General features: G+C 50.6%; 3 protein-coding genes across 3 annotated transcripts; all 3 read left to right on the top strand.

Moving 5' to 3' along the window:
- The first annotated feature begins 1,733 nt into the window (after positions 1–1,733).
- Positions 1,734–7,950, top strand: LOC142444733 (calcium-independent mitochondrial carrier protein SCaMC-3L-like). Its single transcript, XM_075545968.1, has 7 exons — positions 1,734–1,847; positions 3,063–3,218; positions 3,530–3,682; positions 3,848–3,952; positions 6,151–6,318; positions 6,416–6,563; positions 7,778–7,950. The coding sequence occupies exons 1-7, from the start codon at positions 1,734–1,736 to the stop codon at positions 7,948–7,950; spliced, it is 1,017 nt and encodes a 338-aa protein (XP_075402083.1).
- Positions 7,951–50,932: 42,982 nt separating this feature from the next.
- LOC142444799 (calcium-independent mitochondrial carrier protein SCaMC-3L-like) lies at positions 50,933–57,172 on the top strand. Its single transcript, XM_075546099.1, has 7 exons — positions 50,933–51,046; positions 52,269–52,424; positions 52,736–52,888; positions 53,054–53,158; positions 55,373–55,540; positions 55,638–55,785; positions 57,000–57,172. Exons 1-7 carry the CDS (start codon positions 50,933–50,935, stop codon positions 57,170–57,172), a joined length of 1,017 nt encoding a protein of 338 aa, XP_075402214.1.
- Positions 57,173–57,419: 247 nt separating this feature from the next.
- LOC142444870 (calcium-independent mitochondrial carrier protein SCaMC-3L-like) lies at positions 57,420–91,355 on the top strand. The gene is made up of 14 exons (XM_075546227.1): positions 57,420–57,425; positions 58,110–58,173; positions 58,377–58,399; positions 58,847–58,952; positions 59,012–59,064; positions 69,783–69,929; positions 76,935–77,123; positions 77,970–78,089; positions 86,468–86,623; positions 86,935–87,087; positions 87,253–87,357; positions 89,556–89,723; positions 89,794–89,968; positions 91,183–91,355. Exons 1-14 carry the CDS (start codon positions 57,420–57,422, stop codon positions 91,353–91,355), a joined length of 1,638 nt encoding a protein of 545 aa, XP_075402342.1.
- The last annotated feature ends 52,824 nt before the right edge of the window (positions 91,356–144,179 follow it).

A 144,179-nucleotide genomic window follows, 5' to 3' on the forward strand; every position in this document is an offset into this window, starting at 1 on the left:
TTCCCTTCTACAGTGTCCTGGGATACCTGGCGTACCTGGCCAAAAACCTGCCCGACACCTTCCGTGAGGCCAAGTTCCTGATAGCATGCCGGTGTTCTCTAGTGTCTGGGCCATCTTCCTCCCAAGGGAGCTCATGGTCGTTGTGGATATTTCCATCTTGGCCTCCAAGTGTGGGGCATGTAGGCTTCATCTTTGCACAACAGTGCTATATGATCTCCCTAAGGCCAACTAGAAACACATCGAATGGGTTAAGGAATAAAATATGCTTGGGAAGAAAGTGATCCACAGCTCTGTGAGCTTTTCTCATAGATTTTACAAAAATAATAAGCATAAGTCGAAATATAAACGATGCCTTCCCCAGTCAGCTTTTATGCCATGGATGCATCAGCCTTTGTTTTCCATGGCTTGTTGATTTCAAGTTCTGGGAGTGAGTTCCAATCCATAGGAACCTCGGGTACAAAAGAACAAAGCCCGAGCCGGGCCTGTGCATTCTCACAGTTTGGGGACACTTGACTCTTGCATCCAGTTTTCCAGTCCTCTCGCTGGGGTCACTTTCTTACTGCTTTCTTTCCTACACCTAATATGTCATCCTTTCCCAGCTACTGGTCCCTCTTGTTAGTAAGTCCAAAATAAATGGGACAACTCCTCACAATCTGAGTATGCTTCTCACAGAACTGATTTGCTTGTTCTACATCTCTAAACAGGAAGTAAAGGGAGGAGCCAACATCCTTGGGCGGGTCCAGCAGTGAACTCGCTGGCATTGAGGCCACCGGGAAGAGGGGCTTTGGTAGAAAGTCCTTGCGATCCATGTCTCAAAGATGATGAAAGAGCTGGTGACTACGCCAACCCCCCATCCCAGCAGCCACTTCAATCCATCTGCAAACCACCTTGCCCCCGGTCAGGTGGCTGTGACAGTCCTTGTCGGACAGAAAAACTGCGGGGAGCAGCTAGCCTAAAATCAGCAGCAGGTGCGCTTCACGACCATGTAGCTCTTCAAGCTGTCAGAAACGGGGTGGCCTAGGCTTCTCTTCTGTAACTCGCCTCTCGGTACTTTCAAACCGGGTACTTTTCAGTGAACAAACCAGGCTTTGACCGGTTCCCATGGACAAAATCCTGTGGCATACTTCCTCCTCGGGAACCAGTGAGGACGCCATGCGTGGGGCCGGACTCCAGGTTGGGGGACGAGCCCAAAGTGGGCAGGGAGACAAGCCTGGAGATCTGCTTCTGCCCAGAGACCAGCAAGAAAGTCCTTTAAAGCACAGTTCTACTCGCTACCGCTGGGGGCGCAGCGGGCCAGTCTGACAACCCTCTTTATGGGTTTGTTTTCCCTGTAACACATTGGTAGGTTTGGGGCGTCAGGTAGGGGCCCCGATGGGGCACGTGGGCAAGGGTTCAGCTGTGAACCTAAAGTGTGAGGCTTCAAGCCACCAGCCCTTCCGGAGAGCGAAGTGAGCACCCTTGGGGCCTGGTGGGCTTGCCACCGCGGGGTGGCCCTCACCTGGGGCTGTGGGCTTTCCTGCCACACACCAGGGGCTCACAAGGACCTCTGTGACCTCACTGGCTCCAGGAGGACTTAAGGCCCTCCAGACGGCTCTTGCTTTGAGACGACAATGGCGACTCTCCCTGACAAGAAGCAACAGCGTTGCTCTTGGGCAAACACCCAATTTCAAAGATTCACGACATTTTTATTCCCCGAACATCCAGCCCCGCGTCCGTCCCCACCGCCTCGCATCATGCCCCCGCCCCCATCACCCTCGCAGGACTGGAATCCCCCGAACACTCTCCTTCCCGGGCCTGTGTTCAGCCAGGTGGCTGACCACAAGCAAAAGCCTGCCACCTATCAGCAGGTAAGACTGGGGACTCAGCACACATTGCGGGGGAGGGCGAAAGCGGCCTGTGCCCAGCCTTTAGCTCCCTAGGTCCGTGTCAAAAGGGGGGCTTTGCCAGTCAGGCACCGACCTATTCTCTCACAGTTAGGAGGCCGAGGCCATTCTTCCAACACAGAATTAGCCTATGGGGCAGAGGGGGTTTCTGAGGCTAGCGGGCTTTCAGAGAGCAGGCAGCCTCAACTTTCTCTTTAAAAAAGGGCTGGTGAGGAGGAACAACTGACCTTACTGTTAACAGTTCAACACATAACCTGTGACACCACCAAGGAACCCAGTTAGGAGTTCAAATTCAGAGTTCTCTCTCTCTCTCTCTCTCTCTCTCTCTCTCTCTTTCTCTCTGTCTCCTTTTTCATCCATTTATGCTTCATGTGGTCTCTTAGAGCTCAAAAGAGATGGGCTCAGAAACCTCTCTGCACTCATGTCGGAAACTCACTGCCATAAATCCCTGCTGACTCACAGTGACCCTACAGGACTTGGTAGAAGTGCCCCTTGGGGTCCGGAGACTGGAGCGCTTTAAGGGAGTAGAAAGCCTCATCTTTCTGTGGAGCGTGTGGAGGGCTGGGATTACTCACTGCTGACTTCCTGGTTAGCAAACCCAATGCATGACCCCCGGGAGGCCAGCAGGGCCCCTCTCACAAGTGTGGTTGACAGCATGTTGAGAATGTGAGGCAAGACAGAAAAGGCCGACTATCACACAAAGGTGGGCCATCTCAAAAAACTCCCAAATCAAGAAAATTTTAAATTATCATTCAAAAAAGATCGACCCACTCGGGAATTTGCCGGGGCAGTTCTACTCTGTGGGTAGGGCGACTGTTGGACGGAGTTGGCCCGATGACAGTGGGTTTGGCTGGGTTTGGCCTGGTCCTCTGTAGGCTTCCAGTCTGCTCAGCCCTGAAAGACTCCACGCAGGAGAATGCGTCTGTCACATCTGTCTTCTCTTGCTGGTTGACGTGGACTGCTGACCATTGGGTGAGCAGTGGGTTGCTCACCTACCGCAATTAAGACGCTGGTTAAGAGTTGCCACGAGTATCTCTTGGGTAGAATACCTCAATTCCTAAGCCCCTCTAGGCGAGCCCAGTGTCCCGAACCAAGCAGAATGGATTGGCATGAGCTTCCGACCTGGGCAAGGAGAGGAGAGCCCATGACATTGGGTGGGGATCTCTATCTGGCCCACAGCTGTTGGATAATGGAGAAGTCCTGATGGTCCCCATGGGGGACGCAAGGATGGACAAGGAGGGGGCCTGGTGGAAGATTCTGCTCTCTGGAGCCGTCGCGGGAACCGTGTCCCGCACCAGCACCGCCCCTCTGGACCGGACCCGAGTGCACATGCAGGTGTGGGCGTGGGGCCTCCACTGCAGCCAATGGGGATTAGTGGGCAGGGCTTACCCGGTTTCAGGGTGGGGCTCTAGGGTATTGTTGGGGATACAGGAAGGAGATTGTGGTTTTGGTGGATGGGGACAAGGGCGAGCAATGGAGCCCAGAGGTGAGGGGGAAGCTTGGAGTGACGGGGGGAGCCTGATTTTTTCAATGGCGCTGGCTGCACCCAGATCCGAGGAGCTGGGAGCTGCAGGTGGGGCTGGGTTGAGAATGGAGAGGGCATCGGGGAGGGGTTTGTCCAAGGGTCAGGTCTTTTCCACCCTCAGGTTTACTCTTCCAAAAAACACCTTATGAACCTGCTGGGGGGGTTACGGAGCCTGATCCAGGAGGGAGGCTTCCGCTCGCTGTGGCGCGGCAATGGTATAAACGTGCTCAAGATCGCCCCTGAGTATGGGATCAAGTTTCTCGTCTTCGAAGAGGTAGGAAGTGATAGGTGTCTACAGCCCCGCCCTCCGGATCACACGAGCCCGCCTTCCCAGCCCTCTGTCTCCTGTCCGAGTCCTCAGGCCCTCTCCAAGGTGGGCTTGAGGCTGGAAGGCCCCGGAGCTGTGCTCACCTTCCTCTCTCCTCGCTCGGGCCCGCAGTGTAAAGCTCACTTCGGGGAGTCCTCAAACCCCATCTTCCAGGAGGATGTCTTGGCGGGGTCTCTGGCGGTGGCCGTTTCCCAGACGCTCATCAACCCCTTGGAGGTAAGTGAGAGCCTGCTCAGTGGACAGCCTCGCACAATGAAGCGACTGCAGCCCCTACCTACTGCGCAATGACTCGTGTGCCCCAGGCATCCTGCACAAAGCACCGTGTTCGACCCTCACCAGGACCCGCCACATGATCTGCCGGCTCCATTTGGTTGGTGGTTACTGTCAGATTGACTGTGATGCTAGGTAACCTGGCCATGGCATTCTTGGGCACCTCCTATGCACGTGACAGCTGGACTTTGACTAAGAAAGACTGAAGAAGCATCGATGCCCTTGAGGGATGTGGTCAGTTCCCTGGACTGTCAAATGAACTCCCAGATCGGCCAGAATGCTCTGAGAGGCAAGGATGGCGAGACTTTGGCTCCCAGACTTTGGCCATGTTCCTGTCCAGTGAGCAGGACCCACAAGGAGATGGGTGCATACAGTGGCTGCATCCCCGGCAGAAACATCAGAAGCACAGTTAAGATGATGTATGATTGGGCTGGTTCCTGCTGCTCCATTGAGTCCCTGTGAGTCAGAACCGTGTCCCCAGCACCTCACAGGAAGCACTCGCATGACAGCAGGGAACACTGCTCGGACAGAGACACTCAGTGCCCTTTGGGGATACTGTTAATCCATCTCTGGGAAGCTGGCCCTTGTGTTTTACGGACCTCCTCCTTTCGCAACCAGGACATCTTTTTTTATCACCACTGGGTCTCCTGGTCACTCAGCCAAAGTCTTGCTGTCCTCACATCTCAGAAGCCTCTGCTGGCATTGCCCTAAGCCGGGCTCCTCCTTCGGGGATCCCATCGTCCAGATACTGTTCTTGCCAATACCGTCTTTCTTAGGCATAGACTGATTGCCCAACTGTTACGTGCATATGACGTCACCATGGCTTCCAGCTGAGTCCTGCCTGTGGCATTGTGGCTCTTGGACACTTCTCAAGAGGGGTGTTGCACAAGTGCCCAAGGCAGCCTGTCCCTTGAGTGCCTGATTGCGGCTCCAGTGGGAGCTAGTGGCAGATCTGAGCCAGACGGAAACCCTTGACTGCTTTGCTCTTTGCTCTTTGCGTCACTCTGTTGTTTCTTGGTCCAGTTCTGAGGTCGTTGGTTTCCTCTGTGTTGGGGTGCCATCCATCCTGACGGCTGTAGTCTTTGATCTTCATCGGTAAGTACTTCCAGTCAACTTTCCTCCCAGCCAGCAAGGCTGTGTCCTTGGCACCCGGCAGGCTGCTCAATGGCCTTGCTCGGCTCCTGATTCCACGTACTTGTTGGCATCGCCCAGCATCTGGGATCACTGTCTGCACACAGGATGGAATCCTGAAGACAGGGAGGGGATCCGACGTTGAAGCACAACTTCCCTGGTTTGAAACCCTGCGGTCTTCCTGCCTCTGCTCATGTGTTCATATGAATGTGGGGACACAGCTGGTGTGGTTCAGGGAGTGTGAACATCAATTGTTTTGTGTTTCTGGTGTCCAGCGTGTAGTTGACGAGACCAGATATGGCTGGGGATACAATCCCAGACAGTACACCTGAGGCACAGTTACCACCCTTCAGTCAGGAAGGCTGGCACGGGACGGGAATGGTTTCAGCAGAGCTTCTAGACCAAAGCTTCCCAGAGTGGGTGGGCTTGAGCCTGGAGGGAGCACGGAGGGAGGCGTGCTGAGAAGACCCACTGAGGCTGCAGAAACAGATCCCTACACATTATGTGGTACCATTGGCTTTAGTAGTAAAGTGTTGCATTGCCAGCGGGTCATGATTTTGTTCTGAAAGGGGGTAGAAAGCAAAGTAAAATTGGGCACAACTCTTGTACCGGATAAACCAGGAAGCAAGGGTTGGCCATCTACTTGCCACACTCGTGTATAAAACCCTGGGGGGTTGCCTCCTGACAGATGAGGTTAACAAACCTGGAGAGTGAGTGTCTGTTTCCCTGGGGCGGGTGTTTGATTTGAGGCAGGGCTGGCTCCAGGGCACTTAGCCCCATATGTCCCACTCACTGCACTTCTCCGGGCCCCAGAACAGGGATGCCCATAGGGGTTCTGAGGACCCTCCTCACCAGTGTCCCCTTGACGACCGTGGAGAGTCTCACCGACCTCTGAGGGCCTGGAGGCCCACCCCGTTGTTGAGCTGTGCCAACAGGGCTCCTTGCACAGGGACAGGGCATGAGTCCCCCATGAGACTACTGACAGGAGCTCCCTGGCCTCCCTGCCTCCACAGGTGCTGAAGATCCGCCTCACGCTGGGACGCACAGGCCAGTACGATGGCCTAGGTGACTGCGTCGGCCAGATTCTTCACCGCGAAGGCCCGGCCGCGTTCTATAGGGGTTATGCGCCCAACATGCTTGGCATCATCCCTTATGCCTTCACTGACCTGGCTGTCAATAAGGTTGGCAGAGGTGGGGGTGAGGTTGCTGTAGGCGGCATTGACGTGGCCCAGGACTAGGGCCAATTCTGAGCCTTCTCTGGCCCCCTACCCCTTGCAGATGATGAACAACATACGGGTAAAGAGCAGAGGGGATAACGAAGAACACAGCCAGGCTTACAACATCTACACACAGACGGTGTCCACAGTGTGTGGCCAGATGGCTAGCTATCCCCTGACGCTATTAAGGACCAAGCTCCAAGCAAAAGGTCTGCCTGCCCCTGATGAGACCCACTTTGTGGCCCCACCAAATGCCCTCAGCACATCCCACACCCCCATTCTCCTTACTTGGCCCTGACCTCTTAGGCTGCCATCCAAATGCCTAGAACTCATACTTCCCCAAAAATCTTAACATCCTGTGCCATTTTCCCTCAGTCCCAAAGGTGATCTAGTCCTGGGTGACACACACCTCGACCCCGCCCCCACCCCGTGCATGTTTTCCTCCTGACCTTGTGACACAACACTTGCTGAGGAGATGGTGGCCAACTTACACATTCCCGTGTCGGAGGGAAGTTGGGAAACCCAGGGCTGTTTCGAGGGCCCCGTTTGGGGAAGGGCATCTCTAGGCCTTCCTTCCCTAGCATATATCGGTGGACTTCAAACTTCCAATTAGAAGCTGAGCCAATGTCCCAAGGATAGACCACACAGGGACCCCAGGACACAGGACTCACACCCCCAAAGAGGCCAGCTTGCTCAAATAGACTCATGTCACACCTGCACCATACATTCTATCCGGAGATTCACATTGACCCAAATGGACAGAGCAGAATGACTCCTTAAGGTCTCTGAAGTTGTCCATCCTCACGGGAGCAGAGAGCTTCAGCATTCATCACTTGACACTGACTCGGGAACCCTAGAAGATGGGGTGGAATGCCATTGTGGGTGTCTGGGACTGTACCTCAACCATTATGGGAGTAGACAGCCTTGTCTTTTTCCCAGAGAGGCACTGGTGGGTACACACTGCTGGCTTTGAGGTGAGCAGACTAGACTCAACGCACTGGGCCACCTGGGCTCACTTCACCTTTAGCAGCTCCTCCTCACCAGGGTCCCCAAAACAACTCCTCAGATCTAATTCCCCAACTACCTTAATCACCACAACCCAACCCATCTGAAACTCTCAAAACAGACCAGAGCTCACTCCCTGACCTTGACAAAGCCTCTCTCCACAAGCCCCCTGAACACATGCCCAAGGCCCTAGCCAAACATAGGCATCCTCACCACAGTCACCTCTTTCAGGGGAATTGTCCAGAAACCCTTTCCCTACACGAGCGCCTGAAAACACCCTGAATGAAGTCTTTTGTTGCCGCCTCCACACTAGCTCATTTCCTCTGTAACATTCTAGACTCCAGGCTTTTCCTATCAGCACCCCAACACCCCCACTTCCTTTATTCTATGTGTAATAACTTGGCCTCATTCCTCATAGATACTGTGGAGGGCTCAAAGCCCACCATGCGGGCCATTTTCAGAGACATCATGGCTGAGCAGGGCTGGCCGGGGCTCTTCCGAGGCCTAACACCCACTCTATTAAAAGTTATCCCGGCTGTGGCCATCAGCTGCACGGTCTATACAACAATGAAAAGCACCCTGGGAGTTTAGGTGAGAGCCAGACCACAGGTACATAGGGGTGATTAGGTGGGGACAGTCCCTTCAACAGTACATGATGTGACACCCGCTCCTCCTGACAGGCTCTCCTGGGGAGGACATGATTGTGTCCATGGAGGTGCCTGAAAACTCCAGGAGCAGGAGTAGAAGGCCAGCATGTGGTGGAAACCGCTGTTGGCAGACTGGTGGCCAGTTCCCTTACATGCACTGGCACAGGCCCAGGAACCAACCCAACAACTTCATGCAGGTGAGGGGCTTTGGAGAGAACTGCCATCTCCCCAGGAGTATATGAACTTTGGATGAAAGGGTGCCAAGTGGCGGTTGTGTAATTAGGTCAATTGAAAGAGATATCAGACAAAATGAGGCATTCAATTGCTCACCTCTCAGACATCCAGGATCTCAGCTGTCAGATCCATGCAGGGAGGGGGGATATATTTCAGGTCAGGGCTTATATACACTTTGGGGACATGCAAGCCCCCCTGGTTCCATTGTAAATGGGCGGGGTTGTACCTTCGGCATACTTGCAATAGGAAGGGACAGGCAAGGGGTGTACACGCCACAGTAAGAGCAGGTACTAAGAGTATCCATGTGACAAGATTGGTGGCCTCTAAGGACCAGAAGGCAGCCAAATCTTGTACCTCCTGGAGTTGGCTTCACCTGGCTTTGGGGCTGTCTTTCAGGGGAACAATCCACTGTCCCACTGATCAGGGAGTGGGCCCCATCTCAGGTGGGACAGACTATATAGTCTGAATGCTCTAGATGGCCATAGCCCTCAGGCAGGAAACCTTGAAGCAGTTCACCTCCAAGTGACTAGCCATTGACCATGTGTTAGCAAGCAGCATCTTAGGTTTGGATAAAATATGGGGGAACAACCTGGGGAATAACCTACCTGTATGCGACACATTCCCAGCACCCTTGTGTCCCTGCCCAGGTCTACTCCTACAAAACCAACAACCTGGATATCCTGGGGGACCTGTGGAGCATGGTCAATGCAGGTGCGGTCCACTCATTGAGCTGTGGCAATGACATGAACGTCCTCAAGGGAGAAACTAGAGGGCACACAAGTTGATCAAGTTCATGGCCCATGAACAGGAGGGAGCTGTCAGCAGGCATGGCATGGTAGGTAGCAGTGGGGGCTGGGCTCTTGGAGTTGAAGGGGCACTGCTAAGGCCCTGACACCTGTGCCTCCCACCCACAGGTTACATGGGCCATCCTGTGCCAGTAAGACATTCTGTGTGGACAGGAGAGCTCAATGGCTGGCTGCATGGCTAGTGCCAGAAATCAAACCTATATTCCAGAAAAGAAAGCATCATTGATCCAATGGAGGTGAGGAGGAGCTTGGGCCAACAGCAGGGGGAGCCCCCATAGCTGCTCCTGAGGCAGCACTCCTTTTGGAGTGTGGCAATGGGAGGTAGGGTTTCCAGAGAGAGTGATCAAGTGCCACCCTGTTGGCACCAACTCCTTGGATCCCAGAAGCCACAGAACAAGCCTTGCCTGTTCCCATGTCCTGGCCTCTGTGCTCCATAGTTTTCTCATTGGCAGGGTTGCGAGAATAGGTTAGCAGGCATTTCTTCCTCTTCTTAGATTGGAAACTCTGCTGACCACAGTCTAGCCTGAAGTCCCCACTGCCACATAGGTGGCAGCTTCTCATGATGTCTCTTGTCTTAGAATGGTCCCGGTACTCTCCAGGTGCTGAAAACGAAGTTGACCCTGTGCCGGATGGGCCAGTACATGGGACTGCAGGACTGCTACCAGAAGATCCTAGGGAACTGGGGTCCTGGGCCTTCTACCGCAGTTAACTGACCAAAGTGCTGGGGGTCTTCCCCTATGCAGCCATCGACCTGGGCCTCTCTGAGGTCCTGGGGCTGCTCATCCCTGTCCGCCGAGTATGCCGCAGGCCTGCATCAAGGATACTTCCTGTTCCAAAGCGTCCAGCACTCTCCTCCTGGCTCCCTACCTCTGACAGAGACGCCTCTCAGCCTTAGAAGGCCACTTCCTGGCTGTGGGGGACAGAGGGGAATGAGGAGCCGCCCTTCTCTGTCCAGACCCCCTGCAGTTTGACACATCATGGGACATGCTTTGTCCAATCCTCCCAGGGACTGTCTTGTGGGTTGCCTCCCGGTCAATCTCACTGAATTAGGACTGGCTCCGGATAACTGCCCTAAAGGTCTGATCCATTTCCGTAACCAAGTGGGGCCACAATACGAATTCAACATGGATCGCGTTGGCCAGAAAATGGGACTTTCCATTCCCATATTCTCTACGACGTTCACAACTTCGGTCATGAAACCTCAGAATGGTCTGAGATTCTGTACGTTCATGCCATCTTTTCCTCTGCTCTCGTCCCCCTTTCTGTGCCTCCTGCCAAACCAGCCAACGTCCTCCTTTCTCAATACCCTCTGGTGGACTCTTCCAAACTCCGGAACCTCCGACCACCGCACACACACTTCCCATCCTTCTGATAGCTTGGATGTTTTGTTCTTCACACTTCCCGATCCTCCACCCTAGTCCCTACCATCTCCTATGAGTCTGGAACCAACCCCACCACCTTCTCAGCCTTCAGAGTTCTCCAAACATCTGTCTCCCCCTCCGGAACCCCTCCACTCCCCTGTTGTTTGGGGTGGAAGCGCCTATCGTCGGAGGGACTCTCTCTCCAAGCCCTGACCTGCCCTTGGCACTGTTCGACCTGGCCAATGACAACGACTTAAGATGCGTGGACTCAACGACCCCAGTGACCCTGGATGAGTCTCAAGTGACTATCAAGGTAGCGTGCAAAGCAGTCTCCTTTTTGGTAGACACAGGAGCTACCTTCTCATTACTTCTTTCCTTCTCGGGCCCCACCTCTCCTTCCCAAATTATGGTTGTCGGTATAGATGACAACCCATCAAAACCTTTGCTCACCCCTCCTCTGGTTTTAGATATAGGAAAGTCCTCTCTTTGCTATTCCTTCTAAATGATGCCTTCATGGCCTGTGCCGTGGCTGGGTAGGGAATCTCCTGTCTAAGCTGGGAGTTAGTCTCCAGTAGAAATGCTTCCTACCCACCTCTCCTTCCCCAGCAAACTTTTTGCTAAAGCTCTCCACCATTGAGCCTCCACCCACGCCCTCCACTGCTCCACTGCCACACCACATAAACCCTGAGGTGTGGGACACTTCCCGACAGCTTGTCGCAAAATATCATCCCCTTAAAGACCCTTCCACGTTCCAATCTCACCCCTAGTTTCCAATCTCCCTCACTCACGGAAGAGGCCTGAAACCCATCATGCAGCGCCTCCTATGTATCCAACATATTGTGCCTGCACACCGTGCGTGCAACACCGCTGTCTTGGCCGTCAAGATGGCAGATGGGTCCTACTGCCCAGTACAGAACTTGCACCTTATTAATGAGGCTGTAGTCCCCACCTACCCAGTGGTCCATCACCCCTGCACTATCCTGTCTTGTAGTCCACTTGACAACACCCATTTTACCATATTCGACCTGAAGGACGCTTTCTTTACTGTCCCACTGGACGCTTCCTGCTAGTTTATCTTCACATGGGAGGTCCCGACACCACAACCGCCTGCCAATATGCCTGGTCCGTTTTTGCCCCAGGGGTACCACGACTTGCTCTGTTTGTTCAGGCAGGCGCTAACCACTGACCCTCTGCACTGTCCCCTCTCACCGTCCATTCTGCTTCAGTAGGTAAAGGACCTCCTGCTGTGCAGCACATCTGAAGCCTGCTCTCTGGAACATCCTGCCCAACTCGTGTGCTTCTTAACTACGGAAGGCTATGGAGTCTCAGGAGCTAACGCCCAGCTCTCATGTAAAACCATTATCTACTTGGGGCTGCAGCTCACTCCCACCACATGGGGACTGACAACAGAAGGTCGCCAGGCAGTGAGCGAACTCCAAACTCCTCAAACCGCAGACCAAATACATTCTTCCCAAGGCTTCGGAGGACGTTTCAGACATTGGTTTCCTCATTTCCCCCGTTACCAAACCCCTTGTACAAAGCGGCTAGGGCCACCCCTCCTGGCCACCTTGACTCTGCCCACCTTGACTCTGCCCATGGTCTCCTTCGCTTCCCACCTTTGCATATACCAAAGCCCACCAAACCTTTTTAACTTTACACTCACGAAAAGCAAGGTATATGAGTTGAAGTCCAGACTCAGTCCCGTGGGCCTGCTCTGTCCTCTGTGGCTTATTTGTGTAAACAACTGGATAGGATGATCAGGGATTGGCCACCTAGCCTCCGGGCTCTGTCAGCAGTTATCTCCCTAACTAAAGGAGCCTTCAAGTTAACACTGGGAGAGCCTATCCAGACGTTATATCCCACAGACTGCAGGACATCCTCTCACATCACGTCCTTTCTCTACTCTCTACAAGCCACTTGGAACAAATCCACCTTGTTTATTGAAAACCATAACATGACCCTACGCCAGGCTCCCGATTTGAACCAGGCAACTCTTTTGCCCCAACTCCCAGAGTCGCTGGAGCCTAGAAGTCACGTTTGCCCACAGGCAATTGAGGAACTAATGATGCCCCGTCCCAAACTCTCTGATCCACCGTACACTATTCCACATCTAACCTTGTTTGTTAATGGCCGCCTGTGCTGTCATCTCACTTGGTTGAGTCTGGGAAACAGCACACCTCCCCATCGGAACGCCTTCGCCAAAGTAAGAATTATCACTCTCATTTGAGCTCTCTCTTTAACTAAAGGGAAAACATCTAATATAAATTTTTTGTTTTCAGATTCTAAATATGTGTTCCTTACAGCTCATTGTCACGCCACCATCTGGGAAAAGTGCGGATTTATGACCACCAAAGGGTCCCACATTGGAAACTGTCAATTAATAGCCAGCCAATCTCTTACAGGTTTTTCAGCCACTGAGAAAAGTAGCTACTATTCATTTCAGAGGACATCACACCGATACCTCTCCTGTCACCCAGGGAAACCACCAGGCAAATGCTACTGCAAGAAACCGCACCGACAACCCGACTAACGCAGCCCCAAGTCTCTCGTTCACCATCCCCGACATGCAACCCTCTTACACACCCCAGGAAGAAGCCACCCTGAGCGAAAAGGGAAGACAACTCAAGAAGGGTTGTTAGTTCTCCAAAGTCAAATAACACTAGCCACACAACAAGCTGAAGCCTTCTTCAACTGAATGCATTACTCTTTACACATTGGGCCCCGTGCCTTGTCCCAATTCTTGCCACCAATCTTATATCAACCTCAACGAACCCAGCTCGTCCAAAATGGTAGTTCCTCTTGCTCCATTTGCAAAGCGGTCTATACCCTACGTGCCCATAAACCAACTACGTGGCCTACTGCCAAGATGGTCAGATCGATCTTACTCAGATGACTAAACGCAAAAATTTCCGAATCCTCGCATGTGGAGATACCTTTATAGGTTGGGTCGAAGCTTCCCAACTACACGAGAGACAAGATATAGGTACAGACATTCTACTCACCCAAATCACACCCAGGTCCTCCCCAACTCCACACAGGCAGATAATGTTCCATGATTCAGAACCCAAATCACACAGATCTAACTTTCTCTGAACATTAAATGACATTAGCATATTCCATACAGGCCTCAAACTTCAGGAAAGGTGGACAGAATGAACGGAAGTATAAAATATATTCTGTCTAAACCAGGGATTCCCAAAGATTTAAAGAGAGGTCACTTCACTGTCCCTCAGACCTGTTGGAGGGCCAGACGATAGTTAAAAAAAAACTATGAATAAATTCCTATGCACATGTACATACCTTATTTTGAAGTAAAAATAACAAGGCAAAAACCCTTGGCAGACCAGATAACTGTCCTTGGCCGGCAACACATAGCTCACGGGCATTATTTTTAGGAATTCTGGTCTAAGCATTCCCAGGAACTTCAGGGCCTGTGGGTACACTTACTCCTTCTTGCCTTAACTCAAATCTGAAGCACCACCCCAATACCATGCTCTCCTTCTTTTGTAAGCCCATTTGAACTTTTGTGTGGCAAAGTCGTCCCCATCAACCACAACCTAACAACCCAAGCACCACCACTAGGATACCATTAACCTTTTCTTTCTTTTCTAAGAAACTGCTCCAGCAGCATGCAGACCGGTGTCTGCCCTCACCCCCCTACTCCTACACGACCTGACTTGCCAGGAATCAGTCCAATAGACTCTGTTCTGCTAAAAGAACTTGATTCTCAGCCTTGACAACCTACGTGGACAGGGCCATACCCCCTAATCCTCACTACTCCCAGCACAGTCAACGTCCTTGGTGACCCTATCTGGCATAGTCTCACCAGCTTAAGGTTAACCCAACACAAGTCATGACTGGTATTCAACCCAGATTGTGGGACCTACTACCCTATGCTTTCTGAGGGGACCTCCTGCTTCTCATACCTAGCATGTGCTCTGACGGTTCTCCGTGTAGACCCACACATACAACCTTTGGTGCGTCCTACTCTGCTCCACGCCAGGTCTTGCACGTGTGGCAGTTCTTCCTCCATAGCCGCGGTGGAACTACTAACGGCCTAAGGCATGCCATCAGTAGAGCCCATTGCGGCCAGCGTGGGTGGCGGCGGTCCGTTTGCCTTCGCTTCAACATCACCTTTCTTCGTCCATTAATCCCAGGGGCCCCACACAACTTCAGCGAGCAAAACAACCTGGTCCTCTGCTCTCTACATGAACAAAGCAGTGTTGTAAACAGTTCCCAGAAACAGACTTGGTGTCTGCATATTGTTCCTAGTTGCAGCATCCGTGTAATGCGCACCACTACTCTATCCTTCAGAGTTACACCCTTCCCAGAAACCAATGTGGAGAGTATCAAATATATATTGCAGACCCCTCGGATCCAAGGTGGGGAAAAGGCATCACGGCCTGTTTGTATCCACACTGCACCGCTGCAAAGCCCTCGGCCATCCTATCAATCCATAGCAGTAGATTCAATTTCCCCACCCACCAAAGAGCATTGATGAAGTAGCTAAAGACAACCATGGTAATGAACTTAACCTATTAGCCTAACTTACACACCAGGACAACAACACTAACCCCTTCCAGTGGGAAAATCTGATCCAAGAAACAGCCCTTTAGTTAAATGCCTCTGGAATAGAAAATGACTCTTGGTTCATTTGCGCCTCCCTGCAACGTCCACTGTTGGCTGCAGTTCCGGTAAGCTCCCTCCCTTCAGCCAAAACCAGCAACCCTTGTCCTGCCCCATTCCTAAGTTACCATTGTTTGCACCTGAAGGTCAGGTTGGCATCAGCTAACCCCTGTGTTATTTATCATCCACAAGACAGGTGTCGAGCCTACCCTGCAATCACAAGGAGACCATTAAAGGCTCACTTCAAGCCCCCTAAGAATCATCCTCTGGTGCAATGGAGCCCTAACAACATGCCTCAATTCTTCCAGCAGTGCCTACTACCTCCCAGTAACAGTAGTGCACAACATAACATGTAGAGCCAAGAGGAAGTCTAATGACTGTGGGACCTGCACGTGCTCTGTGGCTCTAACACCAATTGAGAAATATATCAACCAGTCCTGGGAGATCCAGCCTCATTTCCTCCTTCCCCACAGCTGTCGTGACACTAGAAGCTATAGGACAAATCATCATTCAGCCCCATACCTTTAAGGACAAAGTACAATTCATGATGGATTCCACTTCTAACTCGCTGGCTTCCCTCTACAAACAATTAACGTCCTTAGCCCAAGTCACCCTACAAAGTCACCGAACCCCTGACTTAACAGCAGAGAAAGGGGGGACCTGCATGTTTTTTAAGAATATTTTTACTACATTAATGAATCAGGTACGGTTGGGGAGAACATTCAAGTGCTCTACATCATGTCGAGGATTAGACAAAAGGGCTCCACGGGCACTTCCTCATGTTTTTCAAACTTCTGTCATGTCATGATCTATACTCCTTGTTGGGCCCTTGGCAAAAATTTGTGTACTGTTACAGTTGCCTCCCTGCGTGTTTGCAAATTTGCAGGACGGGATGAAAGCCATCTCCAACCTGATCTTCAGCCAAATCCTGCTTTACCCTTAGAGTCTGCTGCTGGCTGGTCCGGGCCCCAGATTTTAAAACTCTTAGATCTCCTCGTCGTCCCGCCTCAGCATGATGTAGTTCACGATCAAAGATGATGCCCATTACCACTATGAAGACTTTGGGAAGTTTGGCCGGGTACAGGCTAGGCAGCCTCTTGTACCAGCTTCTGAAGAAGACAAAAAGCCTGCTGAACTTTGTAACTTTTGCCTCCAGAATTTCACAGAGCCCATCTAACAGGCAGGGGTCACACAGCCCTCTCTCCTGAGCATTCTCAGAAGCACGTTTGCAAAGAACAAGATGATTTGCCAACAGGTCATCCCCAGACCCGAAACGTGCAACCCCCGCCAAAACCTGCAAACAAACACAGCACAGGAAACCTCCCTCCCACTTATAAGCCCACATGCCTTTGTCTCACACCCTATATATCTCCGTCCGCCCCAACACCCTGACCTAACACACTGGGTTGTGGAACTCACCCAGGAATCTTCCCTCACCTCAATAATAACTCACCTCTCTATACTTCTCACTCCTGAATAAGCCTTGCACCCTCCTGCGCCTCCATCTCCAACCTTTCACTCTTCCTCTCCCCTCCTGTGTTTGCCCCTCCTGGGGTGGGCTGGGGAGGACACGGCTGTGGAGAAGCAGAGCCCAAAGGGCTTTATCGTGTGGTGCTGTAACCACAGAAAGGGGCAGGGCTTGGCACTTGAAGGGCCACCACAGTCTTCCTCAATTTAGGATGTTGGGTGCTTGCCCAGTTGTTGGCCCCAGGCTGGGCTTGGCATCTTCCTCTAACAAGTGGGTCTGTGCCTCTCCTCATCTCCCCTAAACTCAGTCTTTAGGTTTAGGACCCACCCTCTACCTAGATGGATTGATTACATGATGTCTCCTTGCATTTGGAAATATGTGAGCCACGAGGTGCCTTGGTAACGTAGTGGGTTACTCACCGCAAACTTAGTTCAAAACTGCCAGCAGCACCTCAGGAGTCATGAGGAAGGGGGGAAGCAAGGGCCTGATTGGAGAGCTCAAAGTTTCCTTTTCTCTGGGACCACCATTACCTAGGAGCACCTGAACCTCACGCCCACCAGGGGTAGGGCCTGTCCAGCCAGACCCTGAGGGCGTTAAACCCAAAGTTATGCCTTGCTGTATCTTGTGACGATTGCACATGTCACATGCCAATGTGTAGGTTCCTGCCAATCCAGTTCTCCCTGTCTCTTAGGGGCCAATCTAACCCACAGCAGCTGTGTTTTCTGTCTTTCTTTCTTTTCTTCTCCTTCTTCTTATTCGTCAATTTATAGGGGCTCATACAGCTTTTCTTACAATCTATCCATTGGTTCAAGCATATTTGTATATTGAATGCTATTATATGCAAAACATTTTCTTTCTACTTGAGCCCTTGGTATCTCTCCTCATTTCTTTTTCCTTTCCTCCTGCATAAACTCTGGAAAATTTATGATTTTTTTTTTGCCTCTTGCATTGACTAGGTTTTCCCTTCATCCACTTTGGTATTCTCTATGCACCTGGGAGTTTGTCATAGGTAGATCATTGTGATCAGATCCACTTTCCTCCTCCCAGCTAACCTTTTCCCTACTGGTATGATTACTCTCATTATTGGTCCTGAGGGGTTTATCTGTCCTGCATTCTCTGTATTTCCAGATCTCACCTCTACTGATGTACATGCTCTGGTCTAGCCAGACTTGTGAGGTAGAATTGTGGTCATGATAGTGGGGGGAGAGGGAAAAGGGGAAGCCATCAAGAACTAGAGGAGAGTTACATGTTTCATCAGTGGTATACTGCACTCTGACTGGCTTGACTCGTCCTTGTAAACCTTCTTTAAAGGGATACCCAATCATGTACAGATGGGCTTTGGGTCTCCACTCCACACTTCTCCTCATGCACATTGATGGGATATTTTTTTCTGAGTCTTTGATGCCTGATACCTGTCACTGTCTACACTTCATGATCAAACAGGGTGGTGTTTGTCTGCCTTGTGGACGTTGATGCTTCTCAGCTAGATGGTCGCTTGCTTCTCTTCAAGCCTTTAAGACCCCACGTGCTAGATCATTTGATACACAGGCACCATCAGCTTTCTTCATCACATTTCTGATGCACCTACTTTGACTTCAGCCATCCTGTCAGGAATGTGAGCATCATGGAATGCCTGGTTGTTAGAACAACGTGTTCTCGTGTCAAGGGAGGAATTGAGTAGAGACCCAGTGTCCACCCGGTAGCTTAACACTTAACATATAAATATATCTGCAGACATCTCTCTCCCTATCGTTACATATAGTATACTCACATGTGAACATGCTGTGTTAAGGCCTTTCTAAATGCCCTTTGCGTCCTAGTTCTTAACTCTACTTCCTTTCACGTTCCTCTTGTCCCACTATCATGCAGGACCTTCATTCAGGGTTCAGTAATTGCTCTGGTTTGCACTGCCCTTCATTAAGTCCCAGCAGGCATCATACACCCTCCGTGCCATTGATTTCAGATCACTTGTTCCCTTTTCCATAGGTCTGTTCACACCCACTGCCTTTATCCTGCTGTCCTCTCTACTGAGTACCCCTGGAACAGTGGTTCTCTCTTTTCTCCAGATTGTTCATCCGGACCAACTAATCTTGATAGACATGGGGAGACAATATGCAGTCCTAAAAACCAGGTAGAGCAAAACAAAACAAACAAGAACCAACCACGCAAAAAAGAAGTCTATAAATGCTTCCAGGTCTGTTTGTTGAACTTTGGTGTGTTTTGTAGTCTTGTCTGATGGGGTACAAAGGCCTGCGCCCCTACGTCTATTTTGATATTCTTCTGGGCCCTCATTGCTTTGCTCCCCTGGCAGCTGTGTTGTGCACCATTAGCGTTGTGCCCCCGCGTGTTGGGGTCACATCTGACACAATCCCAGCACTGTGTTTCCAGTGTGGTACCCCTTAGTGCTATGGATCAGTGAGGCATGACATGTCTCATGATGGGGCTGGTTGTCTGGTCCTCTCTGTGGATTGGATGCTATTAGTAGGAATACCTTCCCCAGGACTTGGTGCACGAGGATGCTTTCTACACTCTCTCCTTCTCTGTTACTTTGCTCCTATGTGCTTTGAACCACAATGGCCTCTCCCTGAACTGTAGCTTCAGTGTTATAAACTGAAGTAAATTTTATGGGGGTTGGGTGTTAGGTTATTCCAAGTTGTTGGAATCGGGATTGGAGGCGACGCCACAGACCTTCTGGTTCCTTGCTTCAGACCAGTATATTTCATTCACATCTTCACACACCAGGTTGAACTCTGGTAACCTTCTCCCTCTCCTGTGGAGGTATGAACAACACACTCCCCTTGGGTGGCCTAGTGCTCTGCTACCCAACTACCCATGTGTTTCGTTTCCCCTACTTTTTAGGTGGCTGCTATATGCATCCCTGGATTGGGACTGGGCCCTGGAGTGGGACCTGGACCTCCCCAGAGGAATGGATGTGTACAGGGACACAGAAGAGCACAGTTGGAATGTTAAGGTGACGGATGCCTTTGGTATCCCCACACCCATAGCCATTTCAGTGTTCACAGGCTGCAGGGGCAGTGGGAGCATCAAAGGTAAGTTGTTTTCAATTGAATGGTTGTAAGGGTACCTGGTTTACAAGGGGAGAGTCTACATGAAGTGGCAGTGTTTTCGGGGTGAACACTTTCCCGGTTCTCTCAATTTCGGAAGATCTTGCTGACCCAGCACGACACGGTCCAGTACAACAGGCTACAGAACTATGTGCAGCAGATGCTGGGGAAGCCCCAGGTTTCTACAAACGTTATCTGCTCAATGGGCTGGGCTACATTCCCTACCCAGGCTTTGACGTGGCCAACTATGAGGTCTGGGGTCTGCTCTGACCTCCACATCACTTCCTCTTTCCGTAGCTGTCTGCCTCTCATGGAGTCGGCTGGAAAGGACAAGGCTGTGGAGGTGCAGAGCTCCAAGTCCTTGTCTCTCTGGGCTGTGGTCACAAAAGGCAACCAGGAGGCACTTCACTGGCAAACACTGACTTCCTGAATTCAGGATGTTGGATGCTCTCCTGGTTCGTGAACCCAGCCTGACATGGCATCTTTCTCAAACAAGTATCTGTGTGTCTTTGATTGACATGGTTCTCTAGAGAGACAAAACCAGGACACTTAGGATTTTATAAAGATTGACATACAGAAATACACAATGCATGAAACAAAAAGCTCATTAGTCTATAGGGCAGTACAAATGGCCCAATGCAATTAACGCTTAAGAGTCAGCTACTATACTGGAAGTTCAAGCGCTGCCGGTGTAAGTCAAAGAAGCAGGCTCTCTGGCCAAAAGCACCAATCAGCATGGCAGGTCACCAACAGTCAACAAGATGACAGGGTTTGACAGTCCCCAGTGAAATGAATGTATACTCCAGTAGCATGGTGAAGCAGGCCTTGAAGGAACCTCAAACTACAGTGACACAGTCCATAGGTTAGGTGAATCATAAGGAGTGTAGCTTGCAGGATGAGGCAGAAAACCAGCTACGGCAACCACACATTGGTCTGATCAGCAAAGAGCAAGAGACAGGAAAGGCAAGGCTCGGGTAGCCATTTATCTCTCCCCGTTTTAATTAATCCCACGTTCATTTGGCACGTTGGCACGATAAACGTACGCCTATCACAGTGTCTCTCCTCTTCTGCCTAGATCTCAGAAAGTCATGAGGTTTTGGATCCACCCTCTTCCTCGATGGATTACGTGATGTTCCCTTGCATTTGGGAAGCTGGTAGCATGAGGAGCCTTTATGGTATGATGCGTTACTAACTTAAGACTTAGCAGTTCAAATGATGAGCCGATCCCTGGCCAAAACACGATCCTTTCTATTCCTGGGAGGAGTTACACTCTCAGCAATAATGTGTCCTGGAGGAGTAGCTATGAGTCCAGATCAATCGAATCGATGGCATGGTGGAGTTCAGTGAGAGCATCAGTTGGCGTTATTAAACCAAATCCAGGGCTGGTGAGTCGACTTGGGACTCACAGGTTTTCTGAGACTGTGAATCTTTCTGGGAGCCACAAGTCTTGCTTTCTTCCCAAGATGAGTTTGAACTGTCAACCTTGCAGTTAGTAGTGGGAACTCCTCACCCACAGCGTCACCTGGCTTCCTTGGATGCATCGTGGCAGGTGATTGTATCACATGCGAGATCACTTGGGGGCAGTGGCAGAAAGCGTTCCTCCCATGTGTGTGACCCAGGATCCATACCTTCCGGAGCCACGCCCCCCCCAGGACAGCTAACCCCTTCTATCAGTGGAGGGCTTCTGGTTTGTACAGTGCTGCTGAATGGGTTTCAGCCGGACCATGAGATAGGCTGACTTTGGGAAAGAGATCACCTGGCCTCTCTTCCTGGTCTCACCCAACCTTGGATGCTCCACAGAAAGTGCCCATCAAGAGGGCCCTTGCGGGGTCAAAAGAGTGGGGAAGCTTTTGCAGAAGCTCTGCCCTCACAGCATTATGCCAGCTACTACAGTGTGACAGACAGGTGGATGTCAGGGGCGCCCACCACACCCAAGAGTACTTTTGAGGGGAGATCCATGGCCTCCCAGGTGCTGAAGACTCGCCTGACACAGGGTCGCACAGGCCATTACCAGGGTCTAGGCGACTGCATCTGCCAAATGCTTCGACACCACGGCTTGGCCTCGTTTAATTAAGGATATGCTCCCAACATACTTGGCATCCTCCCGTGTGCATGCACAGACCTGGCCGTAAAAAAGGTTGGCAGAGGTGGGGGTGAGCTTGCTGTAGGAGGATGTGGTGTGCCCCAGGACTAGGGCCCATTCTGAGCCTACTCTGGACCCCTGCTCCTTGCAGATGATGAACAACATGTGGCAAATGAGAAGAATGGATGACCAAGAGCCTAGCTAGGCTGAGAACATCTGTACCCAAACAGTCTCCATAGTGTGCAGCCCGATGGCCAGTTATTTCCTGACATTAATAAGAACAAAGATGCAAGCAATAAGTCTGCCTTCCCCTGATGAGACCCACTTTGTGGCCTCCCCAAAAGTTCTCATCCCTTCTCATCCCCAAATTATTCCTACTTGGCCCTGGCAACTTATGCCGCAAACCAAATGCCTAGAACTCATACTTATCCACAAATCTAAACATCCTGTCCCATTTTCCCTCAGTCCAAAATGTGATCTAGTCCCAGCGTACACACACCCCGCCCCCCATGCACGATTCCCCCGACCTTGTGCCATACCACATGCTCAAGAGTTGATGGCCAACTCACACATTCCCGTGTCGGAGGGAACGTGGGCAACACGAGGACGTTGCAAGGGCCCGGTTAGAGTAAGTCCATTTCTAGGCCTTTCCTCCCTAGCATCTCGCGGTGGGCTTCAAACTTCTGATTAGCAGCTGACCAATGTCCCAAGTGCAGCCCACCCAGGGACCCCAGGACACAGGACTCACACCCCCAAAGAGGCCAGCTTGCTCAAATAGACTTAGCCAACGAATGGTCCCATAATTACTCCCCACACTTGTCAGGTCAGACCTGCACCATATAGTCCAACTGGGGATTCACATCGACCTTATTGGACAGAGCAGGACGGCTCCTTAAGGTCTTTGAAGTTGTCCATCCTCATGGGAGCAGACAGCTTCAGCATTCATCACTCGACACTGACTCGGAGACCCTAGAAGATGTGGTGGAACTGCCATTGTGGGTGTCTGGGATTTTACCTCAACCATTATGGGAGTAGACAGCCTTGTCTTTTTCCCTCAGAGGTGCTGGTGGGTACACACTGCTGGCTTTGAGGTTAGCAGACCAGACTCAACGCAATGGGCCACCTGGGCTCACTTCACCTTTAGCAGCTCCTCCTCACCAGTGTCCCCAAAACAACTCCTCAGATCTAATTCCCCAACTACCTTAATAACCACACCCCAACCAATCTGAAACTCTCAAAACAGACCAGAGCTCACTCCCTGACCTCGACAAAGCCTCTCTCCACAGTGCCCTCTAAACACATGCCCAAAGCCCTAGCCAATCATAGGCATCCTCACCACTGTGACCTCTTTGAGGGGAATTGTCCAGAAATCCTTTCCCTACACAGGCCCTTGAAAACTCCCCGAATGAAGTCCTTTGCTGCCGCCTCCACACTAGCTCATTTCCTCTGCAAACCTGCCAGACCCCTGGCTTTCCCAATCACCCCCCAACACCCTGACTTCCTTTATTCTATGTGTAATAGCTTGGCCTCATTCATCATAGATACTGTGGAAGGCTCAAAACCCATCATGCGGGCAGTTTTCCGTCACATCCTCGCTGAGCAGGGCTGGCCAGGGCTTTCTGAGGCCTAACCACCACCATATTAAAGGTTGTCACGGCTGCACAGCTGTTGGGATTAGCTACTCTGTGTACAAAACTATGAAGAGCACCCTGGGAATTTAGGTGAGAGCCAGACTACAGGTAGATAGGGGTGATTACGTGGGGTCAGTCCATTCAACACTACATGATATGAAACTGCCCCCACCTTACAGGCCCCCATGTGGAGGACATCATTGTGTGAAAAAGGTGTCAGAAAATTCCCAGAGCAGGAGTGGAAGCCCAACATATGGTGGCAGCCGCTAGTGACAGCCCGGTGGCCTGTTCCCAGGCATGCACTGGCACAGTTCTGGCCATGTGTGTGACCCTGGATCCATACCATCCGGGCACACTCCTGCACTGCTAAACCCTTTTTTCTGTTGAGAGATTCTGGTTTGAATTGTGCTGTATACGAATTTCAGACAGAGCATGAAATAGGTTGACTTTGGGAAAGAGATCTCCTGTCCTCTCTTCCTGGTCTCACCCATGCCTAGGTGCGCCACGGAAAGCTGCCCACCCTGTGGGAACCTGCGGCGTCAAAAGAGTGGGGAAGTTTTTCCAGAAACTCTGCCCTCACAGCAATATGCCAGCTACCACAGTGTGACAGACAGATGGATGTCAGGGGCTCAAATCACCCCATGATTTCCTCTGAGATGAGATCCATGGCTCCACAGATGAAGACTCGGCTGACGCTGGGCCATACAGACAAGGACTAGGACCTGTGAGCCTGGCCATTGCAGATGCTCTGCTGACGGGATCCATTCCTCGTACAACGGTTACTTCCTTAACATGCCGGGTCCGTTATCTTTAGTCACTTCTCCCTCCAGTACCAGTACCAGGTACTGCGAGACTGCATTTCAGATGCTGTGGGGCTAAGTGATCCCCTCATTTTATCAAGGATACACAACATGCGTGTTTGGAATTATGACCCATGCATACACTGACATGGCAATACATAAGATTGGCAGGGCTAGTGTGGCCAAGGGCTAGAGCCCATTCTAACCTTCCTCTTTCTCCTGCACCTCTCACTGATTCTGCACAGCTTCTGGAACACAACAAGGACGAACATCGAATACCCAGCTACCTTGGGGTAAACATCTGCATTGTGACACTGTCCACAGTCCATTGCCAGATGGCCAGCTACCCATTAATAAGAACGAAGATGCAAGCTGAGAGGCAGCCTGGCCTCTATGCTGCCCATCTTATACACCCACTAAAAGTCCTCCAATTGCCGGCCCACTGCACCCAATTCTCTATACTTGAGTCTGGCCTCCTATGCTTTCCACCGACATCCTCCAAGTCATACATACCCCCAAATCTGAACTTCTGCCCAGTTTCATGATCTGTGGCTTTGCCTTCAGGCACGTCAAAACACCCCCCTCCATTCCAACAATGGTGTGGGCAATAACTTGGCCTCGTTCCCCTAATTACTATCGAGGGCGAATCCCACTGTGAAATAACTCATCTGGTACATCCTGGCAGAGCAGTCCTGGCATGGACTATACAGAATCCTGAACCCACCTTACTCATGGTCATTCCTGCACGAGGAATCAGCTATGCGGTATAAGAGCAAAGGAAGACCACCATCAGAGTTTAGGTCAGAGCTCAACCACAGGCACAGGGTCAGAAAGAGACCAAAGGGCTGAGTCCAGTGAGTCCCCCTCGGCCCCAAATCGTGCTGCTTCATCTGTGTGGAACAGTTGTGGAAAGAGAGTGTGCTGGAGCTCTAGGCCTGGAAGATGCTGTAGCCTCTATCGCTGGAGTACAGGCTGGGACTGCAGTCTGGATCCTGCCAGGAATAAAAAGACATGCTGTGGACTCTAGAGCAAATGGGGAATTGGGAATCAGTTGGCAACTAAAGGGTGAGCTTGGCCGGGTATGCCTGGGATGCCGGGGCTGGGAGGGGAGCTGTGATTTCCAGTGGCACTGTCAGGTAAACACAGGCCTCCTAACTCCATGGTCAGTGGTTCACAGACCTCACATGCGCTTTGAGAGAAAGAGGAGACTGTCTGCTCCTATTAAGTTGGATAGCCTGGGTAACCCCATAGAGGGCATTTGTAAGTTACTATCTACTGGAAACCCTGGTTTTCATGCTTTTAGAAAGGGTCCTGGGCCCTGGAATTCTTGAGTCTGGAAAGAGAATGGGGACATTTTAATCACTGATTCTAAGAGACGAACAAGCATCCCCAGGTCCAGAAGGAGGAGACCTTGTGATTCCTGAGTCTAATCAGGGAGCATGGATCCTCAGGTTTCCAGGGGGAGGGACCTGGGATCCCCAAATGTAAAAGGGAATGCCCCAGGAATCCCCAAATCAAAGCTGGCAGCTGAGATTTCCAATTCCAAAAGAGGAATGAGGTACTAGGGATCGCTAGGATTAGAAAGGATGCAAGGTTACCTGTACCCTGTATCTTGAAGACAGTAGAACATCATGACGTTGCCAGGGTTCTGCAGATAAGACGGAGGCTAGGATCAGATTTGTGACCTCCAGGCCTTACAGTAAGGGGGGCGGATGGCTTTTCATGAATCAGAAACTCAGATTCCACACTTCTTGGAAGTTCCCAGAGCCCTCGGTCTTTGAATTCGGCAGGGAAGCCCGCAGCATGGAATTCTATGCTACTTGGGAGAAAAGCGGGTGAAGTGTGTTTTCACCCAAGGAGGCATGTCAGAGGGAGGAATCCAGGATGACATAGGACAGCTCTAGTTTTCCTTTACTCTGTGACCGTCATATTCTGGAAAGACCTTGAACCTCAAGCCCACCGAGTGCCAGGCCTGCCTAGCTGGATCACGAGGGTGGTAAACCAAAAAGTCAAGCCTGATTTTCCATATCCCATAACCAAGGACCACGTCGCCTGCCTTTTCCATCTCCTACCACCAATCCAGTTCCCCATCTTATGTGAGATCATGCCCATTGCAGCCTGGTTTTCCTTGGCTCCCATGGAAAGCAAGCACTGGATCACCTCCCTTGCCATTTCTTCCCAATGGTGTCAGGCATCCAGGTTCAGCCCCTCACCTCAGCCATTGGCTACATTTAGAAGTCAAGTCTAGAAAAGGATTCAGGTCACAGTGAAAGCAATCCAGTCTGTCCAATAGCATCCAGACGAGTTCGCCATGGACTGATTGCAGCCAGTTCGGGCCTTCACAAGGCCGCCCTCCATTGGTGGGGGTCGCGACCATCGCACCAACACCCGCCAAGTCTGTTCACAGAGGCCTTCGAAAGCCTTGGGCTCAGCATGCTTGACCCCTCGAAGCCTTCGCTCTGGTCCCAGAGCCTCCCAGCGAGCCGGGAGCTCCCGATTCGTTTGGCGCCATGCTCCCAGGTCACGTCGGTTTGCCAGCCAACGATGGCTGCTCGCAACCCGTTGGCTCTCCGAGATGTCCAGTGCCCTGTGCTCGTTGCCTACTGACCGTCGCTGCTTTCCGATTGGCGGTTGACATTGAATTCTCGAAATTGGTGGCCAGTGAGCAAGGGCCGTCTCCCATTGGTCGCGCTCCTCTATCAGTTATGGTGACGGCAGGAGGGGGCGGTGCCTCCCCTCAGCATGGCCTTTCCTTGTGGAGCCAGGCCTCCTCCACAGGAGTCCGCTCCTCCTGCTGGACTTCTGCCTCCGCGTCAGGCCGGCCCTGCCTCGCCAGTGGGAATACAGCTCCGGGGGACGCTGCCTGCACACGGCCGCCTGCAAGCGGGTCCGGAGCCCCAGGGAGCTCCCTGCCTGGCCCCAGGGTGCGGGCCCTTTGGGCTTTTAAACCTTCAGCTATCTCTGTTTTGTTCTTGTCTCCTCTTTTTTGGCTGGCCTGCCCTCCTAAGTTATGAGATAGCCCAGAGGAAGGCTACTTGTCTGGGGCAGGGTGGTTGGTGTATGTTCCTGGGTCTAGACACCTTCTGGGGTTCTGCTGCAGACATTTGACAGCTTTGTGCAGGCCTGTGGAATCACCCACGGTGAATAGCCAAAGCAGAGACCCGTGCCCCATCTGAACCAGGTCTGAGTGGCCATCGCCCACCACCATCATCGTGTGCTTCTTATAATGTGCAGTGTAATTGGACTGTTTGTGGCAGGACGGGGAAGCTATTGTCCCCCCATGCATGGTCACTTCTAGGGACCTCTCAGAGCCCAGTGGAAGAAAGGCCTGTTGGTCTGCTTGCTTAAAGTTGAGATGTCACCGAAACCAGTCAAGATGATGCCCAGGTAAGCAGCGCTTACTGAGAGGTCTTTTGAGCACGGTGGGTCTGGTGTCCAGGCAGCCTAGTGGAAGGATTCTGCTGAGTGAGAGGACCTCCTGGGTCTATAACCCCCTCCCCCACATCTGTCCTGAGCTTAGGCCCCTGAGATCTTGTATCTGGTTCTTGGGACATCTCAGCCAACTGCACTGAGCTGGTGCAGTGCTTCACCACTACCACAGCCACCGCTGTCAGAGGTTGACCTATCTGACCCCCAGCCATGGGCTCCACGCCAGGTGTTGCTTGACTGCCTCGCCGAGACACACAGCTGTGGGGGGTACTCCCGGAAGCAGCTGCCTACTCATGGTGCTCCACTTTGAGTGCCACTTCCCGAGTTCCCCTGTCTGTGTGGAACTAAACTTCGGCTGGCAGGGTCCCTCCTTCCATTCACCCAGGACCCGGAAAATTAACCTGCAATTTACCAGTAGCAGGTTAGATGACATGCGACTCAGAGTGACCCACCCTCATTGTTGTCTTGTACCCCTCTACAAAGATGGGTTTGAGGCTGGAAGGCCCAGGAGCTGTGCTCACCTTCCTCTCTCCTCGCTCGGGACCTCAGTGTAAAGCTCACTTCGGGGAGTCCTCAAACCCCATCTTCCAGGAGGATGTCTTGGCGGGGTCTCTGGCGGTGGCCGTTTCCCAGACGCTCATCAACCCCTTGGAGGTAAGTGAGAGCCTGCTCAGCGGGCGGCCTCACGCAATGAAGCAACTGCAGCCCCTACCTACTGAGCAATGACTCCTGTGCCCCAGGCATCCTGCACAAAGCACCATGTTCGACCCTCACCAGGATCCGCCACATGCTCTGCCGGCTCCATTTGGTTGGTTGTTGCTGTCAGATTGGTTCTGATGCTTGGTAACCTGGCCATGGCATTCTTGGGCACCTCCTATGCACGTGACAGCTGGACTTTGACTGAGAAAGACTGAAGAAGCATCGATGCCCTTGAACGATGGTGCTGGTGAGGGATATGGTCGGTTCCCCGGACTGTCAAATGAACTCCCAGATTTGCCAGAATGCTCTGAGAGGCAAGGATGGTGTGACTTTGGATTCCAAATTTGCTCACGTACCTGGAGAAGGCCTTCTTGCTAGGCAAAATGGAGGGCTGCGAACCAGAACAGGGCCTCAAGGAGATTGGTGGACAAAGCGGCCGCAACCCCGGCAGAAACATCAGAAGCGCAGTTAAGATGATGTATGATGGGGGTTGGTTTTGCTGCTCCACTGAGTCCCTGTGAGTCAGAACCGAGTCCCCAGCACCTCACAGGAACCACTCGCATGACAGCAGGGAACACTGCGCGGACAGACACACCCAGTCCCCTTTGGGGATACTGTTAATCCATCTCTGGGAAGCTGGCCCTTGTGTTTTACTGACCTCCTCCTTTCGCAACCAGGACATCTTTTTTTATCACCACTGGGTCTCATGGTCACTCAGCCAAAGTCTTGCTGTCCTCACATCTGAGAAGCCTCTGCTGGCATGGCCCTAGGCCGAGCTCCTCCTTTGGGGATCCCATCGTCCAGATACTGTTCTTGCCAATTCCGTCCTTCTTAGGCATAGACTGATTGCCCAACTGTTACGTGCATATGACGTCACCATGGCTTCCAGCTGAGTCCTGCCTGTGGCATTGTGGCTCTTGGACACTTCTCAAGAGGGGTGTTGCACAAGTGCCCAAGGCAGCCTGTCCCTTGAGTGCCTGATTGCGGCTCCAGTGGGAGCTAGTGGCAGATCTGAGCCAGACGGAAACCCTTGACTGCTTTGCTCTTTGCTCTTTGCGTCACTCTGTTGTTTCTTGGTCCAGTTCTGAGGTCGTTGGTTTCCTCTGTGTTGGGGTGCCATCCATCCTGACGGCTGTAGTCTTTGATCTTCATCGGTAAGTACTTCCAGTCAACTTTCCTCCCAGCCAGCAAGGCTGTGTCCTTGGCACCCGGCAGGCTGCTCAATGGCCTTGCTCGGCTCCTGATTCCACGTACTTGTTGGCATAGCCCAGCATCTGGGATCACTGTCTGCACACAGGATGGAATCCTGAAGACAGAGAGGGGATCCAACCTTGAAGCACAACTTCCCTGGTTTGAAACCATGCAGTCTTCCTGCCTCTGCTCATGTGTTCATATGAATGTGGGGACACAGCTGGTCTGGTGCAAGGAGCGTGAACATCAATTGTTTTGTGTTTCTGGTGTCCAGCGTGGGACCTTGAAGGTTTTCACTCCCTGTGTGTATTTGACGAGGCCAGGGATGGCTGGGGATACAATCCCAGACAGTGCACGTGAGGCACAGTTACCACCCGTCAGTCAGGGAGGCTGGCATGGGACTGGAATTGTTTCAGCAGAGCTTCTAGATCAAAGCTTCCCAGTGTGGGTGGGCTTGAGCCTGGAGGGAGCAGGGAGGGAGGCGGGCTGAGAAGACCCAGTGAGGCTGCAGAAGCAGATACCTACACATTATGTGGCATCATTGGCTTTAGTACTAAAGTCTTGCATTGGCAGCGGGTCATGATTTTGTTCTGAAAGGGGGCAGAAGGCAAAGTAATCTTGGGCACAACTATTGTACCGGATAGACTAAGAAGCAAGCGCTGGCCATCTACTTGCCACACTCGTGTATAAAACCCTGGGGGTTTGCCTCCTGACAGGTGAGGTTAACAACTCTGGGGAGTGTCTGTTTCCCTGGGGTGGGTGTTTGATATGAGGCAGGGCTGGCTCCAGGGCACTTAGCTCCATATGTCCCACTCACCTCACTTATACGGGCCCCAGAGTAGGGGTGCCCATAGGGCTTCTGAGGACCCTCCTCACCAGTGTCCCCTTGACGACTGTGGACAATCTCACCGACCTCTGAGGACCTGGAGGCCCACCCCATTTTTCAGATGTGCCAACAGGGCTCCTTGCACAGGAACAGGTCATGAGTCCCACATGAGACCACTGACAGAAGCTCCCTGGCCTACCTGCCACCACAGGTGCTGAAGACCCGCCTCACGCTGGGACGCACAGGCCAGTACCATGGGCTAGGTGATTGCGTCTGCCAGATGCTTCGACGCGAAGGCCCAGCCACGTTTATAGGGGATATATGCCCAACATGCTTGGCATCCTTCCGTACGCATGCACTGACCTGGCTGTGAATAAGGTTGGCAGAGGTGGGTGTGAGGTTGCTGTAGGCGGCATTGACGTGGCCCAGGACTAGGGCCAATTCTGAGCCTTCTCTGGCCCCGGGAACCTTGCAGATGATGAACAACATACGGGTAAAGAGCAGAGGGGATAACAAAGAACACAGCCAGGCTTACAACATCTACACGCAAACAGTGTCCACAGTGTGCAGCCAGATGGCCAGCTATCCCCTGGCGCTAGTACGGACCAAGCTCCAAGCAAAAGGTATGCCTGCCCCTGATGAGACCCACTTTGTGGCCCCACCAAATGCCCTCAGCACATCCCACACCCCCATTCTCCTTACTTGGCCCTGACCTCTTAGGCTGCCATCCAAATGCCTAGAACTCATACTTCCCCAAAAATCTTAACATCCTGTGCCATTTTCCCTCAGTCCCAAAGGTGATCTAGTGCCGGCCGACACACACCCCGCCCCCCACCCCCCACCCACCCACCCCGTGCCTGTTTTCCTCCTGACCTTGTGACACACTACTTGCTGAGCAGATGGTGGCCAACTTACACATTCCCGTGTAGGGGGGATCGTGGGAAACCTGAGGGCTTTCCAAGGGGCCCTTTTGGGGAAGGCCATCTGTAGGCCTTCACTCCCAAACATCTGTTTGGGGGCTTTAAACTTCTGATTAGCAGCTGAGCCAATGTCCAAAGGATAAACCACCCAGGGAACCCAGGACACAGGACCCACACCCCCAAAGATGCCAGCTTGCTCAAATACACTTAGAAAACGAATGGTCGCATAATTACTCCCCACACTTGTCAGGTAGACCTGCACCATACATTCTATCCAGGGATTCACACTGACACAAATGGACAGAACAGAATGACTCCTTATGGTCTGTTGAGTTGTCCATACTCATGGGAGCAGAAAGCTTCAGCATTCACCACTCGACACTGACTCGGGAACTCTAGAAGATGGGATGCAATTGCCATTGTGGGTGTTTGGGACTGTACCTCAACCATTATGGGAGTAGACAGCCTTGTCTTTTTCCCTCAGAGGTGCTGGTGGGTACACACTGCTGGCTTTCAGGTGAGTAGACCAGACTCAACGAACTGGGCCACTTGGGCTCACTTCACCGTTAGCAGCTCCTCCTCACCAGTGTCCCCAAAACAACTCCTCAGATCTAATTCCCCAACTACCTGATAACCACACCCCAACCCATCTGAAACTTTCAAAACAGACCAGAGCTCACTCCCTGACGTTGACAAAGCCTCTCTCCACATGTCCCCTGAATACATGCCCAAGGCCCTAGCCAAACATAGGCATCCTCACCACAGTCACCTCTTTCAGGGGAATTGTCCAGAAACCCTTTCCCTACACGGGCGCCTGAAAACTCCCTGAATGAAGTCTTTTTGCTGCCACCTTCACACTAGCTCATTTCCTCTGCAAACCTTCCAGACCCCTGGCTTTTCCTATCAGCACCCCAACACCCCCACTTCTTTATTCTATGTGTAATAACTTGGCCTAATTCCTCATAGAGATTGTGGAGGGCTGAAAACCCAGCATGTGAGCCGTTTTCAGACACATCGTGGCCAAGGAGGGCTGGCTGGGGCGCTTCTGAGGCCTAAACCCACTCTATTAAAAGTTATCCCGGCTGTGGGCATCAGCGACACGGTCTATACAACAATGAAAAGCACACTGGGAATTTAGGTGGGAGCCAGACCACAGGTAGATAGGGGTGATTAGGTGGGGTCAGTCCCTTCAACAGTACATGATGTGACACCCGCTCCTCCTGACAGGCCCTCCTGGGGAGGACATCATTGTGTCCATGGAGGTGCCTGAAAATTCTAGGAGCAGGAGTAGAAGGCCAGCATGTGGTGGGAAACGCTGGTGGCAGCCTGGTGGCCAGTTCCCTGACATGCACTGGCAGAGGCCCAGGAACCAACCCAACAACTTCATGCAGGTGAGGGGCTTTGGAGAGAACTGCCATCTCCCCAGGAATATATGAACTTTGGATGAAAGGGTGCCAAGTGGCGGTTGTGTAATTGGGTCAATTGAAAGAGACATCAGACAAAAGGAGGCATTCAATTGCTCACCTCTCAGACGTCCAGGATCTCAGCAGTCAGATCCGTGCAGAGAGGGGGGATATATTTCAGGTAGGGCTTATATACACTTTGGGGACATGCAAGCCCCCATGGTTCCATTGTAACTGGGAGGGGTTGTACCTTCGGCATGCTTGCAATAGGAAGGGACAGGCAAGGGGTGTACACGCCACAGTAAGAGCAGGTACTAAGAGTATCCATGTGACAAGATTGGCGACCTCTAAGGACCAGAAGGCAGCCAAATCTTGTACCTCCTGGAGTTGGCTTCACCTGGCTTTGGGGCTGTCCTTCAGGGGAACAATCCACTGTCCCACTGATCAGGGAGTGGGCCCCATCTCAGGTGGGACAGACTATATAGTCTGAATGCTCTAGATGGCCATAGCCCTCAGGCAGGAAACCTTGAAGCAGTTCACCTCCAAGTGACTAGCCATTGACCATGTGTTAGCAAGCAGCATCTTAGGTTTGGATAAAATATGGGGGAACAACCTGGGGAATAACCTACCTGTGTGCGACACATTCCCAGCACCCTTGTGTCCCTGCCCAGGTCTTCTCCTGCAAAACCAACAACCTGGATATACTGGGGGACCTGTGGAGCATGGTCAATGCAGGTGCGGTCCACTCATTGAGCTGTGGCAATGACATGAACGTCCTCAAGGGCAAAGCAAGAGGGCACACATGTTGATCAAGTTCATGACTCATGAACAGGAGGGAGCTGTGAGCAGGCATGGCATGGTAGGTAGCAGTGGGGGCTAGGGGCTTGGAGGTGAAGGGGCACTGCCAAGGCCCTGACTCACGTGCCTCCCACCCACAGGTTACATGGGCCATCCTGCGCCAGTAGGACATTCTGTGTGGACCGGAGAGCTCAATGGCTGGCTGCCTGGCTAGTGCCAGAAATCAAACCTATATTCCAGAAAAGAAAGCATCATTGATACAATGGAGGTGAGGAGGAGCTTGGGCCAACAGCACGGTGGGGGCCCCATAGCTGCTCCTGAGCAGCACTCCTTTTAGAGTGTGTCAATGAGAGGTAGGGTTTCCAGAGAGAGTGATCAAGTGCCACCCTGTTGGCACCAACTCCTCACGCACATTGATGGGATATTTTTTTCTCAGTCTTTGATGCCTGATACCTGTCACTGTCTACACTTCATGATCAAACAGGTTGGTGTGTGTCTGCCTTGTGGACGTTGATGCTTCTCAGCTAGATGGCCGCTTGCTTCTCTTCAAGCCTTTAAGACCCCACGTGCTAGATGATTTGATACACAGGCACCATCAGCTTTCTTCATCACATTTCTGATGCACCTACATTGACTTCAGCCATCCTGTCAGGAATGTGAGCATCATGGAATGCCTGGTTGTTAGAACAACGTGTTCTCGTGTCAAGGGAGGAATTGAGTAGAGACCCAGTGTCCACCTGGTAGCTTAACACTTAACATATAAATAAATGTGCAGAGATCTCTCTCCCTATCGTTACATATAGTATACTTACATGTGAACATGCTGTGTTAAGGCCTTTCTAAATGTCCTTTGCGTCCTAGTTCTTACCTCTACTTCCTTTCACTTTCCTCTTGTCCCACTATCATGCAGGACCTTCATTCAGGGTTCAGTAATTGCTCTGGTTTGCACTGCCCTTCATTAAGTCCCAGCAGGCATCATACACCCTCCGTGCCATTGATTTCAGATCACTTGCTCCCTTTTCCCTAGGTCTGATCACACCCACTGCCTTTATACTGCTATCCTCTCATCAGAGTACCCCTGGAACCGTGGGTCCCTCTTCTCTCCAGATTGTTCATCCGGACTATCTAATCTTGATAGACATGGGGAGACAATATGTAGTCCTAAAAACCAGGTAGAGCAAAACAAAACAAACAAGAACCAACCACGCAAAAAAGAAGTCTATAAATGCTTCCAGGTCTGTTTGTTGAACTTTGGTGTGTTTTGTAGGCTTTTCTGATGGGGTACCAAGGCCTGAGCCCCAACGCCTATTTTGATATTCTTCTGGGCCCTCATTGCTTTGCTCCCCTGGCAGCTGTGTTATGCACCATTAGTGTTGTGCCCCCGGGTGTTGGGGTCACATCTGACACAATCCCAGCACTGTGTTTCCAGTGTGGTTCCCCTTAGCGCTATGGATCAGTGAGGCATGACATGTCTCATGATGGGGCTGGTTGTCTGGTCCTCTCTGTGCATTGGATGTTTTGAGCACGAATACCTTCCCAAGGACTTGGTGCACGAGGATGCTTTCCACACTCTCTCCTTCCCTCTTGCTTTGCTCCTATGTGCCCTGACCCCAATTGTCCTCTCCCTGAAGTGTAGCTTCAGTGCTGTCCTCTGACGTGAATTCTATGGGGGATGAGTGTCAGGTTATTCCAAGTTGTTGGAATCGGGATTGGGGGCGACCCCACAGACCTCCTGGTTCCTTGGTGCAGACCAGTATATTTCATTCACATCTTGACACATCAGGTTGAACTCTGGTACCTCTCTCCCCCTCCTCTGGAGGTATGAACAACTCCGACCCCTTGGGTGGCCTACTACTCTGCTCCCAACTACCCATGTGTTTCTTTCCCCCTACTTTTTAGTTCACTGCCATATGCATCCCAGGATTGGGTCTGGGCCCTGGCGAGGGACCTGGACCACCCCACAGGAATGGATGTGTACAGGGACACAGCAGAGCACAGTTGGAATGTAAAGGTGACGGCTGTCTTTGGTATCCCCACACCCATATATTTAAGTGTTCACAGGCTGCAGGGGCAGTGGGAGCATCGAAGGTAAGTGGTTTTCAATTGAATGGTTGCAAGGGTACCTGGTTTACAAGGGGAGAGTCTACATGAAGTGGCAGTGTTTTCGGGGTGAACACTTTCCTGATTCTCTCAATTTCGGAAGACCTTGCTGACCCAGCACGACACGGTCCAGTACAACAGGCTGCAGAACTACGTGCAGCAGATGCTGGGGAACCCCAGGTTACTACAAAAATTTATATGCCCAATGGGCTGGGCTTCATTCCCTACCCAGGCTTTGACCTGGCCAACTATGAGGTCTGGGGTCTGCTCTGACCTCCACATCACTTCCTCTTTCCGTAGCTGTCTGCCTCTCATGGAGTCGGCTGGAAAGGACAAGGCTGTGGAGGTGCAGAGCCCCAAGTCCTTGAATCCCTGGGCTGTGGTCACAAAGGGCAACCGGGAGGCACTTCACTGGCAAAAGTGACTTCCACAATTCAGGATGTTGGATGCTCTCCTGGTTCTTGGACCCAGTCTGACATGGCTCTTTCTCAAACAAGTATCTGTGTTTCTGATTGACATGGTTCTATAGAGAGACAAAACCAGGACACTTAGGATTGTATAAAGATTGACATACAGAAATACACAATGCATGAAACAAACAACTCATTAGTCTACAGGGCAGTACAAATGGCCCACTGCAATTAACGATTAAGAGTCAGCTACTATACTAGAAGTTCAAGTGCTGCCGGTGTAAGTCAAAGAAGCAGGCTCTCTGACCAAAAGCACCAATCAGCACGGCAGGTCACCAACAGTCAACAAGATGACAGGGTTTGACAGTCCCCAGCGAAATGAATGTATACTCCAGTAGCATGGTGAAGCAGGCCTTGAAGGAACCTCAAACTACAGTGCCACAGTCCACAGGTTAGGTGACTCATAAGGAGTGTAGCTTGTAGGTTGAGGCAGAGAACCAGCTAAGGCAACCACACATTGGTCTGATCAGCAAAGAGCAAGAGACAGGAAAGGCAAGACTCTCCTAGCTGTTTATCTCTCCCCGCTTTAATTATTCCCACATGTTCATTGGCCACGTTGGCACGATAAACCTATGCCTATCACAGTGTCTCTCATCCTCTGCCTAGAACTCAGAAAGTCATGAGGTTTAGGAGCCACCCTCTTCCTCGATGGATTACGTGATGTTCCCTTGCATTTGAGAAGCTGGTAGCATGAGGAGCCTTTATGGTATGATGCGTTACTAACTTAAGACTTAGCAGTTCAAAGTGACGAGCTGCTCCCCGGCAGAAAGACGATCCTTTCTATTCCTGGGAGGAGTTACACTCTCAGAAATACCGTGTCCTGGAGGAGTAGCTAAGAGTCCGGATGGATCGAATCGATGGCATGGTGGGAGTCCAGTGAGAGCATCAGTGGGCATTATTAAACCAAATCCAGGGTTGGTGAGTCGACTTGGGACTCACAGGTTTTCTGAGTCTGTGAATCTTTCTGGGAGCCACAAGTCTTGCTTTCTTTCCAAGAAGAGTTTGAACTGTCAACCTTGCAGTTAGTAGTGGAAACGCCTCCCCGCAGCGTCACAAGGCTTCCTTGGATCCATCGTGGCAAGTAATTGTATCACATGTGAGATCACTCGGGGGCAGTGGCAGAAAGCGTTCCTCCCATGTGTGTGACCCAGGATCCATACATTCCGGAGCTCCTACACCCCCCGCCCCCCCACAGCCTCCCCGGACAGTTAACCCCTTCTATCAGTGGAGGACTTCTGGTTTCTACTGTGCTGCGGAATGGGTTTCAGCCGGACCATGAGATAGGCTGAATTTGGGAAAGAGATCACCTGGCCTCTCTTCCTGGTCTCACACAAGCCTGGATGCTCCCCTCAAAGCTGCCCACCATAGGGGCCCCTGAGGGGTCAAAAGAGTGGGGAAGCTTTTGCAGAAGCTCTGCCCTCACAGCATTATGCCAGCTACTACAGTGTGACAGACAGTTGGATAACAGGGGCTCAAAACACCCCTAAGAACCTCTGAGAGGAGAACAATGGCCTCCCAAGTGCTTTAGACTCGCCCGACAATGGCTCGCACAGGCCATTACAAGGGGTAGGCGACTATGTCTGCCAGATGCTTCAACACCAGAACTTTGCCTCGTTTTATTGAGGACATGCGCCCAACATACTTGGTCATACGCCTGCACAGACCTGGCCGTAACAATGTTGGCAGAGGTGGGGGTGTGCTTGCTGTAGGAGGATGTGGTGTGGCCCTGGAGTAGGGCCCATTCTGAGCCTTCTTTGGACACCTGCTCCTTGCAGATGATGAACGACATGTGGAAAATGAGATCAATGGATAACCAAGAGCCTAGCATGGCTGAGAACATCTGTACCAAAACAGTCTCCATAGTGTGCAGCCAGATGGCCAGTTATTACCTGACATTAATAAGGACAAAGATGCAAGTGATAGGACTGCCTACCCCTGATGAGGCCCACTTTGTGGCCTCCCCAAATGTTCTCATCCCCTCTCACACCCAAATTCTCTCTACTTGGCCCTGGCTTCTGATGCCGCAAACCAAATGAACTCATACTTACCCACAAATCTAAACATTCTGTCCCATTTTCACTCAGTCCCAAATTTGATCTAGGCCCGGGGTACACACAAACAACCCTCCATGCACGACTTCCCCGACCTTGTGACACAACACATGCTCAAGACTTGATGGCCAACTTACACATTCCCATGTCGGAGGTAACGTGGGCAACATGAGGACGTTGCAAGGACCCGGTTAGAGTAAGTCCATTTCTAGGCCTTTCCTCCCTAGCATCTCTCGGTGGACTTCAAACTTCCGATTAGCAGCTGAGCCATTGTCCCAAGTATAGACAACCCAGGGACCCCAGGACACAGGACTCACACCGCCAAAGAGGCCAGCATTCTCAAATAGACTTAGCCAACGAATGGTCCCATAATTACTCCCCACAATTGTCAGGACACACCTGCACCATATAGTCCACCTGGGGATTCACATCGACCCTAGTAGACAGAGCAGAACGACTCCTTAAGGTCTCTGAAGTTGTCCATTCTCATGGGAGCAGACAGCTTCAGCATTCATCAGTGGACTTTTGAAGATGTGGTGGAACTGCAATTGTGGGTGTCTGGGATTTTAACTCAACCATTATGGGAGTAGACAGCCTTGTCTTTTTCCCTCAGAGGTGCTGGTGGGTACACACTGCTGGCTTTGAAGTTAGCAGACCAGACTCAACACAATGGGCCACCTGGGCTCACTTCACCTTTAGCAGCTCCTCCTCCCCAGTGTCCCCCAAAAAACTCCTCAGTTCTAATTCCCCAACTAACTTAATAACCACAACCCAACCCATCTGAAACTCTCAAAACAGACCAGAGCTCACTCCCTGAACTTGACAAAGACTCTATCCACAAGCCCACTGAACACATGCCCAAGGCTCTAGCCAAACATAGGCATCCTTACCACTGTCACGTCTTTGAGGGGAATTGTGTGGAAACACAGCCCCTACACAGACCCTTGAAAACTCCCTGAATGAAGTCCTTTGCTGCCGCCGCAACACTACCTAATTTCCACTGCAAACCTTCCAGCACCTGTCTTTGCCTATCAGCACCTCAACACCCCCACTTCCTTTACTCTATGTGCAATAACTTGACCTCATTCCTCATAGATACTGTGAAGGGCTCAAAACATACCATGCGGAGTGTTTTCAGTCAAATCCTCGCTGAGCAGGGTTGGCCAGGGCTTTTTGGAGGCCAAACCACCACATTAAAAGTTTTCCTGGGTATTGGCATCAGCTACACTGTGTATAATACAATGAAGGGTTCCCTGGAAATTTGGGTGACAGCCAGACCACAGGTAGACAGCGATGATTAGGTGGGGTCAGTCCATTCCACACTACATGATGTGACACCCCCCCCACATGACAGGTCCCCATGTGTAGGACATCAGTGTGTGCAAGATGGTGTGAGAAAATTCCCAGAGCAGGAGATGAAGCCCAGCATGTGGTGGCAGCCGCTGGGGGCAGTCTGGTGGCCATTTCACTGGCATGCACTGGCAAAGTTCTTGCCATGTGTGTGACCCAGGATCCATACCATCCGGACACACTCCTGCACTGCTACCCTCTTCTTTCAGTTGAGAGCTTCTGGTTTGTACTGTGCTGTGAACGTGTTTCAGACGGAGCATGAGATAGGTTGACTTTGGGAAAGAGCTCTCCTGTCCTCGCTTCATGGTCTCACCCATGCCTGGGTGTGCTACTCAAAGCTGCCGACAATGGGGGACCCTGCGGGGTCAAAAGAGGGGGAAGCTTTTCCAGAAGCTCTGGCCTTACAGCAATATGCCAGGTACCACAGTGTGACAGACAGATGGTTGTCAGGGACTCCAATCACCCCATGACTTCCTCTGAGATGAGATCCATGGCTTCCAAGGTCCTGAAGACCTGGCTGACGCTGGGCCATCCAGACCAGGACTAGGACCTGTGAGCCTGGCCATTGCAGATGCTTTGCTGACAGGGGATCCACTCCTTGTATAACGGTTACTTCCTTAACATGCTGGGTCCGTTACCTTTAGTCACTTCTCCCTCCAGTACCAGTAACAGGCACTGCGAGACTGTGCATTTCAGATGCTGTGGGGCTGTGATCCCCTCATTCTATCATGGATACACACCATACGTGTTTGGAATTATGCCTCATGCATACACTGACATGGCCATACATAAGATTGGCAGGGCTGGTGTGGCCCAGGGCTAGGGCCCATTCTGACCTTCCTCTTCCTCCTGCCTCTCTCACTGATTCTGCACAGTTTCTGCAACACAAGGACGAACATCGCATACTCAGCAACCTGGGGGCAAACATCTGCATTGTGACACTGTCTACAGTCCATTGCCAGACAGCCAGCCACCCATTAATAAGAACGAAGATGCAAGCTGAAGGGCAGCCTGGCCTCTATGCTGCCCATCTTATACACCCACTAAAATCCTCCAATTGCCGGCCCACTGCACCCAATTCTCTATACTTGAATTTGGCCTCGTATGCTTTCCACCGACATCCTCCAAGTCATACATACCCCCAAATCTGAACTTCTGCCCAGTTTCATGGTCCGTGGCTTTGACTTCAGGCACGAAAATACATCCCCCTCCGTTCCAACAATGGTGTGGGCAATAACTTGGCCTCGTTCCCCTAATTACTGTCGAGGGCGGTTTCCACAATGAAAGTACTCATCTGGTGAATCCTGGCACAGCAAGGTTGGCATGGACTAAACGGAATCCTGAACCCACCTTACTCAAGGTCATTCCTGCACGAGCAATCAGCTATTCGGTATAAGAGCAAAGGAAGACCACCATCAGAGTTTAAGTCAGAGCTCAACTACAGGCACAGGGTCAGAAAGAGACAAAAGGGCGGAGTCGACTGAGTCCCCCTGGTCCTCAAATCTTGCTGTTTCATCTGTGTGGAACAGTTGTGGAAAGAGAGTGTGCTGGAGCTCTAGGCCGGGAGGGTGCTGGAGCCTCTAACGCTGGAGTTCAGGTCGGGATTGCAGTCTGGATCCTGCCAGGAATCAAAAGACATGCTGTGGACTCAAGAGCAAATGGGGAATTGGGAATCAGTTGGCAACTAAAGGGTGAGCTAGGCCGGGTGTGCCTGGGATGCCGGGCCTGGGAGGGGAGCTGTGACTTCCAGTGGCACTGTCAGGTATACGCTAGCCTCCTAACAGCATGGTCAGTGGTTCACACACCTCACATGCTCTTTGAGAGAAAGAGGAGGCTGTCTGCTCCTATTAAGTTGGATAGCCTGGGTAACCCCATAGAGGGCATTTGTAAGTTACTATCTACTGGAAACCCTGGTTTTCATGCTTTTAGAAAAGGAACCGGGCCCTGGAATTCTGGAGTCTGGAAAGAGAATGGGGACATTTTAATCACTGATTCTAAGAGACGAACAAGCATCCCCAGGTCCAGAAGGAGGAGTCCTTGTGATTCCTGAGTCTAATTGGGGAGCATGGATCCTTAGGTTTGAGGGGGCTGGTGGTAGGGCAATGCGGTCCCCAAATGTTAAAGGGAATGCCCTAGGGATCCCCAAATCGAGGCTGGCAGCTGAGATTTCCAATTCGAAAACAGGAATGAGGTACTGGGGAATCTCTAGGATTAGAAAGGATGCCAGGGTACCTGTACCATGAATCTTGAAGGCAGTAGAACATCATGACGTTGCCAGGGTTCCGCAGATAAGATGGAGGCTAGGATCAGATTTGTGACCTCCAGGCCTTACAGTAAGGGGGGCGGGTGGCTTTACAGGAATCAGAAACTCGGATCCCACACTTCTTGGAAGTTTCCTGAGCCCTCGGTCTTTGAATTTGGCAGGGAAGCCCGCAGCATGGAATTCTATGCGACTTGGGAGAAAAGCGGGTGAAGTGTATTTTCACCCAAGGAGGCATGTCGGAGGGAGGAATCCAGGATGACATAGGACAGCTCTAGTTTTCCTTTACTCTGTGACCGTCATATTCTGGAAAGACCTGATCCTCAAGCCCACCGAGTGCCAGGCCTGCCTACCTGGATCACGAGGGTGGTAAACCAAAAAGTCAAGCCTGAATTTCCATATCCCATAACCAAGGACAATGTCGCCTCCCTTTCCCATCTCCTACAAACAATCCAGTTCCCCCTCTTCTGTGAGATCGCACCCACTGTAGCCGGGATTTCCTTGGCTCCCACCAAAAGCAAGCACTGGATCACTTCCATTGCCATTTCTTACCAATGGTGTCAGGCATCCAGGTGCAGCCGCTAGCTCACCTCAGCCATTGGCTGCATTTAGAAGTCAAGTCTAGAAAAGGATTCTGGTCACGGGGAAGGCAATCCAGTCTCAGTGCAATAGCATCCAGACGACTTCTCCGTGGAATGGTTACAACCAGTTCGGGCCTTCACAAGGCCGCCCTCCATTGGTGGGGGTCGCGACCATCGCATCAGCACCCGCCAAGTTTGTTTACAGAGGCCTTCGAAAGCCTTGGGCTCAGCACACGTGAGCCCTCGGAGCCTTCGCTCTGGTCCCAGAGCGCGAGCTCCCGCTTCATGTGGCGCCATGCTCCCAGGTCAGGTCGGTTTGCCCGCCAACGACGGCTGCTCGCAACCCATTGGCTCTCAGAGAAGTCCAGTCCCCCATGCTCCCGCCTTCTGACCGTCGCTGCTTTCTGATTGGCGGTTGGCCTTGAAGGCTCGCGATTGGTGGCCGTGAGCGAGGGCCGTCTCCCATTGGTCGCGCTCCGCAGTCCGTTATGGTGACGGCGGGAGGGGGCGGTGCCTCCCTTCAGCTTGGACTTTCCTTGTGGAGCCAGGCCTCCTCCCGCGGGATTCCCTCCTTCTGCTGGACTTCTGCCTCAGCTTCAGGCCGGTCCTGCCGCGCCACGTGGGAATACAGCCCCGGGGGACGCTGCCCGGACATGGCCGCCTGCAAGCGGGTCCAGAGCCCCCGGAGCTCCCTGCCTGGCCCCAAAGTGCGGGCCCAGGACGCTGAGGTCGCGGTGGCGGTGGCTGGGGTGCAGTGGGCCAGGCTTTTCTCAGCCGCCCAGCGAGGGTGTCCAGGGACCCGAGGGGACACCTTAGCTGTGTGACCGCCAGGAGAGGAGTCTTTGGTTCCTGGGGGGCGCTTGCTGCTTGGCGTGCAGGGGAGGAGTCAGGAGTAAGGTCGCGAGCCAGGGGTCGCCTTTGGGGGTGGGGTCCTAGGTCATGCGTGGGAGGAGTTGCATCAGGCATTATCCTCTCAGAGTGACCCCGCGGCACAGGGAAGGGAGAGTCCGGGGTCCCGTCATCAAATTCGTGACAATCAGGGGACCCTCTCCTCGGACAGTTTAACCCCTGTCCTGGAAGCAAGAGGTCCTACTGGGTATGTCTGCAGTGTCTCTCCCCACAATCAGTGTTGAGCTTACCCCTCCTTTCTGTGATGTCTCCCTCCTGCCCCTATGGGGCTTACTTACATGAGAGTCAAAAGTTCTTCAGGTCTGCACAGTAGTGAGGGAGCAAGGACTCAGCGACACTGCAGGACAGGGTGGAATTGCCCTGCTGATTTTGAGACTGCAATTCTGTATGGGAACAAAAAGCCTCCTCTTTCTCCCATGGCCCAACGCGTGGTTTTGAGCCACTCATCTAGCAGGTAGCTGCCCAACACGTACCACTGCACCTGGGGCATGTGCCACAACCACTGGACTCTGCTCGTCTCATGGTTGAGGACAAAACAGTGGGGAAGCCTTGGTTCCTGTCCTCCTTCTGGGGCTCTGGTGTACAAGGGATGGCGGCTGTCAGGGACCTGGAGCTGAGCCCCAGAGAATGGCCTAGTGGGTTGGTAAACCAGTGATCCTGCTTATTTCTAGATTGCAGTAAAGACGGGAGACTACTGGTCCACTGCCCTCAACAGCAGTACACCCAAGTTTGGGTTTGGTGGCCAAAAGCGACACAGTGGGCATAAGGAGGTCACTTGTGGCCCCAGTGCAGTAGGAAGAGAGCTCTCTGGGGCTGAGCGTCCAGTGCTTTTCTTTGGAGTTGGCTCAGAGTGGGGGAACGCTGCCCTTTGGGCTTTTAACCCTTCAGCAATCTCTTCTTTGTTCTTGTCTCCTCTTTTTTGTCAGCCTGCCCTCTAAGCTTCTTGTGACTCCCATGGTGCTCCACTGAAATCTCCTTCATTTAAGAACAGGAGGGCGTTATCACCTACCTCAGCAGCAGCCTGCAGTTCAACCAAAGGTCCCCACCCCAATAGAGCACTCAGTGTGAACTCCCTTGAAAGAAAATATGTAAAACTATTAATAATCTGAAACCACAGGAGAATATCGGTGATGTGTGATGGTTACCATGGCTTCCCATTAGAAGACACACCTATCAAATAAAAACAAGATTTTTTATCTTTCAATAAGAAACACAAAGCATATTCTGTAGTCTTTTTTAGACATGACAATAGTTGTGGTAGTTACATAATCTCCTGTCAACTGGTGGTTAGTAAGAAATAAGGGGTGCAATTTAGCCTGGCAATCAGGTCACAGTTGGATGACCTCATTAAGAGGTGCCACAGAGGTAAGTGGCTCACTGGAGGTCAGATCCACACTCTCTGTGCTACACATTCCTGTTGATAAGGCACGTGGAGCCACACTTTTGACAGACAGAGCCCTTGAGATGCATCCAGCACCATTGGATCCACAGGACTTTCCACCCACTTGTCTCTGATCTTCTTGTATTCTGCACTATTGCCTGTGCTGCATGAGGCTGAGGAGGAATTTAGGGACTGGTATCAGACATATGGGCTAATGGAAGACTTAAGGATTTGACCTAGTGTGGGCTGGGAGGGTTTCCTAATATTCAATTACTCATTGATATAAAGTGGTTTTTGCATTTAAAGATGAACTGAAATATATACACAGGACTGAAAAAAAATCACTTTGATATTCTGGCAGACTGGTTATAACCAAATAAAGGCTCTTTAATTTTACAACACATTTTAGTGGCTGTCGCTTTTTTAACCCATAATAGTGTCTCAGATATTTTATATGCTCAATTTTCATTCTCATATGCTTCAAGGAATATTTTGACTTTACTCTTTATTTCCTCAGACACTCAGTGGTTTTTAAGTAACGTTTGGCTTATTTCTATGTATTGGACTATTGGAAGGTGATGATTCTATACTTAATCTGATTTTTTATAATTAATAAAATTATTTAATGGAAATTTATCATGTGCTAGGGCAATAAGTTATGCAGGTCTTATGGTCTTCTATTATTTTTAATCATTTTATTGGGGGTCAACAACTCTTATCATAATCCATCCATCCATCCATTCAGGAAGGAGATGAGCCAGTCAGGGTGCAGTGTGGCAAGGGTGAAACATACAGCTTTCCTCTAGTTTTTGAATGCTTCCCCCCTCCCCAGTACCATGATACCAATTCTACCTTAAAATCCGGCTAGAGCAGATGATGCACACGGGTAGAGATAGGAACTGGAAACACAGGGAATTCAGGACAGATGACCCCCCCAGGACCAGTGATGAGAGCGGTGATACTGGGAGGGTGGAGGGTAGGTGGGATAGAAAGGAGAACTGACTACAAGGATCTCCATGTAACCCCCTCCGTGGGGGGCAGACAACAGAAAAGTGTCTGAATGGAGACGTCGGACAGTGTCAGACATGACAAAATAATAACAATTTATAAATTATCAAGGGTTCATTAGGGAGGGGAACAAACGAGGAGCAGATACCAAGGGCTCAAGTAGAAAGAAAATATTTTAAGAATGACGATGGCAACAAATGTACCATTGTGCTTGACATAATTCTGACTTTACACCATTGTAAGCTGAAAACTGTTTGTAGTATCTTCATATTTCAAATTGTGTCGACGGTGATTAATGGCATTAACTTAAGATGTTGTAACTTTCTGTAGATTTGGGGGATTATCCCTTTATCTAATGTATTATCACTGAGTACTTTTTCCCAATCTAGGGGTCCTCTGTTGACTGTTTGCATGAAATAGTTTGATGTGCATATATCATTCATTTTCAGTAGTTCCCAGTATTTTATTTTCAATTTCCATGTATTCTAAGGTTTGGAGTTAATCATTCTCTGGTTGATTTCTAAATTTATGGCATTGCGATTGACATGATGGTTTGTAGTACATCAATGTTTTTTTTAATTTACCGATGCTTCTTTCATGACCTAAAATATGACCTGTTGTGGAATAGCTACCATAAATGCCAGAGAGATAGTGAATGGAATTGCTGTGGGTGAGCTTTTCTCGATATACCTGAGATCAACTTTGTCGGTTTCCCCTGTATTTTGGCTGGTATTCTTTAGAGTTGATCAGTCTTTGGTTGAAAGTGAAGTATTGAAGTCTCCCAGGATGGTATAATTTGATCTATTTTTCTCTTCATTTCTGTAAGAATTTGATGGATATGTTTTTATGCTTTTTCATTTGGTGCTTTTATGTTCATGAAAGTTATGGTTTCTTGGTCAGTTAAGGCTTTCATAATTGAATAGTGACCCTATTTGTCATTTATTATATCATTAATCTAGATGTCTATTTTGTCAGAGATTAATAGTGCTACTATATTTTACTTGTGATTACTGATAGCTTGGTATGTTTTCCCCATCCTTTGATTTTTGAGTCTATGCTTATCTATGCTTTATGGCATTAAATGTGACCGAATCTGGAGTAGGCTTCATGTGTACTAAAAAAAAGAAAAGGTATAATGTGTTTTGTTGGGTGAAGTTGTCCTTCTTGTGTCTAAGAGATCAAGTTGATTGTATTGCTTAGTTCTTCTTTATGTTCCTTAATTTTCTAGATAATTTTGTCATTTGCAAAATTGATGGGAAATGGGATAATTGGTTCCCATTTGCTGTGTTGATCACAAGATCAATTCTACAGACCATGGGCCATACGTTGAGGGCGAGCTTGGTGTCAGTGGTCTTTAGTGCTATTGTGGATCATCTAGGGCATGGTCAGCAACCTTTTTGGCTCTCACAGGATCCTCTTTTTGGGGATTTACAAGAAAACCCAAAGGAAATTTTTAACTAACTGCCACACTGTCTTTTCTGATTCTACCATCCTCAGCACATTAGAAGAACTTCTATCTCCTCAGTATAGATGGATACAGACCAGCATGAGGTCGTTCCAGAGCCTTGCTCTCCCTCTTCCCTGGTGAAATCACTGCAGGTAACAGTGGAAGAAGTTGCCTAGATATATCTTTCTTGTCCTTTTCAAAAATGTTTCTTCCTTGTTGAGAACATCCACATGAAAACACTCATTTATCCAGTAACGACTTCATGTACAAGCAATTGTCGCTGACGCATGATGTCCCTCCAGTGGTGTGACCATTCTCACCTATCTTTCCCCAGATATCCTCCTCCATTCTCATTAATTCATTATATTCAAGTTTCCTATCGAATAAGTACCTGTCACTGCAAGAATACCTGGCTGTGGTGACAACAATGGCTTTATAGTAGGTTTTGAGGTGAGATACTGCAAGACCACCAGCTTCGTTTTTCTTCTCAAGGAGTTCTTTGCCTATCCTGTTTTTCTCTCTTGTGGACCAGAGAAAAAAGTATTCAAAATACAAACAGGAAAAATAATGCACAGTAAGAAGCTCAGGGTCGTTATTTTATGTCTGCTTGTGTTCTAAGCTTTGTCCATCAGCTTTGACTCTGATGTGGACATTAACTTGTGGATTGATGAGATGTTGCCACTAGAGGACACAGAAAGTCAATGGAAAGCAAAGAGAGAAAATAATCATATTTCTCCCTCGTCATTACTTGTCCCACAGTTGTTTAAGAAGTCTTATTAAGGATTTATTATAAGAATAGTGCACAGCACAAAGAGGGAGAGGTTATAGGAGTGTTAGAACACAGAGCAACAGCCATGCCAACAGAAGATGGCTGGATCGATCTCTTGTCTTTGGCGGAAATCAGGACTCTGAGGAGCAGAGAAGTTTTGAGCAGTTGGGGGCAGTGTCCAGTCATATATTATTTACTACCTTGTGGTCTTTTATGATGTCAGGTTGGGGTAGAGATTAAGGTAAAGGGAAGTATTGGGGTGTCTGATACACCTGAGAGACCTATAGTCTTATGATTAGGTTAATGACCATGAAGGATGAGATCTCGGATGGCCTAGGTCACAGGGAATGGGATTTTCGCGTCATGGGTGCTGGAGGTGATCACGTGGTGGTGAGGAGTGTAGTCTATCCATGCCATCTACCTGGATGGTGGAAAGAGACAAATGAAGCAATGACCTACTCAGAGGCAGGATGCTTACCAAAGTGGCTTTGTGTGCTGTCCAGGGGGTAGTGACATGGGACAGCTGGAGAATAGTTATGGCCATCCAATATGTCAGTCAGCAGAGGGTTCAGTCATCTTTGCTCCTTTGGCCTAATGTCAGCAAAGAAATTGTATTATATTTAACTTTCATCAAAATGATAGATCTTCATTTTGTTTAGACCTGTCTGTGTGCATCCATGATGATCAAATTCATCAGGGGATTTGAAAAGTACTTTCTATACATTATAATTGAGGTGAAGCAACAGTTAAGCTCTGCCTACTACCCAAATGGTTCGTCGTAGTAACCTACACTGGTTCCACCAGAAGCAGTTCTTGGAATTGCTAGCTCTGGGGCTGTTTTCCTTTGGTGTTTAGGGTCATTATGAGTTAGGATCACTTGGGCCCTTTTGAGGCAGGATCTCTCAACAGAATCCAATGCATGTTATCCAATAGTAGTGCTGTCTAAGGTAATATGATTCATTCTTACAACCCAAGTGAACTATTATCAATCGCTCTCTTCTTATGGATGTCACACTCGGTGTGTAGCACAAGCTATTACCCAGGATTCATAGGAATCTGTCAGAAATGGAAGCATATTTGCTGCTTTGATTGTTTTTTGTTCCCAGTGAGGAGAATGTATAATCAAACGCAGATAAACTGAAAAAAAAAAAAAAGCAAAACTGAGCTAATCTCACTTCTTATCTGGCTAGAGGAGTCTCTGGATGGCTCAGTTTTGTCCTGCTCCTCTCCCTCCTCCATTGCATCCTTTGCCACTTACACCTCATTGACTGTCACAACACAGCCTCATTCAAATCACCTTCAATGTTGTCTTCACTGTGCCCGTTTTCACAGTTCTGGCTCAAACCTTGACTTGATTGTGTTAGAGAGGGTTCTCTAGGGAAGCAAAACATGGATTCTTTTGAATTTTTATATATATGTGATATGACAGCTAATCAGTCCACATAGCAGTACAGAGGGCTCACTCCAACTCACTTCTGTTTGTGAAGTCCTTTTGTAAACATAGACACACACTCAGGATTCTCACCTTCCCTTCTACAGTGTCCTGGGATACCTGGCGTACCTGGCCAAAAACCTGCCCGACACCTTCCGTGAGGCCAAGTTCCTGATAGCATGCCGGTGTTCTCTAGTGTCTGGGCCATCTTCCTCCCAAGGGAGCTCATGGTCGTTGTGGATATTTCCATCTTGGCCTCCAAGTGTGGGGCATGTAGGCTTCATCTTTGCACAACAGTGCTATATGATCTCCCTAAGGCCAACTAGAAACACATCGAATGGGTTAAGGAATAAAATATGCTTGGGAAGAAAGTGATCCACAGCTCTGTGAGCTTTTCTCATAGATTTTACAAAAACAATAAGCATAAGTCGAAATATAAACGATGCCTTCCCCAGTCAGCTTTTATGCCATGAACGCATCAGCTTTTGTTTTCCATGGCTTGTTGATTTCAAGTTCTGGGAGTGAGTTCCAATCCATAGGAACCTCGGGTACAAAAGAAGAAGGCCCGAGCCGGGCCTGTGCATTCTCACAGTTTGTGGACACTGGACTCTTGCATCCAGTTTTCCAGTCCTCTCGCTGGGGTCACTTTCTTACTGCTTTCTTTCCTACACCTAACATGTCATCCTTTCCCAGCTACTGGTCCCTCTTGTTAGTAAGTCCAAAATAAATGAGATAACTCCTCACAATCTGAGCATGCTTCTCACAGAACTGATTTGCTTGTTCTACATCTCTAAACAGGAAGTAAAGGGAGGAGCCAACATCCTTGGGCGGGTCCAGCAGTGAACTCGCTGGCATTGAGGCCACCGGGAAGAGGGGCTTTGGTAGAAAGTCCTTGCGATCCATGTCTGAAAGATGATGAAAGAGCTGGTGACTACGCCAACCCCCCATCCCAGCAGCCACTTCCATCCATCTGCAAACCACCTTGCCCCGGTCAGGTCGCTGTGACAGTCCTTGTCGGACAGAAAAACTGCGGGGAGCAGCTAGCCTAAAAATCAGCAGCAGGTGCGCTTCACCACCATGTAGCTCTTCAAGCTGTCAGAAACAGGGTGGCCTAGCCTTCACTTCTGTAACTCGCCTCTCGGTACTTTCAAACCGGGCACTTTTCAGTGAATAAACCAGGCTTTGACCGGTTCCCATGGACAAAATCCTGTGGCATACTTCCTCCTCGGGAACCAGTGAGGACGCCATGCGTGGGGCCGGACTCCAGGTTGGAGGACGAGCCCCAAAGTGGGCAGGGAGACAAGCCTGGATATCTGCTTCTGCCCAGACACCTACAAGAAAGTCCTTTAAAGCACAGTTCTACTCGCTACCGCTGGGGGCGCAGCGGGCCAGTCTGACAACCCTATTTATGGGTTTGTTTTCCCTGTAACACATTAGTAGGTTTGGGGCGCCAGGTAGTGGCCCCGATGGGGCACGTTGGCAAGGGTTCAGCTGTGAACCTAAAGTGTGAGGCTTCAAGCCACCAGCCCTTCCGGAGAGCGATGTGAGCACCCTTGGGGCCTGGTGGGCTTGCCGCCGCGGGGTGGCTCTCAGCTGGGGCTGTGGGCTTTCCTGCCACACACCAGGGGCTCACAAGGACCTCTGTGACCTCACTGGCTCCAGGAGGACTTAAGGCCCTGCAGACAGCTCTTACTTTGAGACGACAATGGCGACTCTACCTGACAAGAAGCAACAGCGTTGCTCTTGGGCAAACACCCAATTGCAAAGATTCACGACATTTTTATTCCCCGAAAATCCAGCCCCGCGTCCGTCCCCACCGCCTCGCATCATGCCCCCGCCCCCATCACCCTCCCAGGACTGGAATCCCCCGAACACTCTCCTTCCCGGGCCTGTGTTCAGCCAGGTGGCTGACCACAAACAAAAGCCTGCCACCTACCAGCAGGTAAGACTGGGGACTCAGCACACATTGTGGGGGAGGGCGAAAGCAGCCTGTGCCCTGCCTTTAGCTCCCTAGGTCCATGTCAAAAGGGGGGCTTTTCCAGTCAGGCACCGACCTATTCTCTCACAGTTAGGAGGCCGAGGGCATTCCTCCAACACAGAATGAGCCTATGGGGCAGAAGGGGGTTTCTGAGGCTAGCGGGCTTTCAGAGAGCAGGCAGCCTCAACTTTCTCTTTAAAAAAGGGCTGGTGAGGAGGAACAACTGACCTTACTGTTAACAGTTCAACACATAACCTGTGACACCACCAAGGAACCCAGTTAGGAGTTCAAATTCAGAGTTCTCTCTCTATGTCCTCTGTCTCTCTCTGTCTCTCTCTCTCTCCCTGTCTCCTTTTTCATCCATTTATGCTTCATGTGGTCTCTTAGAGCTCAAAAGAGATGGGCTCAGAAACCTCTCTGCACTCATGTCGGAAACTCACTGCCATAAATCCCTGCTGACTCACAGTGACCCTACAGGACTTGGCAGAAGTGCCCCTTGGTGTCCGGAGACTGGAGCGCTTTAAGGGAGTAGAAAGCCTCATCTTTCTGTGGAGCGTGTGGAGGGCTGGGATTAGTCACTGCTGACTTCCTGGTTAGCAGACCAAATGCATGACCCCCGGGAGGCCATCAGGGCCCCTCTCACAAGTGTGGTGGTTGACAGCATGTTGAGAATGTGAGGCAAGACAGAAAAGGCCGACTATCACACAAAGGTGGGCCATCTCAAAAAACTCCCAAATCAAGAAAATTTTAAATTATCATTCAAAAAAGATCGACCCACTCGGGAACTTGCCAGGGCAGTTCTACTCTGCGGGTAGGGCAACTGTTGGTCGGAGTTGGCCCGATGACAGTGGGTTTGGCTGGGTTTGGCCTGGTCCTCTGTAGGCTTCCAGTCTGCTCAGCCCTGAAAGACTCCACGCAGGAGAATGCGTCTGTCACATCTGTCTTCTCTTGCTGGTTGATGTGGACTGATGACCATTGGGCGAGCAGTGGGTTGCTTACCTACCGCAATTAAGACGCTGGTTAAGAGTTGCCACGAGTATCTCTTGGGTAGAATACCTCAATTCCTAAGCCTCTCTAGGCGAACCCAGTGTCCCGAACCAAGCAGAATGGATTGGCATGAGCTTCCGACCTGGGCAAGGAGAGGAGAGCCCATGACATTGGGTGGGGATCTCTATCTGGCCCACAGCTGTTGGATAATGGAGAAGTCCTGATGGTCCCCATGGGGGACGCAAGGATGAACAAGGAGGGGGCCTGGTGGAAGATTCTGCTCTCTGGAGCCGTCGCGGGAACCGTGTCCCGCACCAGCACCGCCCCTCTGGACCGGACCCGAGTGCACATGCAGGTGTGGGCGTGGGGCCTCCACTGCAGCCAATGGGCATTAGTGGGCGGGGCTTTTCCGGTTTCAGGGTGGGGCTCTAGGGTATTGTTGGGGATACAGGAAGGAGATTGTGGTTTTGGTGGATGGGGACAAGGGCGAGAAATGGAGCCCAGAGGTGAGGGGGAAGCTTGGAGTGACGGGGGGAGCCTGATTTTTTCAATGGCGCTGCCTCCACCCAGATCCGAGGAGCTGGGAGCTGCAGGTGGGGCTGGGTTGAGAATGGAGAGGGCATCGGGGAGGGGTTTGTCCAAGGGTCAGGTCTTTTCCACCCTCAGGTTTACTCTTCCAAAAAACACCTTATGAACCTGCTGGGGGGGTTACGGAGCCTGATCCAGGAGGGAGGCTTCCGCTCGCTGTGGCGCGGCAATGGTATAAACGTGCTCAAGATCGCCCCTGAGTATGGGATCAAGTTTCTCGTCTTCGAAGAGGTAGGAAGTGATAGGTGTCTACAGCCCCGCCCTCCGGATCACACGAGCCCGCCTTCCCAGCCCTCTGTCTCCTGTCCGAGTCCTCAGGCCCTCTCCAAGGTGGGCTTGAGGCTGGAAGGCCCCGGAGCTGTGCTCACCTTCCTCTCTCCTCGCTCGGGCCCGCAGTGTAAAGCTCACTTCGGGGAGTCCTCAAACCCCATCTTCCAGGAGGATGTCTTGGCGGGGTCTCTGGCGGTGGCCGTTTCCCAGACGCTCATCAACCCCTTGGAGGTAAGTGAGAGCCTGCTCAGTGGACGGCCTCGCACAATGAAGCGACTGCAGCCCCTACCTACTGCGCAATGACTCGTGTGCCCCAGGCATCCTGCACAAAGCACCGTGTTCGACCCTCACCAGGACCCGCCACATGATCTGCCGGCTCCATTTGGTTGGTGGTTACTGTCAGATTGGCTGTGATGCTAGGTAACCTGGCCATGGCATTCTTGGGCACCTCCTATGCACGTGACAGCTGGACTTTGACTGAGAAAGACTGAAGAAGCATCGATGCCCTTGAACGATGGTGCTGGTGAGGGATGTGGTCGGTTCCCCGGACTGTCAAATGAACTCCCAGATCTGCCAGAATGCTCTGAGAGGCAAGGATGGCGAGACTTTGGCTCCCAGACTTTGGCCATGTTCCTGTCCAGTGAGCAGGACCCACAAGGAGATGGGTGGATACAGTGGCTGCAACCCCGGCAGAAACATCAGAAGCACAGTTAAGATGATGTACGATTGGGTTGGTTCCTGCTGCTCCACTGAGTCCCTGTGAGTCAGAACCGAGTCCCCAGCACCTCACAGGAAGCACTCGCATGACAGCAGGGAACACTGCTCGGACAGAGACACTCAGTGCCCTTTGGGGATACTGTTAATCCATCTCTGGGAAGCTGGCCCTTGTGTTTTACTGACCTCCTCCTTTCGCAACCAGGACATCTTTTTTTATCACCACTGGGTCTCCTGGTCACTCAGCCAAAGTCTTGCTGTCCTCACATCTCAGAAGCCTCTGCTGGCATTGCCCTAAGCCGGGCTCCTCCTTCGGGGATCCCATCGTCCAGATACTGTTCTTGCCAATACCGTCTTTCTTAGGCATAGACTGATTGCCCAACTGTTACGTGCATATGACGTCACCATGGCTTCCAGCTGAGTCCTGCCTGTGGCATTGTGGCTCTTGGACACTTCTCAAGAGGGATGTTGCACAAGTGCCCAAGGCAGCCTGTCCCTTGAGTGCCTGATTGTGGCTCCAGTGGGAGCTAGTGGCAGATCTGAGCCAGACGGAAACCCTTGACTGCTTTGCTCTTTGCTCTTTGCGTCACTCTGTTGTTTCTTGGTCCAGTTCTGAGGTCGTTGGTTTCCTCTGAGTTGGGGTGCCATCCATCCTGACGGCTGTAGTCTTTGATCTTCATTGGTAAGTACTTCCAGTCAACTTTCCTCCCAGCCAGCAAGGCTGTGTCCTTGGCACCCGGCAGGCTGCTCAATGGCCTTGCTCGGCTCCTGATTCCACGTACTTGTTGGCATCGCCCAGCATCTGGGATCACTGTCTGCACACAGGATGGAATCCTGAAGACAGGGAGGGGATCCGACGTTGAAGCACAACTTCCCTGGTTTTAAACCCTGCGGTCTTCCTGCCTCTGCTCATGTGTTCATATGAATGTGGGGACACAGCTGGTGTGGTTCAGGGAGCGTGAACATCAATTGTTTTGTGTTTCTGGTGTCCAGCGTGTAGTTGACGAGACCAGATATGGCTGGGGATACAATCCCAGACAGTACACCTGAGGCACAGTTACCACCCTTCAGTCAGGAAGGCTGGCACGGGACGGGAATGGTTTCAGCAGAGCTTCTAGACCAAAGCTTCCCAGAGTGGGTGGGCTTGAGCCTGGAGGGAGCACGGAGGGAGGCGTGCTGAGAAGACCCAGTGAGCCTGCAGAAACAGATCCCTACACATTATGTGGTACCATTGGCTTTAGTAGTAAATTGTTGCATTGCCAGCGGGTCATGATTTTGTTCTGAAAGGGGGTAGAAAGCAAAGTAAAATTGGGCACAACTCTTGTACCGGATAAACCAGGAAGCAAGGGCTGGCCATCTACTTGCCACACTCATGTATAAAACCCTGGGGGGTTGCCTCCTGACAGATGAGGTTAACAAACCTGGAGAGTGAGTGTCTGTTTCCCTGGGGCGGGTGTTTGATTTGAGGCAGGGCTGGCTCCAGGGCACTTAGCCCCATATGTCCCACTCACTGCACTTCTCCGGGCCCCAGAACAGGGATGCCCATAGGGGTTCTGAGGACCCTCCTCACCAGTGTCCCCTTGACGACCGTGGACAGTCTCACCGACCTCTGAGGGCCTGGAGGCCCACCCCGTTGTTGAGCTGTGCCAACAGGGCTCCTTGCACAGGGACAGGGCATGAGTCCCCCATGAGACTACTGACAGGAGCTCCCTGGCCTCCCTGCCTCCACAGGTTCTGAAGACCCGCCTCACGCTGGGACGCACAGGACAGTACGATGGCCTAGGGGACTGCGTCGGCCAGATTCTTCGCCGCGAAGGCCCGGCCGCGTTCTATAGGGGTTATGCGCCCAACATGCTAGGCATCATACCGTATGCCTGCACTGACCTGGCTGTCAATAAGGTTGGCAGAGGTGGGGGTGAGGTTGCTGTAGGCGGCATTGACGTGGCCCAGGACTAGGGCCAATTCTGAGCCTTCTCTGGACCCCTACCCCTTGCAGATGATGAACAACATACGGGTAAAGAGCAGAGGGGATAACGAAGAACACAGCCAGGCTTACAACATCTACACACAGACGGTGTCCACAGTGTGTGGCCAGATGGCTAGCTATCCCCTGACGCTATTAAGGACCAAGCTCCAAGCAAAAGGTCTGCCTGCCCCTGATGAGACCCACTTTGTGGCCCCACCAAATGCCCTCAGCACATCCCACACCCCCATTCTCCTTACTTGGCCCTGACCTCTTAGGCTGCCATCCAAATGCCTAGAACTCATACTTCCCCAAAAATCTTAACATCCTGTGCCATTTTCCCTCAGTCCCAAAGGTGATCTAGTCCTGGGTGACACACACCTCGACCCCGCCCCCACCCCGTGCATGTTTTCCTCCTGACCTTGTGACACAACACTTGCTGAGGAGATGGTGGCCAACTTACACATTCCCGTGTCAGAGGGAAGTTGGGAAACCCGGGGGTGTTTCAAGGGCCCCGTTTGGGGAAGGGCATCTCTAGGCCTTCCTTCCCTAGCATATATCGGTGGACTTCAAACTTCCAATTAGCAGCTGAGCCAATTTCCCAAGGATAGACCACGCAGGGACCCCAGGACACAGGACTCACACCCCCAAAGAGGCCAGCTTGCTCAAATAGACTCATGTCACACCTGCACCATACATTCTATCCGGAGATTCACATTGACCCAAATGGACAGAGCAGAATGACTCCTTAAGGTCTCTGAAGTTGTCCATCCTCACGGGAGCAGAGAGCTTCAGCATTCATCACTTGACACTGACTCGGGAACCCTAGGAGATGGGGTGGAATGCCATTGTGGGTGTCTGGGATTGTACCTCAACGATTATGGGAGTAGACAGCCTTGTCTTTTTCCCTGAGAGGCACTGGTGGGTACACACGGCTGGCTTTGAGCGGAGCAGACTAGACTCAACGCACTGGGCCAACTGGGCTCACTTCACCTTTATCAGCTCCTCCTCACCAGTGTCCCCAAAACAACTCCTCAGATCTAATTCCCCAACTACCTTAATCACCACAACCCAACCCATCTGAAACTCTCAAAACAGACCAGAGCTCACTCCCTGACCTTGACAAAGCCTCTCTCCACAAGCCCCCTGAACACATGCCCAAGGCCCTAGCCAAACATAGGCATCCTCACCACAGTCACCACTTTCAGGGGAATTGTCCAGAAACCCTTTCCCTACACGAGCGCCTGAAAACACCCTGAATGAAGTCTTTTGTTGCCGCCTCCACACTAGCTTATTTCCTCTGTAACATTCCAGATTCCAGGCTTTTCCTATCAGCACCCCAACACCCCCACTTCCTTTATTCTATGTGTAATAACTTGGCCTCATTCCTCATAGATACTGTGGAGGGCTCAAAGCCCAGCATGCGGGCCATTTTCAGAGACATCGTGGCTGAGCAGGGCTGGCCGGGGCTCTTCCGAGGCCTAACACCCACTCTATTAAAAGTTATCCCGGCTGTGGCCATCAGCTGCACGGTCTATACAACAATGAAAAGCACCCTGGGAGTTTAGGTGAGAGCCAGACCACAGGTACATAGGGGTGATTAGGTGGGGACAGTACCTTCAACAGTACATGATGTGACACCCGCTCCTCCTGACAGGCTCTCCTAGGGAGGACATGATTGTGTCCATGGAGGTGCCTGAAAACTCCAGGAGCAGGAGTAAAAGGCCAGCATGTGGTGGAAACCGCTGTTGGCAGACTGGTGGCCAGTTCCCTGACATGCACTGGCACAGGCCCAGGAACCAACCCAACAACGTCATGCAGGTGAGGGGCTTTGGAGAGAACTGCCATCTCCCCAGGAGTATATGAACTTTGGATGAAAGGGTGCCAAGTGGCGGTTGTGTAATTGGGTCAATTGAAAGAGATATCAGACAAAATGAGGCATTCAATTGCTCACCTCTCAGACGTCCAGGATCTCAGCTGTCAGATCCGTGCAGGGAGGGGGGATATATTTCAGGTCAGGGCTTATATACACTTTGGGGACATGCAAGCCCCCCTGGTTCCATTGTAAATGGGAGGGGTTGTACCTTCGGCATACTTGCAATAGGAAGGGACAGGCAAGGGGTGTACACGCCACAGTAAGAGCAGGTACTAAGAGTATCCATGTGACAAGATTGGCGGCCTCTAAGGACCAGAAAGCAGCCAGATCTTGTACCTCCTGGAGTTGGCTTCACCTGGCTTTGGGGCTGTCCTTCAGGGGAACAATCCACTGTCCCACTGATCAGGGAGTGGGCCGCATCTCAGGTGGGACAGACTATATAGTCTGAATGCTCTAGATGGCCATAGCCCTCAGGCAGGAAACCTTGAAGCAGTTCACCTCCAAGTGACTAGCCATTGACCATGTGTTAGCAAGCAGCATCTTAGGTTTGGATAAAATATGGGGGAACAACCTGGGGAATAACCTACCTGTATGCGACACATTCCCAGCACCCTTGTGTCCCTGCCCAGGTCTACTCCTACAAAACCAACAACCTGGATATCCTGGGGGACCTGTGGAGCATGGTCAATGCAGGTGCGGTCCACTCATTGTGCTGTGGCAATGACATGAACGTCCTCAAGGGAGAAATTAGAGGGCACACAAGTTGATCAAGTTCATGGCACATGAACAGGAGGGAGCTGTGAGCAGGCATGGCATGGTAGGTAGCAGTGGGGGCTGGGCTCTTGGGGGTGAAGGGGCACTGCTAAGGTCCTGACACCTGTGCCTCCCACCCACAGGTTACATGGGCCATCCGGTGCCAGTAAGACATTCTGTGTGGACAGGAGAGCTCAATGGCTGGCTGCATGGCTAGTGCCAGAAATCAAACCTATATTCCAGAAAAGAAAGCATCATTGATCCAATGGAGGTGAGGAGGAGCTTGGGCCAACAGCAGGGGGAGCCCCCATAGGTGCTCCTGAGGCAGCACTCATTTTGGAGTGTGGCAATGGGAGGTAGGGTTTCCAGAGAGAGTGATCAAGTGCCACCCTGTTGGCACCAACTCCTTGGATCCCAGAAGCCACAGAACAAGCCTTGCCTGTTCCCATGTCTTGGCCTCTGTGCTCCATAGCTATCTCATTGGCAGGCTTGCGAGAATAGGTTAGCAGGCATTTCTTCCTCTTCTTAGATTGGAAACTCTGCTGACCACAGTCTAGCCTGAAGTCCCCACTGCCAGATAGGTGGCAGCTTCTCATGATGTCTCTTGTCTTAGAATGGTCCCGGTACTCTCCAGGTGCTGAAAACGAAGTTGACCCTGTGCCGGATGGGCCAGTACATGGGACTGCAGGACTGCTACCAGAAGATCCTGGGGAACTGGGGTCCTGGGCCTTCTACCGCAATTAACTGACCAAAGTGCTGGGGGTCTTCCCCTATGCAGCCATCGACCTGGGCCTCTCTGAGGTCCTGGGGCTGCTCATCCCTGTCCGCCGAGTATGCCGCAGGCCTGCATCAAGGATACTTCCTGTTCCAAAGCGTCCAGGACTCTCCTCCTGGCTCCCTACCTCTGACAGGGACGCCTCTCAGCCTTACCAGGCCACTTCCTGGCTGTGGGGGACAGAGGGGAATGAGGAGCCGCCCTTCTCTGTCCAGACCCCTGCAGTTTGACACATCATGGGACATGCTTTGTCCAATCCTCCCAGGGACTGTCTTGTGGGTTGCCTCCCGGTCAATCTCACTGAATTAGGACTGGCTCCGGATAACTGCCCTAAAGGTCTGATCCATTTCCGTAACCAAGTGGGGCCACAATACGAATTCAACAAGGATCGCGTTGGCCAGAAAATGGGACTTTCCATTCCCATATTCTCCGCGACGTTCACAACTCCGGTCATGAAACCTCAGAATGGTCTGAGATTCTGTACGTTCATGCCATCTTTTCCTCTGCTCTCATCCCCCTTTCTGTGCCTCCTGCCAAACCAGCCAACGTCCTCCTTTCTCAATCCCCTGTGGTGGACTCTTGCAAACTCCGGAACCTCCCAAGACCGCACACACTTCCCATCCTTCTGATAGCTTGGATGTTTTGTTCTTCACACTTCCCGATCCTCCACCCTAGTCCCTACCATCTCCTATGACTCTGGAACCAACCCCACCAACTTCTCAGCCTTCAGAGCTCCCCAAACATCTGTCTCCCCCTCCGGACCCCCTCCACTCCCCTGTTGTTTGGGGTGGAAGACCCTATCCCAGTTCATGCGCTCTTCTCCCTGATGGATCTTTCTCAAATAGAAAAATGCTTACGGACATTTTCTAAGGACCCCACTACTTGTTTTAAAGACTTTCAAACCTCACACAAACGTATGACTTAACATGGATGATCTTTATATCGTCGTTACGTCTACTCTTAACCCTGATGAGCGAGAGCAGGTTTTTTCAACGGCACAGCAGCATGCAGACAGGTCCACCTCACAGGTGCCACCATGCCCGTAGGCCCTCAGGCGGTCCGTAGTGGGACCTGACCTGATCTTATCAAACAGATACCCATGCTGGATGAGAGGGCAGAGCTGGCCGAGACCGCTTGATACATGTTTGTTGGCCAGCTTACACGCCATCTCTCATAAAGCAGTTAAGTTTGACAAGCTAGGAGAAATTACCCAGCAGCCAAATGAAAACCTCGCACCTTTCCCTTCACACTTCACTGAAGCCTTAACACAGTATACTTGGTTGCACCCCACATCTCCAGCCAGGGCTACTGTTTTAGACACTCGTTTTATAATGCACTTGGCAATATTCAAAAGAAACTTAACACTGCAGAGAATGGCCCTCAGCCCCACATCCGTGACCTGCTCAACATGGCCTTTAATGTTTTTAATGTCTGAGAGGTACAGGCTGAGGGAGTACATGAGTCCCAAGCCCACCAACAGACTAGTTGGCAAACCCAGGCTTTGGTTGCCGCTTTAAGACCCCAGCTGAGCATTTAACCTTCCACCATCTCGCCGCCGCTTTAAATATAGCCAGGAAGGGCATTGGGCTAAACACTGTCCACAGCTGTGAGCAACGAGCAAGACTTGCCTGGGGTGCGGTCACAAGGGACACTGGAGAAGTGACTGCCCCTCAGCGCCTATCATCAGAGGGACTCTCTCTCCAAGCCCTGACCTGCCCTTGGCACTGTTTGACCTGGCCAATGACAACGACTGAAGATGCGTGGACTCAACGATCCCAGTGACCCTGGATGAGTCTCAAGTGACTATCGAGGTAGCGTGCAAAGCAGTCTCCTTTTTGGTAGACACAGGAGCTACCTTCTCATTACTTCTTTCCTTCTCGGGCCCCACCTCTCCTTCCCAAATTATGGTTGTCGGTATAGATGACAACCCATCAAAACCTTTGCTCACCCCTCCTCGGGTATTAGATATAGGAAAGTCCTCTCTTTGCTATTCCTTCTAAATGATGCCTTCATGGCCTGCGCCGTGGCTGGGTAGGGAATCTCCTGTCTAAGCTGGGAGTTACTCTCCAATAGAAATGCTTCCTACCCACCTCTCCTTCCCCAGCAACCTTTTTGCTAAAGCTCTCCACCATTGAGCCTCCACCCACGCCCTCCACTGCTCCACTGCCACACCACATAAACCCTGAGGTGTGGGACACTTCCCGATAGCTTGTCGCAAAATATCATCCCCTTAAAGACCCTTCCACGATCCAATCTCACCCCTAGTTTCCAATCTCCCTCACTCACGGCAGAGGCCTGAAACCCATCATGCAGCGCCTCCTATGTATCCAACATATTGTGCCTGCACACCCTGCGTGCAACACCGCTGTCTTGGCCGTCAAGATGGCAGATGGGTCTTACTGCCCAGTACAGAACTTGCACCCTATTAATGAGGCTGTAGTCCCCACCTACCCAGATGTCCATCACCCTGCACTATCCTGTATTGTAGTCCTCCTGACAACACCCATTTTACCATATTGGACCTGAAGGACGCTTTCTTTACTGTCCCACTGGACGCTTCCTGCTAGTTTATCTTCACATGGGAGGTCCCGACACCACAACCGCCTGCCAATATGCCTGGTCCGTTTTGCCCTATGGGTACCACGACTTGCTCTGTTTGTTCAGCCAGGCGCTAACCACTGACCCTCTGCACTGTCCCCTCTCACCGTCCATTCTGCTTCAGTAGGTAAAGGACCTCCTGCTGTGCAGCACATCTGAAGCCTGCTCTCTGGAACATCCTGCCCAACTCGTGTGCTTCTTAACTACGGAAGGCTATGGAGTCTCAGGAGCTAACGCCCAGCTCTCATGTAAAACCATTATCTACTTGGGGATGCAGCTCACTCCCACCACATGGGGACTGATAACAGAAGGTCGCCAGGCAGTGAGCGAACTCCAAACTCCTCAAAGCGCAGACCAAATACATTCTTCCCAAGGCTTCGGAGGACGTTTCAGACATTGGTTTCCTCATTTCCCCCGTTACCAAACCCCTTGTACAAAGCGGCTAGGGCCACCCCTCCTGGCCACCTTGACTCTGCCCACCTTGACTCTGCCCATGGTCTCCTTCGCTTCCCACCTTTGCATATACCAAAGCCCACCAAACCTTTTTAAATTTACACTCACGAAAAGCAAGGTATATGAGTTGAAGTCCAGACTCAGTCCCGTGGGCCTGCTCTGTCCTCTGTGGCTTATTTGTGTAAACAACTGGATAGGATGATCAGGGATTGGCCATCTAGCCTCCGGGCTCTGTCAGCAGTTACCTCCCTAACTAAAGGAGCCTTCAAGTTAACACTGGGAGAGCCTATCCAGACGTTATATCCCACAGACTGCAGGACATCCTCTCACATCAGGTTCTTTCTCTACTCTCTATAAGCCACTTGGAACAAATCCACCTTGTTTATTGAAAACCCTAACATGACCCTAAGCCAGGCTCCCGCTTTGAACCAGGCAACTCTTTTGCCCCAACTCCCAGACTCGCTGGAGCCTAGAAGTCACGTTTGCCCACAGGCAATTGAGGAACTAATGATGCCCCGTCCCAAACTCTCTGATCCACCGTACACTATTCCACATCTAACCTTGTTTGTTAATGGCCGCCTGTGCTGTCATCTCACTTGGTTGAGTCTGGGAAACAGCACACCTCCCCATCGGAACACCTTCGCCAAAGTAAGAATTATCACTCTCATTTGAGCTCTCTCTTTAACTAAAGGGAAAACATCTAATATAAATTTTTTGTTTTCAGATTCTAAGTATGTGTTCCTTACAGCTCATTGTCACGCCACCATCTGGGAAAAGTGCGGATTTATGACCACCAAAGGGTCCCACATTGGAAACTGTCAATTAATAGCCAATCTCTTACAGGTTTTTCAGCCACTGAGAAAAGTAGCTACTATTCATTGCAGAGGACATCACACCGATACCTCTCCTGTCACCCAGGGCAACCACCAGGCAAATGCTACTGCAAGAAACCGCACCGACAACCCGACTAACGCAGCCCCAAGTCTCTCGTTCACCATCCCCGACATGCAACCCTCTTACACACCCCAGGAAGAAGCCACCCTGAGCGAAAAGGGAAGACAACTCAAGAAGGGTTGTTAGTTCTCCAAAGTCAAATAACACTGGCCACACAACAAGCTGAAGACTTCTTCAACTGAATGCATTACTCTTTACACATTGGGCCCCGTGCCTTGTCCCAATTCTTGCCACCAATCTTATATCAACCTCAACGAACCCAGCTCGTCCAAAATGGTAGTTCCTCTTGCTCCATTTGCAAAGCGGTCTATACCCTGCGTGCCCATAAACCAACTACGTGGCCTACTGCCAAGATCGTCAGATCGATCTTACTCAGATGACTAAACGCAAAAATTTCCGAATCCTCGCATGTGGAGATACCTTTATAGGTTGGGTCGAAGCTTCCCAACTACACGAGAGACAAGATATAGGTACAGACATTCTACTCACCCAAATCACACCCAGGTCCTCCCCAACTCCAGTCAGATAATGTTCCATGATTCAGAACCCAAATCACACAGATCTAACTTTCTCTGAACATTAAATGACATTTGCATATTCCATACAGGCCTCAAACTTCAGGAAAGGTGGACAGAATGAACGGAAGTATAAAATATATTCTGTCTAAACCAGGGATTCCCAAAGATTTAAAGAGAGGTCACTTCACTGTCCCGCAGACCTGTTGGAGGGCCAGACGATAGTTAAAAAAAAACTATGAATAAATTCCTATGCACATGTACATACCTTATTTTGAAGTAAAAATAACAGGGCAAAAACCCTTGGCAGACCAGATAACTGTCCTTGGCCGGCAACACATAGCTCACGGGCATTAGTTTGAGGAATTCTGGTCTAAGCATTCCCAGGAACTTCAGGGCCTGTGGGTACACTTACTCCTTCTTGCCTTAACTCAAATCTGAAGCACCACCCCAATACCATGCTCTCCTTCTTTTGTAAGCCCATTTGAACTTTTGTGTGGCAAAGTCGTCCCCATCAACCACAACCTAACAACCCAAGCACCACCACTAGGATGCCATTAACCTTTTCTTTCTCTTCTAAGAAACTGCTCCAGCAGCATGCAGACCGGTGTCTGCCCTCACCCCCCTACTCCTACATGACCTGACTTGCCAGGAATCAGTCCGATAGACTCTGTTCTGCTAAAAGAACTTGATTCTCAGCCTTGACAACCTACGTGGACAGGGCCATACCCCCTAATCCTCACTACTCCCAGCACAGTCAACGTCCTTGGTGACCCTATCTGGCATAGTCTCACCAGCATAAGGTTAACCCAACACAAGTCATGACTGGTATTCAACCCAGATTGTGGGACCTACTACCCTATGCTTTCTGAGGGGACCTCCTGCTTCTCATACCTAGCATGTGCTCTGACGGTTCTCCGTGTAGACCCACACATACAACCTTTGGTGCGTCCTACTCTGCTCCACGCCAGGTCTTGCACGTGTGGCAGTTCTTCCTCCATGGCCGCGGTGGAACTCCTAACGGCATAAGGCATGCCATCAGTAGAGCCCATTGCGGCCAGCGTGGGTGGCGGCGATCCGTTTGCCTTCGCTTCAACATCACCTTTCTTCGTCCATTAATCCCAGGGGCCCCACACAAATTCAGCGAGCAAAACAACCTGGTCCTCTGCTCTCTACATGAACAAAGCAGTGTTGTAAACAGTTCCCAGAAACAGACTTGGTGTCTGCATATTGTTCCTAGTTGCAGCATCCGTGTAATGCGCACCACTACTCTATCCTTCAGAGTTACACCCTTCCCAGAAACCAATGTGGAGAGTATCAAATATATATTGCAGACCCCTCGGATCCAAGGTGGGGAAAAGGCATCACGGCCTGTTTGTATCCACACCGCACCGCTGCAAAGCCCTCCGCCATCCTATCAATCCATAGCAGTAGATTCAATTTCCCCACCCACCAAAGAGCATTGATGAAGTAGCTAAAGAAAACCATGATAATGAACTTAACCTATTAGCCTAACTTACACACCAGGACAACAACACTAACCCCTTCCAGTGGGTAAATCTGATCCAAGAAACAGCCCTTTAGTTAAATGCCTCTGGAATAGAAAATGACTCTTGGTTCATCTGCGCCTCCCTGCAATGTCCACTGTTGGCTGCACTTCCGGTAAGCTCCCTCCCTTCAGCCAAAACCAGCAACCCTTGTCCTGCCCCATTCCTAAGGTACCATTGTTTGCACCTGAAGGTCAGGTTGGCATCAGCTAACCCCTGTGTTATTTATCATCCACAAGACAGGTGTCGAGCCTACCCTGCAATCACAAGGAGACCATTAAAGGCTCACTTCAAGCCCCCTAAGAATCATCCTCTGGTGCAATGGAGCCCTAACAACATGCCTCAATTCTTCCAGCAGTGCCTACTACCTCCCAGTAACAGTAGTGCACAACATAACATGTAGAGCCAAGAGGAAGTCTAATGACTGTGGGACCTGCACGTGCTCTGTGGCTCTAACACCAATTGAGAAATATATCAACCAGTCCTGGGAGATCCAGCCTCATTTCCTCCTTCCCCACAGCTGTCGTGACTCTAGAAGCTATAGGACAAATCATCATTCAGCCCCAAACCTTTAAGGACAAAGTACAATTCATGATGGATTCCACTTCTAACTCGCTGGCTTCCCTCTACAAACAATTAACTTCCTTAGCCCAAGTCACCCTACAAAGTCACCGTACCCCTGACTTATTAACAGCAGAGAAAGGGGGGACCTGCATGTTTTTTAAGAATATTTTTACTACATTAATGAATCAGGTACGGTTGGGGAGAACATTCAAGTGCTCTACATCATGTCGAGGATTAGACAAAAGGGCTCCACGGGCACTTCCTCATGTTTTTCAAACTTCTGTCATGTCATGATCTATACTCCTTGTTGGGCCCTTGACAATAATTTGTGTACTGTTACAGTTGCCTCCCTGCGTGTTTGCAAATTTGCAGGACGGGATGAAAGCCATCTCCAACCTGATCTTCAGCCAAATCCTGCTTTACCCTTAGAGTCTGCTGCTGGCTGGTCCGGGCCCCAGATTTTAAAACTCTTAGATCTCCTCGTCGTCCCGCCTCAGCATGATGTAGTTCATGATCAAAGATGATGCCCATTACCACTATGAAGACTTTGGGAAGTTTGGCCGGGTACAGGCTAGGCAGCCTCTTGTACCAGCTTCTGAAGAAGACAAAAAGCCTGCTGAACTTTGTAACTTTTGCCTCCAGAATTTCACAGAGCCCATCTAACAGGCAGGGGTCACACAGCCCTCTCTCCTGAGCATTCTCAGAAGCACGTTTGCAAAGAACAAGATAATTTGCCAACAGGTCATCCCCAGACCCGAAACGTGCAACCCCCGCCAAAACCTGCAAACAAACACAGCACAGGAAACCTCCCTCCCACTTATAAGCCCACATGCCTTTGTCTCACACCCTATATATCTGCGTCCACCCCAACACCCTGACCTAACACACTGGGTTGTGGAACTCACCCAGGAATCTTCCCTCACCTCAAAAATAACTCACCTCTCTATACTTCTCACTCCTGAATAAGCCTTGCACCCTCCTGCGCCTCCATCTCCAACCTTTCACTCTTCCTCTCCCCTCCTGTGTTTGCCCCTCCTGGGGTGGGCTGGGGAGGACACGGCTGTGGAGAAGCAGAGCCCAAAGGGCTTTATCGTGTGGTGCTGTAACCACAGAAGGGGGCAGGGCTTGGCACTTGAAGGGCCACCACAGTCTTCCTCAATTTAGGATGTTGGGTGCTTGCCCAGTTGTTGGCCCCAGGCTGGGCTTGGCACCTTCCTCTAACAAGTGTGTCTGTGCCTCTCCTCATCTCCCCTAAACTCAGTCTTTAGGTTTAGGACCCACCCTCTACCTAGATGGATTGATTACATGATGTCTCCTTGCATTTGGAAATATGTGAGCCACGAGGTGCCTTGGTAACGTAGTGGGTTACTCACCGCAAACTTAGTTCAAAACTGCCAGCAGTCAGTTGGCATGAGGAGTCATGAGGAAGGGGGGAAGGAGTCATGAGGAAGGGTGGAAGCAAGGGCCTGATTGGAGAGCTCAAAGTTTCCTTTTTTCAGGGAACACCATTACCTAGAAGCATCTGAACCTCACGCCCACCAGGGGTAGGGCCTGTACAGCCAGACCCTGAGGGCGTTAAACCCAAAGTTATGCCTTGCTGTATCTTGTAACGATTGCACATGTCACATGCCAATGTGTAGGTTCCTGCCAATCCAGTTCTCCCTGTCTCTTAGGGGCCAATCTAACCCACAGCAGCTGTGTTTTCTGTCTTTCTTTCTTTTCTTCTCCTTCTTTTTCTTCGTCAATTTATAGGGGCTCATACAGCTTTTATTACAATCCATCCATTGGTTCAAGCATATTTGCATATTGAATGCTATTATATGCAAAACATTTTCTTTCTACTTGAGCCCTTGGTATCTCTCCTCATTTCTTTTTCCTTTCCTCCTGCATAAACTCTGGAAAATTTATGATTTTTTTTTGCCTCTTGCATTGACTGGGTTTTCCCTTCATCCACTTTGGTATTCTCTATGCACCTGGGAGTTTGTCATAGGTAGATCATTGTGATCAGATCCACTTTCCTCCTCCCAGCTAACCTTTTCCCTACTGGTATGATTACTCTCATTATTGGTCAGGAGGGGTTTATCTGTCCTGCATTCTCTGTATTTCCAGATCTCACCGCTATCGATGTACATGCTCTGGTCTAGCCAGACTTGTGAGGTAGAATTGTGGTCATGATAGTGGGGGGAGAGGGAAAAGGAGGAAGCCATCAAGATCTAGAGGAAAGTTACATGTTTCATCAGTGGTATACTGCACTCTGACTGGCTTGACCTGTCCTTGTAAACCTTCTTTAAAGGGATACCCAATCATGTACAGATGGGCTTTGGGTCTCCACTCCACACCTCTCCTCATGCACATTGATGGGATATTTTTTTCTGAGTCTTTGATGCCTGATACCTGTCACTGTCTACACTTCATGATCAAACAGGGTGGTGTGTGTCTGCCTTGTGGACGTTGATGCTTCTCAGCTAGATGGTCGCTTGCTTCTCTTCAAGCCTTTAAGACCCCACGTGCTAGATCATTTGATACACAGGCACCATCAGCTTTCTTCATCACATTTCTGATGCACCTACTTTGACTTCAGCCATCCTGTCAGGAATGTGAGCATCATGGAATGCCTGGTTGTTAGAACAACGTGTTCTCGTGTCAAGGGAGGAATTGAGTAGAGACCCAGTGTCCACCTGGTAGCTTAACACTTAACATATAAATATATCTGCAGACATCTCTCTCCCTATCGTTACATATAGTATACTCACATGTGAACATGCTGTGTTAAGGCCTTTCTAAATGCCCTTTGCGTCCTAGTGCTTAACTCTACTTCCTTTCACGTTCCTCTTGTCCCACTATCATGCAGGACCTTCATTCAGGGTTCAGTAATTGCTCTGGTTTGCACTGCCCTTCATTAAGTCCCAGCAGGCATCATACACCCTCCGTGCCATTGATTTCAGATCACTTGCTCCCTTTTCCCTAGGTCTGTTCACACCCACTGCCTTTATACTGCTGTCCTCTCATCGGAGTACCCCTGGAACCGTGGGTCCCTCTTCTCTCCAGATTGTTCATCCGGACCAACTAATCTTGATGGGGAGACAATATGTAGTCCTAAAAACCAGGTAGAGCAAAACAAAACAAACAAGAACCAACCACGCAAAAAGAAGTCTATAAATGCTTCCAGGTCTGTTTGTTGAACTTTAGTGTGTTTTATAGTCTTGTCTGATGGGGTACAAAGGCCTGAGCCCCAACGTCTATTTTGATATTCTTCTGGGCCCTCATTGCTTTGCTCTCCTGGCAGCTGTGTTGTGCACCATTAGTGTTGTGCCCCCGCGTGTTTAGGTCACTTCTGACACAATCCCAGCACTGTGTTTCCAGTGTGGTCCCCCTTAGTGCTATGGATCAGTGAGGCATGACATGTCTCATGATGGGGCTGGTTGTCTGGTCCTCTCTGTGCATTGGATGTTTTGAGCAGGAATACCTTCCCCAGGACTTGGTGCACGAGGATGCTTTCCACACTCTCTCCTTCCCTCTTGCTTTGCTCCTATGTGCTCTGACCCCAATTGGGCTCTCCCTGAAGTGTAACTTCAGTGCTGTCCTCTGACGTGAATTCTATGGGGGATGAGTGTCAGGTTATTCCAAGTTGTTGGAATCGGGATTGGGGGCGACCGCACAGACCTCCTGGTTCCTTGCTTCAGACCAGTATATTTCATTCACATCTTGACACATCAGGTTGAACTCTGGTACCTCTCTCCCTCTCCTGTGGAGGTATGAACAACACCCACCCCTTGGGTGGCCTACTACTCTGCTCCCAACTACCCATGTGTTTCTTTCCCCCTACTTTTTAGTTCACTGCCATATGCATCCCAGGATTGGGTCTGGGCCCTGGCGTGGGACCTGGACCACCCCACAGGAATGGATGTGTACAGGGACACAGCAGAGCACTGTTGGAATGTAAAGGTGACTGCTGTCTTTGGTATCCCCACACCCATACATTTAAGTGGTCACAGGCTGCAGGGGTAGTGGGAGCATCGAAGGTAAGTGGTTTTCAATTGAATGGTTGCAAGGATACCTGGTTTACAAGGGGAGAGTCTACATGAAGTGGCAGTGTTTTCGGGGTGAACACTTTCCTGATTCTCTCAATTTCGGAAGACGTAGCTGACCCAGCACGACACGGTCCAGTACAACAGGCTGCAGAACTACGTGCAGCAGATGCTGGGGGAACCCCAGGTTACTACAAAACGTTATCTGCTCAATGGGCTGGGCTTCATTCCCTACCCAGGCTTTGACCTGGCCAACTATGAGGTCTGGGGTCTGCTCTAACCTCCACATCACTTCCTCTTTCCATAGCTGTCTGCCTCTCATGGAGTCAGCTGGAAAGTACAAGGCTGTGGAGGAGCAGAGCCACGAGTCCTTGTCTCCCTGGCCTGTGGTCACAAAAGGCAACGGGGAGGCACTTCACTGGCGAACACTGACTTCCACAATTCAGGATGTTGGATGCTCTGCTGGTTCCTGGACCCAGTCTGACATGGCGTCTTTCTCAAACAAGTATCTGTGTTTCTTTGATTGACATGGTTCTATAGAGAGACAAAACCAGGACACTTAGGATTTTATAAAGATTGACATACAGAAATACACAATGCATGAAACAAACAACTCATTAGTCTACATGGCAGTACAAATGGCCCACTGCAATTAATGCTTAAGAGTCAGCTACTATACTGGAAGTTCAAGCGCTGCCTGTGTAAGTCAAAGAAGCAGGCTCTCTGGCCAAAAGCACCAATCAGCACGGCAGGTCACCAACAGTCAACAAGATGACAGGGTTTGACAGTCCCCAGCAAAATGAATGTATACTCCAGTAGCATGGTGAAGCAGGCCTTGAAGGAACCTCAAACTACAGTGCCACAGTCCACAGGTTAGGTGACTCATAAGGAGTGTAGCTTGTAGGTTGAGGCAGAGAACCAGCTAAGGCAACCACACATTGGTCTGATCAGCAAAGAGCAAGAGACAGGAAAGGCAAGACTCTCCTAGCTGTTTATCTCTCCCCCATTTAATTAATCCCACATGTTCATTGGCCACGTTGGCACGATAAACCTACGCCTATCACAGTGTCTCTCGTCCTCTGCCTAGAACTCAGAAAGTCATGAGGTTTAGGAGCCACTCTCTTCCGCGATGGATTACGTGATGTTCCCTTGCATTTGAGAAGCTGGTAGCATGAGGAGCCTTTATGGTTTGATGCGTTACTAACTTAAGACTTAGCAGTTCAAAGTGACGAGCTGCTCCCCGGCAGAAAGACGATGCTTTCTATTCCTGGGAGGAGTTACACTCTCAGAAATACCGTGTCCTGGAGGAGTAGCTAAGAGTCCGGATGGATCGAATCAATGGCATGGTGGGAGTCCAGTGAGAGCATCAGTTGGCATTATTAAACCAAATCCAGGGTTGGTGAATCGACTTGGGGCTCACAGGTTTTCTGAGTCTGTGAATCTTTCTGGGAGCCACAAGTCTTGCTTTCTTTCCAAGATGAGTTTGAACTGTCAACCTTGCAGTTAGTAGTGGAAACGCCTCCCCGCAGCGTCACAAGGCTTCCTTGGATGAATCGTGGCAAGTAATTGTATCACATGCGAGATCACTCGGGGGCAGTGGCAGAAAGCGTTCCTCCCATGTGTGTGACCCAGGATCCATACATTCCGGAGCTCCTACACCCCCCCACCCCCACGGCCTCCCCGGGCAGCTAACCCTTTCTATCAGTGGAGGGCTTCTGGTTTCTACTGTGCTGCTGAATGGGTTTCAGCCAGACCATGAGATAGGCTGAGTTTGGGAAAGAGATCACCTGGCCTCTCTTCCTGGTCTCACCCAAGCCTGGATGCTCCCCTCAAAGCTGCCCACCATAGGGGCCCCTGAGGGGTCAAAAGTCTGGGGAACCTGTTGCAGAAGCTGTGCCCTCACAGCATTATGCCAGCTACTACAGTGTGACAGACAGTTGGATAACAGGGGCTCAAAACACCCCTAAGAGTACCTCTGAGAGGAGAACAATGGCCTCCCAGGTGCTGAAGACTCGCCCGACACTGGCTCCCACAGGCCATTACAAGGGGCCAGGCGACTACGTCTGCCAGATGCTTCAACACCAGGACTTTGCCTCGTTTTATTGAGGACATGCGCCCAACATACTTGGTCATACGCCTGCACAGACCTGGCCGTAACAATGTTGGCCGAGGTGGGGGTGTGTATGCTGTAGGAGGATGTGGTGTGGCCCAGGAGTAGGGCCCATTCTGAGCCTTCTTTGGACCCCTGCTCCTTGCAGATGGTGAACGACATGTGGAAAATGAGATGAATGGATAACCAAGAGCCTAGCAAGGCTGAGAACATCTGTACCAAAACAGTCTCCATAGTGTGCACCCAGATGGCCAGTTATTACCTGACATTAATAAGGACAAAGATGCAAGTGATAGGACTGCCTACCCCTGATGAGGCCCACTTTGTGGCCTCCCCAAATGTTCTCATCCCCTCTCACACCCAAATTCTCTCTACTTGGCCCTGGCTTCTTATGCCGCAAATCAAATGAACTCATACTTACCCACAAATCTAAACATTCTGTCCCATTTTCACTCAGTCCCAAATTTGATCTAGGCCCGGGGTACACACAAACAGGCCTCCATGCACGACTTCCCCGACCTTGTGACACAACACATGCTCAAGACTTGATGGCCAACTTACACATTCCCATGTCGGAGGGAACGTGGGCAACATGAGGACGTTGCAAGGACCCGGTTAGAGTAAGTCCATTTCTAGGCCTTTCCTCCCTAGCATATCTCGGTGGACTTCAAACTTCCGATTAGCAGCTGAGCCATTGTCCCAAGTATAGACAACTCAGGGACCCCAGGACACAGGACTCACACCGCCAAAGAGGCCAGCATTCTCAAATACACTTAGCCAACGAATGGTCCCATAATTACTCCCCACAATTGTCAGGACACACCTGCACCATATAGTCCACCTGGGGATTCACATCGACCCTAGTAGACAGAGCAGAACGACTCCTTAAGGTCTCTGAAGTTGTCCATTCTCATGGGAGCAGACAGCTTCAGCATTCATCAGTGGACTTTTGAAGATGTGGTGGAACTGCAATTGTGGGTGTCTGGGATTTTACCTCAACCATTATGGGAGTAGACAGCCTTGTCTTTTTCCCTCAGAGGTGCTGGTGGGTACACACTGCTGGCTTTGAAGTTAGCAGACCAGACTCAACACAATGGGCCACCTGGGCTCACTTCACCTTTAGCAGCTCCTCCTCACCAGTGTCCCCCAAAAAACTCCTCAGTTCTAATTCCCCAACTAACTTAATAACCACAACCCAACCCATCTGAAACTCTCAAAACAGACCAGAGCTCACTCCCTGAACTTGACAAAGCCTCTATCCACAAGCCCACTGAACACATGCCCAGGCCCTAGCCAAACATAGGCATCCTTACCACTGTCACCTCTTTGAGGGGAATTGTCTGGAAACACAGCCCCTACACAGACCCTTGAAAACTCCCTGAATGAAGTCCTTTGCTGCCGCCGCAACACTACCTAATTTCCACTGCAAACCTTCCAGCACCTGTCTTTGCCTATCAGCACCCCAACACCCCCACTTCCTTTACTCTATGTGCAATAACTTGACCTCATTCCTCATAGATACTGTGAAGGGCTCAAAACATACCATGCGGAGTGTTTTCAGTCAAATCATCGCTGAGCAGGGTTGGCCAGGGCTTTTTTGAGGCCAAACCACCACATTAAAAGCTTTCCCGGGTATTGGCATCAGCTACACTGTGTATAATACAATGAAGGGTTCCCTGGAAATTTGGGTGACAGCCAGACCACAGGTAGACAGGGATGATTAGGTGGGGTCAGTCCATTCCACACTACATGATGTGACACCCCCCCCACATGACAGGTCCCTATGTGTAGGACATCAGTGTGTGCAAGAAGGTGTCAGAAAATTCCCAGAGCAGGAGTGGAAGCCCAGCATGTGGTGGCAGCCGCTGGGGGCAGCCTGGTGGCCATTTCACTGGCATGCACTGGCAAATTTCTTGCCATGTGTGTGACCCAGGATCCATACCATCCGGACACACTCCTGCACTGCTACCCTCTTCTTTCAGTTGAGAGCTTCTGGTTTGTACTGTGCTGTGAATGTGTTTCAGCCGGAGCATGAGATAGGTTGACTTTGGGAAAGAGCTCTCCTGTCCTCGCTTCATGGTCTCACCCATACCTGGGTGCGCTACTCAAAGCTGCCCACAATGGGGGACCCTGCGGGGTCAAAAGAGGGGGAAGCTTTTCCAGAAGCTCTGGCCTTGCAGCAATATGCCAGGTACCACAGTGTGACAGACAGATGGTTGTCAGGGACTCCAATCACCCCATGATTTCCTCTGAGATGAGATCCATGGCTTCCCAGGTCCTGAAGACCTGGCTGACGCTGGGCCATCCAGACCAGGACTAGGACCTGTGAGCCTGGCCATTGCAGATGCTCTGCTGACAGGGGATCCACTCCTTGTATAACGGTTACTTCCTTAACATGCTGGGTCCATTACCTTTAGTCACTTCTCCCTCCAGTACCAGTAACAGGCACTGCGAGACTGTGCATTTCAGATGCTGTGGGGCTGTGATCCCCTCATTCTATCATGGATACACACCATACGCGTTTGGAATTATGCCTCATGCATACACTGACAGGGCCATACATAAGATTGGCAGGGCTGGTGTGGCCCAGGGCTAGAGCCCATTCTGACCTTCCTCTTCCTCCTGCCCCTCTCACTGATTCTGCACAGTTTCTGCAACACAAGGACGAACATCGCATACTCAGCAACCTGGGGGCAAACATCTGCATTGTGACACTGTCTACAGTCCATTGCCAGAAAGCCAGCCACCCATTAATAAGAACGAAGATGCAAGCTGAAGGGCAGCCTGGCCTCTATGCTGCCCATCTTATACACCCACTAAAATCCTCCAATTGCCGGCCCACTGCACCCAATTCTCTATACTTGAGTTTGGCCTCGTATGCTTTCCACTGACATCCTCCAAGTCATACATACCCCCAAATCTGAACTTCTGCCCAGTTTCGTGGTCCGTGACTTTGACTTCAGGCACGAAAATACATCCCCCTCCGTTCCAACAATGGTGTGGGCAATAACTTGGCCTCGTTCCCCTAATTACTGTCGAGGGCGATTTCCACAATGAAAGTACTCATATGGTGAATCCTGGCCCAGCAAGCCTGACATGGACTAAACAGAATCCTGAACCCACCTTACTCAAGGTCATTCCTGCACGAGCAATCAGCTATTCGGTATAAGAGCAAAGGAAGACCACCATCAGAGTTTAAGTCAGAGCTCAACCACAGGCACAGGGTCAGAAAGAGACAAAAGGGCAGAGTCGACTGAGTCCCCCTCGTCCTCAAATCTTGCTGTTTCATCTGTGTGGAACAGTTGTGGAAAGAGAGTGTGCTGGAGCTTTAGGCCTGGAAGATGCTGGAGCCTCTAACGCTGGAGTTCAGGTCGGGACTGCAGTCTGGATCCTGCCAGGAATCAAAAGACATGCTGTGGACTCAAGAGCAAATGGGGAATTGGGAATCAGTTGGCAACTAAAGGGTGAGCTTGGCCGGGTGTGCCTGGGATGCCGGGCCTAGGAGGGGAGCTGTGACTTCCAGTGGCACTGTCAGGTAAACGCTGGCCTCCTAACTGCATGGTCAGTGGTTCACAGACCTCACGTGCTCTTTGAGAGAAAGAGGAGGCTGTCTGCTCCTATTAAGTAGGATAGCCTGGGTAACCCCATAGAGGGCATTTGTAAGTTACTATCTACTGGAAACCCTGGTTTTCATGCTTTTAGAAAGGGACCCGGACCCTGGAATTCTTGAGTCTGGAAAGAGAATGGGGACATTTTAATCACTGATTCTAAGAGACCAACAAGCATCCCCAGGTCCAGAAGGAGGAGTCCTTGTGATTCCTGGGTCTAATTGGGGAGCATGGATCCTTAGGTTTGAGGGGGCTGGTGGTAGGCCCCTGCGGTCCCCAAATGTTAAAGGGAATGCCCTAGCATTCCCCAAATCGAGGCTGGCAGCTGAGATTTCCAATTCCAAAACAGGAATGAGGTACTGGGGAATCTCTAGGATTAGAAAGGATGCCAGGGTACCTGTACCCTGAATCTTGAAGGCAGTAGAACATCATGACGTTGCCAGGGTTCCGCAGATAAGATGGAGGCTAGGATCAGATTTGTGACTTCCAGGCCTTACAGTAAGGGGGGCGGGTGGCTTTACAGGAATCAGAAACTCGGATCCCACACTTCTTGGAAGTTCCCTGAGCCCTCGGTCTTTGAATTTGGCAGGGAAGCCCGGAGCATGGAATTCTATGCGACTTGGGAGAAAAGCGGGTGAAGTGTATTTTCACCCAAGGAGGCATGTCGGAGGGAGGAATCCAGGATGACATAGGACAGCTCTAGTTTTCCTTTACTCTGTGACCGTCATGTTCTGGAAAGACCTGATCCTCAAGCCCACCGAGTGGCAGGCCTGCCTACCTGGATCACGAGGGTGGTAAACCAAAAAGTCAAGCCTGAATTTCCATATCCCATAACCAAGGACCGTGTCGCCTCCCTTTCCCATCTCCTACAACCAATCCAGTTTCCCCTCTTCTGTGAGATCACACCCACTGTAGCCGCGTTTTCCTTGGCTCCCACCAAAAGCAAGCACTGGATCACTTCCATTGCCATTTCTTACCAATGGTGTCAGGCATCCAGGTGCAGCCGCTAGCTCACCTCAGCCATTGGCTGCATTTAGAAGTCAAGTCTAGAAAAGGATTCTGGTCACGGGGAAAGCAATCCAGTCTCAGTGCAATCACATCCAGACGACTTCTCCGTGGACTGGTTACAGCCAGTTCAGGCCTTCACAAGGCCGCCCTCCATTGGTGGGGGTCGCGACCATCGCACCAGCACCCGCCAAGTGTGTTCACAGAGGCCTTCGAAAGCCTTGGGCTCAGCACCCGTGAGCCCTCGAAGCCTTCGCTCTGGTCCCAGAGCGCGAGCTCCAGCTTCATGTGGCGCCATGCTCCCAGGTCAGGTCGGTTTGCCCGCCAACGACGGCTGCTCGCAACCCATTGGCTCTCAGAGAAGTCCAGTCCCCCGTGCTCCCGCCTCTGACCGTCGCTGCTTTCTGATTGGCGGTTGGCCTAGAAGGCTCGCGATTGGTGGCCGTGAGCGAGGGCCGTCTCCCATTGGTCGCGCTCCGCAGTCCGTTATGGTGACGGCGGGAGGGGGCGGTGCCTCCCTTCAGCTTGGACTTTCCTTGTGGAGCCAGGCCTCCTCCCGCGGGATTCCCTCCTTCTGCTGGACTTCTGCCTCAGCGTCAGGCCGGTCCTGCCGCGCCACGTGGGAATACAGCCCCGGGGGACGCTGCCGGACATGGCCGCCTGCAAGCGGGCCCAGAGCCCCCGGAGCTCCCTGCCTGGCCCCAAAGTGCGGGCCCAGGACGCTGAGGTCGCGGTGGCGGAGGCTGGGGTGCAGTGGGCCAGGCTTTTCTCAGCCGCCCAGCGAGGGTGTCCAGGGACCCGAGGGGACACCTTAGCTGTGTGACCGCCAGGAGAGGAGTCTTTGGTTCCTGGGGGGCGCTTGCTGCTTGGCGTGCAGGGGAGGAGTCAGGAGTAAGGTCGCGAGCCAGGGGTCGCCTTTGGGGGTGGGGTCCTAGGTCATGCGTGGGAGGAGTTGCATCAGGCATTATCCTCTCAGAGTGACCCCGCGGCACAGGGAAGGGAGAGTCCGGGGTCCCGTCATCAAATTCGTGACAATCAGGGGACCCTCTCCTCGGACAGTTTAACCCCTGTCCTGGAAGCAAGAGGTCCTACTGGGTATGTCTGCAGGGTCTCTCTCCCCAATCAGTGTTGAGCTTACCCCTCTTTTCTGTGATGTCTCTCTCCTGCCCCTATGGGGCTTACTTACATGAGAGTCAAAAGTTCTTCAGGTCTGCACAGTAGTGAGGGAGCAAGGACTCAGCGACACTGCAGGACAGGGTGGAATTGCCCTGCTGATTTTGAGACTGCAATTCTGTATGGGAACAAAAAGCCTCCTCTTTCTCCCATGGCCCAACGCGTGGTTTTGAGCCACTCATCTAGCAGGTAGCTGCCCAACACGTACCACTGCACCTGGGGCATGTGCCACAACCACTGGACTCTGCTCGTCTCATGGTTGAGGACAAAACAGTGGGGAAGCCATGGTTCCTGTCCTCCTTCTGGGGCTCTGGTGTACAAGGGATGGCGGCTGTCAGGGACCTGGAGCTGAGCCCCAGAGCACGGCCTAGTGGGATGGTAACCCAGTGATCCTGCTTATTTCTAGATTGCAGTAAAGACGGGAGACTACTGGTCCACTGCCCTCAACAGCAGTACACCCAAGTTTGGGTTTGGTGGCCAAAAGCGACACAGTGGGCATAAGGAGGTCACTTGTGGCCCCAGTGCAGTAGGAAGAGAGCTCTCTGGGGCTGAGCGTCCAGTGCTTTTCTTTGGAGTTGGCTCAGAGTGGGGGACCGCTGCCCTTTGGGCTTTTAACCCTTCAGCAATCTCTGCTTTGTTCTTGTCTCCTCTTTTTTGTCAGCCTGCCCTCTAAGCTTCTTGTGACTCCCATGGTGCTCCACTGAAATCTCCTTCATTTAAGAACAGGAGGGCGTTATCACCTACCTAGCAGCAGCCTGCAGTTCAACCAAAGGTCCCCACCCCAATAGAGCACTCAGTGTGAACTCCCTTGAAAGAAAATATGTAAAACTATTAATAATCTGAAACCACAGGAGAATATCGGTGATGTGTGATGGTTACCATGGCTTCCCATTAGAAGACACACCTATCAAATAAAAACAGGATTTTTTATCTTTCAATAAGAAACACAAAGCATATTCTGTAGTCTTTTTTAGACATGACAATAGTTGTGGTAGTTACATAATCTCCTGTCAACTGGTGGTTAGTAAGAAATAAGGGGTGCAATTTAGCCTGGCAATCAGGTCACAGTTGGATGCCCTCATTAAGAGGTGCCACAGATGTAAGTGGCTCACTGGAGGTCAGATCCACACTCTCTGCGCTACACATTCCTGTTGATAAGGCACGTGGAGCCACACTTTTGACAGACAGAGCCCTTGAGATGCATCCAGCACCATTGGATCCACAGGACTTTCCACCCACTTGTCTCTGATCTTCTTGTATTCTGCACTATTGCCTGTGCTGCATGAGGCTGAGGAGGAATTTAGGGACTGGTATCAGACATATGGGCTAATGGAAGACTTAAGGATTTGACCTAGTGTGGGCTGGGAGGGTTTCCTAATATTCAATTACTCATTGATATAAAGTGGTTTTTGCATTTAAAGATGAACTGAAATATATACCCAGGACTGAAAAAAATCACTTTGATATTCTGGCAGACTGGTTATAACCAAATAAAGGCTCTTTAAATTTATAACACATTTTAGTGGCTGTCGCTTTTCTAACCCATAATAGTGTCTCAGATATTTTTATATGCTCAATTTTCATTCTCATATGCTTCAAGGAATATTTTGACTTTACTCTTTATTTCCTCAAACACTCAGTGGTTTTTAAGTAACGTTTGGCTTATTTATATGTATTGGACTATTGGAAGGTGATGATTCTATACTTAATCTGATTTTTTATAATTAATAAAATTATTTAATGGAAATTTATCATGTGCTAGGGCAATAAGTTATGCAGGTTTTATGGTCTTCTATTATTTTTAATCATTTTATTGGGGGTCAAACAACTCTTATCATAATCCATCCATCCATCCATTCAGGAAGGAGATGAGCCAGTCAGGGTGCAGTGTGGCAAGGGTGAAACATACAGCTTTCCTCTAGTTTTGAATGCTTCCCCCCTCCCCAGTACCATGATACCGATTCTACCTTAAAATCCGGCTAGAGCAGAGGATGCACATGGGTAGAGATAGGAACTGGAAACACAGGGAATTCAGGACAGATGACCCCCCAGGACCAGTGATGAGAGCGGTGATACTGGGAGGGTGGAGGGTAGGTGGGATAGAAAGGAGAACTGACTACAAGGATCTCCATGTAACCCCCTCCGTGGGGGGCAGACAACAGAAAAGTGTCTGAATGGAGACGTCGGACAGTGTCAGACATGACAAAATAATAACAATTTATAAATTATCAAGGGTTCATTAGGGAGGGGAACAAACGAGGAGCAGATACCAAGGGCTCAAGTAGAAAGAAAATATTTTAAGAATGACGATGGCAACAAATGTACCATTGTGCTTGACATAATTCTGACTTTACACCATTGTAAGCTGAAAACTGTTTGTAGTATCTTCATATTTCAAATTGTGTCGACGGTGATTAATGGCATTAACTTAAGATGTTGTAACTTTCTGTAGATTTGGGGGATTATCCCTTTATCTAATGTATTATCACTGAGTACTTTTTCCCAATCTAGGGGTCCTCTGTTGACTGTTTGCATGAAATAGTTTGATGTGCATAAATCATTCATTTTCAGTAGTTCCCAGTATTTTATTTTCAATTTCCATGTATTCTAAGGTTTGGAGTTAATCATTCTCTGGTTGATTTCTAAATTTATGGCATTGCGATTGACATGATGGTTTGTAGTACATCAATGTTTTTTTTAATTTACCGATGCTTCTTTCATGACCTAAAATATGACCTGTTGTGGAATAGCTACCATAAATGCCAGAGAGATAGTGAATGGAATTGCTGTGGGTGAGCTTTTCTCGATATACCTGAGATCAACTTTGTCGGTTTCCCCTGTATTTTGGCTGGTATTCTTTAGAGTTGATCAGTCTTTGGTTGAAAGTGAAGTATTGAAGTCTCCCAGGATGGTATAATTTGATCTATTTTTCTCTTCATTTCTGTAAGAATTTGATGAATATGTTTTTATGCTTTTTCATTTGGTGCTTTTATGTTCATGAAGTTATGGTTTCTTGGTCAGTTAAGGCTTTCATAATTGAATAGTGACCCTATTTGTCATTTATTATATCATTAATCTAGATGTCTATTTTGTCAGAGATTAATAGTGCTACTATATTTTACTTGTGATTACTGATAGCTTGGTATGTTTTCCCCATCCTTTGATTTTTGAGTCTATGCTTATCTATGCTTTATGGCATTAAATGTGACCAAATCTGGAGTAGGCTTCATGTGTACTAAAAAAAAGAAAAGGTATAATGTGTTTTGTTGGGTGAAGTTGTCCTTCTTGTGTCTAAGAGATCAAGTTGATTGTATTGCTTAGTTCTTCTTTATGTTCCTTAATTTTCTAGATAATTTTGTCATTTGCAAAATTGATGGGAAATGGGATAATTGGTTCCCATTTGCTGTGTTGATCACAAGATCAATTCTACAGACCATGGGCCATACGTTGAGGGCGAGCTTGGTGTCAGTGGTCTTTACTGCTATTGTGGATCATCTAGGGTATGGTCAGCAACCTTTTTGTCTCTCACAGGATCCTCTTTTTGGGGATTTACAAGAAAACCCAAAGGAAATTTTTAACTAACTGCCACACTGTCTTTTCTGATTCTACCATCCTCAGCACATTAGAAGAACTTCTATCTCCTCAGTATAGATGGATACAGACCAGCATGAGGTCGTTCCAGAGCCTTGCTCTCCCTCTTCCCTGGTGAAATCACTGCAGGTAACAGTGGAAGAAGTTGCCTAGATATATCTTTCTTGTCCTTTTCAAAAATGTTTCTTCCTTGTTGAGAACATCCACATCAAAACACTCATTTATCCAGTAACGACTTCATGTACAAGCAATTGTCGCTGACGCATGATGTCCCTCCAGTGGTGTGACCATTCTCACCTACCTTTCCCCAGATATCCTCCTCCATTCTCATTAATTCATTATATTCAAGTTTCCTATCGAATAAGTACCTGTCACTGCAAGAATACCTGGCTGTGGTGACAACAATGGCTTTATAGTAGGTTTTGAGGTGAGATACTGCAAGACCACCAGCTTCGTTTTTCTTCTCAAGGAGTTCTTTGCCTATCCTGTTTTTCTCTCTTGTGGACCAGAGAAAAAAGTATTCAAAATACAAACAGGAAAAATAATGCACAGTAAGAAGCTCAGGGTCGTTATTTTATGTCTGCTTATGTTCTAAGCTTTGTCCATCAGCTTTGACTCTGATGTGGACATTAACTTGTGGATTGATGAGATGTTGCCACTAGAGGATACAGAAAGTCAATGGAAAGCAAAGAGAGAAAATAATCATATTTCTCCCTCGTCATTACTTGTCCCACAGTTGTTTAAGAAGTCTTATTAAAGATTTATTATAAGAATAGTGCACAGCACAAAGAGGGAGAGGTTATAGGAGTGTTAGAACACAGAGCAACAGCCATGCCAACAGAAGATGGCTGGATCGATCTCTTGTCTTTGGCGAAAATCAGGACTCTGAGGAGCAGAGAAGTTTTGAGCAGTTGGGGGCAGTTTCCAGTCATATATTATTTACTACCTTGTGGTCTTTTATGATGTCAGGGTGGGGTAGAGATTAAGGTAAAGGGAAGTATTGGGGTGTCTGATACACCTGAGAGACCTATAGTCTTATGATTAGGTTAATGATCATGAAGGATAAGATCTCAGATGGCCTAGGTCACAGGGAATGGGATTTTCACGTCATGGGTGATGGAGGTGATCACGTGGTGGTGAGGAGTGTAGTCTATCCATGCCATCTACCTGGATGGTGGAAAGAGACAAATGAAGCAATGACCTACTCAGAGGCAGGATGCTTACCAAAGTGGCTTTGTGTGCTGTCCAGGGGGTAGTGACATGGGACAGCTGGAGAATAGTTATGGCCATCCAATATGTCAGTCAGCAGAGGGTTCAGTCAGCTTTGCTCCTTTGGCCTAATGTCAGCAAAGAAATTGTATTATATTTAACTTTCATCAAAATGATAGATCTTCATTTTGTTTAGACCTGTCTGTGTGCATCCATGATGATCAAATTCATCAGGGGATTTGAAAAGTACTTTCTATACATTATAATTGAGGTGAAGCAACAGTTAAGCTCTGCCTACTACTCAAATGGTTCGTCGTAGTAACCTACACTGGTTCCACCAGAAGCAGTTCTTTGAATTGCTAGCTCTGGGGCTGTTCTCCTTTGGTGTTTAGGGTCATTATGACTTAGGATCTCTTGGGCCCTTTTGAGGCTGGATCTCTCAACAGAATCCAATGCATGTTATCCAATAGTAGTGCTGTCTATGGTAATATGATTCATTCTTACAACCCAAGTGAACTATTATCAATGGCTCTCTTCTTATGGATGTCACACTCGGTGTGTAGCACAAGCTATTACCCAGGATTCATCGGAATCTGTCAGAAATGGAAGCATATTTGCTGCTTTGATTGTATTTTGTTCCCAGTGAGGAGAATGTATAATCAAACGCAGATAAACTGAAAAAAAAAAAAAAAGCAAAACTGAGCTAATCTCACTTCTTATCTGGCTATTGGAGTCTCTGGATGGCTCAGTTTTGTCCTGCTCCTCTCCCTCCTCCATTGCATCCTTTGCCACTTACACCTCATTGACTGTCACAACACAGCCTCATTCAAATCACCTTCGATGTTGTCTTCACTGTGCCCGTTTTCACAGTTCTGGCTCAAACCTTGACTTGATTGTGTTAGAGAGGGTTCTCTAGGGAAGCAAAACATGGATTCTTTTGAATATTTATATATATGTGATATGACAGCTAATCAGTCCACATAGCAGTACAGAGGGCTCAGTCCAACTCACTTCTGTTTGTGAAGTCCTTTTGTAAACATAGACACACACTCAGGATTCTCACTTTCCCTTCTACAGTGTCCTGGGATACCTGGCGTACCTGGCCAAAAACCTGCCCGACACCTTCCGTGAGGCCAAGTTCCTGATAGCATGCCGGTGTTCTCTAGTGTCTGGGCCATCTTCCTCCCAAGGGAGCTCATGGTCGTTGTGGATATTTCCATCTTGGCCTCCAAGTGTGGGGCATGTAGGCTTCATCTTTGCACAACAGTGCTATATGATCTCCCTAAGGCCAACTAGAAACACATCGAATGGGTTAAGGAATAAAATATGCTTGGGAAGAAAGTGATCCACAGCTCTGTGAGCTTTTCTCATAGATTTTACAAAAACAATAAGCATAAGTCGAAATATAAACGATGCCTTCCCCAGTCAGTTTTTATGCCATGAACGCATCAGCTTTTGTTTTCCATGGCTTGTTGATTTCAAGTTCTGGGAGTGAGTTCCAATCCATAGGAACCTCGGGTACAAAAGAAGAAGGCCCGAGCCGGGCCTTTGCATTCTCACAGTTTGTGGACACTTGACTCTTGCATCCAGTTTTCCAGTCCTCTCGCTGGGGTCACTTTCTTACTGCTTTCTTTCCTACACCTAACATGTCATCCTTTCCCAGCTACTGGTCCCTCTTGTTAGTAAGTCCAAAATAAATGAGATAACTCCTCACAATCTGAGTATGCTTCTCACAGAACTGATTTGCTTGTTCTACATCTCTAAACAGGAAGTAAAGGGAGGAGCCAACATCCTTGGGCGGGTCCAGCAGTGAACTCGCTGGCATTGAGGCCACCGGGAAGAGGGGCTTTGGTAGAAAGTCCTTGCGATCCATGTCTCAAAGATGATGAAAGAGCTGGTGACTACGCCAACCCCCCATCCCAGCAGCCACTTCCATCCATCTGCAAACCACCTTGCCCCCGGTCAGGTCGCTGTGACAGTCCTTGTCGGACAGAAAAACTGCGGGGAGCAGCTAGCCTAAAAATCAGCAGCAGGTGCGCTTCACCACCATGTAGCTCTTCAAGCTGTCAGAAACGGGGTGGCCTAGCCTTCACTTCTGTAACTCGCCTCTCGGTACCTTCAAACCGGGCACTTTTCAGTGAATAAACCAGGCTTTGACCGGTTCCCATGGACAAAATCCTGTGGCATACTTCCTCCTCGGGAACCAGTGAGGACGCCATGCGTGGGGCCGGACTCCAGGTTGGAGGACGAGCCCCAAAGTGGGCAGGGAGACAAGCCTGGAGATCTGCTTCTGCCCAGAGACCTACAAGAAAGTCCTTTAAAGCACAGTTCTACTCGCTACCGCTGGGGGCGCAGCGGGCCAGTCTGACAACCCTATTTATGGGTTTGTTTTCCCTGTAACACATTAGTAGGTTTGGGGCGCCAGGTAGGGGCCCCGATGGGGCACGTGGGCAAGGGTTCAGCTGTGAACCTAAAGTGTGAGGCTTCAAGCCACCAGCCCTTCCGGAGAGCGATGTGAGCACCCTTGGGGCCTGGTGGGCTTGCCACCGCGGGGTGGCTCTCAGCTGGGGCTGTGGGCTTTCCTGCCACACACCAGGGGCTCACAAGGACCTCTGTGACCTCACTGGCTCCAGGAGGACTTAAGGCCCTGCAGACAGCTCTTACTTTGAGACGACAATGGCGACTCTACCTGACAAGAAGCAACAGCGTTGCTCTTGGGCAAACACCCAATTGCAAAGATTCACGACATTTTTATTCCCCGAACATCCAGCCCCGCGTCCGTCCCCACCGCCTCGCATCATGCCCCCGCCCCCATTACCCTCCCAGGACTGGAATCCCCCGAACACTCTCCTTCCCGGGCCTGTGTTCAGCCAGGTGGCTGTCCACAAACAAAAGCCTGCCACCTACCAGCAGACTGGGGCGAAAGCAGCCTGTGCCCTGCCTTTAGCTCCCTAGGTCCGTGTCAAAAGGGGGGCTTTGCCAGTCAGGCACCGACCTATTCTCTCACAGTTAGGAGGCCGAGGGCATTCCTCCAACACAGAATGAGCCTATGGGGCAGAGGGTGTTTCTGAGGCTAGCGGGCTTTCAGAGAGCAGGCAGCCTCAACTTTCTCTTTAAAAAAGGGCTGGTGAGGAGGAACAACTGACCTTACTGTTAACAGTTCAACACATAACCTGTGACACCACCAAGGAACCCAGTTAGGAGTTCAAATTCAGAGTTCTCTCTCTCTGTCCTCTGTCTCTCTCTGTCTCTCTCTCTCTCCCTGTCTCCTTTTTCATCCATTTATGCTTCATGTGGTCTCTTAGAGCTCAAAAGAGATGGGCTCAGAAACCTCTCTGCACTCATGTCGGAAACTCACTGCCATAAATCCCTGCTGACTCACAGTGACCCCACAGGACTTGGTAGAAGTGCCCCTTGGTGTCCGGAGACTGGAGCGCTTTAAGGGAGTAGAAAGCCTCATCTTTCTGTGGAGCGTGTGGAGGGCTGGGATTAGTCACTGCTGACTTCCTGGTTAGCAGACCAAATGCATGACTCCCGGGAGGCCATCAGTGCCCCTCTCACAAGTGTGGTGGTTGACAGCATGTTGAGAATGTGAGGCAAGACAGAAAAGGCCGACTATCACACAAAGGTGGGCCATCTCAAAAAACTCCCAAATCAAGAAAATTTTAAATTATCATTCAAAAAAGATCGACCCACTCGGGAACTTGCCGGGCCAGTTCTACTTTGCGGGTAGGGCAACTGTTGGTCGGAGTTGGCCCGATGACAGTGGGTTTGGCTGGGTTTGGCCTGGTCCTCTGTAGGCTTCCAGTCTGCTCAGCCCTGAAAGACTCCACGCAGGAGAATGCGTCTGTCACATCTGTCTTCTCTTGATGGTTGATGTGGACTGCTGACCATTGGGCGAGCAGTGGGTTGCTTACCTACCGCAATTAAGACGCTGGTTAAGAGTTGCCACGAGTATCTCTTGGATAGAATACCTCAATTCCTAAGCCCCTCTAGGCGAGCCCAGTGTCCCGAACCAAGCAGAATGGATTGGCATGGGCTTCCAACCTGGGCAAGGAGAGGAGAGCCCATGACATTGGGTGGGGATCTCTATCTGGCCCACAGCTGTTGGATAATGGAGAAGTCCTGATGGTCCCCATTGGGGACGCAAGGATGGACAAGGAGGGGGCCTGGTGGAAGATTCTGCTCTCTGGAGCCGTCGCGGGAACCGTGTCCCGCACCAGCACCGCCCCTCTGGACCGGACCCGAGTGCACATGCAGGTGTGGGCGTGGGGCCTCCAATCCAGCCAATGGGCATTAGTGGGCGGGGCTTTCCCGGTTTCAGGGTGGGGCTCTAGGGTATTGTTGGGGATACAGGAAGGAGATTGTGGTTTTGGTGGATGGGGACAAGGGCGAGCAATGGAGCTCAGAGGTGAGGGGGAAGCTTGGAGTGATGGGGGCAGCCTGATTTTTTCATTGGCGCTGGCAGCACCCAGATCCGAGGAGCTGGGAGCTGCAGGTGGGGCTGGGTTGAGAATGGAGAGGGCATCGGGGAGGGGTTTGTCCAAGGGTCAGGTCTTTTCCACCCTCAGGTTTACTCTTCCAAAAAACACCTTATGAACCTGCTGGGGGGGTTACGGAGCCTGATCCAGGAGGGAGGCTTCCGCTCGCTGTGGCGCGGCAATGGTATAAACGTGCTCAAGATCGCCCCTGAGTATGGGATCAAGTTTCTGGTCTTCGAAGAGGTAGGAAGTGATAGGTGTCTACAGCCCCGCCCTCCGGATCACCCGAGCCCGCCTTCCCAGCCCTCTGTCTCCTGTCTGAGTCCTCAGGCCCTCTCCAAGGTGGGCTTGAGGCTGGAAGGCCCCGGAGCTGTGCTCACCTTCCTCTCTCCTCGCTCGGGCCCGCAGTGTAAAGCTCACTTCGGGGAGTCCTCAAACCCCATCTTCCAGGAGGATGTCTTGGCGGGGTCTCTGGCGGTGGCCGTTTCCCAGACGCTCATCAACCCCTTGGAGGTAAGTGAGAGCCTGCTCAGTGGACGGCCTCGCACAATGAAGCGACTGCAGCCCCTACCTACTGCGCAATGACTCGTGTGCCCCAGGCATCCTGCACAAAGCACCGTGTTCGACCCTCACCAGGACCCGCCACATGATCTGCCGGCTCCATTTGGTTGGTGGTTACTGTCAGATTGGCTGTGATGCTAGGTAACCTGGCCATGGCATTCTTGGGCACCTCCTATGCACGTGACAGCTGGACTTTGACTGAGAAAGACTGAAGAAGCATCGATGCCCTTGAGGGATGTGGTCAGTTCCCTGGACTGTCAAATGAACTCCCAGATCGGCCAGAATGCTCTGAGAGGCAAGGATGGCGAGACTTTGGCTCCCAGACTTTGGCCATGTTCCTGTCCAGTGAGCAGGACCCACAAGGAGATGGGTGCATACAGTGGCTGCATCCCCGGCAGAAACATCAGAAGCACAGTTAAGATGATGTACGATTGGGTTGGTTCCTGCTGCTCCACTGAGTCCCTGTGAGTCAGAACCGAGTCCCCAGCACCTCACAGGAAGCACTCGCATGACAGCAGGGAACACTGCTCGGACAGAGACACTCAGTGCCCTTTGGGGATACTGTTAATCCATCTCTGGGAAGCTGGCCCTTGTGTTTTACTGACCTCCTCCTTTCGCAACCAGGACATCTTTTTTTATCACCACTGGGTTTCCTGGTCACTCAGCCAAAGTCTTGCTGTCCTCACATCTCAGAAGCCTCTGCTGGCATTGCCCTAAGCCGGGCTCCTCCTTCGGGGATCCCATCGTCCAGATACTGTTCTTGCCAATACCGTCTTTCTTAGGCATAGACTGATTGCCCAACTGTTACGTGCATATGACGTCACCATGGCTTCCAGCTGAGTCCTGCCTGTGGCATTGTGGCTCTTGGACACTTCTCAAGAGGGGTGTTGCACAAGTGCCCAAGGCAGCCTGTCCCTTGAGTGCCTGATTGCCGCTCCAGTGGGAGCTAGTGGCAGATCTGAGCCAGACGGAAACCCTTGACAGCTTTGTTCTTTGCTCTTTTCGTCACTCTGTTGTTTCTTGGTCCAGTTCTGAGGTCGTTGGTTTCCTCTGTGTTGGGGTGCCATCCATCCTGACGGCTGTAGTCTTTGATCTTCATCGGTAAGTACTTCCAGTCAACTTTCCTCCCAGCCAGCAAGGCTGTGTCCTTGGCACCCGGCAGGCTCCTCAATGGCCTTGCTCGGCTCCTGATTCCACGTACTTGTTGGCATCGCCCAGCATCTGGGATCACTGTCTGCACACAGGATGGAATCCTGAAGACAGGGAGGGGATCCGACGTTGAAGCACAACTTCCCTGGTTTGAAACCCTGCGGTCTTCCTGCCTCTGCTCATGTGTTCATATGAATGTGGGGACCCAGCTGGTGTGGTTCACGGAGCGTGAACATCAATTGTTTTGTGTTTCTGGTGTCCAGTGTGTAGTTGACGAGACCAGATATGGCTGGGGATACAATCCCAGACAGTACACCTGAGGCACAGTTACCACCCTTCAGTCAGGAAGGCTGGCACGGGACGGGAATGGTTTCAGCAGAGCTTCTAGACCAAAGCTTCCCAGAGTGGGTGGGCTTGAGCCTGGAGGGAGCACGGAGGGAGGCGTGCTGAGAAGACCCAGTGAGGCTGCAGAAACAGATCCCTACACATTATGTGGTACCATTGGCTTTAGTAGTAAAGTGTTGCATTGCCAGCGGGTCATGATTTTGTTCTGAAAGGGGGTAGAAATCAAAGTAAAATTGGGCACAACTCTTGTACCGGATAAACCAGGAAGCAAGGGCTGGCCATCTACTTGCCACACTCGTGTATAAAACCCTGGGGGGTTGCCTCCTGACAGATGAGTTTAACAAACCTGGAGAGTGAGTGTCTGTTTCCCTGGGGCGGGTGTTTGATTTGAGGCAGGGCTGGCTCCAGGGCACTTAGCCCCATATGTCCCACTCACTGCACTTCTCCGGGCCCCAGAACAGGGATGCCCATAGGGGTTCTGAGGACCCTCCTCACCAGTGTCCCCTTGACGACCGTGGACAGTCTCACCGACCTCTGAGGGCCTGGAGGCCCACCCCGTTGTTGAGCTTTGCCAACAGGGCTCCTTGCACAGGGACAGGGCATGAGTCCCCCATGAGAATACTGACAGGAGCTCCCTGGCCTCCCTGCCTCCACAGGTGCTGAAGACCCGCCTCACGCTGGGACGCACAGGCCAGTACGATGGCCTAGGTGACTGCGTCGGCCAGATTCTTCGCCGCGAAGGCCCGGCCGCGTTCTATAGGGGTTATGCGCCCAACATGCTTGGCATCATCCCGTATGCCTGCACTGACCTGGCTGTCAATAAGGTTGGCAGAGGTGGGGGTGAGGTTGCTGTAGGCGGCATTGACGTGGCCCAGGACTAGGGCCAATTCTGAGCCATCTCTGGCCCCCTACCCCTTGCACATGATGAACAACATACGGGTAAAGAGCAGAGGGGATAACGAAGAACACAGCCAGGCTTACAACATCTACACACAGACGGTGTCCACAGTGTGTGGCCAGATGGCTAGCTATCCCCTGACGCTATTAAGGACCAAGCTCCAAGCAAAAGGTCTGCCTGCCCCTGATGAGACCCACTTTGTGGCCCCACCAAATGCCCTCAGCACATCCCACACCCCCATTCTCCTTACTTGGCCCTGACCTCTTAGGCTGCCATCCAAATGCCTAGAACTCATACTTCCCCAAAAATCTTAACATCCTGTGCCATTTACCCTCAGTCCCAAAGGTGATCTAGTCCTGGGTGACACACACCTCGACCCCGCCCCCACCCCGTGCATGTTTTCCTCCTGACCTTGTGATACAACACTTGCTGAGGAGATGGTGGCCAACTTACACATTCCTGTGTCGGAGGGAAGTTGGGAAACCCGGGGCTGTTTCAAGGGCCCCGTTTGGGGAAGGGCATCTCTAGGCCTTCCTTCCCTAGCATATATCGGTGGACTTCAAACTTCCAATTAGAAGCTGAGCCAATGTCCCAAGGATAGACCACGCAGGGACCCCAGGACACAGGACTCACACCCCCAAAGAGGCCAGCTTGCTCAAATAGACTCATGACACACCTGCACCATACATTCTATCCGGAGATTCACATTGACCCAAATGGACAGAGCAGAATGACTCCTTAAGGTCTCTGAAGGTGTCCATCCTCATGGGAGCAGAGAGCTTCAGCATTCATCACTTGACACTCACTCGGCAACCCTAGAAGATGGGGTGGAATGCCATTGTGGGTGTCTGGGACTGTACCTCAACCATTATGGGAGTAGACAGCCTTGTCTTTTTCCCAGAGAGGCACTGGTGGGTACACACTGCTGGCTTTGAGGTGAGTAGACTAGACTCAACGCACTGGGCCACCTGGGCTCACGTCACCTTTAGCAGCTCCTCCTCACCAGGGTCCCCAAAACAACTCCTCAGATCTAATTCCCCAACTACCTTAATCACCACAACCCAACCCATCTGAAACTCTCAAAACAGACCAGAGCTCACTCCCTGACCTTGACAAAGCCTCTCTCCACAAGCCCCCTGAACACATGCCCATGGCTCTAGCCAAACATAGGCATCCTCACCACAGTCACCTCTTTCAGGGGAATTGTCCAGAAACCCTTTCCCTACATGAGCGCCTGAAAACACCCTGAATGAAGTCTTTTGTTGCCGCCTCCACACTAGCTCATTTCCTCTGTAACATTCTAGACTCCAGGCTTTTCCTATCAGCACCCCAACACCCCCACTTCCTTTATTATATGTGTAATAACTTGGCCTCATTCCTCATAGATACTGTGGAGGGCTCAAAGCCCACCATGCGGGCCATTTTCAGAGACATCGTGGCTGAGCAGGGCTGGCCGGGGCTCTTCCGAGGCCTAACACCCACTCTATTGAAAGTTATCCCGGCTGTGGCCATCAGCTGCACGGTCTATACAACAATGAAAAGCACCCTGGGAGTTTAGGTGAGAGCCAGACCACAGGTACATAGGGGTGATTAGGTGGGGACAGTCCCTTCAACAGTACATGATGTGACACCCGCTCCTCCTGACAGGCTCTCCTGGGGAGGACATGATTTTGTCCATGGAGGTGCCTGAAAATTCCAGGAGCAGGAGTAGAAGGCCAGCATGTGGTGGAAACCGCTGTTGGCAGACTGGTGGCCAGTTCCCTGACATGCACTGGCACAGGCCCAGGAACCAACCCAACAACTTCATGCAGGTGAGGGGCTTTGGAGAGAACTGCCATCTCCCCAGGAGTATATGAACTTTGGATGAAAGGGTGCCAAGTGGCGGTTGTGTAATTAGGTCAATTGAAAGAGATATCAGACAAATTGAGGCATTCAATTGCTCACCTCTCAGACGTCCAGGATCTCAGCTGTCAGATCCGTGCAGGGAGGGGGGATATATTTCAGGTCAGGGCTTATATACACTTTGGGGACATGCAAGCCCCCCTGGTTCCATTGTAAATGGGAGGGGTTGTACCTTCGGCATACTTGCAATAGGAAGGGACAGGCAAGGGGTATACACGCCACAGTAAGAGCAGGTACTAAGAGTATGCATGTGACAAGATTGGCGGCCTCTAAGGACCAGAAGGCAGCCAAATCTTGTACCTCCTGGAGATGGCTTCACCTGGCTTTGGGGCTGTCCTTCAGTGGAACAATCCACTGTCCCACTGATCAGGGAGTGGGCCACATCTCAGGTGGGACAGACTATATAGTCTGAATGCTCTAGATGGCCATAGCCCTCAGGCAGGAATCCTTGAAGCAGTTCACCTCCAAGTGACTAGCCATTGACCATGTGTTAGCAAGCAGCATCTTAGGTTTGGATAAAATATGAGGGAACAACCTGGGGAATAACCTACCTGTATGCGACACATTCCCAGCACCCTTGTTTCCCTGCCCAGGTCTACTCCTGCAAAACCAACAACCTGGATATCCTGGGGGACCTGTGGAGCATGGTCAATGCAGGTGCGGTCCACTCATTGTGCTGTGGCAATGACATGAACGTCCTCAAGGGAGAAACTAGAGGGCACACAAGTTGATCACGTTCATGGCCCATGAACAGGAGGGAGCTGTGAGAAGGCATGGCATGGTAGGTAGCAGTGGGGGCTGGGCTCTTGGAGGTGAAGGGGCACTGCTAAGGCCCTGATACCTGTGCCTCCCACCCACAGGTTACATGGGCCATCCTCTGCCAGTAAGACATTCTGTGTGGACAGGAGAGCTCAATGGCTGGCTGCATGGCTAGTGCCAGAAATCAAACCTATATTCTAGAAAAGAAAGCATCATTGATCCAATGGAGGTGAGGAGGAGCTTGGGCCAACAGCAGGGGGAGCCCCCATAGCTGCTCCTGAGGCAGCACTCCTTTTGGAGTGTGGCAATGGGAGATAGGTTATCCAGAGAGAGTGATCAAGTGCCACCCTGTTGGCACCAACTCCTTGGATCCCAGAAGCCACAGAACAAGCCTTGCCTGTTCCCATGTCTTGGCCTCTGTGCTCCATAGCTATCTCATTGGCAGGTTTGCGAGAATAGGTTAGCAGGCATATAATCCTCTTCTTAGATTGGAAACTCTGCTGACCACAGTCTAGCCTGAAGTCCCCACTGCCAGATAGGTGGCAGCTTCTCATGATGTCTCTTGTCTTAGAATGGTCCCGGTACTCTCCAGGTGCTGAAAACGAAGTTGACCCTGTGCCGGATGGGCCAGTACATGGGACTGCAGGACTGCTACCAGAAGATCCTAGGGAACTGGGGTCCTGGGCCTTCTACCGCAGTTAACTGACCAAAGTGCTGGGGGTCTTCCCCTATGCAGCCATCGACCTGGGCCTCTCTGAGGTCCTGGGGCTGCTCATCCCTGTCCGCCGAGTATGCCGCAGGCCTGCATCAAGGATACTTCCTGTTCCAAAGCGTCCAGGACTCTCCTCCTGGCTCCCTACCTCTGACAGGGACGCCTCTCCGCCTTACAAGGCCACTTCCGGGCTGTGGGGGACAGAGGGGAATGAGGAGCCGCCCTTCTCTGTCCAGACCCCTGCAGTTTGACACATCATGGGACATGCTTTGTCCAATCCTCCCAGGGACTGTCTTGTGGGTTGCCTCCCGGTCAATCTCACTGAATTAGGACTGGCTCCGGATAACTGCCCTAAAGGTCTGATCCATTTCCGTAACCAAGTGGGGCCACAATACGAATTCAACAAGGATCGCGTTGGCCAGAAAATGGGACTTTCCATTCCCATATTCTCCGCGACGTTCACAACTCCGGTCATGAAACCTCAGAATGGTCTGAGATTCTGTACGTTCATGCCATCTTTTCCTCTGCTCTCGTCCCCCTTTCTGTGCCTCCTGCCAAACAGGCCAAAGTCCTCCTTTCTCAATCCCCTCTGGTGGACTCTTCCAAACTCCGGAACCTCCCACCACCGCACACACTTCCCATCCTTCTGATAGCTTGGATGTTTTGTTCTTCACACTTCCCGATCCTCCACCCTAGTCCCTACCATCTCCTATGAGTCTGGAACCAACCCCACCACCTTCTCAGCCTTCAGAGCTCCCCAAACATCTGTCTCCCCCTCCAGACCCCCTCCACTCTCCTGTTGTTTGGGGTGGAAGACCCTATCCCAGTTCATGCGCTCTTCTCCCTGATGGATCTTTCTCAAATAGAAAAATGCTTACGGACATTTTCTAAGGACCCCACTACTTGTTTTAAAGACTTTCAAACCTCACACAAACGTATGACTTAACATGGATGATCTTTATATCGTCGTTACGTCTACTCTTAACCCTGATGAGCGAGAGCAGGTTTTTTCAACGGCACAGCAGCATGCAGACAGGTCCACCTCACAGGTGCCACCATGCCCGTAGGCCCTCAGGCGGTTCGTAGGGGGACCTGACCTGATCTTATCAAACAGATACCCATGCTGGCTGAGAGGGCAGAGCTGGCTGAGACCGCTTGATACATGTTTGTTGGCCAGCTTACACGCCATCTCTCCTAAAGCAGTTAAGTTTGACAAGCTAGGAGAAATTACCCAGCAGCCAAATGAAAACCTCGCACCTTTCCCTTCACACTTCACTGAAGCCTTAACACAGTATACTTGGTTGCACCCCACCTCTCCAGCCAGGGCTAATGTTTTAGACACTCGTTTTATAATGCACTTGGCAATATTCAAAAGAAACTTAACACTGCAGAGAATGGCCCTCAGCCCCACATCCGTGACCTGCTCAACATGGCCTTTAATGTTTTTAATGTCTGAGAGGTACAGGCTGAGGGAGTACATGAGTCCCAAGCCCAACAACAGACTAGTTGGCAAGCCCAGGCTTTGGTTTCCGCTTTAAGACCCCAGCTGAGCATTTAACCTTCCACCATCTTGACGCCGCTTTAAATATAGCCAAGAAGGGCATTGGGCTAAACACTGTCCACAGCTGTGAGCAACGAGCAAGACTTGCCTGGGGTGCGGTCACAAGGGACACTGGAGAAGTGACTGCCCCTCAGCGCCTATCGTCGGAGGGACTCTCTCTCCAAGCCCTGACCTGCCCTTGGCACTGTTCGACCTGGCCAATGACAAGACTGAAGATGCGTGGACTCAACGACCCCAGTGACCCTGGATGAGTCTCAAGTGACTATCAAGGTAGCGTGCAAAGCAGTCTCCTTTTTGGTAGACACAGGAGCTACCTTCTCATTACTTCTTTCCTTCTCGGGCCCCACCTCTCCTTCCCAAATTATGGTTGTCGGTATACATGACAACCCATCAAAACCTTTGCTCACCCCTCCTCTGGTTTTAGATATAGGAAAGTCCTCTCTTTGCTATTCCTTCTAAATGATGCCTTCATGGCCTGCGCCGTGGCTGGGTAGGGAATCTCCTGTCTAAGCTGGGAGTTAGTCTCCAGTAGAAATGCTTCCTACCCACCTCTCCTTCCCCAGCAAACTTTTTGCTAAAGCTCTCCACCATTGAGCCTCCGCCCACGCCCTCCACTGCTCCACTGCCACACCACATAAACCCTGAGGTGTGGACACTTCCCGACAGCTTGTCGCAAAATATCATCCCCTTAAAGACCCTTCCACGTTCCAATCTCACCCCTAGTTTCCAATCTCCCTCACTCACGGAAGAGGCCTGAAACCCATCATGCAGCGCCTCCTATGTATCCAACATATTGTGCCTGCACACCCTGCGTGCAACACCGCTGTTTGGCCGTCAAGATGGGAGATGGGTCCTACTGCCTAGTACAGAACTTGCACCTTATTAATGAGGCTGTAGTCCCCACCTACCCAGTGGTCCATCACCCCTGCACTATCCTGTCTTGTAGTCCACTTGACAACACCCATTTTACCATATTCGACCTGAAGGACGCTTTCTTTACTGTCCCGCTGGATGCTTCCTGCTAGTTTATCTTCACATGGGAGGTCCCAACACCACAACCGCCTGCCAATATGCCTGGTCCGTTTTCCCCATGGGTACCACGACTCGCTCTGTTTGTTCAGCCAGGCGCTAACCACTGACCCTCTGCACTGTCCCCTCTCACCGTCCATTCTGCTTCAGTAGGTAAAGGACCTCCTGCTGTGTAGCACATCTGAAGCCTGCTCTCTGGAACATCCTGCCCAACTCGTGTGCTTCTTAACTACGGAAGGCTATGGAGTCTCAGGAGCTAACGCCCAGCTCTCATGTAAAACCATTATCTACTTGGGGCTGCAGCTCACTCCCACCACATGGGGACTGACAACAGAAGGTCGCCAGGCAGTGAGCGAACTCCAAACTCCTCAAACCGCAGACCAAATACATTCTTCCCAAGGCTTCGGAGGACGTTTCAGACATTGGTTTCCTCATTTCCCCCGTTACCAAACCCCTTGTACAAAGCGGCTAGGGCCACCCCTCCTGGCCACCTTGACTCTGCCCACCTTGACTCTGCCCATGGTCTCCTTCGCTTCCCACCTTTGCATATACCAAAGCCCACCAAACCTTTTTAACTTTACACTCACGAAAAGCAAGGTAAATGAGTTGAAGTCCAGACTCAGTCCCGTGGGCCTGCTCTGTCCTCTGTGGCTTATTTGTGTAAACAACTGGATAGGATGATCAGGGATTGGCCACCTAGCCTCCGGGCTCTGTCAGCAGTTATCTCCCTAACTAAAGGAGCCTTCAAGTTAACACTGGGAGAGCCTATCCAGACGTTATATCCCACAGACTGCAGGACATCCTCTCACATCACGTTCTTTCTCTACTCTCTACAAGCCACTTGGAACAAATCCACCTTGTTTATTGAAAACCCTAACATGACCCTACGCCAGGCTTCCGATTTGAACCAGGCAACTCTTTTGCCCCAACTCCCAGATCGCTGGAGCCTAGAAGTCACGTTTGCACACAGGCAATTGAGGAACTAATGATGCGCCGTCCCAAACTCTCTGATCCACCGTACACTATTCCACATCTAACCTTGTTTGTTAATTGCCGCCTGTGCTGTCATCTCACTTGGTTGAGTCTGGGAAACAGCACACCTCCCCATCGGAAAGCCTTCGCCAAAGTAAGAATTATCACTCTCATTTGAGCTCTCTCTTTAACTAAAGGGAAAACATCTAATATAAATTTTTTGTTTTCAGATTCTAAATATGTGTTCCTTACAGCTCATTGTCACGCCACCATCTGGGAAAAGTGCGGATTTATGACCACCAAAGGGTCCCACATTGGAAACTGTCAATTAATAGCCAATCTCTTACAGGTTTTTCAGCCACTGAGAAAAGTAGCTACTATTCATTGCAGAGGACATCACACTGATACCTCTCCTGTCACCCAGGGAAACCACCAGGCAAATGCTACTGCAAGAAACCGCACCGACAACCCGACTAACGCAGCCCCAAGTCTCTCGTTCACCATCCCCGACATGCAACCCTCTTACACACCCCAGGAAGAAGCCACCCTGAGCGAAAAGGGAAGACAACTCAAGAAGGGTTGTTAGTTCTCCAAAGTCAAATAACACTAGCCACACAACAAGCTGAAGACTTCTTCAACTGAATGCATTCCTCTTTACACATTGGGCCCCGTGCCTTGTCCCAATTCTTGCCACCAATCTTATATCAACCTCAACGAACCCAGATCGTCCAAAATGGTAGTTCCTCTTGCTCCATTTGCAAAGCGGTCTATACCCTACGTGCCCATAAACCAACTACGTGGCCTACTGCCAAGATTGTCAGATCGATCTTACTCAGATGACTAAACGCAAAAATTTCCGAATCCTCGCATGTGGAGATACCTTTATAGGTTGGGTCGAAGCTTCCCAACTACACGAGAGACAAGATATAGGTACAGACATTCTACTCACCCAAATCACACCCAGGTCCTCCCCAACTCCACACAGTCAGATATTGTCCATGATTCAGAACCCAAATCACACAGATCTAACTTTCTCTGAACATTAAATGATATTTGCATATTCCATACAGGCCTCAAACTTCAGGAAAGGTGGACAGAATGAACGGAAGTATAAAATATATTCTGTCTAAACCAGGGATTCCCAAAGATTTAAAGAGAGGTCACTTCACTGTCCCTCAGACCTGTTGGAGGGCCAGACGATAGTTAAAAAAAAAACTATGAATAAATTCCTATGCACATGTACATACCTTATTTTGAAGTAAAAACAACAGGGCGAAAACCCTTGGCAGACCAGATAACTGTCCTTGGCCGGCAACACATAGCTCACGGGCATTAGTTTGAGGAATTCTGGTCTAAGCATTCCCAGGAACTTCAGGGCCTGTGGGTACACTTACTCCTTCTTGCCTTAACTCAAATCTGAAACACCACCCCAATACCACGCTCTCCTTCTTTTGTAAGCCCATTTGAACTTTTGTGTGGCAAAGTCGTCCCCATCAACCACAACCTAATAACCCAAGCACCACCACTAGGATACCATTAACCTTTTCTTTCTCTTCTAAGAAACTGCTCCAGCAGCATGCAGACCGGTGTCTGCCCTCACCCCCCTACTCCTACACGACCTGACTTGCGAGGAATCAGTCCGATAGACTCTGTTCTGCTAAAAGAACTTGATTCTCAGCCTTGACAACCTACGTGGACAGGGCCATACCCTCTAATGCTCACTACTCCCAGCACAGTCAACGTCCTTGGTGACCCTATCTGGCATAGTCTCACCAGCATAAGGTTAACCCAACACAAGTCATGACTGGTATTCAACCCAGATTGTGGGACCTACTACCCTATGCTTTCTGAGGGGACCTCCTGCTTCTCATACCTAGCATGTGCTCTCACGGTTCTTGTGTAGACCCACACATACAACCTTTGGTGCGTCCTACTCTGCTCCACGCCAGGTCTTGCACGTGTGGCAGTTCTTCCTCCATGGCCGCGGTGGAACTCCTAACGGCATAAGGCATGCCATCAGTAGAGCCCATTGCGGCCAGCGTGGGTGGCGGCGATCCGTTTGCCTTCGCTTCAACATCACCTTTCTTCGTCCATTAATCCCAGGGGCCCCACACAACTTCAGCGAGCAAAACAACCTGGTCCTCTGCTCTCTACATGAACAAAGCAGTGTTGTAAATAGTTCCCAGAAACAGACTTGGTGTCTGCATATTGTTCCTAGTTGCAGCATCCGTGTAATGCGCACCACTACTCTATCCTTCAGAGTTACACCCTTCCCAGAAACCAATGTGGAGAGTATCAAATATATATTGCAGACCCCTCGGATCCAAGGTGGGGAAAAGGCATCACGGCCTGTTTGTATCCACACCGCACCGCTGCAAAGCCCTCCGCCATCCTATCAATCCATAGCAGTAGATTCAATTTCCCCACCCACCAAAGAGCATTGATGAAGTAGCTAAAGACAACCATGGTAATGAACTTAACCTATTAGCCTAACTTACACACCAGGACAACAACACTAACCCCTTCCAGTGGGTAAATCTGATCCAAGAAACAGCCCTTTAGTTAAATGCCTCTGGAATAGAAAATGACTCTTGGTTCATCTGCGCCTCCCTGCAACGTCCACTGTTGGCTGCAGTTCCGGTAAGCTCCCTCCCTTCAGCCAAAACCAGCAACCCTTGTCCTGCCCCATTCCTAAGGTACCATTGTTTGCACCTGAACGTCAGGTTGGCATCAGCTAACCCCTGTGTTATTTATCATCCACAAGACAGGTGTCGAGCCTACCCTGCAATCACAAGGAGACCATTAAAGGCTCACTTCAAGCCCCCTAAGAATCATCCTCTGGTGCAATGGAGCCCTAACAACATGCCTCAATTCTTCCAGCAGTGCCTACTACCTCCCAGTAACAGTAGTGCACAACTCACCATGTAGAGCCAAGAGGAAGTCTAATGACTGTGGGACCTGCACGTGCTCTGTGGCTCTAACACCAATTGAGAAATTTATCAACCAGTCCTGGGAGATCCAGCCTCATTTCCTCCTTCCCCACAGCTGTCGTGACTCTAGAAGCTATAGGACAAATCATCATTCAGCCCCAAACCTTTAAGGACAAAGTACAATTCATGATGGATTCCACTTCTAACTCGCTGGCTTCCCTCTACAAACAATTAACGTCCTTAGCCCAAGTCACCCTACAAAGTCACCGTACCCCTGACTTACTAACAGCAGAGAAAGGGGGGACCTGCATGTTTTTTAAGAATATTTTTACTACATTAATGAATCAGGTACGGTTGGGGAGAACATTCAAGTGCTCTACATCATGTCGAGGATTAGACAAAAGGGCTCCACGGGCACTTCCTCATGTTTTTCAAACTTCTGTCATGTCATGATTTATACTCCTTGTTGGGCCCTTGGCAATAATTTGTGTACTGTTACAGTTGCCTCCCTGCGTGTTTGCAAATTTGCAGGACAGGATGAAAGCCATCTCCAACCTGATCTTCAGCCAAATCCTGCTTTACCCTTAGAGTCTGCTGCTGCCTGGTCCGGGCCCCAGATTTTAAAACTCTTGGATCTCCTCGTCGTCCCGCCTCAGCATGATGTAGTTCACGATCAAAGATGATGCCCATTACCACTATGAAGACTTTGGGAAGTTTGGCCGGGTACACGCTAGGCAGCCTCTTGTACCAGCTTCTGAAGAAGACAAAAAGCCTGCTGAACTTTGTAACTTTTGCCTCCAGAATTTCACAGAGCCCATCTAACAGGCAGGGGTCACACAGCCCTCTCTCCTGAGCATTCTCAGAAGCACGTTTGCAAAGAACAAGATGATTTGCCAACAGGTCATCCCCAGACCCGAAATGTGCAACCCCCGCCAAAACCTGCAAACAAACACAGCACAGGAAACCTCCCTCCCACTTATAAGCCCACATGCCTTTGTCTCACACCCTATATATCTCCGTCCGCCCCAACACCCTGACCTAACACACTGGGTTGTGGAACTCACCCAGGAATCTTCCCTCACCTCAAAAATAACTCACCTCTCTATACTTCTCACTCCTGAATAAGCCTTGCACCCTCCTGCGCCTCCATCTCCAACCTTTCACTCTTCCTCTCCCCTCCTGTGTTTGCCCCTCCTGGGGTGGGCTGGGGAGGACACGGCTGTGGAGAAGCAGAGCCCAAAGGGCTTTATCGTGTGGTGCTGTAACCACAGAAGGGGGCAGGGCTTGGCACTTGAAGGGCCACCACAGTCTTCCTCAATTTAGGATGTTGGGTGCTTGCCCAGTTGTTGGCCCCAGGCTGGGCTTGGCACCTTCCTCTAACAAGTGTGTCTGTGCCTCTCCTCATCTCCCCTAAACTCAGTCTTTAGGTTTAGGACCCACCCTCTACCTAGATGGATTGATTACATGATGTCTCCTTGCATTTGGAAATATGTGAGCCACGAGGTGCCTTGGTAACGTAGTGGGTTACTCACCGCAAACTTAGTTCAAAACTGCCAGCAGCACCTCAGGAGTCATGATGAAGGGGGGAAGCAAGGGCCTGATTGGAGAGCTCAAAGTTTCCTTTTTTCTGGGAACACCATTACCTAGAAGCACCTGAACCTCACGCCCACCAGGGGTAGGGCCTGTCCAGCCAGACCCTGAGGGCGTTAAACCCAAAGTTATGCCTTGCTGTATCTTGTAACGATTGCACATGTCACATGCCAATGTGTAGGTTCCTGCCAATCCAGTTCTCCCTGTCTCTTAGGGGCCAATCTAACCCACAGCAGCTGTGTTTTCTGTCTTTCTTTCTTTTCTTCTCCTTCTTTTTCTTCGTCAATTTATAGGGGCTCATACAGCTTTTATTACAATCTATCCATTGGTTCAAGCATATTTGTATATTGAATGCTACTATATGCAAAACATTTTCTTTCTACTTGAGCCCTTGGTATCTCTCCTCATTTCTTTTTCCTTTCCTCCTGCATAAACTCTGGAAAATTTATGATTTTTTTTTTGCCTCTTGCATTGACTGGGTTTTCCCTTCATCCACTTTGGTATTCTCTATGCACCTGGGAGTTTGTCATAGGTAGATCATTGTGATCAGATCCACTTTCCTCCTCCCAGCTAACCTTTTCCCTACTGGTATGATTACTCTCATTATTGGTCCTGAGGGGTTTATCTGTCCTGCATTCTCTGTATTTCCAGATCTCACCTCTACTGATGTACATGCTCTGGTCTAGCCAGACTTGTGAGGTAGAATTGTGGTCATGATAGTGGGGGGAGAGGGAAAAGGGGGAAGCCATCAAGAACTAGAGGAGACTTACATGTTTCATCAGTGGTATACTGCACTCTGACTGGCTTGACTCGTCCTTGTAAACCTTCTTTAAAGGGATACCCAATCATGTACAGATGGGCTTTGGGTCTCCACTCCACACCTCTCCTCAAGTACATTGATGGGATATTTTTTTCTGAGTCTTTGATGCCTGATACCTGTCACTGTCTACACATCATGATCAAACAGGGTGGTGTTTGTCTGCCTTGTGGACGTTGATGCTTCTCAGCTAGATGGTCGCTTGCTTCTCTTCAAGCCTTTAAGACCCCACGTGCTAGATCATTTGATACACAGGCACCATCAGCTTTCTTCATCACATTTCTGATGCACCTACTTTGACTTCAGCCATCCTGTCAGGAATGTGAGCATCATGGAATGCCTGGTTGTTAGAACAACGTGTTCTCGTGTCAAGGGAGGAATTGAGTAGAGACCCAGTGTCGACCTGGTAGCTTAACACTTAACATATAAATATATCTGCAGACATCTCTCTCCCTATCGTTACATATAGTATACTCACATGTGAACATGCTGTGTTAAGGCCTTTCTAAATGCCCTTTGCGTCCTAGTTCTTAACTCTACTTCCTTTCACGTTCCTCTTGTCCCACTATCATGCAGGGCCTTCATTCAGGGTTCAGTAATTGCTCTGGTTTGCACTGCCCTTCATTAAGTCCCACCAGGCATCATACACCCTCCGTGCCATTGATTTCAGATCACTTGTTCCCTTTTCCATAGGTCTGTTCACACCCACTGCCTTTATCCTGCTGTCCTCTCTACTGAGTACCCCTGGAACAGTGGGTCTCTCTTTTCTCCAGATTGTTCATCCGGACCAACTAATCTTGATAGACACGGGGAGACAATATGTAGTCCTAAAAACCAGGTAGAGCAAAACAAAACAAACAAGAACCAACCACGCAAAAAAGAAGTCTATAAATGCTTCCAGGTCTGTTTGTTGAACTTTGGTGTGTTTTGTAGTCTTGTCTGATGGGGTACAAAGGCCTGCGCCCCTACGTCTATTTTGATATTCTTCTGGGCCCTCATTGCTTTGCTCCCCTGGCAGCTGTGTTGTGCACCATTAGCGTTGTGCCCCCGCGTGTTGGGGTCACATCTGACACAATCCCAGCACTGTGTTTCCAGTGTGGTACCCCTTAGTGCTATGGATCAGTGAGGCATGACATGTCTCATGATGGGGCTGGTTGTCTGGTCCTCTCTGTGGATTGGATGCTATTAGTAGGAATACCTTCCCCAGGACTTGGTGCACGAGGATGCTTTCTACACTCTCTCCTTCTCTGTTACTTTGCTCCTATGTGCTTTGAACCACAATGGCCTCTCCCTGAACTGTAGCTTCAGTGTTATAAACTGAAGTAAATTTTATGGGGGTTGGGTGTTAGGTTATTCCAAGTTGTTGGAATCGGGATTGGAGGCGACGCCACAGACCTTCTGGTTCCTTGCTTCAGACCAGTATATTTCATTCACATCTTCACACACCAGGTTGAACTCTGGTAACCTTCTCCCTCTCCTGTGGAGGTATGAACAACACACTCCCCTTGGGTGGCCTAGTGCTCTGCTACCCAACTACCCATGTGTTTCGTTTCCCCTACTTTTTAGGTGGCTGCTATATGCATCCCTGGATTGGGACTGGGCCCTGGAGTGGGACCTGGACCTCCCCAGAGGAATGGATGTGTACAGGGACACAGAAGAGCACAGTTGGAATGTTAAGGTGACGGATGCCTTTGGTATCCCCACACCCATAGCCATTTCAGTGTTCACAGGCTGCAGGGGCAGTGGGAGCATCAAAGGTAAGTTGTTTTCAATTGAATGGTTGTAAGGGTACCTGGTTTACAAGGGGAGAGTCTACATGAAGTGGCAGTGTTTTCGGGGTGAACACTTTCCCGGTTCTCTCAATTTCGGAAGATCTTGCTGACCCAGCACGACACGGTCCAGTACAACAGGCTACAGAACTATGTGCAGCAGATGCTGGGGAAGCCCCAGGTTTCTACAAACGTTATCTGCTCAATGGGCTGGGCTACATTCCCTACCCAGGCTTTGACCTGTCCAACTATGAGGTCTGGGGTCTGCTCTGACCTCCACATCACTTCCTTTTTCCGTAGCTGTCTGCCTCTCATGGAGTCGGCTGGAAAGGACAAGGCTGTGGAGGAGCAGAGCTCCAAGTCCTTGTCTCTCTGGGCTGTGGTCACAAAAGGCAACCGGGAGGCACTTCACTGGCAAACACTGACTTCCTGAATTCAGGATGTTGGATGCTCTCCTGGTTCGTGAACCCAGCCTGACATGGCATCTTTCTCAAACAAGTATCTGTGTGTCTTTGATTGACATGGTTCTCTAGAGAGACAAAACCAGGACACTTAGGATTTTATAAAGATTGACATACAGAAATACACAATGCATGAAACAAAAAGCTCATTAGTCTATAGGGCAGTACAAATGGCCCAATGCAATTAACGCTTAAGAGTCAGCTACTATACTGGAAGTTCAAGCGCTGCCGGTGTAAGTCAAAGAAGCAGGCTCTCTGGCCAAAAGCACCAATCAGCATGGCAGGTCACCAACAGTCAACAAGATGACAGGGTTTGACAGTCCCCAGCGAAATGAATGTATACTCCAGTAGCATGGTGAAGCAGACCTTGAAGGAACCTCAAACTACAGTGACACAGTCCATAGGTTAGGTGAATCATAAGGAGTGTAGCTTGCAGGATGAGGCAGAAAACCAGCTACGGCAACCACACATTGGTCTGATCAGCAAAGAGCAAGAGACAGGAAAGGCAAGGCTCGGGTAGCCATTTATCTCTCCCCGTTTTAATTAATCCCACGTTCATTTGGCACGTTGGCACGATAAACGTACGCCTATCACAGTGTCTCTCCTCTTCTGCCTAGATCTCAGAAAGTCATGAGGTTTTGGATCCACCCTCTTCCTCGATGGATTACGTGATGTTCCCTTGCATTTGAGAAGCTGGTAGCATGAGGAGCCTTTATGGTATGATGCGTTACTAACTTAAGACTTAGCAGTTCAAATGATGAGCCGATCCCTGGCCGAAACACGATCCTTTCTATTCCTGGGAGGAGTTACACTCTCAGCAATAATGTGTCCTGGAGGAGTAGCTATGAGTCCAGATCAATCGAATCGATGGCATGGTGGAGTTCAGTGAGAGCATCAGTTGGCGTTATTAAACCAAATCCAGGGCTGGTGAGTCGACTTGGGACTCACAGGTTTTCTGAGACTGTGAATCTTTCTGGGAGCCACAAGTCTTGCTTTCTTCCCAAGATGAGTTTGAACTGTCAACCTTGCAGTTAGTAGTGGGAACTCCTCACCCACAGCGTCACCTGGCTTCCTTGGATGCATCGTGGCAGGTGATTGTATCACATGCGAGATCACTTGGGGGCAGTGGCAGAAAGCGTTCCTCCCATGTGTGTGACCCAGGATCCATACCTTCCGGAGCCACGCCCCCCCCCCCAGGACAGCTAACCCCTTCTATCAGTGGAGGGCTTCTAGTTTGTACAGTGCTGCTGAATGGGTTTCAGCCGGACCATGAGATAGGCTGACTTTGGGAAAGAGATCACCTGGCCTCTCTTCCTGGTCTCACCCAACCTTGGATGCTCCACAGAAAGTGCCCATCAAGAGGGCCCTTGCGGGGTCAAAAGAGTGGGGAAGCTTTTGCAGAAGCTCTGCCCTCACAGCATTATGCCAGCTACTACAGTGTGACAGACAGGTGGATATCAGGGGCTCCAACCACCCCCAAGAGTACTTTTGAGGGGAGATCCATGGCCTCCCAGGTGATGAAGACTCGCCTGACACAGGGTCGCACAGGCCATTACCAGGGTCTAGGTGACTGCATCTGCCAAATGCTTCGACACCACGGCTTGGCCTCGTTTAATTAAGGATATGCTCCCAACATACTTGGAATCCTCCCATATGCATGCACAGACCTGGCCGTAAATAAGGTTGGCATAGGTGGGGGTGAGCTTGCTGTAGGAGGATGTGGTGTGCCCCAGGACTAGGGCCCATTCTGAGCCTACTCTGGACCCCTGCTCCTTGCAGATGATGAACAACATGTGGCAAATGAGAAGAATGGATGACCAAGAGCCTAGCTAGGCTGAGAACATCTGTACCCAAACAGTCTCCATAGTGTGCAGCCAGATGGCCAGTTATTTCCTGACATTAATAAGGACAAAGATGCAAGCAATAAGTCAGCCTTCCCCTGATGAGACCCACTTTGTGGCCTCCCCAAATGTTCTCATCCCTTCTCATCCCCAAATTATTCCTACTTGGCCCTGGCAACTTATGCCGCAAACCAAATGCCTAGAACTCATACTTATCCACAAATCTAAACATCCTGTCCCATTTTCCCTCAGTCCAAAATGTGATCTAGTCCCAGCGTACACACACCCCGCCCCCCATGCACGATTCCCCCGACCTTGTGCCATACCACATGCTCAAGAGTTGATGGCCAACTCACACATTCCCGTGTCGGAGGGAACGTGGGCAACACGAGGACGTTGCAAGGGCCCGGTTAGAGTAAGTCCATTTCTAGGCCTTTCCTCCCTAGCATCTCGCGGTGGGCTTCAAACTTCTGATTAGCAGCTGACCAATGTCCCAAGTGCAGCCCACCCAGGGACCCCAGGACACAGGACTCACACCCCCAAAGAGGCCAGCTTGCTCAAATAGACTTAGCCAACGAATGGTCCCATAATTACTCCCCACACTTGTCAGGTCAGACCTGCACCATATAGTCCAACTGGGGATTCACATCGACCTTATTGGACAGAGCAGGACGGCTCCTTAAGGTCTTTGAATTTGTCCATCCTCATGGGAGCAGACAGCTTCAGCATTCATCACTCGACACTGACTCGGAGACCCTAGAAGATGGGGTGGAACTGCCATTGTGGGTGTCTGGGACTTTACCTCAACCATTATGGGAGTAGACAGCCTTGTCTTTTTCCCTCAGAGGCGCTGGTGGGTACACACTGCTGACTTTGAGGTTGGCAGACCAGACGCAACGCACTGGGCCACCTGGGCTCACTTCACCTTTAGCAGCTCCTCCTCACCAGGGTCCCCAAAACAACTCCTCAGATCTAATTCCCCAACTACCTTAATAACCACACCCCAACCCATCTGAAACTCTCAAAACAGACCAGAGCTCACTCTCTGACCTCGACAAAGCCTCTCTCCACAGTGCCCTCTAAACACATGCCCAAAGCCCTAGCCAATCATAGGCATCCTCACCACTGTGACCTCTTTGAGGGGAATTGTCCAGAAATCCTTTCCCTACACAGGCCCTTGAAAACTCCCCGAATGAAGTCCTTTGCTGCCGCCTCCACACTAGCTCATTTCCTCTGCAAACCTGCCAGACCCCTGGCTTTCCCAATCACCCCCCAACACCCTGACTTCCTTTATTCTATGTGTAATAGCTTGGCCTCATTCATCATAGATACTGTGGAAGGCTCAAAACCCATCATGCGGGCAGTTTTCCGTCACATCCTCGCTGAGCAGGGCTGGCCAGGGCTTTCTGAGGCCTAACCACCACCATATTAAAGGTTGTCACGGCTGCACGGCTGTTGGGATTAGCTACTCTGTGTACAAAACTATGAAGAGCACCCTGGGAATTTAGGTGAGAGCCAGACTACAGGTAGATAGGGGTGATTACGTGGGGTCAGTCCATTCAACACGACATGATATGAAACTGCCCCCACCTTACAGGCCCCCATGTGGAGGACATCATTGTGTGAAAAAGGTGTCAGAAAATTCCCAGAGCAGGAGTGGAAGCCCAACATATGGTGGCAGCCGCTAGTGACAGCCCGGTGGCCTGTTCCCAGGCATGCACTGGCACAGTTCTGGCCATGTGTGTGACCCTGGATCCATACCATCCGGGCACACTCCTGCACTGCTAAACCCTTTTTTCTGTTGAGAGATTCTGGTTTGAATTGTGCTGTATACGAATTTCAGACAGAGCATGAAATAGGTTGACTTTGGGAAAGAGATCTCCTGTCCTCTCTTCCTGGTCTCACCCATGCCTAGGTGCGCCACGGAAAGCTGCCCACCCTGTGGGAACCTGCAGCGTCAAAAGAGTGGGGAAGTTTTTCCAGAAACTCTGCCCTCACAGCAATATGCCAGCTACCACAGTGTGACAGACAGATGGATGTCAGGGGCTCAAATCACCCCATGATTTCCTCTGAGATGAGATCCATGGCTCCACAGATGAAGACTCGGCTGACGCTGGGCCATACAGACAAGGACTAGGACCTGTGAGCCTGGCCATTGCAGATGCTCTGCTGACGGGATCCATTCCTCGTACAACGGTTACTTCCTTAACATGCCGGGTCCGTTATCTTTAGTCACTTCTCCCTCCAGTACCAGTACCAGGTACTGCGAGACTGCATTTCAGATGCTGTGGGGCTAAGTGATCCCCTCATTTTATCAAGGATACACAACATGCGTGTTTGGAATTATGACCCATGCATACACTGACATGGCAATACATAAGATTGGCAGGGCTAGTGTGGCCAAGGGCTAGAGCCCATTCTAACCTTCCTCTTTCTCCTGCCCCTCTCACTGATTCTGCACAGCTTCTGGAACACAACAAAGACGAACATCGAATACCCAGCTACCTTGGGGTAAACATCTGCATTGTGACACTGTCCACAGTCCATTGCCAGATGGCCAGCTACCCATTAATAAGAACGAAGATGCAAGCTGAGAGGCAGCCTGGCCTCTATGCTGCCCATCTTATACACCCACTAAAAGTCCTCCAATTGCCGGCCCACTGCACCCAATTCTCTATACTTGAGTCTGGCCTCCTATGTTTTCCACCGACATCCTCCAAGTCATACATACCCCCAAATCTGAACTTCTGCCCAGTTTCATGATCTGTGGCTTTGCCTTCAGGCACGTCAAAACACCCCCCTCCATTCCAACAATGGTGTGGGCAATAACTTGGCCTCGTTCCCCTAATTACTATCGAGGGCGAATCCCACTGTGAAATAACTCGTCTGGTACATCCTGGCACAGCAAGCCTGGCATGGACTATACAGAATCCTGAACCCACCTTACTCATGGTCATTCCTGCACGAGGAATCAGCTATGCGGTATAAGAGCAAAGGAAGACCACCATCAGAGTTTAGGTCAGAGCTCAACCACAGGCACAGGGTCAGAAAGAGACCAAAGGGCTGAGTCCAGTGAGTCCCCCTTGGCCCCAAATCGTGCTGCTTCATCTGTGTGGAACAGTTGTGGAAAGAGAGTGTGCTGGAGCTCTAGGCCTGGAAGATGCTGTAGCCTCTATCGCTGGAGTACAGGCCGGGACTGCAGTCTGGATCCTGCCAGGAATAAAAAGACATGCTGTGGACTCTAGAGCAAATGGGGAATTGGGAATCAGTTGGCAACTAAAGGGTGAGCTTGGCCGGGTATGCCTGGGATGCCGGGGCTGGGAGGGGAGCTGTGATTTCCAGTGGCACTGTCAGGTAAACACAGGCCTCCTAACTCCATGGTCAGTGGTTCACAGACCTCACATGCGCTTTGAGAGAAAGAGGAGACTGTCTGCTCCTATTAAGTTGGATAGCCTGGGTAACCCCATAGAGGGCATTTGTAAGTTACTATCTACTGGAAACCCTGGTTTTCATGCTTTTAGAAAGGGCCCTGGGCCCTGGAATTCTTGAGTCTGGAAAGAGAATGGGGACATTTTAATCACTGATTCTAAGAGACGAACAAGCATCCCCAGGTCCAGAAGGAGGAGACCTTGTGATTCCTGAGTCTAATCAGGGAGCATGGATCCTCAGGTGTCCAGGGGGAGGGACCTGGGATCCCCAAATGTAAAAGGGAATGCCCCAGGAATCCCCAAATCAAAGCTGGCAGCTGAGATTTCCAATTCCAAAAGAGGAATGAGGTACTAGGGATCGCTAGGATTAGAAAGGATGCAAGGTTACCTGTACCCTGTATCTTGAAGACAGTAGAACATCATGATGTTGCCAGGGTTCTGCAGATAAGACGGAGGCTAGGATCAGATTTGTGACCTCCAGGCCTTACAGTAAGGGGGGCGGATGGCTTTTCATGAATCAGAAACTCAGATTCCACACTTCTTGGAAGTTTCCAGAGCCCTCGGTCTTTGAATTCGGAAGGGAAGCCCGCAGCATGGAATTCTATGCTACTTGGGAGAAAAGCGGGTGAAGTGTGTTTTCACCCAAGGAGGCATGTCAGAGGGAGGAATCCAGGATGACATAGGACAGCTCTAGTTTTCCTTTACTCTGTGACTGTCATATTCTGGAAAGACCTTGAACCTCAAGCCCACCGAGTGCCAGGCCTGCCTAGCTGGATCACGAGGGTGGTAAACCAAAAAGTCAAGCCTGATTTTCCATATCCCTTAACCAAGGACCACGTCGCCTGCCTTTTCCATCTCCTACCACCAATCCAGTTCCCCATCTTATGTGAGATCACGCCCATTGCAGCCTGGTTTTCCTTGGCTCCCACCGAAAGCAAGCACTGGATCACCTCCCTTGCCATTTCTTCCCAATGGTGTCAGGCATCCAGGTTCAGCCACTCACCTCAGCCATTGGCTACATTTAGAAGTCAAGTCTAGAAAAGGATTCAGGTCACAGTGAAAGCAATCCAGTCTGTCCAATAGCATCCAGACGAGTTCGCCATGGACTGATTGCAGCCAGTTCGGGCCTTCACAAGGCCGCCCTCCATTGGTGGGGGTCGCGACCATCGCACCAGCACCCGCCAAGTCTGTTCACAGAGGCCTTCGAAAGCCTTGGGCTCAGCATGCTTGACCTGTCGAAGCCTTCGCTCTGGTCCCAGAGCCTCCCAGCGAGCCGGGAGCTCCCGATTCGTTTGGCGCCATGCTCCCAGGTCACATCGGTTTGCCAGCCAACGATGGCTGCTCGCAACCCGTTGGCTCTCCGAGATGTCCAGTGCCCTGTGCTCGTTGCCTACTGACCGTCGCTGCTTTCCAATTGGCGGTTGACATTGAATTCTCGAAATTGGTGGCCAGTGAGCAAGGGCCGTCTCCCATTGGTCGCGCTCCTCTATCAGTTATGGTGACGGCAGGAGGGGGCGGTGCCTCCCCTCAGCATGGCCTTTCCTTGTGGAGCCAGGCCTCCTCCACAGGAGTCCGCTCCTCCTGCTGGACTTCTGCCTCCGCGTCAGGCCGGCCCTGCCTCGCCAGTGGGAATACAGCTCCGGGGGACGCTGCCTGCACACGGCCGCCTGCAAGCGGGTCCGGAGCCCCAGGGAGCTCCCTGCCTGGCCCCAGGGTGCGGGCCCTTTGGGCTTTTAAACCTTCAGCTATCTCTGTTTTGTTCTTGTCTCCTCTTTTTTGGCTGGCCTGCCCTCCTAAGTTATGAGATAGCCCAGAGGAAGGCTACTTGTCTGGGGCAGGGTGGTTGGTGTATGTTCCTGGGTCTAGACACCTTCTGGGGTTCTGCTGCAGACATTTGACAGCTTTGTGCAGGCCTGTGGAATCACCCACGGTGAATAGCCAAAGCAGAGACCCGTGCCCCATCTGAACCAGGTCTGAGTGGCCATCGCCCACCACCATCATCGTGTGCTTCTTATAATGTGCAGTGTAATTGGACTGTTTGTGGCAGGACGGGGAAGCTATTGTCCCCCCATGCATGGTCACTTCTAGGGACCTCTCAGAGCCCAGTGGAAGAAAGGCCTGTTGGTCTGCTTGCTTAAAGTTGAGATATCACCGAAACCAGTCAAGATGATGCCCAGGTAAGCAGCGCTTACTGAGAGGTCTTTTGAGCACGGTGGGTCTGGTGTCCAGGCAGCCTAGTGGAAGGATTCTGCTGAGTGAGAGGACCTCCTGGGTCTATAACCCCCTCCCCCACATCTGTCCTGAGCTTAGGCCCCTGAGATCTTGTATCTGGTTCTTGGGACATCTCAGCCAACTGCACTGAGCTGGTGCAGTGCTTCACCACTACCACAGCCACCGCTGTCAGAGGTTGACCTATCTGACCCCCAGCCATGGGCTCCACGCCAGGTGTTGCTTGACTGCCTCGCCGAGACACACAGCTGTGGGGGGTACTCCCGGAAGCAGCTGCCTACTCATGGTGCTCCACTTTGAGTGCCACTTCCCGAGTTCCCCTGTCTGTGTGGAACTAAACTTCGGCTGGCACGGTCCCTCCTTCCATTCACCCAGGACCCGGAAAATTAACCTGCAATTTACCAGTAGCAGGTTAGATGACATGCGACTCAGAGTGACCCACCCTCATTGTTGTCTTGTACCCCTCTACAAAGATGGGTTTGAGGCTGGAAGGCCCAGGAGCTGTGCTCACCTTCCTCTCTCCTCGCTCGGGCCCTCAGTGTAAAGCTCACTTCGGGGAGTCCTCAAACCCCATCTTCCAGGAGGATGTCTTGGCGGGGTCTCTGGCGGTGGCCGTTTCCCAGACGCTCATCAACCCCTTGGAGGTAAGTGAGAGCCTGCTCAGCGGGCGGCCTCACGCAATGAAGCGACTGCAGCCCCTACCTACTGAGCAATGACTCCTGTGCCCCAGGCATCCTGCACAAAGCACCATGTTCGACCCTCACCAGGATCCGCCACATGCTCTGCCGGCTCCATTTGGTTGGTGGTTGCTGTCAGATTGGTTCTGATGCTTGGTAACCTGGCCATGGCATTCTTGGGCACCTCCTATGCACGTGACAGCTGGACTTTGACTGAGAAAGACTGAAGAAGCATCGATGCCCTTGAACGATGGTGCTGGTGAGGGATATGGTCGGTTCCCCGGACTGTCAAATGAACTCCCAGATTTGCCAGAATGCTCTGAGAGGCAAGGATGGTGTGACTTTGGATTCCAAATTTGCTCACGTACCTGGAGAAGGCCTTCTTGCTAGGCAAAATGGAGGGCTGCGAACCAGAACAGGGCCTCAAGGAGATTGGTGGACAAAGCGGCCGCAACCCCGGCAGAAACATCTGAAGCGCAGTTAAGATGATGTATGATGGGGGTTGGTTCCTGCTGCTCCACTGAGTCCCTGTGAGTCAGAACCGAGTCCCCAGCACCTCACAGGAACCACTCGCATGACAGCAGGGAACACTGCGCGGACAGACACACCCAGTCCCCTTTGGGGATACTGTTAATCCATCTCTGGGAAGCTGGCCCTTGTGTTTTACTGACCTCCTCCTTTCGCAACCAGGACATCTTTTTTTATCACCACTGGGTCTCATGGTCACTCAGCCAAAGTCTTGCTGTCCTCACATCTGAGAAGCCTCTGCTGGCATGGCCCTAGGCCGAGCTCCTCCTTTGGGGATCCCATCGTCCAGATACTGTTCTTGCCAATACCGTCCTTCTTAGGCATAGACTGATTGCCCAACTGTTACGTGCATATGACGTCACCATGGCTTCCAGCTGAGTCCTGCCTGTGGCATTGTGGCTCTTGGACACTTCTCAAGAGGGGTGTTGCACAAGTGCCCAAGGCAGCCTGTCCCTTGAGTGCCTGATTGCGGCTCCAGTGGGAGCTAGTGTCAGATCTGAGCCAGACGGAAACCCTTGACTGCTTTGCTCTTTGCTCTTTGTGTCACTCTGTTGTTTCTTGGTCCAGTTCTGAGGTCGTTGGTTTCCTCTGTGTTGGGGTGCCATCCATCCTGACGGCTGTAGTCTTTGATCTTCATCGGTAAGTACTTCCAGTCAACTTTCCTCCCAGCCAGCAAGGCTGTGTCCTTGGCACCCGGCAGGCTGCTCAATGGCCTTGCTTGGCTCCTGATTCCACGTACTTGTTGGCATCGCCCAGCATCTGGGATCACTGTCTGCACACAGGATGGAATCCTGAAGACAGAGAGGGGATCCAACCTTGAAGCACAACTTCCCTGGTTTGAAACCATGCAGTCTTCCTGCCTCTGCTCATGTGTTCATATGAATGTGGGGACACAGCTGGTCTGGTACAAGGAGCGTGAACATCAATTGTTTTGTGTTTCTGGTGTCCAGCGTGGGACCTTGAAGGTTTTCACTCCCTGTGTGTATTTGACGAGGCCAGGGATGGCTGGGGATACACTCCCAGACAGTGCACCTGAGGCACAGTTACCACCCGTCAGTCAGGGAGGCTGGCATGGGACTGGAATTGTTTCAGCAGAGCTTCTAGATCAAAGCTTCCCAGTGTGGGTGGGCTTGAGCCTGGAGGGAGCAGGGAGGGAGGCGGGCTGAGAAGACCCAGTGAGGCTGCAGAAGCAGATCCCTACACATTATGTGGCATCATTGGCTTTAGTACTAAAGTCTTGCATTGACAGCGGGCCATGATTTTGTTCTGAAAGGGGGCAGAAGGCAAAGTAATCTTGGGCACAACTATTGTACCGGATAGACTAAGAAGCAAGCGCTGGCCATCTACTTGCCACACTCGTGTATAAAACCCTGGGGGTTTGCCTCCTGATAGGTGAGGTTAACAACTCTGGGGAGTGTCTGTTTCCCTGGGTTGGGTGTTTGATATGAGGCAGGGCTGGCTCCAGGGCACTTAGCTCCATATGTCCCACTCACTGCACTTATACGGGCCCCAGAGTAGGGGTGCCCATAGGGCTTCTGAGGACCCTCCTCACCAGTGTCCCCTTGACGACTGTGGACAATCTCACCGACCTCTGAGGACCTGGAGGCCCACCCCATTTTTCAGATGTGCCAACAGGGCTCCTTGCACAGGAACAGGTCATGAGTCCCACATGAGACCACTGACAGAAGCTCCCTGGCCTACCTGCCTCCACAGGTGCTGAAGACCCGCCTGACGCTGGGACGCACAGGCCAGTACCATGGGCTAGGTGATTGCGTCTGCCAGATGCTTCGACGCGAAGGCCCAGCCGCGTTTATAGGGGATATATGCCCAACATGCTTGGCATCCTTCCGTACGCATGCACTGACCTGGCTGTGAATAAGGTTGGCAGAGGTGGGTGTGAGGTTGCTGTAGGCGGCATTGACGTGGCCCAGGACTAGGGCCAATTCTGAGCCTTCTCTGGCCCCGGGAACCTTGCAGATGATGAACAACATACGGGTAAAGAGCAGAGGGGATAACAAAGAACACAGCCAGGCTGACAACATCTACACGCAAACAGTGTCCACAGTGTGCAGCCAGATGGCCAGCTATCCCCTGGCGCTAGTACGGACCAAGCTCCAAGCAAAAGGTCTGCCTGCCCCTGATGAGACCCACTTTGTGGCCCCACCAAATGCCCTCAGCACATCCCACACCCCCATTCTCCTTACTTGGCCCTGACCTCTTAGGCTGCCATCCAAATGCCTAGAACTCATACTTCCCCCAAAATCTTAACATCCTGTGCCATTTTCCCTCAGTCCCAAAGGTGATCTAGTGCCGGCCGACACACACCCCGACCCCCCCCCCCACCCACCCACCCCGTGCCTGTTTTCCTCCTGACCTTGTGACACACTACTTGCTGAGCAGATGGTGGCCAACTTACACATTCCCGTGTAGGGGGGATCGTGGGAAACCTGAGGGCTTTCCAAGGGGCCCTTTTGGGGAAGGCCATCTGTAGGCCTTCACTCCCAAACATCTGTTTGGGGGCTTTAAACTTCTGATTAGCAGCTGAGCCAATGTCCAAAGGATAAACCACCCAGGGAACCCAGGACACAGGACCCACACCCCCAAAGATGCCAGCTTGCTCAAATACACTTAGAAAACGAATGGTCGCATAATTACTCCCCACACTTGTCAGGTAGACCTGCAACATACATTCTATCCAGGGATTCACACTGACACAAATGGACAGAACAGAATGACTCCTTATGGTCTGTTGAGTTGTCCATACTCATGGGAGCAGAAAGCTTCAGCATTCACCACTCGACACTGACTCGGGAACTCTAGAAGATGGGATGCAATTGCCATTGTGGGTGTTTGGGACTGTACCTCAACCATTATGGGAGTAGACAGCCTTGTCTTTTTCCCTCAGAGGTGCTGGTGGGTACACACTGCTGGCTTTCAGGTGAGTAGACCAGACTCAACGAACTGGGCCACTTGGGCTCACTTCACCGTTAGCAGCTCCTCCTCACCAGTGTCCCCAAAACAACTCCTCAGATCTAATTCCCCAACTACCTGATAACCACACCCCAACCCATCTGAAACTTTCAAAACAGACCAGAGCTCACTCCCTGACGTTGACAAAGCCTCTCTCCACATGTCCCCTGAATACATGCCCAAGGCCCTAGCCAAACATAGGCATCCTCACCACAGTCACCTCTTTCAGGGGAATTGTCCAGAAACCCTTTCCCTACACGGGCGCCTGAAAACTCCCTGAATGAAGTCTTTTTGCTGCCACCTTCACACTAGCTCATTTCCTCTGCAAACCTTCCAGACCCCTGGCTTTTCCTATCAGCACCCCAACACCCCCACTTCTTTATTCTATGTGTAATAACTTGGCCTAATTCCTCATAGAGATTGTGGAGGGCTGAAAACCCAGCATGTGAGCCGTTTTCAGACACATCGTGGCCAAGGAGGGCTGGCTGGGGCGCTTCTGAGGCCTAAACCCACTCTATTAAAAGTTATCCCGGCTGTGGGCATCAGCGACACGGTCTATACAACAATGAAAAGCACACTGGGAATTTAGGTGGGAGCCAGACCACAGGTAGATAGGGGTGATTAGGTGGGGTCAGTCCCTTCAACAGTACATGATGTGACACCCGCTCCTCCTGACAGGCCCTCCTGGGGAGGACATCATTGTGTCCATGGAGGTGCCTGAAAATTCTAGGAGCAGGAGTAGAAGGCCAGCATGTGGTGGGAAACGCTGGTGGCAGCCTGGTGGCCAGTTCCCTGACATGCACTGGCAGAGGCCCAGGAACCAACCCAACAACTTCATGCAGGTGAGGGGCTTTGGAGAGAACTGCCATCTCCCCAGGAATATATGAACTTTGGATGAAAGGGTGCCAAGTGGCGGTTGTGTAATTGGGTCAATTGAAAGAGACATCAGACAAAAGGAGGCATTCAATTGCTCACCTCTCAGACGTCCAGGATCTCAGCAGTCAGATCCGTGCAGAGAGGGGGGATATATTTCAGGTAAGGCTTATATACACTTTGGGGACATGCAAGCCCCCATGGTTCCATTGTAACTGGGAGGGGTTGTACCTTCGGCATGCTTGCAATAGGAAGGGACAGGCAAGGGGTGTACACGCCACAGTAAGAGCAGGTACTAAGAGTATCCATGTGACAAGATTGGCGACCTCTAAGGACCAGAAGGCAGCCAAATCTTGTACCTCCTGGAGTTGGCTTCACCTGGCTTTGGGGCTGTCCTTCAGGGGAACAATCCACTGTCCCACTGATCAGGGAGTGGGCCCCATCTCAGGTGGGACAGACTATATAGTCTGAATGCTCCAGATGGCCATAGCCCTCAGGCAGGAAACCTTGAAGCAGTTCACCTCCAAGTGACTAGCCATTGACCATGTGTTAGCAAGCAGCATCTTAGGTTTGGATAAAATATGGGGGAACAACCTTGGGAATAACCTACCTGTGTGCGACACATTCCCAGCACCCTTGTGTCCCTGCCCAGGTCTTCTCCTGCAAAACCAACAACCTGGATATACTGGGGGACCTGTGGAGCATGGTCAATGCAGGTGCGGTCCACTCATTGAGCTGTTGCAATGACATGAACGTCCTCAAGGGCAAAGCAAGAGGGCACACATGTTGATCAAGTTCATGGCTCATGAACAGGAGGGAGCTGAGAGCAGGCATGGCATGGTAGGTAGCAGTGGGGGCTAGGGGCTTGGAGGTGAAGGGGCACTGCCAAGGCCCTGATACACGTGCCTCCCACCCACAGGTTACATGGGCCATCCTGCGCCAGTAGGACATTCTGTGTGGACCGGAGAGCTCAATGGCTGGCTGCCTGGCTAGTGCCAGAAATCAAACCTATATTCCAGAAAAGAAAGCATCATTGATACAATGGAGGTGAGGAGGAGCTTGGGCCAACAGCACGGTGGGGGCCCCATAGCTGCTCCTGAGCAGCACTCCTTTTAGAGTGTGTCAATGAGAGGTAGGGTTTCCAGAGAGAGTGATCAAGTGCCACCCTGTTGGCACCAACTCCTCACGCACATTGATGGGATATTTTTTTCTCAGTCTTTGATGCCTGATACCTGTCACTGTCTACACTTCATGATCAAACAGGTTGGTGTGTGTCTGCCTTGTGGACGTTGATGCTTCTCAGCTAGATGGCCGCTTGCTTCTCTTCAAGCCTTTAAGACCCCACGTGCTAGATGATTTGATACACAGGCACCATCAGCTTTCTTCATCACATTTCTGATGCACCTACATTGACTTCAGCCATCCTGTCAGGAATGTGAGCATCATGCAATGCCTGGTTGTTAGAACAACGTGTTCTCGTGTCAAGGGAGGAATTGAGTAGAGACCCAGTGTCCACCTGGTAGCTTAACACTTAACATATAAATAAATGTGCAGAGATCTCTCTCCCTATCGTTACATATAGTATACTTACATGTGAACATGCTGTGTTAAGGCCTTTCTAAATGTCCTTTGCGTCCTAGTTCTTAACTCTACTTACTTTCACTTTCCTCTTGTCCCACTATCATGCAGGACCTTCATTCAGGGTTCAGTAATTGCTCTGGTTTGCACTGCCCTTCATTAAGTCCCAGCAGGCATCATACACCCTCCGTGCCATTGATTTCAGATCACTTGCTCCCTTTTCCCTAGGTCTGATCACACCCACTGCCTTTATACTGCTATCCTCTCATCAGAGTACCCCTGGAACCGTGGGTCCCTCTTCTCTCCAGATTGTTCATCCGGACTATCTAATCTTGATAGACATGGGGAGACAATATGTAGTCCTAAAAACCAGGTAGAGCAAAACAAAACAAACAAGAACCAACCACGCAAAAAAGAAGTCTATAAATGCTTCCAGGTCTGTTTGTTGAACTTTGGTGTGTTTTGTAGGCTTTTCTGATGGGGTACCAAGGCCTGAGCCCCAACGCCTATTTTGATATTCTTCTGGGCCCTCATTGCTTTGCTCCCCTGGCAGCTGTGTTATGCACCATTAGTGTTGTGCCCCCGGGTGTTGGGGTCACATCTGACACAATCCCAGCACTGTGTTTCCAGTGTGGTTCCCCTTAGCGCTATGGATCAGTGAGGCATGACATGTCTCATGATGGGGCTGGTTGTCTGGTCCTCTCTGTGCATTGGATGTTTTGAGCACGAATACCTTCCCAAGGACTTGGTGCACGAGGATGCTTTCCACACTCTCTCCTTCCCTCTTGCTTTGCTCCTATGTGCCCTGACCCCAATTGTCCTCTCCCTGAAGTGTAGCTTCAGTGCTGTCCTCTGACGTGAATTCTATGGGGGATGAGTGTCAGGTTATTCCAAGTTGTTGGAATCGGGATTGGGGGCGACCCCACAGACCTCCTGGTTCCTTGGTGCAGACCAGTATATTTCATTCACATCTTGACACATCAGGTTGAACTCTGGTACCTCTCTCCCCCTCCTCTGGAGGTATGAACAACTCCGACCCCTTGGGTGGCCTACTACTCTGCTCCCAACTACCCATGTGTTTCTTTCCCCCTACTTTTTAGTTCACTGCCATATGCATCCCAGGATTGGGTCTGGGCCCTGGCGAGGGACCTGGACCACCCCACAGGAATGGATGTGTACAGGGACACAGCAGAGCACAGTTGGAATGTAAAGGTGACGGCTGTCTTTGGTATCCCCACACCCATATATTTAAGTGTTCACAGGCTGCAGGGGCAGTGGGAGCATCGAAGGTAAGTGGTTTTCAATTGAATGGTTGCAAGGGTACCTGGTTTACAAGGGGAGAGTCTACATGAAGTGGCAGTGTTTTCGGGGTGAACACTTTCCTGATTCTCTCAATTTCGGAAGACCTTGCTGACCCAGCACGACACGGTCCAGTACAACAGGCTGCAGAACTACGTGCAGCAGATGCTGGGGAACCCCAGGTTACTACAAAAATTTATATGCCCAATGGGCTGGGCTTCATTCCCTACCCAGGCTTTGACCTGGCCAACTATGAGGTCTGGGGTCTGCTCTGACCTCCACATCACTTCCTCTTTCCGTAGCTGTCTGCCTCTCATGGAGTCGGCTGGAAAGGACAAGGCTGTGGAGGTGCAGAGCCCCAAGTCCTTGAATCCCTGGGCTGTGGTCACAAAGGGCAACCGGGAGGCACTTCACTGGCAAAAGTGACTTCCACAATTCAGGATGTTGGATGCTCTCCTGGTTCTTGGACCCAGTCTGACATGGCTCTTTCTCAAACAAGTATCTGTGTTTCTGATTGACATGGTTCTATAGAGAGACAAAACCAGGACACTTAGGATTGTATAAAGATTGACATACAGAAATACACAATGCATGAAACAAACAACTCATTAGTCTACAGGGCAGTACAAATGGCCCACTGCAATTAACGATTAAGAGTCAGCTACTATACTAGAAGTTCAAGTGCTGCCGGTGTAAGTCAAGGAAGCAGGCTCTCTGACCAAAAGCACCAATCAGCACGGCAGGTCACCAACAGTCAACAAGATGACAGGGTTTGACAGTCCCCAGCGAAATGAATGTATACTCCAGTAGCATGGTGAAGCAGGCCTTGAAGGAACCTCAAACTACAGTGCCACAGTCCACAGGTTAGGTGACTCATAAGGAGTGTAGCTTGTAGGTTGAGGCAGAGAACCAGCTAAGGCAACCACACATTGGTCTGATCAGCAAAGAGCAAGAGACAGGAAAGGCAAGACTCTCCTAGCTGTTTATCTCTCCCCCCTTTAATTATTCCCACATGTTCATTGGCCACGTTGGCACGATAAACCTATGCCTATCACAGTGTCTCTCATCCTCTGCCTAGAACTCAGAAAGTCATGAGGTTTAGGAGCCACCCTCTTCCTCGATGGATTACGTGATGTTCCCTTGCATTTGAGAAGCTGGTAGCATGAGGAGCCTTTATGGTATGATGCGTTACTAACTTAAGACTTAGCAGTTCAAAGTGACGAGCTGCTCCCCGGCAGAAAGACGATCCTTTCTATTCCTGGGAGGAGTTACACTCTCAGAAATACCGTGTCCTGGAGGAGTAGCTAAGAGTCCGGATGGATCGAATCGATGGCATGGTGGGAGTCCAGTGAGAGCATCAGTGGGCATTATTAAACCAAATCCAGGGTTGGTGAGTCGACTTGGGACTCACAGGTTTTCTGAGTCTGTGAATCTTTCTGGGAGCCACAAGTCTTGCTTTCTTTCCAAGAAGAGTTTGAACTGTCAACCTTGCAGTTAGTAGTGGAAACGCCTCCCCGCAGCGTCACAAGGCTTCCTTGGATCCATCGTGGCAAGTAATTGTATCACATGTGAGATCACTCGGGGGCAGTGGCAGAAAGCGTTCCTCCCATGTGTGTGACCCAGGATCCATACATTCCGGAGCTCCTACACCCCCCGCCCCCCCACAGCCTCCCCGGACAGTTAACCCCTTCTATCAGTGGAGGACTTCTGGTTTCTACTGTGCTGCGGAATGGGTTTCAGCCGGACCATGAGATAGGCTGAATTTGGGAAAGAGATCACCTGGCCTCTCTTCCTGGTCTCACACAAGCCTGGATGCTCCCCTCAAAGCTGCCCACCATAGGGGCCCCTGAGGGGTCAAAAGAGTGGGGAAGCTTTTGCAGAAGCTCTGCCCTCACAGCATTATGCCAGCTACTACAGTGTGACAGACAGTTGGATAACAGGGGCTCAAAACACCCCTAAGAACCTCTGAGAGGAGAACAATGGCCTCCCAAGTGCTGAAGACTCGCCCGACAATGGCTCGCACAGGCCATTACAAGGGGTAGGCGACTATGTCTGCCAGATGCTTCAACACCAGAACTTTGCCTCGTTTTATTGAGGACATGCGCCCAACATACTTGGTCATACGCCTGCACAGACCTGGCCGTAACAATGTTGGCAGAGGTGGGGGTGTGCTTGCTGTAGGAGGATGTGGTGTGGCCCTGGAGTAGGGCCCATTCTGAGCCTTCTTTGGACACCTGCTCCTTGCAGATGATGAACGACATGTGGAAAATGAGATCAATGGATAACCAAGAGCCTAGCAAGGCTGAGAACATCTGTACCAAAACAGTCTCCATAGTGTGCAGCCAGATGGCCAGTTATTACCTGACATTAATAAGGACAAAGATGCAAGTGATAGGACTGCCTACCCCTGATGAGGCCCACTTTGTGGCCTCCCCAAATGTTCTCATCCCCTCTCACACCCAAATTCTCTCTACTTGGCCCTGGCTTCTGATGCCGCAAACCAAATGAACTCATACTTACCCACAAATCTAAACATTCTGTCCCATTTTCACTCAGTCCCAAATTTGATCTAGGCCCGGGGTACACACAACCTGCCCTCCATGCACGACTCCCCCGACCTTGTGACACAACACATGCTCAAGACTTGATGGCCAACTTACACATTCCCGTGTCGGAGGGAACTTGGGCAACACAAGGACGTTGCAAGGACCCGGTTAGAGTAAGTCCATTTCTAGGCCTTTCCTCCCTAGCATCTCTCGGTGGACTTCAAACTTCCGATTAGCAGCTGAGCCGTTGTCCCTAGTATAGAAAACCCAGGGACCCCAGGACACAGGACTCACACCGCCAAAGAGGCCAGCATTCTCAAATAGACTTAGCCAATGAATGGTCCCATAATTACTCCCCACAATTGTCAGGACACACCTGCACCATATAGTCCACCTGGGGATTCACATCGACCCTAGTGGACAGAGCAGAATGACTCCTTAAGGTCTCTGAAGTTGTCCATTCTCATGGGAGCAGACAGCTTCAGCATTCATCAGTGGACATTTGAAGATGTGGTGGAACTGCCATTGTGGGTGTCTGGGAATTTACCTCAACCATTATGGGAGTAGACAGCCTTGTCTTTTTCCCTCAGAGGTGCTGGTGGGTACACACTGCTGGCTTTGAGGTTAGCAAACCAGACTCAACGCAATGGGCCACCTGGGCTCACTTCACCTTTAGCAGCTCCTCCTCACCAGGGTCCCCAAAACAACTCCTCAGATCTAATTCCTCAACTACCTTAATAACCACACCCCAACCCATCTGAAACTCTCAAAACAGACCAGAGCTCACTCCCTGAACTTGACAAAGCCTCTCTCCACAAGCCCACTGAACACATGCCCAAGGCCCTAGCCAAACATAGGCATCCTCACCACTGTCACCTCTTTGTGGGGAATTGTCTGGAAACACAGTCCCTACACAGACCCTTGAAAACTCCCTGAATGAAGTCCTTTGCTGCCGCCGCAACACTACCTAATTTCCACTGCAAACCTTCCAGCACCTGTCTTTGCCTATCACCACCCCAACACCCCCACTTCCTTTACTCTATGTGCAATAACTTGACCTCATTCCTCATAGATACTGTGCAGGGCTCAAAACATACCATGCGGGCAGTTTTCTTTTTCTTTTTTTAATTTTAACAATTTATTGGGGCTCATACAATTCTTTTCACAGTTCATATATATACATACATCACTTGTATAAAGCACATCTGTACAGTCTTTGCCCTAATCATTTTTTTCTCTTTTCTTCTTTTACATTTTATTAGGGACTCATACAACTCTTACCACAATCCATACATATACATACATCAATTGTATAAAGCACATCCCTACATTCCCTGCCCCAATCATTCTCAAGGCATTTGCTCTCCACTTAAGCCCCTTGCATCAGGTCCTCTTTTTTTTCCCCTCCTCCCTCCCCATTCCCCCCTCCCTCATATGCCCTTGGTAATTTATACATCGTTGTTTTGTCATATCTTGCCCTATCCGGAGTCTCCCTTCCCCCCTTCTCTGCTGTCCCTCTCCCAGGGAAGAGGTCACATGTGGATCCTTGTAATCAGTTCCCCCTTTCCAACCCACTCACCCTCCACTCTCCCAGCATCGTCCCTCACACCCTTGGTCCTGAAGGTATCATCCACCCTGGATTCCCTGTACCTCCAACCCTCATATGCACCAGTGTACAGCCTCTGTCCTATCCAGCCCTGCAAGGTAGAATTCGGATCATGGTAGTTGGGGGGAGGAAGCATCCAGGATCCGGGGGAAAGCTGTGTTCTTCATCGATACTACCTCACACCCTAATTAACCCATCTCCTCTCCTAAACCCCTCTATGAGGGGATCTCCATTGGTCGACACTTGGGCCTTGGGTCTCCACTCTGCACTTCCCCCTTCATTTAATATGATATATATATACATATATATACATACATATATACATATACACATATATACACATACATACACACACTTATATCTTTTTTTTTTTTGCATGATGCCTTATACCTGGTCCCTTGGGCACCTCGTGATCGCACTGGCCGGTGTGCTTCTTCCATGTGGGCTTATTTGCTTCTGAGCTAGATGGCCGCTTGTTCACCTTCAAGCCTTTAAGACCCCAGACACTATCTCTTTTCATAGCCTGGCACCATCAGCTTTCTTCACCACATTTGCTTATGCACCCATTTGTCTTCAGCGATCCTATCATGGAGGTGTGCAGTCAATGATATGATTTTTTGTTCTTTGATGCCTGGTAACTGATCCATGAGATAGGCTGAATTTGGGAAAGAGATCACCTGGCCTCTCTTCCTGGTCTCACACAAGCCTGGATGCTCCCCTCAAAGCTGCCCACCATAGGGGCCCCTGAGGGGTCAAAAGAGTGGGGAAGCTTTTGCAGAAGCTCTGCCCTCACAGCATTATGCCAGCTACTACAGTGTGACAGACAGTTGGATAACAGGGGCTCAAAACACCCCTAAGAACCTCTGAGAGGAGAACAATGGCCTCCCAAGTGCTGAAGACTCGCCCGACAATGGCTCGCACAGGCCATTACAAGGGGTAGGCGACTATGTCTGCCAGATGCTTCAACACCAGGACTTTGCCTCGTTTTACTGAGGACATGCGCCCAACATACTTGGTCATACGCCTGCACAGACCTGGCCGTAACAATGTTGGCAGAGGTGGGGGTGTGCTTGCTGTAGGAGGATGTGGTGTGGCCCTGGAGTAGGGCCCATTCTGAGCCTTCTTTGGACACCTGCTCCTTGCAGATGATGAACGACATGTGGAAAATGAGATCAATGGATAACCAAGAGCCTAGCATGGCTGAGAACATCTGTACCAAAACAGTCTCCATAGTGTGCAGCCAGATGGCCAGTTATTACCTGACATTAATAAGGACAAAGATGCAAGTGATAGGACTGCCTACCCCTGATGAGGCCCACTTTGTGGCCTCCCCAAATGTTCTCATCCCCTCTCACACCCAAATTCTCTCTACTTGGCCCTGGCTTCTTATGCCGCAAACCAAATGAACTCATACTTACCCACAAATCTAAACATTCTGTCCCATTTTCACTCAGTCCCAAATTTGATCTAGGCCCGGGGTACACACAAACAACCGTCCATGCACGACTTCCCCGACCTTGTGACACAACACATGCTCAAGACTTGATGGCCAACTTACACATTCCCATGTCGGAGGTAACGTGGGCAACATGAGGACGTTGCAAGGACCCGGTTAGAGTAAGTCCATTTCTAGGCCTTTCCTCCCTAGCATCTCTCGGTGGACTTCAAACTTCCGATTAGCAGCTGAGCCATTGTCCCAAGTATAGACAACCCAGGGACCCCAGGACACAGGACTCACACCGCCAAAGAGGCCAGCATTCTCAAATAGACTTAGCCAACGAATGGTCCCATAATTACTCCCCACAATTGTCAGGACACACCTGCACCATATAGTCCACCTGGGGATTCACATCGACCCTAGTAGACAGAGCAGAACGACTCCTTAAGGTCTCTGAAGTTGTCCATTCTCATGGGAGCAGACAGCTTCAGCATTCATCAGTGGACTTTTGAAGATGTGGTGGAACTGCAATTGTGGGTGTCTGGGATTTTAACTCAACCATTATGGGAGTAGACAGCCTTGTCTTTTTCCCTCAGAGGTGCTGGTGGGTACACACTGCTGGCTTTGAAGTTAGCAGACCAGACTCAACACAATGGGCCACCTGGGCTCACTTCACCTTTAGCAGCTCCCCCTCCCCAGTGTCCCCCAAAAAACTCCTCAGTTCTAATTCCCCAACTAACTTAATAACCACAACCCAACCCATCTGAAACTCTCAAAACAGACCAGAGGTCACTCCCTGAACTTGACAAAGACTCTATCCACAAGCCCACTGAACACATGCCCAAGGCCCTAGCCAAACATAGGCATCCTTACCACTGTCACGTCTTTGAGGGGAATTGTCTGGAAACACAGCCCCTACACAGACCCTTGAAAACTCCCTGAATGAAGTCCTTTGCTGCCGCCGCAACACTACCTAATTTCCACTGCAAACCTTCCAGCACCTGTCTTTGCCTATCAGCACCTCAACACCCCCACTTCCTTTACTCTATGTGCAATAACTTGACCTCATTCCTCATAGATACTGTGAAGGGCTCAAAACATACCATGCGGAGTGTTTTCAGTCAAATCCTCGCTGAGCAGGGTTGGCCAGGGCTTTTTGGAGGCCAAACCACCACATTAAAAGTTTTCCTGGGTATTGGCATCAGCTACACTGTGTATAATACAATGAAGGGTTCCCTGGAAATTTGGGTGACAGCCAGACCACAGGTAGACAGCGATGATTAGGTGGGGTCAGTCCATTCCACACTACATGATGTGACACCCCCCCCCCCACATGACAGGTCCCCATGTGTAGGACATCAGTGTGTGCAAGAAGGTGTGAGAAAATTCCCAGAGCAGGAGTTGAAGCCCAGCATGTGGTGGAAGCCGCTGGGGGCAGTCTGGTGGCCATTTCACTGGCATGCACTGGCAAAGTTCTTGCCATGTGTGTGACCCAGGATCCATACCATCCGGACACACTCCTGCACTGCTACCCTCTTCTTTCAGTTGAGAGCTTCTGGTTTGTACTGTGCTGTGAACGTGTTTCAGACGGAGCATGAGATAGGTTGACTTTGGGAAAGAGCTCTCCTGTCCTCGCTTCATGGTCTCACCCATGCCTGGGTGTGCTACTCAAAGCTGCCCACAATGGGGGACCCTGCGGGGTCAAAAGAGGGGGAAGCTTTTCCAGAAGCTCTGGCCTTACAGCAATATGCCAGGTACCACAGTGTGACAGACAGATGGTTGTCAGGGACTCCAATCACCCCATGACTTCCTCTGAGATGAGATCCATGGCTTCCCAGGTCCTGAAGATCTGGCTGACGCTGGGCCATCCAGACCAGGACTAGGACCTGTGAGCCTGGCCATTGCAGATGCTCTGCTGACAGGGGATCCACTCCTTGTATAACGGTTACTTCCTTAACATGCTGGGTCCGTTACCTTGAGTCACTTCTCCCTCCAGTACCAGTAACAGGCACTGCGAAACTGTGCATTTCAGATGCTGTGGGGCTAAGTGATCGCCTCATTCTATCATGGATACACACCATACGTGTTTGGAATTATGCACCATGCATACACTGACATGACCATACATAAGATTAGCAGGGCTGGTGTGGCCCAGGGCTAGGGCCCATTCTGACCTTCCTCTTCCTCCTGCCCCTCTCACTGATTCTTCACAGTTTCTGCAACACAAGGACGAACATCGCATACTCAGCAACCTGGGGGCAAACATCTGCATTGTGACACTGTCCACAGTCCATTGCCAGATGGCCAGCTACCCATTAATAAGAACGAAGATGCAAGCTGAAGGACAGCCTGGCCTCTATGCTGCCCATCTTATACACCCACTAAAATCCTCCAATTGCCGGCCCACTGCACCCAATTCTCTATACTTGAGTTTGGCCTCGTATGCTTTCCACCAACATCCTCCAAGTCATAAATAACCCCAAATCTGAACTTCTGCCCAGTTTCATGGTCCATGGCTTTAACTTCAGGCACGAAAATACATCCCCCTCCGTTCCAACAATAGTGTGGGCAATAACTTGGCCTCGTTCCCCTAATTACTGTCGAGGGCGGTTTCCACAATGAAAGTACTCATCTGGTGAATCCTGGCACAGCAAGCTTGGCATGGACTAAACAGAATCCTGAACCCACCTTACTCAAGGTCATTCCTGCACGAGCAATCAGCTATTCGGTATAAGAGCAAAGGAAGACCACCATCAGAGTTTAAGTCAGAGCTCAACCACAGGCACAGGGTCAGAAAGAGACAAAAGGGCGGAGTCGACTGAGTCCCCCTGGTCCTCAAATCTTGCTGTTTCATCTGTGTGGAACAGTTGTGGAAAGAGAGTGTGCTGGAGCTCTAGGCCGGGAGGATGCTGGAGCCTCTAACGCTGGAGTTCAGGTTGGGACTGCAGTCTGGATCCTGCCAAGAATAAAAAGACATGCTGTGGACTCAAGAGCAAATGGGGAATTGGGAATCAATTGGAAACTAAAGGGTGAGATTGGCCGGGTGTGCCTGGGATGCCGGGCCTGGTAGGGGAGCTGTGACTTCCAGTGGCACTGTCAGGTAAACGCTGGCCTCCTAACTGCATGGTCAGTGGTTCACAGACCTCACATGCTCTTTGAGAGAAAGAGGAGGCTGTTTGCTCCTATTAAGTTGGATAGCCTGGGTAACCCCATAGAGGGCATTTGTAAGTTACTATCTACTGGAAACCCTGGTTTTCATGCTTTTAGAAAGGGACCTGGGCCCTGGAATTCTTGAGTCTGGAAAGAGAATGGGGACATTTAAATCACTGAATCTAAGAGACGAACAAGCATCCCCAGGTCCACAAGGAGGAGTCCTTGTGATTCCTGAGTCTAATCAGGGTGTATGGATCCTTAGGTTTGAGGGGGGGAGGGAGGCACCTATGATCCCCAAATGTAAAAGGGAATGCCCCCAGGACTTCCCAAATCGAGGTTGGCAGCTGAGATTTCCAATTCCAAAACAGGAATGAGGTACTGGGGAATCTCTAGGATTAGAAAGGATGCCAGGGTACCTGTTCCCTCAAGCTTGAAGGGAGTAGAAAATCAGGACGTTGCCCGGGTTCTGCAGATAAGATGAAGGCTAGGATCAGATTTGTGACCTCCAGGCCTTACAGTAAGGGGGGCGGGTAGCTTTACAGGAATCAGAAACTCGGATCCCACACTTCTTGGGAATCCCAGAGCCCTTGGTCTTTGAATTCGGCAGGGAATCCTGGAGCATGGAATTCTATGGTACTTGGGAGAAAAGCGGGTGAAGTGTATTTTCACCCAAGGAGGCATGTCGGAGGGAGGAATCCAGGATGACATAGGACAGCTCTAGTTTTCCTTTACTCTGTGACCGTCATGTTCTGGAAAGACCTGAACCTCAAGCCCACCGAGTGCCAGGCCTGCCTAGTTGGATCACAAGGGTGGTAAACCAAAAAGTCAAGCCTGATTTTCCATATCCCATAACCAAGGACCGTGTCGCCTCCCTTTCCCATCTGCTACAACCAATCCAGTTCCCCCTCTTCTGTGAGATCGCACCCACTGTAGCCGGGTTTTCCTTGGCTCCCACCAAATGCAAGCACTGGATCACTTCCATTGCCATTTCTTCCCAATGGTGTCAGGCATCCAGGTACAGGCGCTCACCTCAGCCATTGGCTGCATTTAGAAGTCAAGTCTAGAAAAGGATTCTGGTCACGGGGAAAGCAATCCCATCTCAGTGCAATCACATCCAGACAAGTTCTCCGTGGACTGGTTACAGCCAGTTCGGGCCTTCACAAGGCCGCCCTCCATTGGTGGGGGTCGCGACCATCTCACCAACACCCGCCAAGTGTGTTCACAGAGGCCTTCGAAAGCCTTGGGCTCAGCACACGTGAGCCCTCGAAGCCTTCGCTCTGGTCCCAGAGCGCGAGCTCCCGCTTCATGTGGCGCCATGCTCCCAGGTCAGGTCGGTTTGCCCGCCAACGACGGATGCTCGCAACCCATTGGCTCTCAGAGAAGTCCAGTCCCCCATGCTCCCGCCTTCTGACCGTCGCTGCTTTCTGATTGGCGGTTGGCCTTGAAGGCTCGCGATTGGTGGCCGTGAGCGAGGGCCGTCTCCCATTGGTCGCGCTCCGCAGTCCGTTATGGTGACGGCGGGAGGGGGCGGTGCCTCCCTTCAGCTTGGACTTTCCTTGTGGAGCCAGGCCTCCTCCCGCGGGATTCCCTCCTTCTGCTGGACTTCTGCCTCAGCGTCAGGCCGGTCCTGCCGCGCCAAGTGGGAATACAGCCCCTGGGGACGCTGCCTGGACATGGCCGCCTGCAAGCGGGTCCAGAGCCGCCGGAGCTCCCTGCCTGGCCCCAAAGTGCGGCCCAGGACGCTGAGGTCGCGGTGGCGGTGGCTGGGGTGCAGTGGGCCAGGCTTTTCTCAGCCGCCCAGCGAGGGTGTCCAGGGACCCGAGGGGACACCTTAGCTGTGTGTCCGCCAGGAGAGGAGTCTTTGGTTCCTGGGGGGCGCTTGCTGCTTGGCGTGCAGGGGAGGAGTCAGGAGTAAGGTCGCGAGCCAGGGGTCGCCTTTGGGGGTGAGGTCCTAGGTCATGCGTGGGAGGAGTTGCATCAGGCATTATCCTCTCAGAGTGACCCCGCGGCACAGGGAAGGGAGAGTCCGGGGTCCCGTCATCAAATTCGTGACAATCAGGGGACCCTCTCCTCGGACAGTTTAACCCCTGTCCTGGAAGCAAGAGGTCCTACTGGGTATGTCTGCAGTGTCTCTCCCCCCAATCAGTGTTGAGCTTACCCCTCTTTTCTGTGATGTCTCTCTCCTGCCCCTATGGGGCTTACTTACATGAGAGTCAAAAGTTCTTCAGGTCTGCACAGTAGTGAGGGAGCAAGGACTCAGCGACACTGCAGGACAGGGTGGAATTGCCCTGCTGATTTTGAGACTGCAATTCTGTATGGGAACAAAAAGCCTCCTCTTTCTCCCATGGCCCAACGCGTGGTTTTGAGCCACTCATCTAGCAGGTAGCTGCCCAACACGTACCACTGCACCTGGGGCATGTGCCACAACCACTGGACTCTGCTCGTCTCATGGTTGAGGACAAAACAGTGGGGAAGCCTTGGTTCCTGTCCTCCTTCTGGGGCTCTGGTGTACAAGGGATGGCGGCTGTCAGGGATCTGGAGCTGAGCCCCAGAGCACGGCCTAGTGGGTTGGTAACCCAGTGATCCTGCTTATTTCTAGATTGCAGTAAAGACGGGAGACTACTGGTCCACTGCCCTCAACAGCAGTACACCCAAGTTTGGGTTTGGTGGCCAAAAGCGACACAGTGGGCATAAGGAGGTCACTTGTGGCCACAGTGCAGTAGGAAGAGAGCTCTCAGGGGCTGAGCGTCCAGTGCTTTTCTTTGGAGTTGGCTCAGAGTGGGGGACCGCTGCCCTTTGGGCTTTTAACCCTTCAGCAATCTCTTCTTTGTTCTTGTCTCCTCTTTTTTGTCAGCCTGCCCTCTAAGCTTCTTGTGACTCCCATGGTGCTCCACTGAAATCTCCTTCATTTAAGAACAGGAGGGCGTTATCACCTACCTCAGCAGCAGCCTGCAGTTCAACCAAAGGTCCCCACCCCAATAGAGCACTCAGTGTGAACTCCCTTGAAAGAAAATATGTAAAACTATTAATAATCTGAAACCACAGGAGAATATCGGTGATGTGTGATGGTTACCATGGCTTCCCATTAGAAGACACACCTATCAAATAAAAACAAGATTTTTTATCTTTCAATAAGAAACACAAAGCATATTCTGTAGTCTTTTTTAGACATGACAATAGTTGTGGTAGTTACATAATCTCCTGTCAACTGGTGGTTAGTAAGAAATAAGGGGTGCAATTTAGCCTGGCAATCAGGTCACAGTTGGATGCCCTCATTAAGAGGTGCCACAGAGGTAAGTGGCTCACTGGAGGTCAGATCCACACTCTCTGTGCTACACATTCCTGTTGATAAGGCACGTGGAGCCACACTTTTGACAGACAGAGCCCTTGAGATGCATCCAGCACCATTGGATCCACAGGACTTTCCACCCACTTGTCTCTGATCTTCTTGTATTCTGCACTATTGCCTGTGTTGCATGAGGCTGAGGAGGAATTTAGGGACTGGTATCAGACATATGGGCTAATGGAAGACTTAAGGATTTGACCTAGTGTGTGCTGGGAGGGTTTCCTAATATACAATTACTCATTGATATAAAGTGGTTTTTGCATTTAAAGATGAACTGAAATATATACCCAGGACTGAAAAAAAATCACTTTGATATTCTGGCAGACTGGTTATAACCAAATAAAGGCTCTTTAAATGTACAACACATTTTAGTGGCTGTCGCTTTTTTAACCCATAATAGTGTCTCAGATATTTTTATATGCTCAATTTTCATTCTCATATGCTTCAAGGAATATTTTGACTTTACTCTTTATTTCCTCAAACACTCAGTGGTTTTTAAGTAAAGTTTGGCTTATTTCCATGTATTGGACTATTGGAAGGTGATGATTCTATGCTTAATCTGATTTTTTATAATTAATAAAATTATTTAATGGAAATTTATCATGTGCTAGGGCAATAAGTTATGCAGGTCTTATGGTCTTCTATTATTTTTAATCTTTTATTGGGGGTCAAACAACTCTTATCATAATCCATCCATCCATCCATTCAGGAAGGAGATGAGCCAGTCAGGGTGCAGTGTGGCAAGGGTGAAACATACAGCTTTCCTCTAGTTTTTGAATGCTTCCCCCCTCCCCAGTACCATGTTACCGATTCTACCTTAAAATCCGCCTAGAGCAGAGGATGCACACGGGTAGAGATAGGAACTGGAAACACAGGGAATTCAGGACAGATGACCCCCCCAGGATCAGTGATGAGAGCGGTGATACTGGGAGGGTGGAGGGTAGGTGGGATAGAGAGGAGAACTGACTACAAGGATCTCCATGTAACCCCCTCCGTGGGGGGCAGACAACAGAAAAGTGTCAGAATGGAGACGTCGGACAGTGTCAGACATGACAAAATAATAACAATTTATAAATTATCAAGTGTTCATTAGGGAGGGGAACAAACGAGGAGCAGATACCAAGGGCTCAAGTAGAAAGAAAATATTTTAAGAATGACGATGGCAACAAATGTACCATTGTGCTTGACATAATTCTGACTTTACACCATTGTAAGCTGAAAACTGTAGTATCTTCATATTTCAAATTGTGTCGACGGTGATTAATGGCATTAACTTAAGATGTTGTAGCTTTCTGTAGATTTGGGGGATTATCCCTTTATCTAATGTATTATCACAGTACTTTTTCCCAATCTAGGGGTCCTCTGTTGACTGTTTGCATGAAATAGTTTGATGTGCATATATCATTCATTTTCAGTAGTTCCCTGTATTTTATTTTCAATTTCCATGTATTATAATGTTTGGAGTTAATCATTCTCTGGTTGATTTCTAAATTTATGGCATTGCGATTGACATGATGGTTTGTAGTACATCAATGTATTTTTTTAATTTACCGATGCTTCTTTCATGACCTAAAATATGACCTGTTGTGGAATAGCTACCATAAATGCCAGAGAGATCATGAATGGAATTGCTGTGGGTGAGCTTTTCTCGATATACCTGAGATCAACTTTGACGGTTTCCCCTGTATTTTTGCTGGTATTCTTTAGAGTTGATCAGTCTTTAGTTGAAAGTGAAGTATTGAAGTCTCCCAGGATGGTATAATTTGATCTATTTTTCTCTTCATTTCTGTACGAATTTGATGGATATGTTTTTATGCTTTTTCATTTGGTGCTTTTATGTTCATGAAAGTTATGGTTTCTTGGTCAGTTAAGGCTTTCATAATTGAATAGTGACCCTATTTGTCATTTATTATATCATTAATCTAGATGTCTATTTTGTCAGTGATTAATAGTGCTAATATATTTTACTTGTGATTACTGATAGCTTGGTATGTTTTCCCCATCCTTTGATTTTTGAGTCTATGCTTATCTATGCTTTATGGCATTAAATGTGACCAAATCTGGAGTAGGCTTCATGTGTACTAAAAAAAAGAAAAGGTATAATGTGTTTTGTTGGGTGAAGTTGTCCTTCTTGTGTCTAAGAGATCAAGTTGATTGTATTGCTTAGTTCTTCTTTATGTTCCTTAATTTTCTAGATAATTTTGTCATTTGCAAAATTGATGGGAAATGGGATAATTGGTTCCCATTTGCTGTGTTGGTCACAAGATCAATTCTACAGACCATGGGCCATACGTTGAGGGCGAGCTTGGTGTCAGTGGTCTTTAGTGCTATTGTGGATCATCTAGGGCATGGTCAGCAACCTTTTTGGCTCTCACAGGATCCTCTTTTTGGGGATTTACAAGAAATCCCAAAGGAAATTTTTAACTAACTGCCACACTGTCTTTTCTGATTCTACCATCCTCAGCTCATTAGAAGAACTTCTATCTCCTCAGTATAGATGGATACAGACCAGCATGAGGTCGTTCCAGAGCCTTGCTCTCCCTCTTCCCTGGTGAAATCACTGCAGGTAACAGTGGAAGAAGTTGCCTAGATATATCTTTCTTGTCCTTTTCAAAAATGTTTCTTCCTTGTTGAGAACATCCACATCAAAACACTCATTTATCCAGTAACGACTTCATGTACAAGCAATTGTCGCTGATGCATGATGTCCCTCCAGTGATGTGACCATTCTCACCTACCTTTCCCCAGATATACTCCTCCATTCTCATTAATTCATTATATTCAAGTTTCCTATCGAATAAGTACCTGTTACTGCACGAATACCTGGCTGTGGTGACAACAATGGCTTTATAGTAGGTTTTGAGGTGAGATACTGCAAGACCACCAGCTTCGTTTTTCTTCTCAAGGAGTTCTTTGCCTATCCTGTTTTTCTCTCTTGTGGACCAGAGAAAAAAGTATTCAAAATACAAACAGGAAAAATAATGCACAGTAAGAAGCTCAGGAGTCGTTATGTCTGCTTGGGTTCTAAACTTTGTCCAGCATCTTTGACTCTGATGTGGACATTAACTTGTGGATTGATGAGATGTTGCCACTAGAGGACACAGAAAGTCAATGGAAAGCAAAGAGAGAAAATAATCATATTTCTCCCTCGTCATTACTTGTCCCACAGTTTAAGAATTCTTATTAAAGATTTATTACAAGAATAGTACACAGCACAAAGAGGGGGAGGTTATAGGAGTGTTAGAACACAGAGCAACAGTCATGCCAACAGAAGATGGCTGGATCGATCTCTTGTCTTTGGCGGAAATAAGGATTCTGAGGAGCAGAGAAGTTTTGAGCTGTTGAGGGCAGTGTCCGGTCGTATATTATTTACTACCTTGTCGTCTTTTATGATGTCAGGTCGGGGTAGAGATTAAGGTAAAGGGAAGTATTGGGGTGTCTGATACACCTGAGAGACCTATAGTCTTATGATTAGGTTAATGATCATGAAGGATGAGATCTCGGATGGCCTAGGTCACAGGGAATGGGATTTTCGCGTCATGGGTGATGGAGGTGATCACGTGGTGGTGAGGAGTGTAGTCTATCCATGCCATCTACCTGGATGGTGGAAAGAGACAAATGAAGCAATGACCTACTCAGAGGCAGGATGCTTACCAAAGTGGCTTTGTGTGCTGTCCAGGGGGTAGTGACATGGGACAGCTGGAGAATAGTTATGGCCATCCAATATGTCAGTCAGCAGAGGGTTCAGTCATCTTTGCTCCTTTGGCCTAATGTCAGCAAAGAAATTGTATTATATTTAACTTTCATCAAAATGATAGATCTTCATTTTGTTTAGACCTGTCTGTGTGCATCCATGATGATCAAATTCATCAGGGGATTTGAAAAGTACTTTCTATACATTATAATTGAGGTGAAGCAACAGTTAAGCTCTGCCTACTACCCAAATGGTTCGTCGTAGTAACCTACACTGGTTCCACCAGAAGCAGTTCTTGGAATTGCTAGCTCTGGGGCTGTTCTCCTTTGGTGTTTAGGGTCATTATGAGTTAGGATCACTTGGGCCCTTTTGAGGCAGGATCTCTCAAGAAAATCCAATGCATGTTATCCAACAGTAGTGCTGTCTAAGGTAATATGATTCATTCTTACAACCCATGTGAACTATTTATTATCAATGGCTCTCTTCTTATGGATGCCACACTCAGTGTGTAGCACAAGCTATTACTCAGGATTCACAGGAATCTGTCAGAAGTGGAAGCATATTTGCTGCTTTGATTGTATTTTGTTCCCAGGGAGGAAAATGTATAATCAAACGCAGATAAACTGAAAAAAAAAAAAAGCAAAACTGAGCTATTCTCACTTCTTATCTGGCTATAGGGGTCCCTGGATGGCTCAGTTTTGTCCTGCTCCTCTCCCTCCTCCATTGCATCCTTTGACACTTACACCTCATTGACTGTCACAACACAGCCTCATTCAAATCACCTTCGATGTTGTCTTCACTGTGCCCATTTCCACAGTTCTGGCTCAAACCTTGACTTGATTGTGTTAGAGAGGGTTCTCTAGGGAAGCACAACACGGATTCTTTTGAATATTTATATAAATGTGATATGACAGCTAATCAGTCCACATAGCAGTACAGAGGGCTCAGTCAAACTCACTTCTGCTTGTGAAGTCCTTTTGTAAACATAGACACACACTCAGGGTTCTCACCTTCCCTTCTACAGTGTCCTGGGATACCTGGCGTACCTGGCCAAAAACCTGCCCGACACCTTCCGTGAGGCCAAGTTTCTGATAGCATGCCGGTGTTCTCTAGTGTCTGGGCCATCTTCCTCCCAAGGGAGCTCATGGTCGTTGTGGATATTTCCATCTTGGCCTCCAAGTGTGGGGCATGTAGGCTTCATCTTTGCACAACAGTGCTATATGATCTCCCTAAGGCCAACTAGAAACACATCGAATGGGTTAAGAAATAAAATATGCTTGGGAAGAAAGTGATCCACAGCTCTGTGAGCTTTTCTCATAGATTTTACAAAAATAATAAGCATAAGTCGAAATATAAACGATGCCTTCCCCAGTCAGCTTTTATGCCATGGATGCATCAGCTTTTGTTTTCCATGGCTTGTTGATTTCAAGTTCTGGGAGTGAGTTCCAATCCATAGGAACCTCGGGTACAAAAGAAGAAGGCCGAGCCGGGCCTGTGCATTCTCACAGTTTGTGGACACTTGACTCTTGCATCCAGTTTTCCAGTCCTCTCGCTGGGGTCACTTTCTTACTGCTTTCTTTCCTACACCTAACATGTCATCCTTTCCCAGATACTGGTCCCTCTTGTTAGTAAGTCCAAAATAAATGAGACAACTCCTCACAATCTGAGTATGCTTCTCACAGAACTGATTTGCTTGTTCTACATCACTAAACAGGAAGTAAAGGGAGGAGCCAACATCCTTGGGCGGGTCCAGCAGTGAACTCGCTGGCATTGAGGCCACCGGGAAGAGGGGCTTTGGTAGAAAGTCCTTGCGATCCATGTCTCAAAGATGATGAAAGAGCTGGTGACTACGCCAACCCCCCATCCCAGCAGCCACTTCCATCCATCTGCAAACCACCTTGCCCCCGGTCAGGTCGCTGTGACAGTCCTTGTCGGACAGAAAAACTGCGGGGAGCAGCTAGCCTAAAATCAGCAGCAGGTGCGCTTCACGACCATGTAGCTCTTCAAGCTGTCAGAAACGGGGTGGCCTAGGCTTCTCTTCTGTAACTCGCCTCTCGGTACTTTCAAACCGGGCACTTTTCAGTGAATAAACCAGGCTTTGACCGGTTCCCATGGACAAAATCCTGTGGCATACTTCCTCCTCGGGAACCAGTGAGGACGCCATGCGTGGGGCCGGACTCCAGGTTGGGGGACGAGCCCCAAAGTGGGCAGGGAGACAAGCCTGGAGATCTGCTTCTGCCCAGAGACCAGCAAGAAAGTCCTTTAAAGCACAGTTCTACTCGCTACCGCTGGGGGCGCAGCGGGCCAGTCTGACAACACTACTTATGGGTTTGTTTTCCCTGTAACACATTGGTAGGTTTGGGGCGCCAGGTAGGGGCCCCGATGGGGCACGTGGGCAAGGGTTCAGCTGTGAACCTAAAGTGTGAGGCTTCAAGCCACCAGCCCTTCCGGAGAACGAAGTGAGCACCCCCGGGGCCTGGTGGGCTTGCCACCGTGGGGTGGCCCTCACCTGGGGCTGTGGGCTTTCCTGCCACACACCAGGGGCTCACAAGGACCTCTGTGACCTCACTGGCTCCAGGAGGACTTAAGGCCCTGCAGACGGCTCTTACTTTGAGACGACAATGGCGACTCTACCTGACAAGAAGCAACAGCGTTGCTCTTGGGCAAACACCCAATTGCAAAGATTCACGACATTTTTATTCCCCGAACATCCAGCCCCGCGTCCGTCCCCACCGCCTCGCATCATGCCCCCGCCCCCATCACCCTCCCAGGACTGGAATCCCCCGAACACTCTCCTTCCCGGGCCTGTGTTCAGCCAGGTGGCTGACCACAAGCAAAAGCCTGCCACCTACCAGCAGGTAAGACTGGGGACTCAGCACACATTGTGGGGGAGGGCGAAAGCGGCCTGTGCCCAGCCTTTAGCTCCCTAGGTCCGTGTCAAAAGGGGGGCTTTGCCAGTCAGGCACCGACCTATTCTCTCACAGTTAGGAGGCCGAGGCCATTCTTCCAACACAGAATTAGCCTATGGGGCCGAGGGGGTTTCTGTGGCTAGCGGGCTTTCAGAGAGCAGGCAGCCTCAACTTTCTCTTTAAAAAAGGGCTGGTGAGGAGGAACAACTGACCTTACTGTTAACAGTTCAACACATAACCTGTGACACCACCAAGGAACCCAGTTAGGAGTTCAAATTCAGAGTTCTCTCTCTCTCTCTCTCTCTCTCTCTCTCTCTCTCTCTCTCTCTCTCTCTCTCTCTCTCTCCCTGTCTCCTTTTTCATCCATTTATGCTTCATGTGGTCTCTTAGAGCTCAAAAGAGATGGGCTCAGAAACCTCTCTGCACTCATGTCGGAAACTCACTGCCATAAATCCCTGCTGACTCACAGTGACCCTACAGGACTTGGTAGAAGTGCCCCTTGGGGTCCGGAGACTGGAGCGCTTTAAGGGAGTAGAAAGCCTCATCTTTCTGTGGAGCGTGTGGAGGGCTGGGATTACTCACTGCTGACTTCCTGGTTAGCAGACCCAATGCATGACCCCGGAGGCCAGCAGGGCCCCTCTCACAAGTGTGGTGGTTGACAGCATGTTGAGAATGTGAGGCAAGACAGAAAAGGCCGACTATCACACAAAGGTGGGCCATCTCAAAAAACTCCCAAATCAAGAAAATTTTAAATTATCATTCAAAAAAGATCGACCCACTCGGGAATTTGCCGGGGCAGTTCTACTCTGTGGGTAGGGCGACTGTTGGACGGAGTTGGCCCGATGACAGTGGATTGGCTGGGTTTGGCCTGGTCCTCTGTAGGCTTCCAGTCTGCTCAGCCCTGAAAGACTCCACGCAGGAGAATGCGTCTGTCACATCTGTCTTCTCTTGCTGGTTGATGTGGACTGCTGACCATTGGGTGAGCAGTGGGTTGCTCACCTACGGCAATTAAGACGCTGGTTAAGAGTTGCCACGAGTATCTCTTGGGTAGAATACCTCAATTCCTAAGCCCCTCTAGGCGAGCCCAGTGTCCCGAACCAAGCAGAATGGATTGGCATGAGCTTCCGACCTGGGCAAGGAGAGGAGAGCCCATGACATTGGGTGGGGATCTCTATCTGGCCCACAGCTGTTGGATAATGGAGAAGTCCTAATGGTCCCCATTGGGGACGCAAGGATGGACAAGGAGGGGGCCTGGTGGAAGATTCTTCTCTCTGGAGCCGTCGCGGGAACCGTGTCCCGCACCAGCACCGCCCCTCTGGACCGGACCCGAGTGCACATGCAGGTGTGGGCGTGGGGCCTCCACTGCAGCCAATGGGGATTAGTGGGCGGGGCTTACCCGGTTTCAGGGTGGGGCTCTAGGGTATTGTTGGGGATACAGGAAGGAGATTGTGGTTTTGGTGGATGGGGACAAGGGCGAGAAATGGAGCCCAGAGGTGAGGGGGAAGCTTGGAGTGACGGGGGGAGTCTGATTTTTTCAATGGCGCTGCCTCCACCCAGATCCGAGGAGCTGGGAGCTGCAGGTGGGGCTGGGTTGAGAATGGAGAGGGCATCGGGGAGGGGTTTGTCCAAGGGTCAGGTCTTTTCCACCCTCAGGTTTACTCTTCCAAAAAACACCTTATGAACCTGCTGGGGGGGTTACGGAGCCTGATCCAGGAGGGAGGCTTCCGCTCGCTGTGGCGCGGCAATGGTATAAACGTGCTCAAGATCGCCCCTGAGTATGGGATCAAGTTTCTGGTCTTCGAAGAGGTAGGAAGTGATAGGTGTCTACAGCCCCGCCCTCCGGATCACACGAGCCCGCCTTCCCAGCCCTCTGTCTCCTGTCCGAGTCCTCAGGCCCTCTCCAAGGGGGGCTTGAGGCTGGAAGGCCCCGGAGCTGTGCTCACCTTCCTCTCTCCTCGCTCGGGCCCGCAGTGTAAAGCTCACTTCGGGGAGTCCTCAAACCCCATCTTCCAGGAGGATGTCTTGGCGGGGTCTCTGGCGGTGGCCGTTTCCCAGACGCTCATCAACCCCTTGGAGGTAAGTGAGAGCCTGCTCAGTGGACGGCCTCGCACAATGAAGCGACTGCAGCCCCTACCTACTGCGCAATGACTCGTGTGCCCCAGGCATCCTGCACAAAGCACCGTGTTCGACCCTCACCAGGACCCGCCACATGATCTGCCGGCTCCATTTGGTTGGTGGTTACTGTCAGATTGGCTGTGATGCTAGGTAACCTGGCCATGGCATTCTTGGGCACCTCCTATGCACGTGACAGCTGGACTTTGACTGAGAAAGACTGAAGAAGCATCGATGCCCTTGAGGGATGTGGTCGGTTCCCCGGACTGTCAAATGAACTCCCAGATCTGCCAGAATGCTCTGAGAGGCAAGGATGGCGAGACTTTGGCTCCCAGACTTTGGCCATGTTCCTGTCCAGTGAGCAGGACCCACAAGGAGATGGGTGGATACAGTGGCTGCATCCCCGGCAGAAACATCAGAAGCACAGTTAAGATGATGTATGATTGGGTTGGTTCCTGCTGCTCCACTGAGTCCCTGTGAGTCAGAACCGAGTCCCCAGCACCTCACAGGAAGCACTCGCATGACAGCAGGGAACACTGCTCGGACAGAGACACTCAGTTCCCTTTGGGGATACTGTTAATCCATCTCTGGGAAGCTGGCCCTTGTGTTTTACTGACCTCCTCCTTTCGCAACCAGGACATCTTTTTTTATCACCACTGGGTCTCCTGGTCACTCAGCCAAAGTCTTGCTGTCCTCACATCTGAGAAGCCTCTGCTGGCATGGCCCTAAGCCGGGCTCCTCCTTCGGGGATCCCATCGTCCAGATACTGTTCTTGCCAATACCGTCTTTCTTAGGCATAGACTGATTGCCCAACTGTTACGTGCATATGACGTCACCATGGCTTCCAGCTGAGTCCTGCCTGTGGCATTGTGGCTCTTGGACACTTCTCAAGAGGGGTGTTGCACAAGTGCCCAAGGCAGCCTGTCCCTTGAGTGCCTGATTGCGGCTCCAGTGGGAGCTAGTGGCAGATCTGAGCCAGACGGAAACCCTTGACTGCTTTGCTCTTTGCTCTTTGCGTCACTCTGTTGTTTTTTGGTCCAGTTCTGAGGTCGTTGGTTTCCTCTGTGTTGGGGTACCATCCATCCTGACGGCTGTAGTCTTTGATCTTCATCGGTAAGTACTTCCAGTCAACTTTCCTCCCAGCCAGCAAGGCTGTGTCCTTGGCACCCGGCAGGCTGCTCAATGGCCTTGCTCGGCTCCTGATTCCATGTACTTGTTGGCATCGCCCAGCATCTGGGATCACTGTCTGCACACAGGATGGAATCCTGAAGACAGGGAGGGGATCCGACGTTGAAGCACAACTTCCCTGGTTTGAAACCCTGCGGTCTTCCTGCCTCTGCTCATGTGTTCATATGAATGTGGGGACACAGCTGGTGTGGTTCAGGGAGCGTGAACATCAATTGTTTTGTGTTTCTGGTGTCCGGCGTGTAGTTGACGAGACCAGATATGGCTGGGGATACAATCCCAGACAGTACACCTGAGGCACAGTTACCACCCTTCAGTCAGGAAGGCTGGCACGGGACGGGAATGGTTTCAGCAGAGCTTCTAGACCAAAGCTTCCCAGAGTGGGTGGGCTTGAGCCTGGAGGGAGCACGGAGGGAGGCGTGCTGAGAAGACCCAGTGAGGCTGCAGAAACAGATCCCTACACATTATGTGGGACCATTGGCTTTAGTAGTAAAGTGTTGCATTGCCAGCGGGTCATGATTTTGTTCTGAAAGGGGGTAGAAAGCAAAGTAAAATTGGGCACAACTCTTGTACCGGATAAACCAGGAAGCAAGGGCTGGCCATCTACGTGCCACACCCGTGTATAAAACCCTGGGGGGTTGCCTCCTGACAGATGAGGTTAACAAACCTGGAGAGTGAGTGTCTGTTTCCCTGGGGCGGGTGTTTGATTTGAGGCAGGGCTGGCTCCAGGGCACTTAGCCCCATATGTCCCACTCACTGCACTTCTCCGGGCCCCAGAACAGGGATGCCCATAGGGGTTCTGAGGACCCTCCTCACCAGTGTCCCCTTGACGACCGTGGACAGTCTCACCGACCTCTGAGGGCCTGGAGGCCCACCCCGTTGTTGAGCTGTGCCAACAGGGCTCCTTGCACAGGGACAGGGCATGAGTCCCCCATGAGACTACTGACAGGAGCTCCCTGGCCTCCCTGCCTCCACGGGTGCTGAAGATCCGCCTCACGCTGGGACGCACAGGCCAGTACGATGGCCTAGGTGACTGCGTCGGCCAGATTCTTCGCCGCGAAGGCCCGGCCGCGTTCTATAGGGTTTATGCGCCCAACATGCTTGGCATCATCCCGTATGCCTGCACTGACCTGGCTGTCAATAAGGTTGGCAGAGGTGGGGGTGAGGTTGCTGTAGGCGGCATTGACGTGGCCCAGGACTAGGGCCAATTCTGAGCCTTCTCTGGCCCCCTACCCCTTGCAGATGATGAACAACATAAGGGTAAAGAGCACAGGGGATAACGAAGAACACAGCCAGGCTTACAACATCTACACACAGACGGTGTCCACAGTGTGTGGCCAGATGGCTAGCTATCCCCTGACGCTATTAAGGACCAAGCTCCAAGCAAAAGGTCTGCCTGCCCCTGATGAGACCCACTTTGTGGCCCCACCAAATGCCCTCAGCACATCCCACACCCCCATTCTCCTTACTTGGCCCTGACCTCTTAGGCTGCCATCCAAATGCCTAGAACTCATACTTCCCCAAAAATCTTAACATCCTGTGCCATTTTCCCTCAGTCCCAAAGGTGATCTAGTCCTGGGTGACACACACCTCGACCCCGCCCCCAACCCGTGCATGTTTTCCTCCTGACCTTGTGACACAACACTTGCTGAGGAGATGGTGGCCAACTTACACATTCCCGTGTCAGAGGGAAGTTGGGAAACCCAGGGCTGTTTCGAGGGCCCCGTTTGGGGAAGGGCATCTCTAGGCCTTCCTTCCCTAGCATATATCGGTGGACTTCAAACTTCCAATTAGAAGCTGAGCCAATGTCCCAAGGATAGACCACACAGGGAACCCAGGACACAGGACTCACACCCCCAAAGAGGCCAGCTTGCTCAAATAGACTCATGTCACACCTGCACCATACATTCTATCTGGAGATTCACATTGACCCAAATGGACAGAGCAGAATGACTCCTTAAGGTCTCTGAAGTTGTCCATCCTCACGGGAGCAGAGAGCTTCAGCATTCATCACTTGACACTGACTCGGGAACCCTAGAAGATGGGGTGGAATGCCATTGTGGGTGTCTGGGACTGTACCTCAACCATTATGGGAGTAGACAGCCTTGTCTTTTTCCCAGAGAGGCACTGGTGGGTACACACTGCTGGCTTTGAGGTGAGCAGACTAGACTCAACGCACTGGGCCACCTGGGCTCACTTCACCTTTAGCAGCTCCTCCTCACCAGGGTCCCCAAAACAACTCCTCAGATCTAATTCCCCAACTACCTTAATCACCACACCGCAACCCATCTGAAACTCTCAAAACAGACCAGAGCTCACTCCCTGACCTTGACAAAGCCTCTCTCCACAAGCCCCCTGAACACATGCCCAAGGCCCTAGCCAAACATAGGCATCCTCACCACAGTCACCTCTTTCAGGGGAATTGTCCAGAAACCCTTTCCCTACACGAGCGCCTGAAAACACCCTGA

This window comes from Tenrec ecaudatus, chromosome 1 (assembly GCF_050624435.1).
Source record: "Tenrec ecaudatus isolate mTenEca1 chromosome 1, mTenEca1.hap1, whole genome shotgun sequence".
In the NCBI taxonomy this organism is placed as follows: domain Eukaryota; kingdom Metazoa; phylum Chordata; class Mammalia; order Afrosoricida; family Tenrecidae; genus Tenrec; species Tenrec ecaudatus.

Excerpts from the sequence above, each read along its gene's own strand:
- LOC142444733 (XM_075545968.1), top strand. The coding sequence starts at position 1,734 with ATGCCCCCGCCCCCATCACCCTCGCAGGACTGGAATCCCCCGAACACT. Across the intron at positions 3,219-3,529 it reads GGACCCGAGTGCACATGCAG|GTTTACTCTTCCAAAAAACA; the intron begins GTGTGGGCGTGG and ends TTCCACCCTCAG. Across the intron at positions 3,683-3,847 it reads AGTTTCTCGTCTTCGAAGAG|TGTAAAGCTCACTTCGGGGA; the intron begins GTAGGAAGTGAT and ends TCGGGCCCGCAG.
- LOC142444799 (XM_075546099.1), top strand. The coding sequence starts at position 50,933 with ATGCCCCCGCCCCCATCACCCTCCCAGGACTGGAATCCCCCGAACACT. Across the intron at positions 55,541-55,637 it reads CTGACCTGGCTGTCAATAAG|ATGATGAACAACATACGGGT; the intron begins GTTGGCAGAGGT and ends TACCCCTTGCAG. Across the intron at positions 55,786-56,999 it reads GACCAAGCTCCAAGCAAAAG|ATACTGTGGAGGGCTCAAAG; the intron begins GTCTGCCTGCCC and ends CATTCCTCATAG.
- LOC142444870 (XM_075546227.1), top strand. Across the intron at positions 58,953-59,011 it reads GAAGATCCTGGGGAACTGGG|CCATCGACCTGGGCCTCTCT; the intron begins GTCCTGGGCCTT and ends TCCCCTATGCAG. Across the intron at positions 89,724-89,793 it reads CTGACCTGGCTGTCAATAAG|CCATCTCTGGCCCCCTACCC; the intron begins GTTGGCAGAGGT and ends GCCAATTCTGAG.